The sequence below is a fragment of the Streptopelia decaocto genome, assembly GCF_964273445.1.
Source record: "Streptopelia decaocto genome assembly, chromosome: 3".
In the NCBI taxonomy this organism is placed as follows: Eukaryota; Metazoa; Chordata; class Aves; order Columbiformes; family Columbidae; genus Streptopelia; species Streptopelia decaocto.
In genome coordinates, this window is record NC_138656.1 from 114,777,212 (window position 1) to 114,921,036 (window position 143,825).

At 41.5% G+C, this 143,825-nt stretch overlaps 3 protein-coding genes and 1 long non-coding RNA gene across 12 annotated transcripts; 3 read left to right on the plus strand and 1 right to left on the minus strand.

Moving 5' to 3' along the window:
- The first annotated feature begins 9,008 nt into the window (after window positions 1-9,008).
- Window positions 9,009-98,932, plus strand: RCAN2 (regulator of calcineurin 2). Of its 3 annotated transcripts, none has more exons than XM_082047603.1 (5): window positions 9,009-9,114; window positions 19,297-19,523; window positions 87,115-87,288; window positions 89,331-89,502; window positions 97,518-98,929. In XM_082047603.1, the coding sequence occupies exons 2-5, from the start codon at window positions 19,299-19,301 to the stop codon at window positions 97,676-97,678; spliced, it is 732 nt and encodes a 243-aa protein (XP_081903729.1). In that variant the 5' UTR covers window positions 9,009-9,114; window positions 19,297-19,298; the 3' UTR covers window positions 97,679-98,929. The 3 variants fall into 3 exon arrangements, with proteins under 3 accessions (XP_081903729.1, XP_081903730.1, XP_081903731.1); XM_082047604.1 differs by lacking the exon at window positions 9,009-9,114 and adding an exon at window positions 11,315-11,334 and having other exon boundaries at window positions 97,518-98,932; XM_082047605.1 differs by lacking the exons at window positions 9,009-9,114; window positions 19,297-19,523 and adding an exon at window positions 59,342-59,613 and having other exon boundaries at window positions 97,518-98,921.
- An 8,936-nt stretch (window positions 98,933-107,868) lies between these two features.
- On the plus strand, window positions 107,869-122,246 carry ENPP5 (ectonucleotide pyrophosphatase/phosphodiesterase family member 5). 4 transcript variants are annotated; one of them, XM_082047792.1, is made up of 5 exons: window positions 107,869-108,032; window positions 108,400-108,498; window positions 111,972-112,844; window positions 116,352-116,528; window positions 117,889-122,246. In XM_082047792.1, the coding sequence occupies exons 3-5, from the start codon at window positions 111,980-111,982 to the stop codon at window positions 118,257-118,259; spliced, it is 1,413 nt and encodes a 470-aa protein (XP_081903918.1). In that variant the 5' UTR covers window positions 107,869-108,032; window positions 108,400-108,498; window positions 111,972-111,979; the 3' UTR covers window positions 118,260-122,246. The 4 variants fall into 4 exon arrangements, with proteins under 4 accessions (XP_081903918.1, XP_081903917.1, XP_081903916.1 ...); XM_082047791.1 differs by having other exon boundaries at window positions 111,975-112,844; XM_082047790.1 differs by lacking the exon at window positions 108,400-108,498.
- A 2,415-nt stretch (window positions 122,247-124,661) lies between these two features.
- ENPP4 (ectonucleotide pyrophosphatase/phosphodiesterase 4) lies at window positions 124,662-132,364 on the minus strand. 4 transcript variants are annotated; one of them, XM_082047796.1, is made up of 5 exons: window positions 132,223-132,344; window positions 131,135-131,253; window positions 129,552-130,416; window positions 128,450-128,620; window positions 124,662-125,881 (listed from the first exon to the last, which is right to left on the minus strand). In XM_082047796.1, exons 3-5 carry the CDS (start codon window positions 130,372-130,374, stop codon window positions 125,517-125,519), a joined length of 1,359 nt encoding a protein of 452 aa, XP_081903922.1. In that variant the 5' UTR covers window positions 130,375-130,416; window positions 131,135-131,253; window positions 132,223-132,344; the 3' UTR covers window positions 124,662-125,516. The 4 variants fall into 4 exon arrangements, with proteins under 4 accessions (XP_081903922.1, XP_081903924.1, XP_081903921.1 ...); XM_082047798.1 differs by lacking the exon at window positions 131,135-131,253 and having other exon boundaries at window positions 124,662-125,878; window positions 132,223-132,364; XM_082047795.1 differs by lacking the exon at window positions 131,135-131,253 and having other exon boundaries at window positions 132,223-132,364.
- On the plus strand, window positions 132,356-137,515 carry LOC309437405. The gene is made up of 3 exons (XR_014183548.1): window positions 132,356-132,400; window positions 136,533-136,588; window positions 137,393-137,515. It is a non-coding gene; the product is annotated as an uncharacterized lncRNA (long non-coding RNA).
- Window positions 137,516-143,825: the final 6,310 nt, after the last annotated feature.

Sequence of the window (143,825 nt, forward strand, 5' to 3'; positions counted from 1 at the left end):
TCTAGTAATCCCTCCCTGTCACATTGCTTGCTCTGAATCTAACACACTTCCTCCAGATTCTAGTTACAAACACTTGTTATAATCTGACCTAGCTGTTGCACCTCCCTGGCCTGTTCATTCAGCAGGTCAGACAATTGAAACTCATGTTGTACCTCCTGCTTTTCTTTCTCTGCCTGTAAAATCCAGGAAAAAAATAAAATAATAATTTGAAACCAGGCAGAGCAGTGTCAAAATTGTTCATGCTCTTGCCCATGTTGGTGATTGTATCTCACATCCAGCTATGCCACTGGATGTCTTGATGGGCTGGTTGTCTGAACATGACATCTCTCGCACAGGCTCTTTCTGCGAATAGATTTACATAATGAATTCTCAGCACAGCTGGTTTCTTGCAGAGGCAGCACTGGAGCAGCCCAAGGGCAGAATCTAGACCAGAGGCCCTGTTTTTCTCTCCTTCCCTTTTAACTTCCCTTTACTATTCCTGGGAACTTCACTAATGCCCTTTTTCCTTCTTTCCAACTCAACTGTACGCCCACCTTTCTCTTTCCTTCAGGATTTACATACATCCAGGCTGCTAAATAGCTCAAAAACTTCAAGTTGCAGTGCAACACTGCAAGGCTAAGCCTGGCAGATGAGTGTCTTGGTAGCATGTAATGCCTGGATGGACCAGCTGTTTCTTTTGGAGGTCTGTGACACAGCTGGGAGGTTGGGAAGATGGGGGAGAGACAATATGGAAGAAGGAGCAGTGTAGGGGAAAGAGACCTGGGGGTCCTGGTGGACAGCAGGATGATCATGAGCCAGCACTGGGCCCTTGTGGCCAAGAAGGCCAATAGTACCTGGCGTGCATCAGAAGGGGGGTGGTTAGTGGGTCAAGAGAGGTTCTCCTTCCCCTCTACTCTGCCCTGGTGAGACCACATCTGGAATATTGTGTCCAGTTCTGGGCCTCTCAGTTCCAGAAGGACAGGGAACTGCTGGAGAGAGTCCAGCACAGGGCAACAAAGATGATTAAGGGAGTGGAGCATCTCCCATATGAGGAAAGGCTGAGGGAGCTGGGGCTCTTTAGCTTGGAGGAGACTGAGGTGTGACCTCATTAATGTTTATAAATATGTAAAGGGTGAGTGTCACGAGGATGGCACCAGGCTCTTCTCAGTGACAAACAATGATAAAACAAGGGGCAATGGGTATAAACTGGAACACAGGAGGTTCCACTTAAATTTGAGAAGAAACTTCTTCATGATGAGAGTAACAGACACTGGAACAGGCTGCCCAGGGGGGGTGTGGAGTCTCCTACTCTGGAGACATTCAAACCCGCCTGGACACCTTCCTGTGTAACCTCATCTGGGTGTTCCTGCTCTGGCGGGGAATTGGACTGGATGAGCTTTCAAGGTCCCTTTCAATCCCTAACATTCTGTGATTCTGTGTGATTCTCTGAAGGACGCTCTTCAGAGGCTCCTTTGCCGCAATGACTCGTGTCATGGGGGCTGTGACTGTGCAGGAATATCTGCATCATAAAGACTGTTTCCATTTTGCCATCTTCAGCATTCACGCTGCACAAGGGCTGGCCACGCACAGGCACTGGCACCATCTAGAGGCCACCTGCCAATCATGGATGTATTTCTAGATCAGTGGCATAATGTATAAAAATAATTATATATATATATATATATAAAGCATATATATATATATATATATACACTAACATAATGTGTCTAAACAAAACATGTCTTAGTAAAAGTGATGAAAAAAGCACTGTGTGTAAGTGTACTTCTAGGCCCAATTCAGGCATAAAAATATAAATATCGTCTCAGTCATTACTTACCGGCTTGAGCTGCTTATTTTCTATTAACTGAATGTGTATGTTGTGACTAGTAACTCATAATTTGCATGCCTCTCCTTCCAATGATATTCCAATCATGCCTTCAACAGTCACCCAAAAGTGAATGAAGATTTCAGAAAGAAAAGAAAAACACAAAAAGCCTTAAGACTATGCATCACACTCTAAGAGAATGAAACACATAAATATTTTTATGATACCTCAATATAAACAAAACTTAATTTGACCTTTTTTAAAACCTTTCCGTAACAATATCTGTAATTACAGATAAAGATTAATAGAAGGCAAAGCAAGCTAGTACAGTGGACTTCTCCATCAAACCTGCCTAGTGCTCCTTCAGAACCAGGGCTCCTAAATTCTACTTCTCAACAATTAATAAACAATAATTACCACACAATTCACTTCATAAGAGTAAATTGTGTCTTGCAGTTGATTACATTCTGTGGCCTTCTAATTAGCACATGTAAAAATAGTATTTGTAGTGCCTTTGTTTTCTTAGCTGTTTACATTCCGAAGCAGATTAAATAATGTATTCAGAAGCTCAATTTGTATATAGATACCTAAATAAGCATTTTGATTTTTCAGAGCACCTACAACTCTCAGAGTTGCACAGTGCTTCTGAAAATCAGGCCATTTATTTAGGTGTCTATATTTAGGTACATGGGTTTGAAGCGTTTGGCTTGAGGTCACATAGCTATGGCTCAATGTATTTTTTTTTATTTCCATTTGGGTCACAATGGGCAAGTCACTTCTGATAATTCTCATCACAAATCTAAGAAGTAGCAAGAGAGGTGGTAAGAATTACTTACTAAATACCGTTATGATGCTTGGCACTTCCTCAAATATACAGTTTCCTTCCTGGAGAATTTCAGTCTAAAAAAAAAAGATAGAAATCGATGCATCAGAAAGGTAAGACAGTATATTTAGAAACTGAATTTATGTTCTGGTTAAACTGTGCTTATTTCCTGGATTTTATTTATTTGGCATCATTGTCATTCCCTCTATAACTGTATGATCATTTTGACAAGCCAGATGTTTTAGCTTCATGAATTTTGTTCGGATAAATCCTAGAAACCAAGTGCTTCTACTTGTTAACACATGGCAGCAAAACACAGTTTATTCTTGAGGAATTTGAGCTGACATTATCAGTCACGCTGTTGAATTGTGACTATACCTCCAAGACTGCTTTCGAATTTGCCTGAGAGCCTGTGCTGGCCTCAACCTTAATGAGCCTGTTACGAAATAAACATTCTTAAGACTCTGCAGAGAGATCATTGGGAAAAGGTCATCAGGAGGAAAAGACAATCTTTAAAATAAAGGAGGAAATAAGTTTAGTTAACATCCTACCTCTGCCATTTGCCATCCCTCTACTTCACAACCTGAGGTGCTTGTAGCTTTTGCAGCAATCGGTGAATCACACAGCACTGCCTTCAGTTTGCGTAGGGATGACACCTGAGAAGAAACAGGCAGCCCGTAGGTGAAAACAATAATCTTAAATACCTCATGTATTTCAACAAAATGAAAACCTCCTCCTCTTTCAGCATCTTCATTCAAATGGGAGAATTTAAATCTTTGCATAACATTTCAGATTTGAGAGAGCTGTACTTGTACTTTCAGGATGTTATTTGTTACAGAACAGAAAGCTGATTGTTTGTTTGGTTTTCCTTTCTTGAAACGGAGATTGTTTTAAAAGTCAATGAAACCCGTTTTTCCCCTTGATCTATCATGCATCTAGGCTAAAAAAAAAAGCATCTCTTGGTTAAAAATATTCCTTAACCAGAAATTGGGACGTGGCATTTTTGTTGTCTTCAAAACTGAGGGTTAGCTGGAAGATAATAAAACTCTATTTTGTGGGACTTTATGTTAGATATGGAATTTTTGCAATGTCAAATCAAAAAGACTTTCAGGCACCTCTCACTCTCAGAAGTGGTTGGAAAATGTGAAGATTCTTTGTTCCTGTTCTCATTGCCTTAAAAGACACGAGCCTCCCATCTGACCTCTGTTTGCCCCTGAAGATGCTGCAAAACACCGTGGATATACCAGAGATGGGGTTTAGAGAGCAACAGAGCCAGCTGCAGGGGGTGTCCCATGGCAAGGCTGGGAGCTCGGAGGTTCCTGGAGCAGTGCCACAGATTCTCCCATCTTGCCTGAGCCCCACACATCAGATTAGGAAACAACCTGCATCACAGAATCACAGACTGGCTGGGGTTGGAAGGGACCTCTGGAGATCATCCAGTCCAACCCACCTGCTAAAGCAGGTTCACCAGAGCAGATCACACAGGAATGTGTCCAGGTGGGTTTGAATGTCTCCAGAGAAGGAGACTCCACAATGTCTCTGGGCAGCCTGTTCCAGGGCTCTGGCACCTCAAAGGAAAGAAGTTTCTCCTCATATTCAGATGGAACCTCCTGTGCTTCAGTCTGTGGAACATGCAGTTCTGAGGTGCCCAGTTGTGGCATGTGCTTCTCCACGTCTCCAAATCCCCAACAAAGGAAAGAGCCCCAGTGCAGGATCAACCTGCTCATGGAGCGCCACATGCTAGAGAATCACAGAATGCTAGGAATTGGAAGGGACCTCAAAAGCTCATCCAGTCCAATCCCCCTTTGGAGCAGGAACACCCAGATGAGGTTACACAGGAATGTCCAGGCGGGTTTTGAATGTCTCCAGAGTAGGAGACTCTACAACCCCCCTGGGCAGCCTGTTCCAGTGTCTGTCACCCTCACTGTGAAGAAGTTTCTTCTCATATTTAAGTGGAACCTCCTGTCTTTTAGTTTGCACCCATACAGATTCATAGAAGAGTACTACAGACACTGGAATTTTACAGCAAGTGGAGGATACTCTCCTTTTCTGCAGCAATTTTTCATTTGTGCAATTGTTATTCTTGTACCCAGATCTGTGCAAAATGCTCTGCAGAAAAAAAGAGAAAAAAAGAAAAAGAGAGAGAGAAATGGCCTTTACTTTGCACATTTCTATTTAAACATCTGCAATATGTTGTATCTAAACTGCTTTGCAGTTGCTATACACGTACAGGATGGAACTTAGAAGGTGTCAAGGCAACGTTGCCTCACCGTACTGAGTGACAGGGTGATAAAGTAGCAGATGAAATTCAGCGGTGATAAGTGCAAAGTAATGTACACGGGAAAAAAAATAACCCTAATCATACATACAGAGGCACTGGTTTGAGAGGTCGCTTTTGCTGTGGGAGATCTGGAGGTTGAAGTGGAAAGCTCTCTGAAAATGTTAATGTGGAGCTAGGAAATGGTCAAAAAGGGGAATTGAATGTTAAGGATGAGTAACTCCACCCTTAGATGACAAGGGGACCCCTACAGTCATACAACTCTGTTGCTCATATGCTCAGAGTTTTCTGAGTCCCTCAGCCATAAGCTCTTGCCTATTCTAGATCCAGCAAAATTCAATAGTCACTTTAGCAGAATCAGATTTTGAAAGAGTGTTTTCCAGTAAAATTAGAAAAGATAGAATTGGTGGTGCTAAAGTTTCACGCTGGAAATAGAGAAAACCACATCAGCTTGAAAAAGGGATAGCTGAAGGGAAATCCACTTAAAGTCTGGAAAATAATGACAGTGAGATGGTCAAAAAAGAAATCTATTTTACAGCCTCTGTCACAAAGGAACAATCAGGGAGAAGACTTGAAATTTTTTCTACACAGTGAAGAATTATCATGACATGGCACATTGTGGAAAGCAAAACCACAAATGGGCTCAAAAAGAATTAAGGCAAACTCTAGAGAACAGGACCTCTGGTAGCTACTAAGAATAGTAGCCTGGATACAACCCTGAGTTCTGGAAGTCTCTACCTTACTAGTTGTTGGAAAATTATATGGTAAATAGGAGAAGAATTCATCATCTGTTTTTACACTAGTTTACTTTTACTAAGCATCCACTCTTGGCTGCTGGAGGCAAGATATAGAGCTACATGGATCCAACATTCTAAAAAAGTAAAATAAACAATCAAGTGTATCCTAAAGGTGACAGAATCAACAGTAATTTCACTTACTTTATCCACTATAATCTCCAGACTCAGCCATTTGCAAGAAATTCTAATCTATTTCTGGCCAAAGAATTTGGGATTATCCCAGTGAAGTAGTGTTGACTTCTTGAGAATCTACAGATTTTTGAGACGATACTTAACTTATTTCTTCCAAAAGGAGAAAACTTCATCACCAAAGCTCCTGCAAAGGCTGCAGGAATGAGTCAGTGTGTATTTTGAAGATCAGAAATCAGCACAACACAGGGGGCCAAAAACTTTTGGTTACAGCACTTTATTTGTGTTGAAATTCACCATGGTTGCTTCAGTACAGTTGAGAGGCCACTTTTGCTTACAGATTAAATCTGTAGATAAGGAGCAGGTGCGGACTGAAGATAATGAGCAGCTCAGGATCTGGATGAGATGGGCTGAGCCTGTGCTCTGAGATATCAGTAACAAAACTCCCACTTGGTTCTGGGGGACCGGGACTAAAGCACGGCTCGCAAACTTTGCAAGTAGCAGCTGTTTTATCACCTCCTTTGGTATCCTTTCCAGAATTTCAGCTTCCTCCAGGTTTTGGCACTCAATGAGTACTTGGGTGGTGGGAAGACGCCCACAGAATTTAGGAAGCCCAGGGTGCCTGTTCGGGTTGTGTGGCCTGAATAGCGCTGGGGCCTGAGGGTGTAAACAGTGAGACCCCAAGAAGGGTGTTCTCTCAATTGCTCTGACTCCCTTACTTTTGCATCACTGCTTTTCTGTGTCTAAATAATATATCTAAGCTTTACTAATAGAAATCTATAATGCTTACAACAGGGGATGTTAAAAACCCTGCAATTGTTGCCATTCTCATTATTTTTTGAAGGGCATTTTTATGGCAAACAGCGGAATTTGGGTTTTTTCCCCTTTGTCTTACCAATAATATCTGGGTGAATATAAAAGCTAAAGTACTGACTTAGCCATTCCCAATTTTTCCTGAACATGGATTAGCATCCTTTCATAGCTGTACATTTTACTATAAGGAAAGCAAACGCTCGGGCAGCTTCATCACAATGAAAATATTCTTCCCAATATGAAAAAGAATAAAACTTGAGACCGGATACTGTGAACAAGACACATTTAAGAGGTATGGGAATAAGCAGACACAAGGAAATTGTATAACATAAAATGTGAGATGGAAAAAGCTCTTCCTACTCAGAATATTAAAATAAGACATCATGCAAAGGGAATGCACGTAAACGGAAACAAAGGAAGATATCCTACCAGGCTTAATTCTTAAAATAAAAACTAAACCAACAAGCATATAATTTGATTTAAAACCTGATTAGTTTATAGTGTGACGTCTTTGGTTCCATAGCTTGCTCTCTCTCCTCCATAGTGCCTAAAGCAATAAGATCATGGACAGGGATTCGTATTTTAGGCACAAGGATAAAACAACAAGAAATAATCATTACTGCTATCAGTTACCTATTGTATGTTAAAAATTAAAAGTAGAACCAGAAGAAAGACTGGAAGGTGTCTAAACAAGTTATGCAACAAGGCTTAAGTCAGTTCTTAGTTAATGGGAACAGGAAGAAATTCTTCTGTTGCAAGTCCAACAATCTACAATGCATTGCTCTTATTTGCGGGGATGAGGTGGGATACACTATTGATCTCATTCATTACAACGGGTTTTTTATGCTATTATTGGAAAGCACTGCTATAGATGGCATACATCTTTTGAACTAATGGAGAATTATTCCTTCCATGGATTTTTATAGGGTCTTTAATAATTATATGGGAGTCTTCTAGTTCTCCATTATATTCTATGGATTTTCAAAGCCATTTCTACAGAAACCTATTTACATTTCTGTATCACCCTATTGATTAAATCCCTCTGTATTACATTCCAAAGCAAAGACACCGCAGAAAATCAGCATTAGCCTCTGACGCTTAGCAGTCTCAGACGTACAGCTGGAAGAGAGAAAATAGCCCTTCCTTTAATAAAGCATGCCTTGGGGGCACCCGAATGCTTTCTCTTCTTTTTAAAATCATGACCGTGATCGGTCATTTTCCACTGCAACTGTGACATTTTCTAAGAGTCCTACAAATGCACCTTCTGGTCTTGTCTGTAATGGGGAGTTACACCGTATTCACCTGTTATTCTGAAGAAGAGATGAACGACAGCTGGATCAATTCCAGGTAGAGCTCAAGTCAAGGGCCAGTTTGCTTATTGGTGGTCAGAAGTGGGAATGGTCATTGGAAGCTCCATGCCCCTGAGGCATTTAGGCACCCTACAAAGTCACCATAGATGGCATAAGGAGGTTTGTCACTAAAACCATGGTGAGGTGTGCTGACATTGTGTGGGCATCCATCCCACCTATTCTTTCTGCATCCTACCCCACATCTCCTTATCCCATCCCACCTCATCCCATCCCAGAATCACAGAACAGTTGGGGTTGGAAGGGACCTCTGGAGATCATCCAGTCCAACCCACCTGCTAAAGCAGGTTCACCAGAGCAGATCACACAGGAAGGTGTCCAGGTGGGTTTGAATGTCTCCAGAGAAGGAGACTCCACAGCCTCTCTGGGCAGCCTGTTCCAGGGCTCTGGCACCTCAAAGGAAAGAAGTTTCTCCTCATGTTCAGAGGGAACCTCCTGTGCTTCAGTCTGTGCCCGTTGCCCCTCATCCTGTCATTGGGCATCACTGAACAGAGTCTGGTCCATCCTCTTGACACCCACCCTTGAGATATTTATAAACATTGATGAGATCCCCTCTCAGCTTCTCTTCTCCCGGCTGAACAGACCCAGCTCTCTCAGTCTTTCCTCATCAGAAAGATGCTCCAGACCCCTCATCATCTTCATACTCCCTCCAGTAATTCCTTGTCCTTCTTAAACTGGGGACCCCAGAATTGGACACAGAACTCCAGATGTGGTCTCACCAGGGCAGGGTGGAGGTGAGGGAGCAACGTGAGACCCCCTCCTGCCTCACCTGTCCCCTCAGCCCCTCACCCCCTCCCGCCATCGCCGCCCCCGCCGGTAACCGAGACCCGGCACGAAGCGGTGGGCGGTGAGGGGGCGGGGCCAGAGGTTGAGGGGGCGGGGCTATCTTACTCCTCGCATTCTTATTGGTGGCTCTGGCTTGCCCGTTTAGGTGGGGAGGTTTGCTGATTGGGTTGTGGCGTCCTCTCATCCCTCCCGCCTTGTCCTCCACCTTCGCCTCAGCGGCGCGGGGCGTTCGCGGCGGAGCCGGCGGTGCGGTGCTCGGGGCTCGGCGGCGGCAGGGGAGGAGGGCGGGGAGGCGAAGGACGAGCGGGCCGCAGCAGGTAAGGGCAGAGCCGCTGCCTCGGGGCGGGCGGGAGGACGGTTCTGCCTCGGCGAGGCCGCCCGGTTGCAGCCCTGCCCCGCCGACCTGGCGCCGTGCTCCCGCCGTGGCGGGGTTATGTAACCGCCCCGCGGTCTTGCCCCCGCCCCGGGTCCCGCTCGTACCTCGGGGCTCCTGTCACCGGTGGCGAGCCTGGGGCGTCCCCGCGGGCGCTCGCCCTCCGGCCTGGGGTCGCGCCCGCAGTGCAGCCCCGCTCGGGCGGCCGGAAGAGCCGGGGGCGGAGATGAGGCCGTGCGGGCAGAGAGGGAGTCGAGGCGGCTCGTCCCCGGGGCAGGAGTGGAGGGGAGCTGGGTGAGATGAGGCACTGTCCCGGCGTGTGGGGAGGGGGTGGAGGAGGCGGGAAGCGCCGGGTGTCGGCTCGGAGCAGGTGGGGTTTTGCGGGGATGCGGACGCGTCCCGGACACTCGCACAACTTAGGGCTGGTGCGTGGAATGCAGCGGAACTCCGTGTGCAGAAGCAGATCTGTCTGGTGAGCGGTAATAGAACCCGAGGGAATGGCAGGAAGATGTGCCAGGGGAGGTTCAGGTTGGACATGAGGAAAAGGTTCTTCACCCAGAGGTGCTGGACACTGGAACAGGCTCCCCAGGGAGGTGTCCCGGCCCCAAGCCTGACAGTGTTCAAGAAGAGACTGGACAATGTCGTCAGACACATGGTATGAACTGTGGGGTTGTCCTGTGCAGGGACAGGAGTTGGGCTCAATGATCGTCGTGGGTCCTTCCAACTCAGGACATTCACAGAGTGGTTGGGGTTGGAAGGGACCTCTGGAGATCATCCAGTCCAATCCACCTACTAAAGCAGGTTCACCAGAGCAGATGGCACAGGAATGTGTCCAGGTGGGTTTGAATGTCTCCAGAGAAGGAGACTCCACAATGTCTCTGGGCAGCCTTTTCTAGGGTTCTGGCATCTCAAAATAAAGAAGTTCTTCCTCGTGTTTACATGGAACCTTCAGTCTCTGCCTGTTGCACTTCATCTTATCATTGGGCACCACTCAAAAGAGTCTGGGATTCTGATTCTATGAGACTCTTCTTGGGCTGCTTTAAAGTTAGCTGTAGCATCCCCACACCAGTGGGATTTGATGCTTATATAACAGGTAGCTCACCAAAGTTGTTGGTTGTATTTTTTCCCCCCACCTCTCCAAGATTCTTTTGTATCTCTTTATAATATTTTTGGTCCCTTTACTGCTTGATTTAGGCATTTAATATAGTTTTCTCAAAGGAGAATGCATAGTAGGTTTATGCAGCTGAAATAAACCGTACGGATGAGAATCATAGTTTAATCCAGGGTTACGCTTTACTCGAACTTCTGTGTTAGGCTTTCAAGTTCTACACTCACAAATTGTTTTGATCTTTGTGTTGTTTACCTAGTTAGAGTGGTTGCTTTGTGGAAAAGGAAGATGCTTTTCCTATGAAAATACATAATTATTGGAAAGAAACTTTGCTGCATTTATACTTACAAGAAAACTAAATTATATGGTTGCACACCATTTCTGAACAGATGGAAGTCTGAATTCTGTGAGAGTATAAAACATTCAGAAAAACTATGAATGCATCACAGTAAACAAGGACAAGATTTTATGCAGATTATCAACTTCGTTAACTAGTAACTGGTACTCTTATTTTTTTAACAGCAGGAACTCTCCCATTCTCCTTGAACTTCTGAGAAGTGGTCGTCAGCTATGTGATCTAGCTTATCTGTCCTTTTCCAAGTGTTGCAGCATATTCAGATTCAGTAGTTTGTCATTGTTTGTGCTGAAAATGTTGGTCATTGCCTTGGTGTCCTTAACGCTTTTTAAGTTACTAATTACTTGTGCATGCCAGCAGAAAATCCTGTCCAAGAAGACTTTGAAATTTTATTTCTTGTCATCTAGGTGTCTTGAGTATCTTCTAGGAGTTAGACACTATGAACAGCTCCCGTTGCATGTAATCTCACCACGTGTTTTGTTTTTTTTTTCCTCCCAGCAGAGACAGGGAAAGAAGGTCCTGGTAAGAACTGGAGTAGATTTGTGCTTTTTATGTTACAGGCTAGAAGGCTATGAAATGAGTGTTCCACTAACCCATGTGTGAGGTGACAGATTTGGCTGCAGGCCAGCGACGTGGTGATACTGTGTGCGCCTTATAAAACAGGCTGGCTTTAAATAGAGTAGCATAGAGGCCAAGTGAAGGTAATCGGAAAGCTCATTCTCATTTCTTTAAATTTGGGGAGTGTTTTTTGTTCTTTGAATACCTTAATGTCACCACGATAACTTTAGTGGTTGATTATTCAAAGCCCAACTTCTTGACCTTAAGAACAGCGCATAAAATCTTCATGCCTGGCACTGATTGCTCAAAGTATCATCTTCTGATTGTGGAATGGGCTGGAGTTTTGGCTTAGGAGGGTTGAGCACCAGTGTCTGCTGGCTTGTTTCTCCCAGGGCTGGAGGTACAAATTGCTTATCCAGCCACTGCCAACTGAGTTCCTTTACATCCCTGGCATTGGGGACACGGTTGAGCTTCCTGAGCAATAAGCAGGTCTTGAACAACTTGAGCTGGCCAGCCCCGCTTCAGATGAATGAAAGTGAATAGTCCTTTTTGGTCGTTAAAAGCTTCCAAAAATAGTTGCAAAGTCTCAGCTAAATTTAATACGGCTAGAATGGCAATGGGAAGGATTAGAACATTTGGGATTTGTACCAGTTAACATTAAAAAAAAAAATCCTCTTCTTCATATGCCACTTCTGTAAGAGGAATAGTGGAGACTGACACTGTTTTTGTGTGGTGCTAACCAAGTTGGAGTGAAAATGTAAGTGGACTTCACTGCACTTGTAATTTTTATTACTGTCAGGGGAATAGTCATTGCCCAGGTCCTGTTCTGCTCTTTCTAATTAAGTAAAATGTCTCAATTTAGGTCCAGGGAAGCTTTCCAGAGTGAAGAACTAGCACCATATAAAAACAATGTTAATCCCCAGTGTTTGTTTTGCAGAATGGAATGAAATTTCAGGAGTTTACTGCTATGTGAACTTCCCTGTTATACTACTGTGTTCTGACAGTGTGGGTCCAGTTGCCTTGAGCAGGAGTTGCATCCTTAGGCTAACCCTCCAGAAGTAGGTGACTTTGCTTTTGTTAAATCAGTGACTATTTTAAGTGAAAACTGATTATTTCACTAAAGTCTTACTTAGTGGGTTTGAATGATGGTAAAACTTGCCCCCCCCCTCTCTTTTTTCCTTGATGGGAGCGGAGGTGGAATTTCTACGCTTTCTCTGGACCCTTCCAGAAAAACAACTGCAACTTTCCTTGCTTTTTGGTTTTGTTTTTCCCTAAATGTTCTTAATTCCTGTAGATTAAAGTGTCCAGGTTTGCACTCAGGACTCAATACTTCTAGTTTATAGTGCTTATATTTAAAGCTTCTATTTCTAACATTTTGTTTGCTTTATTCTATTCTTAGTCATGTTGTTTGTCATGGCAAGCAGTGTTTAATAAAAAAAAGTAAAGTTTCCTAGCAATTTCAAGAGATATGTGCCTGTTTCTTGATGTCCCTCAGGAACTCTCTTTAAAAACTCTTAAGACAAGAAAATGGTCACCAAGGAAATGCCTTACTAGTTTCCATAAAAACAGTGGGTAAATCTATATGTGCTTCGTGATGTACAAGGTATTGATTCACTCTGACACTTCAGGTGTTCAAGTTGTCTTCGTTCAGCAAAATTTCAGCTGAAGCTCTTTGTTCTGTAGGGTCTAACTTTATAACAAGATGTATATCTTTCAATTTTAGATTGAAAAAGCAATACTTTTTAATAACACTTTTTCAAACAAACTTCAGTAAGCTATTGCTATTTGCCAATGAATATAATTTTCTACTGGTCCCTGTTAATTTGAATTAGAGATGTACAATGTCTAAAAATAGTGAGGCAGCAGAATTAATACTTATCTCCCATATGGAATCTCTACAGAGCTGTCAGTTACAGAATCTACAGGGCTGAAAACTGACATGACCTAATCTGTTCCACTGTGAAAGGCGTTTGCTTCGCGTTTGGAAGTATCACAAATTACAACCTCTTGCACCATTTGACTGCAGGAGGTGAAGTTTGAAATAAGTATTGTCATCATGTAGTGATGCAAAGCGTGGATATAAAATGCACAAAAGAAGTGACAAGAAGATTCCATGTAGGGTCTGGAGGGGTGGTGGCTGTGATGGTTTTCCAAGGGTTAATAGTACCACAGTCTTGTGGTACTCGGTTCTGTGTAATGTATTTTCTGACTTGAAAGTTTAGGGTCAAAACACTACACCAAATTGAGAATAACACGGGAACACAGATTGCAAATGGGTAAACTTTAAATAAATGGGATAAATGGGTGTGTCAATCAGCATTAGCTAGAGGTTTCACAAGCTTGGTCTCAGGCTTGTTTTTGTTGCACTATCTCAGCCTTATAAAGGGAGAAATCCTGCTACAGGGTCCCCCTTAAGGTCTTGATGACTGAATTTAGCATCAATATTGATGCTGGATGATGCCTTAGTGTTACTGTATTATTTTATGGCGTTGCCCCTTTTGAAATTCTCTAGAACAACTTTTGGTATCTGAAGTATTTGAGAAGTTTCCTGATTTGGGGAGGGAGAAGTAAATGCACAGCTTGGTTTGAACTCATTACATCTTAAGGGTAAACCATACTCGTATTTCTTATGTGGATATCTTTCCATATTTTTTTTATAATATAAAAAGGACCATAAGAGGGGGGAAGACAGAAGCTGTGGGAAGAAGCTTTAAAATAAATCAGAATGTGATCCAGTGATTGTATTATGATCACACAAAAAATTACGTTTAATTATGTTTATTTTATATGGCAACCCAGTTCTTAGATTTTACAATTAATTTGGAATTAATTGTTTTAAGGGATTTGAAATGTGAATTCTTTTGTTCTAAATTAGTAGAAGAATTGTAAAGAGAACGTTGTTTGACAGAGAACTGCCTGAAGTGGCTAATTAAATTCAAAGACATCACAAAACATCACCACCAAAACAAGTGAGCCTTAAGGTGTTGGGTCATAATAAAGGATATGTACTTATGATGCATCTTCCATATGCTTAGCACTATAAATAATGCAGAGAAAGGTAATCCTAGCTCATGACTGGCTGGAAATAACGTCTGATACAGTAACTTATTATGAAGTCCCTGCAGAGCTGTAACGACTCAGACTACAATTGAATGCTTTAAGTAAATTAGTTGTTGGAAAGTACAACTCTAACCTTTGCTGTTGCTTGTCCGTTCCCAGAAAGCTTTGCCCACTCTTTCTGGTTGCTCCAAACATTTATGCACTCATGGGTCAGTTATGTACCTAAAGGAGTTAAACCCAAGGTTTTTTTTTCCTTAGGCCTGGTGTTTTCCTTTAACTGAATCGGTTTGTGCAGATGTGGCACAGGTCGGAGCAGGAGACGCTTTCTCCACGACAAAAGGTAGCGGGGGCCTGTATGTGTAGGAGGTGACTGGTGTTGGAAGTGAGGAGCTGAGGTACAGGTCCTAGTAAGTGATAGGATGAGAGGAAATCATAGAATATCTCAAGTGGGCCTCGAGTTCCACTGGGGAAGGTTCAGATTGGATGTTAGGAAACCTTTCTTCATGGAGAGGGTTGTCAAGCTCTAGAACAGGCTGCCCAGGGAAGTGATGGAGTCACTATCCCTGGAGGGATTTAAAAGATGAAGTTCTTAGGGACATGGTTTAGTGCCAGTGTTAGGTTATGGTTGGACTTGATGATCTTAAGGGTCTCTTCCAACCAAAATGATTCTAATGACAGATATATTGCATCTTTTGGCAGAAGTGCCAGTTTGTCAAGTCAGAGCCTGAACTTACGGCCCAAGGGTCCAAAGTGTGCTAACAAATGTTGTCGATTTGATTGTCCCCTCTTATTATCATTGAACTCAGGCTCCCAGGCAGTTTATTTCTCTTGGGGAGCATATGTGTCTTTTATTACTGAGATTTTTGTTTTAATTGTGGTGATGTGCCTAATATTGTGCAGTACATGGCCCTTGTTTCATAAAATTTACTCTACAGTAGTTATTCCATACAGATATTCTTAACTATGCGATTAAATTGAGCAGAGGATTTAATAATCAAGGTATTGTAAGTTGATTTGCTAGTGTAAGGAGGACTGATTGGAATTCTGGTTATATCTTAAGTGTAGAAGAGGCATGGCCATGTATTCACACCCACCTACCAGTCTTGAAAAAGAGGTGGTCAAGAGGCACGCAAGGCAGTGACTTCCTGAAGACGAGCAAATCTCTCAAGAATTGACTGAAAAAAAGGAGCAAGCTTTGCTGTTAAAGAGCTCTAGTAGAGCAAAACTATTGCCATGTAATGTAGGAGTATATATTAATTCCTAATCTCAGATGGAACATTGAAGCCTATATATTGTAGCATTCCCTGCTATAGTGTATGCTCCTTATTGCCAGCTACGATGGTTAAAAATTTGAACTTCATTGTTGTAACTGAAAATCCTTTTATGTTTTGCTGCTTGTCGTAGTGGTTTTGCTTAATTCTTAAATAAAAAACTTCATTTCTTACCTAGTACTTTATAATATGGTTCTCCCAGGAGAGAAAAAAATAAGCAAACAACAGTTTAGTGAAGAAACATGTAGACTTTTCTGACTTCTGTTGGTATATTAACATTCTTTACTTCCCTGCTCACCCTAACAGCTTTGTTATGCATTGGGGAAGAGGATGTGTGAAATTTGTTAGCTGCCATGAAGTTATCGTTAACATTGCTATCATACTTTACAGTGAAATTGAAGGTTATTTAGTAGACTTAAAAGTACATCTTAAGAAGTCAGCTAATATAATTAGAGATGTGTATGGAAAACCAACTGGTGTACTGTATCACCTTTCTGCTCTACTTTGGCTCTAAGTTCCATTCACCCAGCAGATTCTTATTTCATTATGTCATAGGACATTCTTCTAGATCTTAAACTTCATTACTTCTACTTCTTTTTAATCTCCCCTCTTCTCACTGGAATGTTTACTGAGCATTACTCCAAATTTCTCCAACTTTTGAGTATCAGTTTGTGTCACCTTTATCATCTTGTGTCTGTTGTGTGAGGTCGGCTTTGAAACATCCCTCTTTGCTGAGTGGACTCATCCAGCTTGCTGCTTGTGGGACAAGAAGAGTTTTACCCAGTGTGACTATAAAAGACTCAATATCTTTGCTGACTGGAAGTAGTTTGGCTGTTATGAATGAAATACTTGATACTAGCTCTGCCATGTAAGTTGTATTTTGTAACACGCCAGGCTTGAGGTTTATTTTCATAAACTTGAAAGCAATGAATCTAATCTTAATGCAGGCTAGACACGATGGCAAACATTTAGAGATGATGACATTTGGAGTACATGATCTATTAATATTTCCTGCCAGAGTGATGATATGTTTTGAATTTAAGCTTTTCCCCCAGTAGTGGCTACTGTATTTCTTTATAGTACATATCTGGGTATGACTACACTGAAATGTGCAGTAATACCAGCTTGAGTGAGTTGGTTGAAATGCCAGAGGCAATATTGCTGTGATACTGAATTCTTGCTACACTAATGTAAACTGTTGAAGTTTCAGCCTTCTCCTCTGTCATTTATTCAGGCTGTTTTTCCACTTAGAATTAAATTTCTAAATTGAAATTAGTTGTGCTGATATCAGCCTGAGTTGGCAAAAATACTGTTCTGTATCTGATAGTCTAAGAAACCTGTCATCAGGTTGACACAATAAAAAAAGAAGTAATTGGCCTGAGCCTTTCACATTACACCTCCTTCCTTACAACACTGCATCTTGTTTGTTTTAACCCCCTTACCTCATAAATTACATACATAGAATACAGGACTAGGAAACTATTCTCCTTTTAGCCATATAACATATATTAGTACCTGGAAAAGGAAGACAGCTAAGATCCTGTGATCTACCCTGTTTCCACAAAAATAAGACAGAGTCTTATACTAATTTTTGCTTCAGAAGTTACGTTAGGGCTTGTTTTCAGGGGATGTCTTATTTTGCCATGAACAATGATCTACGTTTATTGTTGAACAACAAAATCACCGTTTATTCAAATATAGTCTTGTTATCACATTCTGGAACATCATTGTAACTCTCCAAACCCTGAATTCCATCGTCAATGTCTTGTGACTCTGTTTCCTTTAGAAATATTGGCCCCAATTTCTCATGTCTAGCAGTAGTGCTTTCCTTGAATGAGCACCTCTTGTCCATGTCTCCTGCTTGTAGCACACTGGCAACGCAGCTGTCAGTTGTCTGTCAGGTGTCTGCTTTTCTTGGTGAAGGGTCTATCTGTCCTGCTGCATTCTATTGCCAATTAATTTTACTTTTTTACATGTATAGCTGCCTGGACAATACTAAAATGGACTTTTAAAATGCACTGTAACTAGGGCTTATTTTGGAGTAGGGCTTGTATTTCAAGCATCCTTAAAAATCCTGAAAAATCATGCTAGGGCTTATTTTTGGGGCAGGTCTTATATTTGGGGAAACAGGGTACCAGGTCTCCAAAGATCATATGTGCACTAGGAGTGGTATTGCTGGACAACATTTCCCTCTGGACAAAGTCCTGAATTATCCTGCTCAGACCTTGTTGTTGGAAGGAGATGACCTGTGCAGGACCCTTCCAAATTTACTTGTTCTGACTGGCTAATAAAACAGTTTCTGTTGCATGATTTGAGAGTGTGATAAGTGTGGACTCAGTGCTCCAAACTGATGCTTTTGAGCATGACTTCAATGTGTTTTCTTGAGGATTTCAGCAATAACAATTACTGACATTTCTTTCCGTAACATAAGGTTGCAGCACGATGTGCTCTGTCATCAGCCAAATGTCATTTCAGAGCTGCAGCAGGATTGAGGTTATGTGAAAGGCACAGGCATGGCAAATTAGCTCCATAATTTAGCATTGCTTTACTGAGATTAAGTCTAAATAAGCCCATAGGGTTTAATTTTGGACACTAGTCCTAAATAGTGTATTTGAACTAATATTTACAACTATTTATAGAGAATAGCAAGTACGCAATAGAGCAAGGGCAAATCTGAACCAGATGAGCACACTGTTTATGTAACTCTCTAACTCCTTATGTTATGAGGAGAAAAAGCAACCAATGATTGCATTTTGTTATTGAAAGAAAGAAAAATATAAAAGAATTCATTATTCCTTGGCATAGCTTCTATCAGCTTACTGGAGCTTTATGGAGGTCATAGGTTGATGCTTAATACACTTATGCTAAGGATTGTTTACACTGGTCATGATAAATACCTGAATTTATACTAAAGAACACACTGATAATTAATTGGACCTTTACTTACTCCCCTTGGCTAGTATGAAGTTTACTCTTGTATCAACAGTAAGGATAGTGATTGTATGGTCTTGTTCCTTCCGTGTCCTTCAGTGTGTCTAGGAGATTAACTTTCTGCTCTGATAGATTTGAGGTAAAGGCTTCAAAGTCAGCAGGATTTTCCTAAAAGGGAACAGAGTCCACTCTTCCCTTCACGTTTTTTATTTGCTTCCTAACATAATCAAGATGCAAACAAAGAAATTGCTAATGGGCATGGAAAAACAGGGTACATTCTGTCCTTAAACCGTAGAAAACATTGGCTTTATTCTCTGTAATAGGGATGTGACTTAGTTGTACTGTCTTTTTTTGGTGATTCTGTGTTCATACTACTTTCCAACAGGGTCTCTTTTTGTTTGTTTGTTTTCTCTTTGAGTAGATGCCTAGTATAATTTGCAAAGTTACTTTGTTCTTACCCTGTGCATTACACTTTTTCTCTAAGCCAGCCACAAGCTCGGAAGCCTCAGCCTGCCTTCCCAGTAACAAATGTGACTCAAACCCAAATACAACATAGTTTCTTTTAGGGCAAGGGGCACTTTAAAGTAATACCCACTTCTGATTGTGTTCAGCAGCTTGTGCTGGTATGGTTGGGTCTTTTCTGCAGTAATAAATGAAACTAAAGCAAAGTCCCCATTTGAGCCTTGGTGAAATTACTGTCCTGTTAAAGGTCAATCCCCTCAAAATGTTGTAAAGTGTACTTTCTACAGGCTAAGCCCTTAAACTAAGAATGTCTGGGTTAACTTGTGTATTTGATAGTTTTAAGTGTAGTATAACTAACTGTGTCTCTCTTTGTGTTGCCAGGGATGAGGGGAGACTCGTACTTGTTTGGAATGCGGGGCCTCTGTCACTACGACTGCATCCCGGAGGACGAAGGACAGTTCTTACTCTACTCTATCAATGGAGACAATGATTTGAAGAGATGTTTTGCAGAGGAAGATTTTCATGAAATAATTGACTTCAACGATCTCCCAAATTCTCTCTTTGCTTGCAACGTTCACCAGTCTGTGTTTGAAGATGAGGACAGTAAGGTACAGTGTCAGTTTCCATCTTTTCAATGTAAGAGAAACATATTCCTTACGTTTGTGTTTATTGCATTTTCAGTTGAACAGATTTTGCACAAAGAAACTGGATCCCAAATATGAGTTCCAAGGAGGCAACAATGCCCTACCATGATGTTTATTTCAAGAGCTTAAAAGCCTTTTTGTCAACTACAGTGCACAAAAATGTGGTTTTTTTGTTCAGATTTGCAGAATACTGAAATGTGGGTACATGTCTTTATAGCAACCCTAGTTGCAGTTGTGATGGAGGTGGCAAAGTTTAATGTGTGAAAGTTTCTTCTGCTTATTGATCACATATCACTGTACTGGGAGGCTGCCTTTCTTGCGTTTTCTCAAATGTTTTAAGTTATCTGAAATTTTATCTGGAAAATCTGACAAGAATGATAGTGAGAACAAAGACAAAGAGGAACTGTGTGAGAATAATTTTAATTCTTGCAATTAGTCTAAAACCAAATAGCTAACATAAAAAGAAAAATAACCAACTTTTGCAGGAAATTCAGTTCCTGTTTCTTAGCATAGTATTCTTCCTGACGGAAATGTTGGGAGTAGAAAACTGGTAGTTTGGTCCTTTATTTTCTGATAAAATTAGCCTAGGTTAATTGGTACAGGCACACCTGAGGCTACTTGAGTGTTGTATTCAGAATTTTCTATTCAGAAACAAGCTGGCAGTGGTAAAATAAATTTTGGCTGGAACTGGCTGATGAGATAACCAGATAAAACTACAGATCAGATTCACTGGGACGAAAGCTGGCCAGGATGGACAAAGGGTCTTTAGTGGGGAAATTACCAGATGAAAGGAAAATAAAACAAGACTTATAAGGATACAACCTTCTTGTTAAAGGTACTGAAAGTGCTATATATTGAGGCTTCACTAGTGGAATTCTTTGAGTTTAATTTTTTAGACATCTTCATCTTCCATAATGATGTTTGAGAAATACAGATTGAAAGAAAAGTTCATACCACAGCACTAGATGACAATCTTATTTAGATATAAATTAAAAAAATCTTACACTCTAAGTTGCAATCTTGGAAAACAATACACCATTTTATCATGTCTAAGTCCTTTTGCTAATAAGCATCTTGCATTTATGTTGTACCATTTTGTGGAATTTTATAACCATCTGGTAATGAACTTCACTCAAGTTGAAGGTCTAAAAGTCCAGTTTTAAAGGAAGAAAACAGAAGCCTGCCTAGAACTAGGGAATCTCTTCATCCTGCAGAGGTTCTGTTGCCACTTGCTCCTGAGCTTTCTCTTCTGAGAGCTGTATTCTAGTGTTCAGCTGATGGCTTCGTTAGAAAGTAGAATGAATGATTATGTCGTTGTGTGGGAATCACAATCCTCAAAGACTTGCAGGACTTCAGGATGTTTCTTAAGAACAGCAGCTGGGTTGTGGAGGTGGATTTTCTGTTCCATGTACGTGTCTGTAAACTGTCAATGACATGGGTTGAACAGCTTTGTTTGCAGGTAAGTAGTTACTTCTCTAAGTCTATATTTATCTAGATGGGATTACCTTCAGATTTCTCATTAAATCCAAGGACCTGGGGAGCTGATTATGATTTTTATTATTCCTGTAGAACATGTACTTGTGTTCCCAGTTGATTAATACCCATAATCCTTTCTATTCTTATCCTGCAGCAACAGTTAATAGCACACAGGAATTCAGTATAAAATATTGTCAAGATACTAAGCTTAAGTTTAAAATTTCACACAATTACAATGAATACTGGCAACAATAATATCTTCAATTATATATTGACTGAATGTGTATGTAGTGTTACCGTAGACTTTCTAAGTAACATACTACAGTAATGGTTATCCCTACGGTAGTTTCATTGTTTAATCTGTTCTCCAGAAAGTTTTTTTGCAATGTATCTTGACTTTTACTCCTACCTGCACTTTTAGGAGGAAAATAGAGGTATGATTGGTTTGGAAGTTAGAAGTTAGTAAAGAAATCCAGAGGAACCTGTTGTTGTGAATGGTTTGGTTTGGTGTGTGAACCTGTGGTATTTAAATAGAGAACCACCTGAATGGCTCCAGCATGCAAACAGTATCAATGTAAAGAATTCAGGCTTTAAAGTCACATTACCTGAAGTGTCTCAGAGGCTGAACTAAAGTTTGAACTTTAACACACAAATATCCAAGCAATATATGCACTGAAGATGGTTTTTAAAAGCCTTAAATGTTTTTGTTTTAATTTGAAGGCATGTAATCACTTTATATCAGATGTAGGGTAAATTCCAGTTTGTGCTGGAGTATGGGCTTGCAGCAGCCTCAAGGGAACATTGGGCTGCACGTACACCTGCCCTGTGGATAAGCTGATGGGCTTTGTCTGTTCTTGCTGTGTCGTGTAGCAGATACAGACTTTCACCACCATCATGTGACTGTTCAGTGCTGCTTAGAAATGATTGTGTTGTCTCTCAAGAGTGATGATGGCTTCTATAGGGAGCCGAGTCTGGACCTTCATTTTCTGAAGAAGAGGGATTCTTGCAGCTGAAGGCCGTGTTCTTCACAGACAAACTGTATCAGGCCAGGCTTGAGTTTTTCTGGCTGGCACCCTGAGAGGTCAATGTAGACAGTGAGTCTGAAGTGTTGTAGGCCTTGGGACCTGAGGGTTTGTCTCAGGAGTGGCTGCCTGATCTTAAACACTGGCAGAAGAAAAGGGGAATGTCATAGAATAGTTTGGGTTGATAGGGACCTTCAAAGCTCATCTAGTCCAACCCCCCCGCCATGAGCAGGGACATCTTCACTCAGATTAGGTTGCTCAGAGCCCCGTCCAGCCTGGCCTGGGATGTCTCCAGGGATGGGGCATCCACCACCTCTCCAGGAAACCTGCACCAGTGTTTTACCACCCTCACTGTAAAAAAATTCTTTGTCTAACCTGAATCTCCCTGCTTCTAGTTTAAAACTATCACCCCTTGTCTTGCTGCAACACGCTCTTCTAACAAGTCTGTCCCCATCTTTCTTGTCGGCCCCTTTTAAGTACTGAAATGCTGCAATAAGTTCTCCCTGAAGCCTTCTCTTCTCCAGGCTGAACACCCCAACTCTCTCAGCCTGTCCTCCCAGCAGAGCTGTTCCAGCATCTGATTATTTCTGTGGCTCCTCTGTCCCCTCCAACAGATCCATGTGTGTCCTGTGCTGAGGACCCCAGAGCTGGATGCAGAACTGCAGGTGGGGTCTCACCAGAGACTATAGCCCCAAATACTAATACATATTAGTACTAACTACACACATCTCATTTTGCTATAGTAACAGAGCATCTGGTAAAAAAAATATTTGGCTACCTTTCAGAGCCATGTTCTTGGGAAGAAATCTCTACTTATGTCTGGAGAATGCCCTGGATAGCTGGGTCAATAATACAGGCATTTAAGGATTTGCACAGGATGGCTTAGCAGCCTCAGTGCACTAACAGCTTGCTACAGCTGCAGGGAGGTGGTTTTGCTGATCTCCACTCCTATCATGGACAGCTTGCTCCTTCCTACAAAAAATAATGAAATTGTGTCTTCCTTACAATGTGACTAGAAAATACTGGGCTTTTTAGTTTTTAAGGAAGAACTAAGGCATGCAGAAGTAGATTATTCAACAGGCCTGTTGCAATTCTAGGGTCACATTCAGCTATGTTCCCATCACTGACCTGTGTTCTGATGGTTCGTTTTGACATATAATGATAAGGGCAGATTTTGTGTGTGTGTGTGTTGTTTCTGTTTTTGTTTGTTATTGTTTGTTTTGTTGTTGTTGTCATTTTTTGTTTGGTTGTTTTTTTTGTGTGTGTGTTTTGTTTTGGTTTTGGTTTTTTGGGTTTTTTTGGGGTTTTTTTTGTTTGTTTGGTTTTTTTGTTTGTTTGTTTGGTTTTTGTTTTTTTTTCTGGGTGTATAATACTGTCTTGGATCATGGAAGACTTATTGTGAAGAAACTAAGAATAAAATTACTCCTAAGCCCTGGGATTTTCCACATGTCTCTTTGGGAAAAGTGATGGCACTACTTACGGGAGCAAGATAGGGCAAAATTGAAACTGTTATTTTTGGCTGATAGTGTGACTGAATGGAAGGTGCTGCTGCTTTTATCTTTCCTGATAAAACAATTGCAATGGTGAGCCAAAGGGCATGACTCTGATTACTCCAAGGGTGGATATGTGTGTCTTTTAACAGTTAATTGCTACATGTAGCCCTCAGGCTTGTTGTGGTTTTGTTATGCACATATCACTGTTTTCTAAAACCATCCTTTCTGTAACCTCACTGTGTAATTTCCTTTGGGCTGAAGCTGGTAGGCACACTGTCAAAGTGAAGCATTTTTGTCTCTTAAGATGTTTCTTTCAGATGCTGTCATGCCTCAGGAGCTGCTTCCACAAAACTGTCACTATTAGAGTATGCTTACGTGAGGGAAGGATGTGTTTCCTCAAGCTGTTTACAGGCTGTATGCTCTTTTTCCACTCTTTTGGCTCAAATTGGAAGGAGCACCTATTAAACCTGATTAGTTATATTTCAGATTAAAATGCTCAGAAACTGATTAATCATTCTTTGTTATGGTGGAGCTGCCTGGGAAATTATAGTTGAAGTCCATAAAGTGCTTTTTCTTCCCAATATAATTCAAACCAGTAGAGGATATTGCTATTATTTCTGCTCATGGATGTCAAGAGGGTGGACCAGACTCTTCAGTGGTGCTCAACGACACGATGAGGGGCAATGGGCACAGACTGAAGCACAGGAGGTTCCATCCAAACATGAGGAGAGACTGAAGCACAGGAGGTTCCATCCAAACATGAGGAGAAACCTTCCTTTGAGGTGCCAGAGCCCTGGAACAGGCTGCCCAGAGAGGTTGTGGAGTCTTCTTCTCTGGAGACATTCAAATCCGCATGGACACATTCCTGTGTGATCTGCTCTGGTGAACCTGCTTTAGCAGATGGGTTGGACTGGATGATCTCCGGAGGTGCCTTCCAACCCCAACCATCCTGCAATTCATGCAGAAAATATGGTGACCCAACTTCTGTTTAGTTCTGGACTTCCCAGTACAAGGAAGACATGGACATACTGGAGAGAGTCCAGTGAAGGGACACTAAGATGACGAAGGGACTGGAGCATCTCTCCTGCAAAGAAAGACTGAGAGCTGGGACTGTTCAGCCTGGAGTGGAGGAGGTTTGGGGGGATCTTACCAATGCATGCACCCACCTGAAGGGAGGGTGCAAAGGGGACGGAGCCAGGCTCTGTTCAGTGGTGCTCAGTGGCAGGACCAGAGGCCATGGGCACAAACTGAAACACAAGAGCTTCTCTCTTAACATCAGGGAACACTTTTTTTACTGTAAGAGTGATTGAGCACTGGAACATGTTCCCAGGGAGGTAGTGGAATCTCCATCCTTGGAGATATTCAAAAGCTATCTGGACATATTCTTGGACAACCAGCTCTAGGTGGCCCTGCTTCAGCAGGAGGGTTGGACAAGGTGACCTCCAGAGGTCCCTGCCAGCCTCAACAGGTCTGTTATTCTGTGGACATATGTTGAAGTGTGTCCTAATTCTTCTGGTGAGGAAGGTGTGAGACAAGGCTGGGGAATGGAAGTGATTAAAAATGCATTTCCTGAACCTTGAGCTTCATGGCGGTGGGATAGAGAAGAGAGGAAAAAAGAAGCCAAAATAATAAGTCAATGGAAAAGATAATCCTGCTTTAATGGAAGGGCATTTTTATGAGAACAGTTACTGTTTCTGCGAGGGGTTCTTTCATGTTACAACTTTATTTACATATATTGGATGGCTACTTTCTTTTACTACAGAAGCCTACGCTAGACTTCCTTTGACTTTTTTTAATATGTGTTATTGAGCTCGGGCCTTGAAAAGATTTAAAGCTGCCTCAAGCTAGTGCTGGAGTATTTGTCCAAGGATGATGCTTTAAGAGAACTCTGTAGCCTTAGTTGGAAAGGCTTTTTTCCTTTGTACTTGCATTCAGCTTTGTCAACAAAGCACATCTTCATGCTGCTATTTTTATTTTTAAGGTGCAGTAAAAGACACTGGACTGTTCAGCTCTCTGCTGTGTTGTCTTTAACTTTTGTACATTAATTCTGGGATTGAAACTTCCTAGTGATGCTTTGACTCGGAAGCATATAATTGAAATGTGTCTGTTCTCTGCTCCTGTTAAACAAAGTGGAGCCGCTGTGTCTGCTGCCATGTGTGAAATGTTTCTTTGGTTTCCTTTTCCTACAGGCTAATTCAAGAAGATGCTGTAGGAGGCAGGCATCGTTTCTGCAGGGGAAGATATGTTCCTTTTTTCCTTTTTTTTTTTTTTTTTTAAATCTAGATTGTGAAGTCAGAACCTCTTTGGTCATGTTACATCACTGAAGCCTCTAGGTGTTGAGTCATCATTATATTTGGAGGGTGGCACACTTTTTTTTTTTGTAGTCTAATATTAGTATTCAAGCCTGGACTCAGTGGAAGGTCACCCTAGCAAAGATGAAGTCACCCCTCCAAGGCTGGAAAGGAATGCAAGCTTCATTCTGCCTTCCTGGTACACTTGCTGTTGCTTTGTTTTACTTTCAGTTTTTCTACCTTTTAAGGTTGTCGTCCGTTGATACGATAACGTTATCAGAAACTGCCACTTGAAGCAGACCAGCCCTTGTGCTGTGGGATCTCTGCCTGCTTTGTTTTTTTTCATTTGTATAAGTGGGATCAGAGTTATTCCCTGTCATTCTGTAAAAAATTGAGGTGTTTCTTTGCTACATGCTGTATATGCATCTAGTAAAATAAAAACACAGAGAGCTTGCAAAGAAAAGCTGTAGGAGCAGCATCCTTCAGCACTCCATGCATCAAATCTGCCCTCTGAGAATCCCATCTTGGGCTCTTCTCTGGGTGGTGATTTAGACAGCTAAGAACTACTGTTTTTGTTATGATCATGGAAGCACTGAAGTATATAATAACTATAGGAGGCTATTCTTGATCTGAGAAGTATGCAGTCTAAAAAGTTATTTTTATGTGGCATTTATTCTGTAACTAATTTCAAATACTTTCCTGATCGACCTTATCAGTGCAATTTCAGCTGAAAACACATATGAACTCTCACACCCTGTCTCTGAGATCCCATCTGACTGCTGGGGTGATAATCCCAACTTTTTCAGCCCCTTTATTTAAGTCTTTACAACCTGAAAGAGCTGTTGATATTTGGCATTCATAAACCTGCCTTCCTTTACTTCCTATGTTGAGGAGCTCAGATAACAAAAATAGTAACTTCATGAATTGTCCTAAAGCTTTTGAGTGTCTGGAACTCACTAGGACTAAACTTGCAGTAACATTAAAGGTGCTGGGATTTTACTGGAGAAAGGGCAACAGCCAAGTGAACCTTCATTGACATTTTGGATCTATTGAATGTTCATTCTGGTTTGGGGGAAGAAAATGAATTAATTTTGACTGGTGTGGTTTGCATATTCAGAATCTTAATGCATATTTATGAGATTATTTAAGGTTGGTCTTGTTGCTGTTAACAAGACAAATTGCATTTATGTACAAATATAGGGTCTGACATGAATTTTCTCTGAGGTGCTCTGCAGAATTTGGAATGGAACTGGAAGGAGTCATCGGTCTAATCTGATTTAGGTATTCAGTCTGTCTTCCCTCTTAGGCAGTTCTGGCTGTTACTGAAAGTCTTCAGCATTTCTACCTTCTTTCTGGAGAAATACATAACCTTTATGACAGCCCTTGAAGAAACACTAACGGCATACTGAGATTGCGTGGTTGTAACAGTTTGGTCAAGTTGAATTTGTGCGTATACCCACTTCATCCCATGCAAGTAGAAGGTGTGCTTGGCCACCATTATCCTGTTGGCATCACCATTACTAAGCTCCAAATATTCCTCAGTTCAATCAGTATTTAATTTCGATTCTGTAAGTGAGTCGTGTTGTGTGTGTGTTTGGGTTTTTTTTTGTATGTGTTTCTTTTTGTTTAACCCCAAGCAAACAAAATCCACCCCCCCAAAAACCACAAGCAAGCCAAAACCAAACAGAAATCCCACCCAACCAAACAAAACCAAAAGCCAAACAAACAAAAAACCCACAAATATTTCTTGGCCTGAAAAGCCACTGTCTGTAACATGGACGCTGTCTAATAAATTTATACAGTACTTGGGTTTATTTTCCCATCCATGTGCGAGGTGCTTGGTAGCACAAATGCCCTTGTTTTGATGGGAGAATGTGCCTGGCAAAAGACCAGCTGGGTTAAAGGCAGCCCTGCGTTCGTTGCAGCTGAAATTTGAAGTAAGTGCTTCAAAGCATCTTAACTATACTGGTTGTTTGTAAATTACAAAAATAAACTGATTAATGTTCTTTCCAGAACACACAAGACAGCAGTTACTGTCTGCTTTTTAAATTTGGAAATGTACTTTTCTCCTTAAGAGCAACTATGGAAAAATTCTGCCAGTATTGGCTTTCTGTGGTCGTGTTCTACTCTGGAGTCTAGAGGGAACATGTTATCTCAAGAAACCGGGCTGGGTGGGAAATCTTTCCTGGGAAAGGACCATTCAGAGTAAGCATTTCAATTTTTTTTTTTTTTTGATACAGGAATAACATTTTGTTATCAGTTCTGCTAAAATGTACAGAGTTTTGAAGAATGAGACATTTTAACAAAAGTGTTGGTAAATCCGTGCCAAGGTTTTTGAGGACGTTCCGTTGTGGCATGAGAAAACAGGCTCTGGGAGCCGGAGGGAATTGCAAGATTTTATCTAAGTCCGTAAAGAACCACTGTATTAATTACTCCTTTCCATAGCACAATGGACACTGTAGGATAAACTGTGCGTGGGTTTGATTCAAATATCCCTAAACACGGTACAAATTGAGATTCCACTTTGCAGTTGTCTGTCTCCTGTAATACGTTGAACTAAATCACTGGACTCAAATGTCTTTTGATCTCTGAGGGAGTTGAGATGTGACCTGGAACGCTGAACCTGCTGCCCCTGTCCTTTGGACTTGTGACCAGGCTTAGCTGGGACGCCGAGTTCAACCGAGGATTTCTGCTGACAGAGGAGTTATCCTGCTTGAAAATATTTGAGAGCTTGACTGCATGTGTGTGGAATACTGACCCTCTTTTTTCCAGGATGATAGCAGGATATGTTGCTTTCTGGAATGATAAGCAAGAGAACCCAGCAATCTTATGCCATTTCCTATTTACCAAATTTGAGAGGGTTGGTTTTATTGTAACTGGTGATACTCGCTGTTCTTGATCAGCATTACTCCTGGGTGTGGGGCTTTGTTTTCTGTCTCATCTGGCAAGCTAAGGTGTAGCACATTTTTGTAAAGCAATATAAAGCCAAGAAGATAGACACCAGGTCACACTTGGAATAAACCACAACAGTGATTTCTGCAGGAACTTTCTTGCATCGAATTGAAACTTTTATGTTTGCACAGTGTGTGTTAAAGCAAGAAGTCAACCCTCTCAGTATCTGCTGACAGAAGCAAGAGCTACATCTTTCAAAGGGAAAAGCTGCCTTTATGCCATTTGTAGTAAAGTCTTTGGTTTGTTCCAGTAAATAGTTCTTGTCAGCTAATATCTGCTAATAATCGAACACAGTTTTGCCCTCCTCCCTCCAACAAACTGTCATTTTGAAGTCAAAGATACTGTTTTTCTATCTGATAGTAATCAAAAAGTGCAGTAAAGCCATTCTAATGTGGTTAGGGCAGCAGCTGTTCCTTATTTTAATAACATCAGAGGTCCTAATCCATCCACAAGTTCTGATATCGGTTTTCTGGCCCAAGGAAAAGGCTTCTAAATGAAGGTCAACCTTCATTACCAATCCATAAAGACATTGCGTTTACAGAAGCTACTTTCTGGCTTAATCACATTCAAAACAGTGAATCTACAGCTCTACCTGTTACTTAAAGGAATTTCTTAAATGTTTCATACAAAATATGTTTTAGGAACACTGCACCAAGAGTTTAATGTAATTAATGAAGAAAGTAATGCTTGATAAAGGTAGGAAAAAAGCTAATGCTTGAAAAATAACGTATTTTTAGAAAAAGAAGGATATAGGAAAGTGATTTGAGGTAATACAGAGTGGAGAAGAGAGAGAGACAGCAGCTTTAAGTTTGTGGCTTTGCTTAAGACAAATTCCACAGCAGATTTGAGCACAAAGGTGGGAGATCATATTCAGAGTTGAATCGAGGTGAAATGAATTAGCAGTTACTTCTGTGCATTTGAAAACAGTTTTTCTTCTGTGCCAGATAGATTTGTGCTTTGCAATTGTTGGAAGTTTTGGCATTTGCTGCGGTAATGCAAGGATTTCTCCATGGCTGTGTTCTCAGATCAATCCTGATAAACGAAACCATTCTGTCAGCAGAGGAGTTTGCTCAAATTCTTAGTTTACTGTGTAGTACAAGCGTATGGTTTTAAAAATAATGTATCCTGTACTTTTTTCTTGTCTTGCTTTATAGTGATTACTTCTAAACGAAGGTTCTCTTGCTGTAATTTGATTGCATTTTATGGATACTTTACCCTGCTTAAATAACGTGACTTTTGTACTGGGCTTTGAAACTTGATACATAAGCAGGGGCATTGCAGATATAGTAGATGTAACATGTATGTCTCAGAGGGGTAAGAGAAACTTTTTTCCATGTATTAGAGACTAATGAGCAGGAAGTTTAAGATGACAGTAGGATGGGAAAAAGAAATGATAGTAGGGCGAGAGAGTAATGAAGGCACTTATTACACTGCAGCAAGGTGGATTCAGGTCGGTACCTGTTGTCTTTAATTGGTTTTGCAGTTAGTCTGAAAAGCATAAAAGCATTGTAAGACTGTGGCATGCAATCATTTAGAAATTTTGCATTTAATGTTAGTGGAACTAGTGTTGGGGAGAAATCTGATGGTTTCATCTTCATGTTGCCAGTGTGTGGCGGGCTCACAGGGGAAGAACAAAACTGGAAACTTCAGAAGATGCTGAAGAAATGAGGTACCAGCCTCTGACCATGGGGGAGTTGGCCTTGGATTTAAGACCTCAAAACCAGACTGATGTGCACCATAGGCCTGATTTTTAAAAGCCATGATAAAATCAAACAACTTGTGTCTCTTCTGTTTTTATTCTTCGTAACTCTTCTGAATGCTGACTTTATCTATTTCTCAAGGTATTTCTTGTTGAAAGAAAATACAGTATGTTCACTCAGGCCGAAATACCACCGGTGTTGGGAATGGGTATTTCACGTGGCCGATATTGGGTCGCATCAAGCCGCAGTGCTCTCTAGATCAGCCTCCTACCAATTTGGAAACTAGAGTTATTTTTATTTGGTTTTCCCTGGGTTCCTGGGACAGGGCCAGGTACAGACTGAGAACACTGACACAGCACAGACCTTGATCCAAAGGCTGGCTCCTATGCCATCGCAAACATTAAATATATTATGTATTATATATATATATGCACATTATATATGTTAAATAATATGTTAGCAAAGTTTACTGTCTTTTGATGCTGGTTGCTTTCACTTTCTTGCCTTTGCAAGGCTTTTGGGTGGATTCTCCCTAAAATCTGTGTTTAACAAGCAAAGAAAAAAAATTCAGTTTATATAGTGACTTATGCTTACTTGAATAACTTCTAGAGCCGTTCTGTTCTCTGCTGGTGGTCCTGTTCCTCTGAATGAACATGTGTGGCTGTTTCTCACCACCTGACTTCAAGGTCTTGCTCCTGGACAGTTCAAAATTCCTTTTCAAGTCTGCTGCTGTCAACAGGAGCTGCAGAAATAAATCACAGGATGGTGTTACGCTGTCCTTCCTTCCTGTGTCCATCCATAAATCCCCTGATCTTTTGTATCTCTAACTGCAAATCTTCCTCGTTACTATGAACAGTTCATTTCAGGTGGGTTTTTTTGAACATAGAGTCCACTCTATGTAATACAGCACTTCTGATATTACCATTCTAATTGCTTCTGTTTGTCTCGTAGTTAGAGGGAGAAACACATAGCACAATTTCTTAGGAAGATAATCTGTCTTCCGTTTTTATATTCCAGTTTTAAATGATTTACGTGATAAAGCTTATACATTTTAATAAGTATTTCCCAAATAAATAGCTTTATTCATTACTGATTGTCTTAATCACCCTCATAGTTTTAAAACTGAGGTTTTTCTGACTCCCTGCTGTTTTCTGACCTACATGGAGCAGATGCAGCGTGTCCTGTGTATGTGTTTATATTTTGAGAAACTGTTGTGGCGGTAGCTGTCACTTACTGAAGCATATAGTTCCGATTATCTATTCAAAACCCTACTGCGCTATAGTCTTTCTGATCTAAAATATAGAATCAGATTGATATTATGTAGTGATAGTTTGGCTGAGCTATTTTAAATGGTTTTCACTATGTATCTGCATTTCTTGCATTTACTTCAGGTCTAAGAATCAAATCATGATCTGGTATTTGTAAGTCTTAAACCAGAAAGAGATGGATGTATGCCTTACCAATACAGCTACTGATTAATATACAAAAGTAAGATGAGATGAGATTTTTCTGAAATTTGTGTCTTCTATTCCCAGTATAATCCTGTATTTTTCCAGGCTATTCTTTCTTCCTTCCTCCATTAATAAGTCTTGCACAGATCTGCACTTTGAAGCAGAATTATTCCAATGTAAAAACCAGACCACCAGCTGCTTGCTGGTAGTATATCTGAAGTGGGGGACAGACTCTGAACACAAACATTAATGAACATTGGATTCTCAGAAAATTCTTCATAAGCTGAAAGTCATGAGGTTGGTGACTTTTAGGATTTTATGTGTTTTATACATACTGCAGATATGCGGTATGTGGTTCCTGGGTGGACTGATCTTGAAATATTTGGTACCTACCTTGCTTTTTCTTCTACTTCTACATTAGCAGTTAATGCCCTCCCTGCCTTACTTTGTTTTTGGAGGACCTTCAGCTTTTCTTTATCTTCGTTCTTGTAGCACATGGACGGCTATTAACCTCAGACCTATAAAACACGGGTTGTCTCAGTATTCTGTGATATGTATTTTTAGGAAAACTTTAGATTCTTATGAATGCCATCTGTGTTTTTGAGCTTTATGGTTCAGCTGAATCACCATCTGTATGTGGTGTTTTGTTTTTCTTTTTTCCTAAGGTCATATCTGAGGTGTGTGTAGGGTGAGGTGAAGGAGGGTATTTGAGATTTACATGCAGATACATCACTTCTGAAAACAGGGTAAAAACACCAGTATTTTGGAATTCGAGATTAAAATTATGGAAGTGAAACAAACTGTTGCACTTTTTTCTGATCTTTCCTTGCACCTAATAATGATGCACCTTGACAGAGAAGATAAATCCCCCTTGGATTATGTACGCTGTAGGAAGGAAAATCCTGGCTGGTGCAGAACAAACCCGCACTTGCTGTGAATAATCATCTGCTGTTTGTGAGCAAAAGGACATCAGAATATGTGTGCTCTGGTTGTATCCAGTGCCTTGGGTGCCATCTACTGACTCCTTCGTGTACCACGTATTAATAGCTCTTCAGCTGCAGGAACAGAGACAACGGATGTTAAGGAATGTAGTTTTACACACCCTGACACTCGAATATTAAATACAAAATAGAATTTGGAATCCTTGCTGGTTTTGTGCAATATAAACAATAGTGTTCACCCTTGATGTATTTGAGTTTCACTTCAGCCCTGCAAAATAGTTTTACAGAGTAATTACTGCTACTGTCAGTGTTCTTTTGCAGTGTTTTTGCTTATGGTGAACCTAGATCTTAATTTTTGCAGTGCATTGTGGCTTGTGGTCTGAACTCAGCTTCTAGCCACGCACCTTTTTTATCTTTTCAACTTTTTTACATTTCTGAACCTTTCTCATCCCATTTGTTATACTCTGAATATGGTACCCTGTAAATAGCTAGGAATTGAGACTGAAATTTTCTATTGTGCTTACTTGCAAACCTGGTAAAATAGGTTCTGTTGTCTTCAGCAAACATACCAGCAGTGCTACCAGGTAAGGTGGTATAAATATTTGGCTATACCTGATTTAGTAACAAATCTGAGAGAAGAGGCAAACTGGAGGACTACAGTTTATCTAGACACCCAGAGTAGTTTATAGCCTATTTACTAAACTGGTTTTAAAGGGAAACTTCTTTTTTGTCTTGCTTGTCATCGTTTTCTTCAAAACCTAAATTGATGTATTGCTTTGGATCACTCAGCTGAAAGCCAATGAGTATCTACCGAGAAGAAATTCAATCCTAATAAGCCTGAAAGTGTAATATCTAATGCTGTAGTCCTAGGCTGTGTTCCTGCTGTAAATCAAATAGTGTTCTGGCAAGGGTTCCAGCACGATAATGTGAGAGATGTTTTCAACTGAATTGTTAAAATGGTTCATGACACACTTTTGGCTGAGGACAAATAGTATTTTTCCTAACAACTTCCAGACATAGTGTGGGAGTCTGCACGGTCCCAGGGATCATTTCCAGTAGCCATTTCAGAACAGCTTCCTTGAAATAATTTAATTATCATTTAATAACATAAATGTGGCCAGCATATAGCGGTTTGTGTCAGGATCCCAAGTGCACCAACATGTTTCAATTACTGTGACCAGCCTCACCTTCTGCTTTTGGTCCAGGAGCTCCATTTAAGCTCAGGATGGGGTCTTCATCCTTGGCCTGAATAATTCTATGGATCTACCTGTCCAAGTCCTGTCCTTGGACCCACATTGTAGCCTTGGACGGATGTTGCAGCTTTTCTAGTTTGGGCTTTGGTCCCACCTCTTTCTCCTCCTGACTCCCTTGGCTAGACCTGGACTTGTTTCCATGGCTTTCTGTGGCCAGGACTGTCAATGGGTGCTGTGACAGCACCCTGCTCAGCCCCCACCCTGTTTGGATGCTGCCAGCAGGACCAGGGTAGTGATCATCCCACTGTGCTGGGCACTGGTGAGGCCACATCTCGAATCCTGGAGTCAGTTTTGGGCTCCTTGGGACAAGAAAGACCTTGAGGTGCTGGAGTGAGTTTAGAGAAGGGAACGGAGCTGGTGAAGGGTCTGGAGCACAAGTGTGATGGGAGCAGCTGAGAGAACTGGGGGGTTTAGCCTGGAGAACAGGAGGCTGAGGGGAGATCTTATCACTGTCCAAGACTACCTGAAAGGACATTGTAGCATGGAGGGGCTTGGTCTCTTCTCCCATGTAACAAGCAATAGGATGAGAGGAAGTGACCTCAAGTTGTACCAGGGGAGGTTCAGATTGGATATTGGGAACAATTTCTTCCCAGAAAGGGTTGTCAGGCATTGGAACAGGCTGCCCAGGGAAGTGGTAGAGTCACCATCCCTAGAAGGGTTTAAAAGATGCAGAGATGAAGTTCTTAGGGACATGGTTTAGTCCTAGAGTTAGATTATGGTTGGACTTGGTGATCTTAAGTGTCTCTTCCAACCAAAATGATTCTATGGTCTGTGAGGACACAGTCTGCACTGTGGTCACCCTCAGCTTCCAGCTGATGCTTTCATGGAGCAGCTTTGCTCTTGGAACTGCCTGACAGTTGGCCTCAGGACTTGGGGACAGGCTTTGGTATCACTTCTGTCATGTAGAACTAGCTCTAGCATCCTGATACCACTTTATGCCTGCTGGATTAACTGGAGATTTCTCATGTGACAGCTTGGGATCAGATGATTGAACATACAGTCAGGGCTTAGGCTGGTTACTCATGGAAGTATTGCATGTGAAATTGGGACAATAATTCTAGAAACATCTAGTGGGGAACAAAGAACACATTTTAGAGAGTTAAGAAAAATGAAAGCTTGGGTGCACCTTCTTTATGAAACCCTGGTTGTAAATCAAGGGGTGCTCCAGAGACTCAGCGTAGCTGAAAGCAGAATGCAAAGGCAGATCCTGGTGGAAAGTGGTGAGACTTCAATCTTGATGAACATCAATGCCAGAGATAATGTGCTGAGGGGTCTTTTTTAGTGTCTGAACCCACACGTGGCCAGCACTGATGGGCTGAACTTAAAAGAGCAGGTAAGTCAGGAATAGGTATTGAGAGAAGTTTATAAACATTCTTCCTGTTACCTGATTTTCCCAACCATAGTAGAAAAAATAATATCTACAGAGGGGAATAATAGTTGAAAACCTTGGAATGATACCATCAAGACTCCTGTATTTCCTACCCAGCTTTATTTGTATCTAGCAAAACACTTAAAATTCCAGAATTTTTTTCCTTCCTTGTAAGGACAAAAGCAAAACATTTTGAAGCCTTTAATCCAAAAATGGGGTCACAGAACCTTAATATAGAAGGTATGAAGGTATGTGCTTGGGATACAAGAACAAAGGTTCATTTTCCAGCTTTTTTGCTTCACAGAACTTGAGGCTAGTTTTCCTGCTTTGACTTTGGTTTGAAGGATTAGTCTGTCTTTAAAATTACGTTTGTTTCTTCCATTGTTAAATTATAATAAAACTAGTATTTTATTCCCACAACAAATTTGGTTCTTGAGTAGCTAAGGTTTTCTATAGAAACTCATTTTGACTAAGCAAAAACCTATGGAGTTCTTATTATGGGCTCCTGAGCTAGAAGCCTGTCTGCTTTGTCCGAAAAATTAGAGACAATATCTGAAATGGGAGTTCATACAGTTCCTTTACGTTTGCTTTTTTCCTATAGCTATTTGCTTTCCTCTGGGTCACAGTCTTCTTGAAGATTATAAAATCCAAGGGTCCTGCTGTCTGTGTGTTATCTGTTATTTTGTGATGTGAGTTTTAATTTTCACATTACTTTAACTAGAACATACTTCTAGAAGATAATCTATTTTTTAAAGCTTGTTTGCATTATTGGTTTGCATGACCATGATGTGTCTGATGAATACATGAAACTTGAATTACATAAAATTTGAGTTTATACGGTCACTCAAACTCTGAATTAAAACACTGCCAACTTGTACATTGCAGTCAAACTGAGGGCGAGTAGGAATTATCTGCAAGGTTTGAACAGAACATTTTGTGCGATTGAAGTGCTCTGCAGTGCTGGAACAGACTTCCAAAAAACAAGTATTGATACAAGCACCACAGGGAACCAATTGATTCTCAGTGCTTTACATTAATAAATTCCTCTTAATACTTAATGGATTACATAGTTAAACTTTAAGTTAACAATTTTTCAGTGCTTAGAAGATTTTGTTCTTCTAACTCAAGGGGTAATGGGTACAAACTGGAACACAAGAGGTTCCACATAAATTTGAGAAGAAACTTCTTCTCAGTGAGGGTGACAGACACTGGAACAGGCTGCCCAGGGAGGTTGTGGAGTCTCCTACTCTCCTCTATGTTACTCTATGCTTGTCAAAGTTTCTTATATTTAACTTTAGTTGCTTACACTGCTCCAGTAACTCATTTGTTTGGAGCCTGGCAAGCAGACTTTCTACTGGCTTCCTCAATATTACCTGACTTTTCTGTTAGCTCAAGAAAATCATATTTAGCTTTCATATCAGAATTATTTTTCTGAAGCACACACATACACATCCTACATGCATATGTACATGCAACACAGAAATAAAGAAGAATAAAAAGTCAGACTGGTAGTAAGATCCATTATCTGCCCTTATATACTCAGAATATAGAAGTAACCACCACACTCAGTTTACATAAATATGTTAATTCCTTCCACACACAGTAAAACCATTTGAAAATGGAGAATGGGGATTTGGGGAATGACCTATTAGAGAGCAGTGTGGGGGAAAGGGACCTGGGGGTCCTGGTGGACAGCAGGATGACCATGAGCCAGCACTGGGCCCTTGTGGCCAGGAAGGCCAATGGCATCCTGGGGTGGATTAGAAGGGGGGTGGTCAGTAGGTCAGAGAGGTTCTCCTCCCCCTCTACTCTGCCCTGGTGAGACCACATCTGGAATATTGTGTCCAGTTCTGGGCCCCTCAGTTCCAGAAGGACAGGGAACTGCTGGAGAGAGTTCAGCACAGGCCAACAAAGATGATGAAGGGAGTGGAGTATCTCCCTTATGAGGAAAGGCTGAGGGAGCTGGGGCTCTTTAGCTTGGAGAAGAGGAGACTGAGGGGTGACCTCATTCATGTTTACAAACATATGAAGGGTGAGTGTCATGAGGATGGAGCCAGGCTCTTCTCGGTGGCAACCAATGATAGGACAAGGGGTAGTGGGTTCAAACTGGAACACAAGAGGTTCCACTTAAATTTGAGAAGAAACTTCTTCTCAGTGAGGGTGACAGAGCCTGGAACAGGCTGCCCAGGGAGGTTGTGGAGTCTCCTACTCTGGAGACATTCAAAACCCACCTGGACACCTTCCTGGACACCTCATCTGGGTGTTCCTGCTCCGGCAGGGGGATTGGACTGGATGATCTTTCGTGGTCCCTTCTAATCCCCAACATTCTGTGATTCAAGTTGAATGGCTGGTGGTTTGTAGCTAATTCCTTTTAAACAGGTGGTTCAATGCCTGGAAAAAGAGACCTAGAATGTGTTGGAAGGGTTTAGAATCTGGCCCTGGAGAGTGACGGTGGAAATCAGTGCATGAAAACTTGAATTACAAAAGCAGAGGCCTGAGGCACACAAAAAAATAAGGCAGTTGGAACAAACACAGATCCTGTTCCTGGAGATTTAGTTTTACAGTCTTCCTGTACTAAAAGTGTCACTAATGGGCATGTTATTTACAAAAGAAAGGTCAACCTTACACCTCCCTTGAAACTTGCCCCGTGAACATGGCTGCGCTGCTGTGTTTGAAGCAGTTTCAGTCTGCTGCTTGAATTCTGGACTTAGGTAAGCAGCAGATTCTGTGCAGCCTAAGGAAAAGATAGTAGCTGATTTTTGTGAAGGGAAGGTCTAAGCTTCTCAGTATTGGTACTGTAAACGTGGGCTTTTATTTCAATTTTAGGATGTTTTCAGGGTTGGAATCTGTCTAAATAGACTCACCAGAAGGTGGGGATACGGACCTTGTTAAAAGCTTGGAAAGGAAACATTGGAGCTTTTTCTTTACACTTCTGCTTCATGCCGGTACTTTATATTCTCCACTTGATATACAACAGTAATTCAAATAATAACTATTGTATTTGGGTATGATTCCACTTACTCTCTTAACTACCCTCACCATGATTTAAAAATAATAATAGTATAAAAAAAACCCCAAAACCAACAACAACATAAACCAAATAAACAAAAACTATGGAGATAAAATAGCCTTCAAATATCTGTTTCTAGCTCATGGTTGATTCCGCCCCCCCCCCGCCAACCTCTGTTTATTCTCTGTCAGTGTTTACCTCCATCAACCCATTTAGCTGTGGTGTGTACAAGTTCTGTTCCTCATACCAGCTGACACAAGGATATTTGTACCTATAAAGGAAGCGATCCAAGATACATATTGAGTGGAAAATCCTTAGTGGATAGTTTGGAATCTGTGCTGTTGAGAAGATGCATAACCAAATGATTACAGACCTGTTTGGGACTTGGGACCCAAATTGTGTTCACTTGTTTATTTTTCTGTCCCCATCAGGATGTTTTACAGTGTGTCAGAGGGTTCCATTACCATCCCACCTACTGCAGCAGGGATACTGTTACAATAGATGTGTCACGACAATTATTTAAGACAGTTAACATACCTTGCTATTATAGGTAGCCCCTGACCTTATGTTGCATTGAGCTGATTAAAATCTGACCCATGTTTATGCATATTCGTTGTCTTATTTGGCAAAGCCCTACTGAAGAATATAGGATTACTCAGAAAGCAAGGTATCCATAAGATGGATAAAGTTTCAGCCTCGCCTAGATGAATGGGATCAGCTAAAATATGCAGTAGTAAATTATTTAAATAAATTCACAATGTGTTTTGAACAAAATGGGAAGACTGAGTACTTGTGATGGTCATAGCCCAGCCTTGGTATGAAGATACTTTTGTTAAAAAGAACTTGATAACATATTCTAGTATTTTATCTTTGTATCTTCTAGTTTAAGAATATATTGCCTGTGTTCTCTCCACTTGACTGTTTATGGAGCTGGGGAGAAATCTTTGGTATTCTGATTTTTTTGGAGGAGGGAGGATGTTCTCCAGGTATTCACAAAAGTACTTAGCAGAGGCAATTGTTAACTAATGGATACAGTCACTACCTAATGCATATCGATAGTCAAGTAAATTAAGAGACTGAAGAGAATGCTTCCTGAAGGGCACATCAGTAGTTTTATGCATTCAACATAAAAAGGTATATACATATTTCTTTTCAAGCCTTGCAAACAGAAGGACTGGTCTCTTTGACCAATAACGTGATTATTGGATTTTACTGCCATTTTTAATTTTTTCCATTGCATGCTCATTTAACTCTAGTACTGAGTGACATAAAAGGCCTCTAGATGAGCGTGCAGTTTGGGATATATTCACTTTGCAGATGCTGTGAGAAAGTGTTTTCATAAATTTATTCCATTTTGTACGTGGGCCTGGGAAGAAAAAAAAATAAATAAATTTCATTTGGGGTTATTACTAATCCATTGACGCTGCATTGCTTCCTGCATGAGAGCATTTTCTTAAAGAAGGATGTTAAATTCTTCATCAAAATCTCTTTTGCAGTTTGTGTGATATGAATTGTAGGTACTTGGGGGAAAATTATTTTTTACTTTTGTGTAACTCTCCTGGGAGCTGAATTTCATCCCCATATTTATATTAAATGACAGTTTTCTTCCAGTAGCAGCAGTCTGCTTCATGAAGCTTTTAGAAGTTTATGCCCTTTTAACATATTAAATAGTTTTACCAACAATAAACTTCCTCATAATTTATCAGCTAGAAAGTTACAAATGCCAAGCTAATGTTTTCTTTTTAGTTTCTGATCATTTAATAGAATTATTTACTTTCCTTTTCTGTAATTTACACTGTATCTTAAGCACTTTAGGACTGTGATACTTGTTACTACCACCCCTGATACAATGTATCAGACCCCAGAGGAATAAACAAAACCAACATGAATAATAGAGCCGTAGTGATGCCAGGAACATTTTTGGGCGTAGATATGACTCATGTCCCTCTGTAATATCAGAAGTGATCTTGGCAATGTTGTTTCATATTTATACAACTTTGACTTTTAAACGAATGCGAAGCCAGACCATTTAATTACAAACTTCCTGCTCTAAGGTAGTATTTTCACAGAATCACACAGAATCACAGAATGTCAGGGATTGGAAGGGACCTCGAAAGCTCATCCAATCCAACCCCCTGCTGGAGCAGGAACACCCAGATGAGGTTATACAGGAGGGTGTCCAGGCAGGTCTTGAATGTCTCCAGAGTAGGAGACTCCACAACCCCCCCTGGGCAGCCTGTTCCAGGCTCTGTCACCCTCACTGAGAAGAAGTGGAACCTCTTGTGTTCTAGTTTGAACCCATTACCCCTTGTCCTATCATTGGTTGTCACCAAGAAGAGCCTGGCTCCATCCTCATGACACTCACCCTTTATATGTTTGTAAACATTAATGAGGTCACCCCTCAGTCTCCTCTTCTCCAAGCTAAAGAGCCCCAGCTCCCTCAGCCTTTTCTCATAAGGGAGATGCTCCACTCCATCATCTTTGTTGCCCTGGGTTGGATGCCCTCCAGCAGTTCCCTGTCCTGCTGGAACTGAGGGCCCCAGAACTGGACACAATATTCCAGGTGTGGTCTCACCAGGGCAGAGTAGAGGGGCAGGAGAACCTCTCTGGACCTACTGACCACCCCCCTTCTAATACACCCCAGGATGCCATTGGCCTTCCTGGCCACAAGGGCCCAGTGCTGGCTCATGGTCATCCTGCTGTCCACCAGGACCCCCAGCTCCCTTTCCCCTACACTGCTCTCTAATAGGTCATTCCCCAATTCCCCTTTCCCCATTTTAAAATGGTTTTACTGTGTGTGGAAGGAATTAACTTAACATATTTATGTAAACTGAGTGTGGTGGTAGCTTCTATGTTCTGAATATATAAGGCCAGATAATGGATCTTACTACCAGTTTGATTTTTTTTTTTTTGTTTTAATTATTCTTTATTTCTGTGTTGCATGTACATATGCATGTAGGATGTGTATGTGTGTGCTTCAGAAAAATAATTCTGATATGAAAGCTAAATGTGATTTTCTTGAGCTAACAGAAAAGTCAGGTAATTTTAAGGAAGCCAGTAGAAAGTCTGCTTGCCAGGCTTCAAACAAATGAGTTACTGGAGCAGTGTAAGTAACTAAAGTTAAATATAAGAAACTTTGACAAGCATAGAGTAACATAGAGGAGATGTCACTGAATGTTTTTTTTCATATAGAGACAACTTGGTACTGTAAAAGTTATTGTTTTATTTGCAAAACAATTTGCTCTGCCTGGAATTAAATCCTGTGTACATCTTATTTCTATCGGCAATACTGGAATAGGTTGTAGGCCAGCCAGGTGAAAAGATCGTTTTGTATATGCAAAAACCACCTGTGATTAATTACATTGTAATTCAGAGTTTAGGTAAATGCAGTGAGGTATTTAAACGTACTTACAGTGATATTTAAGTGGCAATCAGTGAGTCAACAGAGAATTGTCAGACAAAAGCAAAGGAGTCTTTTCTAAGCTCTTGGCCATGTGAAGTATTAACATACTGTATTATTACCATACTGAGAATCTGACTCCTCTGTACTTGAGGTTTTTTAAGTCTTCAAGCAAACAGACCTCCCTGCTTTCCATCATGCAAATAACACCTGAGAATCTGTAATAAGAAGGTCTGACACTAACAAATTCCTTTTTCAGTTTGAGAACAGTAACAAGTATCCATTTACCTGGTCAGAATGGCAGTTTATTTGGTGCATCCATTTAGTGGACCAATATTTCCGTTGTTTTCCCCAGGAATGTTCCCCAAATTGCTGTCCCAAGCAGTTAAGTTCCTGCATTGTATCTTCAGTGAATTAGAGACGTGGGTTGGAAGGGATCTCCGGAGACCATCCGGCCCAACCTTTTACTCAAAGCAGGGCTGTTGCCAACACTAGATGAGGTCAGCTGTGACTTTTGATCAGCTCTTTTTCAAGATGCAACTCCACAACCTCTCTGCATAGGTGACATCTGTGCTGTGTTACCCTGCAAGTGAAGAAATTTTTCTCCAATATCCGATCAGGACCTCCCAAGCTGCAACTTAAAGCTGTGCCCCTTATTTTATTGTCTATTTTACTACCATTTGCACTGTCAACAAATTTGCTATTTGTCATGTCCAGAGTGCTCAGGAAGATACACAGCAGTATCTGCCTTGATACTGACCCTTATGTTTTTCTGCTTGTTCCTTGTTGCCAAATGGATATTGAACACTTGATAATTAGTGTTTCCACCTATTGGTTCAGCAAGTTTTCAACCAATTTTAAGTCTGTTCATGCAGCCTGTACTCCTCAGGTTACCAATGAGATCAGTGGGTTAGTATTTTGTTATGTCAGTCTTGCTCCAAGTTCATTAAAGTGCTTATGAAACAGGTGATATTTGCATAATATTTGAATGCTTAGTATGAATCAGTGATTCTATTAGCATGTTATTTATTGTATGTGTGGTTTTGTTTTGTTTTGTTTTGTTTTGTTTTGTTTGGCTTTGTTTTGTGCTTTGGTTTTGTTTTGTTTGTTTGTTTTCTCCTTTTTTTTAATGACTGGGACTGGCCTACAGAGATAACTCAGTTTGCCTTCTGTGAGCTACTGAACCCTGAGACCTGAGCTGCTGGACAGTCCAAGAGATGTTATTTCTTCCTTGGAGGCAACTGAGCACTAGAAAAGACAGGCTTCCAGAATGTAAAGTAGGAGGGGAGAAAAAAGGCTTGGAGAGCAGGAAAACTGCAGCGTGACTGAGTTTTGGGAAGAGCTGGGAGCAGAAACCCAGGTCACAGGGATGTTGGAAAGAGACTTCCCAGGGAACCAGGGGGCAATATGTTAAATTTTTGCTTTATTGCTGGATGGAAAGCCACCTGAAGGGTAAGCCTTCTATCTGTGAGGATGCGGTAGACATGGGTAAATCTGCTTCCAACTGTGTTTCATTTTTATTTTCTCACCGTGAGGCTTCTGTGTTCTAAAATGTTCGAACTGTAGTCTTCAGTCACAGCTTGCTGCATAATGTGCTAGAGCCAAAAGGCTGAAAGAGGTGACTTCTTTTATTTACTTGTGAAGCAACATTGGGAATAGTGTGTTCTGTTCTGGGCTCCCCTATACAAAAAAAAGATTTAGACTAACTGGGGGGTGTCTGGAGAGGGGCACTGAAGGAGCACATAACACATTGAGATGCTGTCTGTGGAGAGTGGGTTTGTTCATCCTAAGGAGGAGAAGACTAAGGCTCAGGAGGGATCTAGTTCTTGTCCTCTACCGATTGAGTGTCTGTAGAGAAGAGACAGCCTGACGCTTCTCACAGGTGCACAATGAAGGCAGCACATGTAAGTTGTGATGTAGGAAATTCCAACTGGATGTAAGGAAAAACAGTTTTTGCAGTGGGTAAGCACTGAATTGAGCTGCTGGAGGAGGCTGAGAAACCTCCATCCTTGAAGATTTTTTTGAAACTTGACTGAAGAAGACCCTGAACAATCTGATTTAACTTTGAAGCTCTCCCTGTCCTTAAGTAAGAGGTTACACTACATGATCACCAGAGGTCCTTTCCAACCTAGATTATTCTACTGTCCTATAACACATGCACTTACACGGCACCTTAATTGTGTATCCTGGAAAGTAATATGGTTTTATGCACATGGGTATTCTTCTGCACTTTGGCTTTTGAAGATCATTCAGCAAAGTCGTTCTCATAGTATTGGCTTTGTAAAGCGTGTGATCTTCACGTGTGAACACTGTGGCAAATCTGTTTTAGAAGACTGATTCACTAGATATTTGTGGTGTCAGTCTTTTTGTTGTCTAATTGGCAAATGTGGACCTTCCTCATATCTAAACTGCCATAGATGGAGCATGGTTGGTTGCAGGCCTCTCAAAATCATTCTTTTATTCCGAGTGCTTCTTGACCCTTCTATGCATTCTTATTACGCATCAGACAATCTCATTCTTCACATGCCTTCCTTCATGACTAAAGAGACGGGAAATGGTTAGTGTCATTCTGACACCAACCTAATCCTTTTTGCCTTGTAGAGAAAAATAGTTGTATGTGTGTCACGTGTGTGGGAATGTGGTATTTCAGACTACCAGTTAATCTAGTTTAAGTCCTCTGAGCATGCTCATTATGCTCCTGGAGTGCCTCTTCCACTTCAGTTTTGTCCAAAGAAATCCAATTGGCATATGCAGCCTGGTCACTAGTGTAAAACAAAGTGTGATAGGTGGGGGTTGTCAGGAGACTTGCTTCAAAAGCACAATCCTGATCTGAACTAAATGCAAATATAGATGCACCTGTAAAATACTGTTGTATTTTTGCTGTATATTCGAGGTCCCTTCCAACCCAAACCATTCTGTGATTCTGTTCCTGTGTGATCTGCTCTGGTGAATGAACCTGCTTTAGCAGGTGGGTTGGACTGGGTGATCTACAGAGGTCCTTTGCAACCCCAACCATTCTGTGATCCTGTGATTCTGTATCTGTGAAATGTGTTGCAGTTGAGATTTTTCTCACCTGCCTGGGGAGTTTTTACCCAAATTAAAAATCAGGCTCTGTGGAAGTAAAATACCTTCCAGTATATTCTCAGTTTAGTTTATTAATGGGCTCCAGTTAGATTTGGATTTGATACTGTATTCCCAATTTACTGATAAGACGTAATGTGTTTTGCTCTGTGTGTCATTGTCTCTTTGGGTAGGAACCCTCTTTAAGTTACCTTGACTCATTCCTGTATTTCACAGACTTCAGTCATCAGCACAAAACCTGGACTTGATTCAGCTTCCCAATTCTTATCGAGCTCCTTCAGTCCAGCTGGCTTGTTTTAATGGACACTTACGTGTACTTTGCTGACAATGTAAAAATGTGAATGACTTAAACAAACTATTTTTCCTTTTCTGACATCTTCTTTTGTTCTTTTATGCTGAATATGTGGCAATAACTTTGCCCTGATTCCAGGTGACAGATCCAGACAATTCATCTAATTTTATCTGTGCTCAGCAAACTTCAACTTTGAGAACTATTTTTTCCCCCAGCTTCTATGGCTGAAGAGTATATTTGCTGTAATAATCTTTTAGTTGAGCTGACCGTGTGCTTGGGTTTCACAACTCCCACACTTTTTCACCCGTGCTGTTTCATTATTCAAAACTGCTGTTAGGCTTCTTCCTTATGAGTCATTGTGACTACAATTCTGATGTATCTGATGATGCAAAATGGTATAAAATAGGAATGTGCTCTGGCTGCTTTTTTCCTCTCTCCAGCACTGGCACTATTACCTATTCACAGAACCACAGAGTGGTTGGGGTTGGAAGGGACCTCTGGAGATCATCCAGTCCAACCCACCTGCTAAAGCAGGTTCACCAGAGCAGATCACACAGGAAGGTGTCCAGGTGGGTATCAATGTCTCCAGAGAAGGAGACTCCACAATGTCTCTGGGCAGCCTGTTCCAGGGCTCTGGCACCTCAAAGGAAAGAAGTTTCTCCTCATATTCAGATGGATCCTCCTGTGCTTCAGTCTGTGCCTGTTGTCCCTCATCCTGTCATTGGGCACCACTGAAAGGAGTCTGGTCCATCCTCTTGATATCCACCCTTGTTTGATGAGATCCCCTTTCAGCTTTTCTTCTCCAGGCTGAACAGCCCCAGCTCTTTCAGTCTCTCCTCATAATTCGCGCTGTTATTTTACAGTTCCATTTCAAGCTTATTGCCACCATTGCTTTGCACTTGTTCCTCCCTCCCCTGCAACCCCACTTAACTTAAAACTCTTTCAAATGACTCTTTTCTCTTTCCAAAAGCAATGCCAGTCTTGCTGTCCTGTTAGTATCGCTGCTGACATCTTGGAGCTCATTATTTAATGACAGGTGTGCGTTCATTTGCTCTGCCACTATCATCTTCTAGCTATCTCTTCTTTAAATTGACTCAGGTGTTGTAAAGTCACATAATGATTTGTCGTTCTTTACCTGGTAGTGTTCTGCTGCTGAAACCTGGGATCATGTTGGCTTTTTCCAAATTCTGTTACATCAACTTACCAGCGCTGCCAGTTTGTGATGAACTCCTAGTCTCAATCTCGATTTGCTTTGAAGACACCTCTAATTTCAAGCTGCTGGTAGTTTCGTGTGTGCCTCTCTGTTGCGTGGGTCATGTGTGGGTTGTCATTAATATGCCAGATAAAATTACTGCTAATAATACATTTAAATAGAAGTTATAATAATAGCCTTCCCTCGGTGTGGTACTTCCTTTGTTGGCACTTTACAGTTTCCACAGAAATCCTGTCTTCTCTGCATTAATAAATGATTTGCTGTTCAGTACTGTGTCAGATGTTTTATTGTATGTGATCTACCATTTGTTTATCTCAAATAAGCCATACTAGATAAAAATCTATTAAAGATGAGCTTTAAAGCCTTCTGTGATTCTATGACATTTATTAGCTTTTGAGCATTTATTTTGCAGTTTTGTAGTTAGCCTCACGCTATAAGTGGATCTTAATGTAGAAACTTTTCTCTCTATCGTCTACTTTTTCTTTGTATCTTTACAGGACCAAGGCAGCAAGTTGAGACCATTTTTATGGATGTCAGAATATGGATCTTTATGAATTATTGTCTTTTAGATGATTAGTTTAGTTGGTTTATGTTGCTGCTCAGGTGGAATCATTATAAGGCTTTGTGACTTTATCTTGTCCCTGTTGAGCGGTCACTGGGTGTCCTGCCTCATAGCCAGACAAGAGACTGATGGGAATGTCTCTTTTTTAATATTTATCTGCAAATTTTTTATGCTATGGCTGTCACTACAGTGAATGTGATGCCTTGAAGACTTCAATGACCTTCTCTTAGGACAGTCTAATATGGGGCAGATCTCTGCCCTGCAACAGTCTGCAACCTGATACAGGAATTGTTCTGCTGGGGAATTTGTTATTTTTTAAAATATGCTTACTCTATATGGTCTGGTGCATGTCCTTTCAGAAAACTGGTTGCATTCTTTGGTGTATATAAAATATTTTGTAAATAGCAGCCAGACGTTACAACAATATTTTAAGATGCTGAAAGAATGTTGATGGAACAGGAAATATATAAACTGCTTCACTCGCTCTGTCCAAAAGATAAGAAATTAGGGTTTTTTTTGTTCAAGTTCTAATTCAGTTATCTTCAAGGAATGTTTCTTGGCTTATGACTGTCTTCAATTACTTCCTTGTGTCATAGAAACATAAACATGCTTGAGATACGCTGAGTAATTTAGAGTGGGAAAAAACCTGTATGAGCTGCAGAGCGCGTCCTTTCCACAAGAAGCGGTTGCTGTCACTTGATATCATCCAATGTTAGAATATTTTTTAGCAATCTTTTAAGAGCTAATTTAAAGAGTTTTGACCTTTTCTCTGTTGTACACATCTTAAAAGCATAAATTTCTTCATGTTGATGAAAACAGTGTCATGAAATAAAGCAGCGCATTTCCAAGTACTCCTTTGGGAGCAGGTGGTGCACTCAGGATGCCTCTTGCTACGTGTTGTAATATTTGCGCTTAATTTTATCTCTGTGGCCGGAGGAAATTGTATGGAATTGGTGATATCTCAAGTGAACTGAAGTAGAATTTTGCTTGTCCATCCTAAGTTAGAAGGGTATGAAGTTCTGACTGTAAAAACTCAGCTTCTGGCTAAAGTTTATGGATGCCATTTTAAAGTTACATATAAAATTACAAATTAGTACTTATATTCTTTATGTTTTCAACAATGAGCAAACAACTTTTACCTTAACTAATACCTTTGTACACTAAGTCCTACTTGCTTTATGCTGCAAGGAAAAAGGTTCCTTTACAGGGGAAAGCTGCAAAACAAACAGTGACCTCCAAACTAATATAATTTCAAGTTCATATTTATGGTCAGCATCAGCAAGGAGCACCTTACATTAAAGGATATAGGGTGGAGACGAGTAGGTATTTGGGGTTTTGTGTGTGTGTCATTTGGTGGGGTTTTTTGTTTGTTTGTTTGTTTGTTTTTTGTTGTGGATTTTTTTAAATTATTAATGAGACTTTTTTCCCTTAAACAGGGTTCTTTCACATTATATGAAAATTGCGGCTGTTGGAATAACTCATAATGGTTTGAAACTTTTGATTTTTGAATGTTTCAGTGCTGGCATTCTCCTTCTTCATAGCTTATTTGCATTTACCTGACTAAAGAGAAAATAAAGTGATCTATACCTATGTGATAAACTCTAATTCCCTATATAAGGGAAAGCTACAGGTTCTGTATCAGAGCTGTATCCATAACTGTTCTGTGAATTGGTTCATGAAACTAAACAGAGTATTAACTTGAATTCTTGGTAACATATTACAAAAATAATTAGCACGTTAAAGTTAAATCAGCAATAAATACAGGCTCTTAAATGGGCCATTGTGGTCTCTTTCTTCTGTTTGTGAAATCACAAAATCAACCTTGTGGGGAGGACTCTGATAAAGCCATTATATAGATGAATTTAGAATTACTTGGATTTGGTGTGGTGGGTGTTTTTTTGGTCATCATTATATGCTGGGCAGGGGAGAGAGGAAACAAAACAAAAAACCACCAACTTCTTTAGCACATTTCACGTTTCACTGTAGAGCCACTGACTTTTGGGTCCCATATATCTATTCTTCATCTGTCATTGAACATAAATAATAGAATAATTATCAAAATGGAAGACAGTGTCTTCTGTCTGTAATGAAGACAAGAATGGATATTTGTATATGATAAATTCTGAGTATCAACACTGCAGTTGCATCAGGGGATTAATGGGAGAAGAGATTGTCTGGTTTACAGTGTTGCAGCAAAATAAATACCTACCCTATAATATCACGATAAAATAGCAATTACGTAAGAAATCTATTATTCATTGCTTCATTATTTGCTGTCTGACTGCATGCTGTTTGACAGGGTTGTTCTTGGTTTTCTTTCCCTTTTTACTGGACTGCTTCTGCTGGCTTGGCAGTAAGTGCTGTTTTCTCTCAGCACAGCCATTAAATCTCTCACCTGTGTGTCCTGTGCGGAGCTGCAGCTCAGAGATAAGGTTGGTCTCTCACAGCTGTGAGCATTTGTATTCCAGGCTCTTCTTTCAAGGGCATTTTGCTGTGATGGAGTGTCTCAAATGACAAGGAAAACATACAGGCATGTTAAATATCCTTGCTAGTCTGAGACAAGTACAGGTAAATGGGAATGATTTAAAAATACATTTTGGAACTGTTAGCGGAGTCCGTGGATAACTGTAAATCACATTTTTAGGCAGGAGTATTACAGGCCTATCCGAACCAGCATCATCCATTAAGTAACATCTCTTAATGGGGAGAACCTGTCCTGCCCAGCTTAAAATTCAAATAAAACACAAGAGCTCTGCACCTTTCTGAGTGTGAGTTCCTGCATGTTTTTTTAAGCAAGGTCTGTTCTGTCAAGAACTGAATCCATCTCTTCAGCATCTTGCTTCTGTGCCAGCCCATGGGCAGGTCCATCTTCCCAACGTGAACTGAGAGGGTGACTGAGATCTCACGGTTTCTTGCAGCTCTCGGAACACTGTCCTGGTGTGCTGTGTGTGTGGCAGGTGTGATAGAATCCATGTATGACCTGGTGTCAGTTGTGTTCCCAAGTACTGCAGGAATAAATATATGAAAGTGCATCACCTGTTTTGCAGTCTTTTATAAAATTAAAGATAACATAAGAATTCATCAATTAGAAATATGTCTTAGAAATCTGTTTTACCTGTGCTCATTAACATCACCATACAGCAGGTATCGCTGTTCCTGTCTTGCTGTTGAGAAAATTGAGCTGCAAGGGTAACATTCAGTGTAGTATTCACTTCAAGATCAATTCTTAAATTATCTTATGCATAACATAGAATCATAGAATAGTTTGGGTTGGAAGGGACCTTCAAAGCTCATCCAGTCCTACCCCTGCCATGAGCAGGGACATCTTCACCCAGATCAGGTTGCTCAGAGCCCCGTCCAGCCTGGCCTGGGATGTCTCCAGGGATGGGGCATCCAACACCTCTCTGGGCAACCTGGGCCAGTGTTTCACCACCCTCAGTGTAAAAAACTTCTTCCTCATGTCTGGCCTGAATCTCCCCTCCTTTAGTTTAAAACCATTACCCCTTGTCTTGTCATAACAGACCCTACTAAAAAGTCTGTCCCCATCTTTCTTCTGATCCCCTTTTAAGTATGGAAAGGCCACAGTAAATTCTCCCTGAAGCCTTCTCTTCTCCAGGCTGAACAACCCCAACTCTCTCAGCCTGTCCTCCCAGCAGAGCTGTTCCAGCATCGGATCATTTCTGTGGCTCCTCTGGCCCCTCTCCAACAGGTCCATGTGTGTCCTGTGCTGAGGGCTCCAGAGCTGGACACAGAACTGCAGGTGGGGTCTCACCAGAGCAGAGCAGAGGTGCAGAATCACCTCCCTTCACCTGCTGGAAACGCTGCTTGTGATGCAGCCCAAGATACAATTGCCCTTCTGGGCTGCAAGTGCCCATTGCCGGCTCATGTCCAATCTTTCATCCCCCAGCACCCCCACGTCCTTCTTGGCAGGGCTGCTCTCAATCCCTTCATCCCCAGCCTGGATTGGTACCGGGGGTTGCCCTGACCCAGGTGCAGGACTTTTCACTTGACCTTGTTGAACCTCATGGAGTTTGCATATAGAGCATATGCATCTATGCACCATGTGTTTAAGTTTCTGTTGTAGTTGCTGGAAATCTAGTTAGCAATCAGCAGAGATTAGAGTGCAATTCAGTCCATCTTAAACTACACATCAAGTGACTGGTCAGCAAAATCCTACTCTAAAGTCCATTGAAACAAGAAACAATTCAGTTCCCTGGAGACATTTGAACCCCCCTGGACACATTCCTGTGTGATCTGCTTTGGGTGAACCTGCTTGAGCAGGTGCATTGGACTGGATGATCTCCAGAGGTCCCTTCCAACCCCGACCATTCTGTGATCCTGTGAAATACAGGAAATTTAAATTGCTAATTTAAATATCTTAAAGAATCTCTCAGGGCCTCTGGATGATGATTTAGAAGAGAAGGGTCTTCCAGAGGTCATTTATTATATTTGTCAACCCCATGTGTGTATCTTGGATACCCTGAAGCATCTCACATTGCACTGGCTATCTATGCTGAAACAATGAAAGTCTCAAATCTGTCACCTAGAACGGCAACATATATACCACGCTGTGGAGATCTGTGTTCAGTTCTTTTAATTTAAAACTGAAACCTGTGCAATTTTTCTATGATACCGTATAGATAGACCGCAAATAAATTTAGCTTGCACTGCAGGGTGATGATTGTCTGTTTTCAGGGGTTTGTGTGCATTATGTATTCTGTGGGTGGTCATCTGTTCACCAGATTCATCAAGGACATCCTGACTTCTGAACTGCAGCAGTTTGTTTTATGAGAAAGAGGATTCTGGAACTGTCACGGTTCTTATCCTGCGTGGATCGGGTGCGGAGAAGGATTTGTAACTGTTTCCAGAGGACAGATGCACTGATTTCCACCCCCTCACACCTCCCTGCGCACACTTGGAAGCAAAGGACTATGAATGATGCTGCCGCATTAAAAGTAATTGAGCAAATCTGACTCAGAGTTGAAACTTGTATGTAGCTAAATGAGACAGCAAAGTGATGATGGCCAAGTGACATAGTTGCTTATTCAGTCATTGAAGTGTTATCGCATTATCATACGTGGGTGTTTGATTTGTTCGATATTATCTTTATTAAAGGAAGCAGAAAGCCTTCAAAATGTTAATGATTTGTTTTGTTTTCTGACTCTTGGACCCTCAGATTCTGAGAATTCTAAGTGTGACTAACAGAAAGTTATTCCCTACAGAAAAGCAAAATATCACTTATAATATGGAAAAGATACCTTTTCAAAAATCAAGACTAGCCAGGACATGGTTCATCAAGGGATTTTTCAGACGAGAAACTTATTGAGGGATTTTCTGCACACACGAGAAACTTATTGATTTAGGCTTATTCTAAGTTTAATTAAACTTCTACTTCCTTTTTTTCTTCTCTGGCCAAAATCTTTAAAAATCTTCAAACCATAGGAATGATTATTTATTATAAGAAGGGGTGAATTGGAATCCTTTTTTTGCCACAATTGTTGCTTATTTAGAATTGGTGATAACTTCAGCTTGGAGAAAAATAAATGGTTTTGTAGCTGTTGGATAGTTTATTGTTCTGTATTTATAGTAAATACTAGCTAAATTTTCTATCTAAAATATATTTTATTTTATTTATAATTCATCTCTCATCTCTGGGGGGATTGAAAAATGCTCTAGTTGCTCTCTTTTATATATTTGATATTGCTGTGTTGTTAGCCTCTGAAAATTCATGAAATTTTGATGGTAATTTACAACCTAGGAAAGAATAAGTAGGTACAGAGAGTTTTCCTCTGGCTTAACACACTTGTTTAGCTGTTAACTCTTCTTGGAGAGTTTGCTAATGGACATTAATGGAATGTCAAGCTTTTTCATATATTGCAAAAGGTATACATCAAGAGTTAAAACCCTCACAACATTGTTAAAAGGGGCATAATTTAACAGAATGATACTTGATGGCCATTCTGTTTGGGAATTAGTAGTGGGAACATAACGGTGAATGCATCTGGCATGGTGATGCTAGCTCATAGCATCAGGCAATATATAAAATATCTTATTTGCATTTACATTTCCTTTAGCTTCAGACATCTGTCTCTGATTTGAGTCCTGAATGTCCCAGCCTTTCACCCTTCAATATATATGGAGTGTAGCCTGCAACATAGCTCAGGACAAGGACAAATCCTCCCATTAGTTCCCAGTTCTTGGCCCAGATTCCCCTGGTCTGTTGTGTTGCTGATGTGTTCCGCTGGCTGGATTTACCTGTTACTTCCATCCTTTTGGGGATGATCTACTATAGTCAATTCTTTTCCTTTTCTTATGACAGGGAGTATTATGGAACCCTACTCAGTCTTCACTATTCCACTTTATGTGATGTCTTTGAAGGAGACAACTTTGCTCCTCAAGAATGTATCTGGTTGGCCTTTATTCTGCTGCAGACAGAGAAACTGGAAGAACTGACTTTTTTTTTTTTTTAAATGAGCTTTTCTTTTTATGAGTTCTAAAAAGTATCTTATATAGTTCTGTTAAAAAATAGGATTATATTTGTAAAAGTCTGTTCCTAGCGACAGGCACATAAGGGAGCTCGGTTCAAATACTTTTGACTTACGTAGTAGGCTGAATGAGATCGATGAAGATGCACATCTTTAAAAGCATTTGAGTCAGACATAATGTGCATCTATTTACAGTGTTCCATTCAAGTGCCAGAAGGTCCTATATGTAGGTGGTTTTTTTATTGTTCTGGATTTGTACAGCACCTTAGACAATATGTTTTGTACCTGCTAGCAGAGCTGCTACAGAAATAATCCCTCTGTTACTAGTAATAATTGTGTAAGCAAAAAATGTCACATTGCTTCTGAATTTAGCTGGTATTTTTGGTTACAATGTGGCTGCTGTTACTGTGAGGTCCAGATACAGTGAAGTTTCCCTAAGGCTGAATCAGTAGTAGTTTGCTTGCAAAGGGAGGGTCAAGATGTTGCACAAGTTGTTTTAACGCCTTGTGAGCTGAGCTTGAAAGTTGTGGTACTATTTATAGGTATCAAGCTGAGACATAGATATAACTATGGTAACAAGGTAAGAAAACAAAAACTCCACGCACAGGAGTAAAGGTTGTAGACTAGGACTGTGTTATCCCAGGCTCTGTACAAATCCAGAACGTAAGATTAGAATCATAGAATCATTTCAGTTGGAAGAGACCCTCCGGATCATTGAGTCCAACCACAACCTAACTCTAGCACTAAACCATGTCCCTAAGAACCTTGTCTAAATTCCTTTTAAACCCCTCCAGGGATGTTGACTCCACCACTTCCCTGGGCAGCCTGTTCCAATGCCTGACAACCCTTTCCAGGAAGAAATTTTTTCCTAATATCCAATCTAAACCTTCCCTGGTGCAACTTGAGGCCATTTCCCCTTGTCCTATCACTTGTGACTTGGGAGAAGAGACCAACCCCCTCCATGCTACAATCTCCTTTCAGGTAGTTGTAGACAGTGATAAGGTCTCCCCTCAGCCTCCTGTTCTCCAGGCTGAACAGCCCCAGATTGTACCTGCCTGGAGCAACATGACTTATTTTCCTTCTGATTTTGGAAACTTTTTGTCTTTTTGAAGCGGGTTGCTGATTTAAGTATAAGACATGATCATCATGTGTTAATCAGCAGAGAGTCTAGTGATGCTACAGGATTATTTTGGATCTTGTGAAGGAAAAATACCGCCTGGCGTTAAGTTTAAGTAGTATTATTCTGAGTTCTCAAAGCTGTTTGACGGCTCTACACATAACTATAAAAATTTGGTATTTCCATACTCAGCCTAGATATACAAGTGGATCTCAATTGCTCTTAAATTCACTCTCTTGAAATATTCACTCATTGAATAGTACCCATTTCATTCCATGAACAATTGTTACCATGGACAAAACCTGAAACAGATTGAGAGACATCTGAATGACTGTTCAAAACTCTCTGCTTTCCATTCTTAGAATTAGTGGTCATGGCCCAATGTAAAACTAGTAGAGGATGGCAATAGAGTTATATACTTTTGGATGCACTTATATTAGTACTCTAATTCAGGTAATTTTCTTCTGAAATTGTCTTCGAGCTGCGCTTTGACTCCCATTACAAACCACTCAGAGGAACCTAAACCAGACCCAGGACTGGTTCTGCTGTGTTGATGCGGCGTATATTAATACTAGACCTAGCCTAAAATAATCCCTCTTGAAATAGGGAAATCCCTCATCTACTGTTGATGTCAGATCCCCAGCACCACCTGTTATACTTGAAAAAAAAAATCTGCTTGTATTGGTCAGTATTAATATTCCATGTATTGTGTCGTCTTTAACTTTCAAGTGAGGCTTTAAGGTATATATGTGATCCACAAATCACAGTATCACAGTATGTTTGGGATTGGAAGGGACCTCAAAAGATCATCTAGTCCAATCCCCCTGCTGGAGCAGGAACGCCGAGGTGAGGTCGCACAGGAACATGTCCAGGTGGGTTTTGAATGTCTCCAGAGAAGGAGACTCCACAACCTCCCTGGGCAGCCTGTTCCAGTGTCTGTCACCCTCACTGAGGAGAGGAGAACCTCTTGTGTTCCAGCTTGATCCCATTACCCCTTGTCCTACCATTGTTTGCCACCGAGAAGAGCCTGGCTCCATCCTCATGGCACTCACCCTTTATATATTTATAAGCATTAATAAGGTCACCCCTCAGTCTCCTCTTCTCCAAACTAAAGAGCCCCAGCTCCCTCAGCCTTTCTTCATAAGGGAGGTGCCCCACTCCCTTAATCATCTTTGTTGCCCTTTAATCATCTTTGTTGCCCTCTGGCAACAATCAAATCCTCTGGCTTCGCACCCACTAGCAAGACTTTTTCATCCCTGCACACGTTAGTACAAAATCTGTTATCAGGAGCAGTTTGTGATCTGGAGACCCTACTGAAAGAGCAGGTTCTTTAAGTATGCTGAAGTGCATCACATATCTATGCCAATTTATGTTTATTAAATATGATACTTCAAAATATACATGAAATATGGCTTTATTTTTTCTTGGCAGTTTGCTGAATTTAGAATTTAGAGCTGGAGTTAAGAATTGTTTTGAAAGAAATTGAAATAAATCTTCCTTTAAATTTGATTGAAAAGTGAGTCTCCTGATCTGGAGAAAGCAGTCAATATTAACCAATTTTAAATTATCCAATAATAAAATTTGCTATTAACATTAGATGAGACTATAAGAAATTGTAGAATGCCCTGAGAAAAATCTCATATAAGATTATGTGTTGATTTGAGTGAGTAGTAACAAATAGAATGTGACGTATATTGAAAGACGTAAGTTGAAGTACTAAAGCACCCTGTAGATTTGTTCTGTTAGGTAATAGTTGTTTTGGAGGAACAGAACCAACTAGGTTGTCTCTGTAAAGAGCTCGCTAAAATACCCTAGGGAGCTAGAGTGGTTTTTAAGGGGAAAAATAGGTTATGCTTAGGAATAGGCAAGAAGAAATAATAAATGGAAGTAGTTGTCATCTCAGTAAGGTTTCCTTCCTCAGATGGAATGGAAAAATTGCAGTGATTCTGTTTGGAAAGGAGATGAATAGTGGAAGTGCAAGAATAACCATCAAGTGGAACAGGTCGGATTGTGTATATGTACCAGTTTTTATCAGAGAATTGAGGAGCAGGGCTTTTGAAATTGAATGGATGGCAGTTTTAAACATGAGAAAAGGAAATAATAATTTTGGGGACTATCCAATGTAGCTGTGTATTGCCTGATCTTTTTTCCATCACTGCTATGAAACCACACTCAGACCAGGCATTGCTTTCATTTTTGATGCCTTTATAGACCTTAACGATCAACATTGTCTAATTCTTGATCTTTTTTTCAAATGTCTGTTACTTTTTTTTGTCCTTTTGGTCCGTACTGCTAAAACTTTCATCAGGCTCAGATATACAAGACTTGTCTTTGATTTCAGTGTTTCCTTCCAGCTCTTTGATAACCACTTTACTAACATCTCAGTTTTCTGATTACATGATTTATCCATTGCTGCCCACTTAGAACTTCGATCAGGCATCTTTATGGCTTTTTTCTATTATATCACCTATATGTGATATTCAAATATATGAATAAAAGTTCCTCTAAACATGCACAAAAATGATAACTACAAATTCTTTCTAAAACATCTTTTCCTGAGGTTTATGAAAAAACTTGACAGTGATTAAGTGACTGGTGTACAAAACAATTGATTATCATGATAAACCGTATTGATTAATTTTCTGCCTTCTACTACTCCATCCATTTCTGTTGATTGGTGCAGTCTTGGTTTGTGAAATCTTTAGTGCTGGGAAATGTTTCTGTCCTCGTTCTGAATCTTAATTTGTGGTTATTGCTGAGGGAGCCTCTATAAATGCGACTTAAAAAGTGCGTAAGTCATTTAATAGAGCTCGGAAAAGAATGTTCTGATGAGAGATCTCAGCTTTTCTGTACCAGCATCTAACGTTGCTGCCAGCTCAGGGGGCAAAGAGTGGATTTCTTAGCAGAAGTTGTTCAGCATCGCTAATTGGGAATTCCCTGTGTTTAACCAATTTACAGTGCTGGTGAAAGTGTAAGGTGGGAAGCTGGGTGGGCTTGAGTCTGATCGGAAGCTGCTTCTGCTTTTAGGTGTCTGAATGCAGAGTTTTGCTGCAAACAACTTGATAATATTTTCGGCAGGTGTCTTCATTTTGAATTTCATGAAGGGTATGGTAGTCTGCAGCCCAGACTGACCGTGGTTCAGCGAATATGCCCGAGATGATTTTCACAGAATCCCAGACTGTTTGGGGTTGGAAGGGACCTTTGGAGATCACCCAGTCCAACCCACCTGCTAAAGCAGGTTCACCAGAGCAGATCACACAGGAATGTGTCCAGGTGGGTTTGAATGTCTCCAGAGAAGGAGACTCCACAGCCTCTCTGGGCAGCCTGTTCCAGGGCTCTGGCACCTCAAAGGAAAGAAGTTTCTCCTCATATTCAGATGGAACCTCCTGTGCTTCAGTCTGTGCCCGTTGCCCCTCATCCTGTTGTTGGGCACCACTGAACAGAGTCTGGTCCATCCTCCTGACACCCACCTTGAGATATTTATAAACATTGATGAGATCCCCTCTCAGCTTCTCTTCTCCAGGCTGAACAGACCCAGCTCTATCACTCTCTTCTTATAAGAAAGTTGCTCTAATTTTAGACAACCTTGTTTAAATATCAGTAGTAAAATACTTGCAGCATCACAGAACATGGTGCAAGCTGCAATATTTGTCAATGGAAGTGGAGTCAGCAGTCTTGTTTATATCCACTTTAATTCTGCCTGTTAACCTGACTTACCCATAAATGTCATTTCTAAGCCTGCAACAACTAAAAGTAATTTATGGATCACAAGAACGAAACATTAGAGGAAAAACAATGGTGCAAGTCCGGGATAAAGATCAACTTTCAAACTCCCAAATTTGTAGATTTTTTATTTATATCACTAAAATTAAACTTGCAAAGAACAAACAGACCACTGAGTCAGTAGATGTAGAACATCTTCGCTTTACATAGGTCTGTTTCTTTCAGTTGAATAGTGTTACATTTGGGCAGGATTAACCCTAAGGACAAATGGAGTGAAGGTTGCCAAGTGTGAAGTCCTAATTTCAAGGGAAATTTTCATGTTCTTTTCTTTGAAGGGGCATTGACTTCCAAATCACAGCCAGCCCTGAGTCAGGGTGCAACCAGTGTGTCTGAGTCCTGGGATCGAATTTGCAGCACATCGTTCGCTCCTGATGATAGGACTAGATGTTCTGTGATCTCATGTGTGAGTTTCAATAGCATGCTTTAGTAAAAAAGAAGACTTAAAGGTATTAAAAGCAGAATGCAGAGCTTTTTGGTGTATGGGGTTTTTTTGTTTGTTTGTTTGTGGTTGTTTTTAATTTTCATCAGTGCTCTGCTGTTGATTTTGAAGTATAATAAAGTAACAAACATTACCCTGAGCATAGTGGCTTTAAATGCTGGGTTAATTTACACTCGGAGCGGAGCTTTTGGTGTCAGGCGATCTTTTTTTTGCCAACATAAGCACTCAGCTGAAACAACAGCTATGACTCAGTTGCCACTGAACACCGCTCGAATTGATTTAGTCCCGGTTCAGATTTAGCACATAATCATGTTCAATTTGATCCACTGCGCTGCCTAGAGATAAAAGGGTTGGAAAAAAAAAAGAACGAGATGTAGCGTGTGTCAGTCTTTGCGGTGATGTCATTGCCAGGAGCGATGGAACAGCGAGCGCCGTGACTCTGCTCAGCGCTGGGTGTGCGGGGACAGACCAGGAGCAACTCTGGGAACTGCAAAGACCTCGTGTCGGAGCCTCGCAGAGATCCAAACAGAATTTTGGACTGTTCAATTGCAATACTGAAGATTTTCTTTTATTGTTTTCTTTCCTTTCCACTCGTTTGTTCCGCTGAGGTTGCCTAACTCTGTGTGCAGAGGGGGGGATGCCAGCCCGGAGCATGGACTGTGATGTCTCCATGCTGGTTGCCTGTGGGGTTGACGTGGAGATTTTTGCCAACCAAGAGGTTAAGGTACGAACCCGCAGTTCTTTTGTTACGGATGCTTCTTAGAAAAGCCTTTGGGGAGCGATAGGCATTTGTATGTGCGATTCAGAATAAGGAGGCAGATGAGATTCTGCTGCAGCAGTGAAAGACAAGCAGTTAAAAAAATCTGTTAATTAGGGTAGAGAAATCTGGGAGAGAAACATGCCTGCTTTGTACTGTGTTTGGATAAGCTGGAAGAATAGGCTGGTGTTTACTCCTTAATGATATTAAAAAGTGGGTTATATAACCGACATCTGTGCATATGCACGTTTCATACTCACAACAAATCATTCATTGTTAATTTTGTCGAGATATTTTTAGTACGGTGTCACTTTTTTAGATCAGCCTTGCTGCAAATGTTATTTATCAATGTTGATAATCTTCAGATATTTTCATTCAGTTGAACAGCAGCTGTTTCTTTTGTTCAAATCCGTATTGTCTATACAAGTATAAATGTTTTGTGAAGGGTTAAAAGTTTGTAGCAAGTATTTTGGTGCATCTGCAGTGTGACAGAATACAAAAAGTTGTGCATCTTGCATATCATATGAATTCCTCAAAAAGAATTCTTTAATCTAAAGCTTGGTATGCTGGGCTCATAGTCTCTTAATTAGACAGCTGCTGTAGAAAAATCATTGTGTGTAATTGCTTACTGTTGAAATAATTATATTTTTCTTTTACTCTCATATTACTGCAAGAAAATCACTGCAAATTAAGTTTGAAAAAGGAATTTTGAGTATGCTTTTCACAGATTGTCTGAAAGAGCTCATAGACGTAATACAGTGACATTGAGCAGTTTATTTAAAGGACAAAGACACAGACAACTTTAGTTTCTAATACGATTGCTCTGTTCTTAGTATTAATACATTGGAACAGGGAGAAAAGGTTTTACAAACTGGAGGTCAAATTTTGAACTCCTGTGTAATTCTGAGTCAAACATTGAACATGGAAATACCTGGAAATAAAACCGTTTTCGTTTACGAGATGTTATTAGGATTTTTATTTCCCTGTTAATTAGGTATCAGGTGATATAATGTACAGATACTTTTGTGTTCCCAGCAAGAGATTCTTCTTATATTAAGAAGCTTTTTCTGAACAGTTTAATACTGGATTTATACATTAAATAGGGAATAATTCAGATGAATGGTTCAGGTGAGCAGTCTTGTCTGCGCTGACATGTTTCCTGTAGCATTTTGAAGTAGCAAAATAATCATCTGCTTATTCCTTTTTTCCTTATGACATGTTTTTAAAAAAAAAAAAGATAGGAACTACCCCTGCATTGATATGGACTTGTACCTGAAATAACTCTCTTTTCAGTGTCTCAGCATAAAACTATACAAGAAATTAAAGTTTCAGTGGTCTTCTTGTATCCTTATTCATATGATGATAGCAATGAAAACGCAAAATTCTGACTTCCATGAAATCAGCAGAAAGCTTTACATTGACTTTGGTAAGACTTAGATTAGCCTGATTTAAGCTGCAGCATCTGGCAAGTGTGACCCAGGAACGCAGGATAAAAGAGAATAAAAGTGTTACGGAGACAGTACAGGAATTGTCATCCCTTTGATGTTACTTGGACTTTCTGTACTTTGTTTACTTTGGTTAAAAATGCCTTTTTTTATTTGTTCTTATGACTGAGTGCAAAGACTTTGGGTGTATTTACAGTGGAGACTGCACTGCAGACTGCAGTGCAGCTTAGTAAGGCTAAGCCTACTTGGAAGTTGTCTGGCTTAGATGCCAGCAGCAGCTTGTCCTCAGTGACCCACAGCTCACTGCAGATTCGTTTTCACTTACGTGTCAACAAATTCAGTATTTGGGGCTGTGTCCAGCGCTGCTGCAGCTGGGCTGAGCCCAGAGCTCAAGCCTAGCTAGTTCTGTGCTCATCCCCAGCCTTTCTCTGCACAGCAAGCATCCTCTCTGGGAAGGTTTCAGTGCTGCTGATATTTTAAAGGTGGAGAGACCTACTGCTCTTTGCTCATGCCCAGGACAGTTGCAGAATATATATATATAGATATATATATATATTTGGCTGCAAAAGGGGTTCCCTTCAATGTGTTTGTTGTTCTTGTTGACAGTATGGTCACTGTCAACATAAAAATGTGTATGTTGACTTGAGGATGATGGGAACATCGGGCTTTAAGGTTAAAAGGGAAGGAGGTTGTTTCTGAGAAGAGATGGGTGTGGAAGTAGAAGGAAAAAAGCAAAAGCAAGCACAAAAATCCTGCCTTCTCCCACCCATTGTGGTTTTCCTGAACCTCTCCGCCCAGCCCTTCTGCAGGTCAACTGGAAGACACAAGCAGTATTGACAACTGAAGTCTTGGCTCTTTCAGTGTTCTTCTGCTAAAGAGCTTTTCACGTAGGGAAGAGCTTTTTGCAGGGAATGTTCCTTCGGTGGTACAACAGATGTTGAAGGGGCTGAAGAGGACAGTGGACAGGAGCGGCCCTGTTCGCCAGGCCTGCAGTGAAAGAACTTCTTGTGAGTTTGGGCTGTGGAGCAGGAGATCTTGCAGCAGGTGGCCATGATGTCTCTGCTTTTCCACCTATGGAAGTGACCTTATTTTGTGTTATGCTCTTAGTGTCTGGCAGACAGGCTCAGAAATGCTCTTTTTTCCATTTGGCCTCTGAAACAGGAGAGGGGTTACTTAGTACTGAAAAGCAAAGTACTGAAATACTCAGTACTTAGTACCAAAAGCAAAGCTTTTTAGTTTCAGCATTTGGAGTGACTCATCCTTTCAACAGAGGCTTGTGTGAAAGCCCTGAAACCAGCAGCTGGCGTGACACCGTTGGTTCACAATGCGTGAACCCATCCAACAGGCCTTTCTGTTTTAATAATCCAAAAATTTGGATTTGCTACTAAATGTATAGTAGATGAGGAAGTAGTAAAGTTGAGAAGGTAACCGTGGAAATCACAAAGTACAGTTCTGCTTTGAAGTTCACCTGGATAGGTGTTGTGTATTGGTGATGTTTTTAAAATAAAAGAGGGGAGGTTCAGGCCAGACATGGAAGACATTTTTTACTGTGAGGGTGGTGAAACACTGGCCCATGTTGCCCAGAGAGGTGGTGGATGCCCCATCCCTGGAGACATCCCAGGCCAGGCTGGACGGGGCTCTGAGCAACCTGATCTGGGTGAAGATGTCCCTGCTCATGGCAGGGGTGGGACTGGATGAGCTTTGACGGTCCCTCCCAACCCAAACTATTCCATGACTCTGTGAATTAAAATTCTTTCAGTGCTTCTGGATTATAATTTTATGTAATGATGTTTGTTATATAAGCAATTAGCTAATGAATATCTTGTTTATTTCTAATAGAGAAATTCCAGACATCACTGAAACAGTGGAAGAGAATTTAAACTCATAGCTCTTACTCTATGCAAGGTATTCTTGTATTAATTCCTCATGTTCTCTCTTCAGTTGTGTTCACATGCACCATTCCGCTTGGCAACAGGGTGGGATTGGGAGGACAAGGCATTACTGTAACAGAGAAAAAATATTAATGATCCAGACTGATCGGATTTGTGTCTGAAGACAGTAAATAAATGTGAATTATCTTAATGCAGGGAAAAAAACAACGTGGACATTAACCAGGCAGCAAAGGGAAATGGTAGAAATAGTTTCACTGTTTTGACTGTATTGCCTTGGGAGATTAATCCCCACTGGACCAGGATGTCTGTCAATCTGTAAATTCATTATTCAGTTCAAATGCTCCAGTGAGCACACTGCTAGTATTGGTATTTTGGGATGGATGGTTTGGACATCATTCATTGCCCTGCAGTTGCCTTTGAGAGGTTTAGCAGTCTCACATCCTATCTAAACTTCTGAGGTCTAAGGGTCAAAAGCAGACTAGGTTTTCATGTTTTTTCCTCTCCGCTTCAATTCTCCATTTGTAAAAGCAGCTCATTCACAGAGATGTTGTGAGATTTAAAGTTTAAGTGCTCTAATATTAGAGTCAAGCAAAGAAAGCTGTAGAAAAAGGGAGGAATATTGCTGCCCCTTTGGGTACTGCCAGCTGCCCAGTGGCACAAATCATGACTTGTTGGGAGAGTTTCAGGGTTTCTTTTTTAAATTCTTCTCCTTAGCCACGTGAGCTTGATTTGTCATAAGACTCCACACAACAGCATGGCTACTGAAAATACCCTCGTGGCTTGAAAAGACTGCTCTATAACTTCTTTTAGTATTTTCTGTACCTGATAGTTCTTTCTATTTGCAAATAACATTGCACCAGTGAAATCTTCAAGAACAATATAACAAGGGAAAATGTAGAGTCTTGCATCTGGGTAGAAACAACCCCAGGTTCCAGTATAAGTTGGGAAATGACCTATTAGAGAGCAATGTAGGGGAAAGGGACCTGGGGGATGAGCATGAGCCAGCACTGGGCCCTTGTGGCCAGGAAGGCCAATGGCATCCTGGGGTGTATCAGAAGGGGGTTGGTTAGTAGGTCAGAGAGGTTCTCCTGCCCCCCAGATATATAAAGGGTGAGTGTCAGGAGGATGGAGCCAGGCTCTTCTCGGTGACAACCAATGATAGGAAAAGGGGTAATGGGTACAAACTGGAACACAAAAGGTTCCACTTAAATTTGAGAAGAAACTTCTTCTCGGTGAGGGTGACAGACACTGGAACAGGCTGCCCAGGGGGGTTGTGGAGTCTCCTACTCTGGAGACATTCAAAACCCGCCTGGACATGTTCCTGTGTGACCTCATCTGGGTGTTCCTGCTCCAGCAGGGGGATTGGACTGGATGATCTTTCGAGGTCCCTTCCAATCCCTGACACTGTGATTCTGTGAATAGTTGTGCTTGAGAAACAGATATACTTGTCTTTTGATTTCTGCTTATTGTCTTCATCTAGAGTAAGTAACAAAAACAAAGAATGAAAACACATATTTACTGCTCATTTATCTGACTTAATGCTTTTAAAATAGGACTGTCTGGTTTGGAGAGAAAAGTGCAACCTCTTTTTCTACGGTATTCAGAAGGTTGTTATATCAATATAAGTGATGTAAGATAAAGGAGTTAGATACAAGATGTCACCTGTGTTTTAAGAGGTTTGTAATCTATTTTTTTATAGAGAGCAGTAGTTGCTGTGTTGTAAATATGGAATTTCAAAATGGAATGCTGTGTTGTAAATATGGAATTTAAAAATTTCAAAAGCAACAGAAATATTTCATACCTAAATAAGCAAGTACATGTCCAGAGTGATACTTTCCACTTTTGATTTACTGGTAGCGCTGTTCTCTGTTCTTTAAAAGGTCTCAGGAGCTGTCTTGCTGTTTCCAGCACGTTGACCTTGCTGTGTGGCTTCAATGTCGGTGCTGGGAAACTCTGAGCCAGCAAACCTGGGGCTCCTGCAGACGGAGGCGCTGCCGGTAACCTGTGATATAAAAATAGGTTACACTTTGTCCTTCTAACAGCCTCCATGTGAAGGCAGTTGAGTTTTTGTGTTCTTTCTGATCCCCATTTCTGTTGGGTATTTCTCATGGGTGTTCTCATGAGGACAATGAACCAATGAACAAGTTGTGGTCAAAAGAAAATAAACAAGAGCTAAAAATTGTTGCTCGAAGGTGCAGCATTAATCCAAGGCAGGTAATGAGGTAAGATGGACCTTGCAATGGCCCGGCCTATGTGAGGAGCAATGAAGAGATGGTGATTTTCTTTAGCAGATTTGAAAAATTAACAGTACAACCACAGATCGAGATACTTCCAATACAGATGCAAGTGCAATACTGATTATTCATTAAATAACTACTTTGCTCAGAATTCCCACAAGAACACAGAGAGGTGAAATACCAAGATTCTTTATCTTTTTCTCAAATAATTTTTTCAATGGCACGTTGTTTTCAGGCCTGTAGTGATCTAGTCTCATTATCCTCTGAAAGTACTGAATACGGGCACTGTTTTGTCTCAAGCTTTACTGATATCATTTGCTGCTTCTTAGCATGATCTAAGCTTTGATATGGAGAGAAGCTGCAGATTTTGGCAGAGCTCTGCACCAACCTTCTTGTGTGTATCTCCTTAATAATTTTATTTCACGTTGATTAATGGATATGCTTTATGGTTGTACAGTTCTTCCTTTAATATATTCTAGGGGTGATTCTACCAAAGGTGTTAAATAAACTGCTTAGTTTTGATCATTCATGTGACGAACCATATATTTGCTTTGGAAGATATTGTCTAATCGTATGCTAGAATGCAAACAACCATGACAGTCTGGTCTTGAGTGGTGAATTCTTCCTTGGCAAACAGAGGCTGAACAAGAAGAGAACCTCAGTTTAGCAAACACGTGGCTAACGCACAAGCTGCCCAATTCCAGGAACCGGCCAAGCTGAGCCTCTAGTCAGAGCTTAGTTGCTGCAGGATTTGGTGTTTTCCAGGACTGTGTGCATGGGCTTTGCCTGGAAATTTCCCCCATTCATATGGCTAAGTGTCAATAAACACTTTCTCCTTCTAAATGCCAACAGAATTAAAATTTGCCCCATGGGAGACTTCCGAGACTGTACTAACACCCATTGAAGCAGCTGTATTTATTGACTCCCTAGTCTTGACTCTTTTTTCTGGTTAGATCATATAGGATATTATACATTTAATTTTTTTCTGGCCAAATAGTAAACTCCTCCCCTTTTTCTTTCTCATTGACAATGCTTATGAAATGCACATGCAGCCGTCAAGTTTGGCTCCGGCCTATATTTCCATCTGGAATTCAGGTTGATTTCTGCTTTGCTCATGTTCATTCTTGAAAGTGCTTTCTCACAGCATCATGTTCTTGTGATGCATTTAACTGCCCTCATTTGGAGTTGCTGAGTCAAGGAGAAGCCTTTGGTCGCAGCAGCTCTGATGGAATAAGCAGCCCCACTGTCCATGTGGGATGTCCCCACAGCAAACTGATTGATGAATAAAAACCTCCAAGTATTTTCATTTGCAGATGGAGAACTAAAGAACCAGGAAATAAGTTTTCTGATTAGGAATCAGGCTTGGGATGTATTGAGTCTGGTGTAATTAATAATCCTTGGTTTTAATTATTGGTTTCTGTAGATGTTCAGTCTCAAACGCTGTTTGAGCTCTAGATGCTTTCCAGAAAGCAAGGAGCTTTGCTTAGTTGATAGCTGGATTTTGGGTTGGGTTTTTTTTGGAATTAGCCCAAACTTGCTGCGTTCCAGAATCTATCTGAGATTCTGGCAATGTCTGGAAGGAGAGATGGATTTCTATATTGCAGCGTGGCTTCGTATTTAGCACAAGAAATGTTCTGCAGCATGGAAGAGCGTCCAGTTTTGCAATGCTGGATCGTCCTTTCTGTTGAAATAATAGTCACTGAGCTGAGAAACAGAACAACCCCATTGTGCTGGGTGTCAGCAGACAGCCGTGCACCGTAAATCCTTCAGCTCAATTTGTCATTTGAGGAAGTATTATATCATTATATCTGTCTGCTTCATATAGCGCAGTGAGTAAATTCTGTACATTGGCCATAAAAGGTGGCGGCGTTCAGGCAGCTGAACCATGCAACGAGTTCTGCTGGGTTGTACCCGTGTTGCAGCCAGAGAAGTGGTGACCTTGCAGAAATTTCATTCGTCCTTTTATTCGTGTAGGTCAGATGTGCTGGTGTGCAGGGGGATGGACAAATTGCAGTAAAATAACTGCTAATCCTCTCAAGAAATAAAATTCCGTTTATGGAGGAGATAAGATTGTTGCATTTGTGGTATAAGCCTTACTCCAAGTTTACCAACCTCAAGTTTCATCCTTTACTGTGTTTCATCCTTTACCAATCACAGAACCTGAGGGAATGGCAGGAAGATGTGCCAGGGGAGGTTCAGGTTGGACATGAGGAAAAGGTTCTTCACCCAGAGGGTGCTGGACACTGGAACAGGCTCCCCAGGGAGGTGTCATGGCCCCAACCTGACAGTGTTCAAGAAGAGACTGGACAACGTCCTCAGACACACGGTGTGAACTGTGGGGTTGTCCTGTGCAGGGACAGCAGTTGGACTCAATGATCCTTGTGGGTCCCTTCCAACTCAGGACTTTCTGTGATTCTATGATTCTGTTGCCTGATGACAAGGTGCATTCAGTTTTGATTACTTTTCCGTGTTTATCAAAGAAAACCAATAACTAAACCAATAGCAATACAAACTTTTCCATCATCTAAATAAGTAGAACTATACTGGGAAATTCATTTTAACCACCACTTCTCTGTAGCTGATGGTTTGGTGGGGTCCCCTTTAGTTTTTGTTTGGTTGTTGATGGGTTTTTTGGGGGTGAGGGTGTTTTGTTTTGTTTAGGGGATTATTATTTTATTTGCTTCTGCTGATTAAAAACAAAACAAAAAACCCAAACAAATAAACAAAAAAAGAAAACAACATCAGAAATGGCCTTTCTCCCTCAGAAAAGCACATTTAAGAGAAGCACGTTTCTTTAAGGAACGGGTCACCGGTGGGAGTCTTCTGAGCTGTGGATTTAAGCTGAGGGAGGAGGAAAACAGTCGATTATCCCAAAAGGTGGCTGAAATGAGGAAGGGGAGCATGAGATTTCAGAGGAGGGAAGTCAGTACAATGATAGGGCTTTATTTGATTTGATTTGATTTCCCTGTCCAGCGCAAGACCAAGAATGGAGAAAACTCTGGAGGAGGCTGGGGCAGGGAGGGAAGTTGTTCCAGGCTGATTGAGTGGGTGGCAGCAGCAGAGGTGTTAAGATGGAGAGAAATTGATCAAAACGAGAATAATCAATGGAAGACCAAGGTGAGAACAGATAACTTTGACTTCTCATGGTGTAGCAGAGTGATTTAAGGACTTTGGGAGCAGAAGCTGACACAAGATGCTGGAAAAACACAGTGATGGTCAGAAAAAGGGGGACTTTGTGACAAAGCTTTCACCAGGCAGGTGTCAGCATCATTAAAACCTTAGATTAATTAATCTTAATAGCTTTCTGCTTTCTGAAAGCATCTTCCACAGGCTCCCCCAGGTGACAAAATCTCTTTGTGAGCTGTTACTCTGCTGCTGTTCTCCTTTCAACTCCCTCCTCAAAACCTTTTGGTGCTAAATGTCTGACAAAGAATTAAATGATTAAATGTAGACTCAGCTACACATGCATGCGTAGGACATATAGGATATATCTTATCCCTGCCTTCTCTGTTGTTCTGCTTCAACCTTCTGGAATTCAAGAAGGCATTGTGTGATTTCTCTTGTCTTTGTCCAGTATGGTAGATGATACTAGAAATAAAACCCCATAATTTCTAAATTGTTGCAAGTATCCAAACAGTAAGTGATACAGTAAAAACATGTTATGAGTGTTCTGGGCATACATCTCTCAGCAAATGGAGGTAGGTAATTTGTATTTGATTTGTGATTAGGATCTTAACTATTAAGGAAAAAATTAATAATGGAGGCACTTTTGGTGAAAAATATTTTGACGTAAGTTTTTGAAATAAAGTCTGAGATCCGGTGAACAAGGAAAATTAATTTTTTTTAAAAGTAATTTTCAGCAACGTTATGGAGCTGGCAAACAGTGTCTCCTAAGAAGATTATCTGAGAGACCAAGAGATGCATGAGAATTCGCAGTTAAGGAGGCACTTCTAAATGCATAATGGAGATTATCTGTCCTGATGCAAAGAACAGATGGGACAGACATTAAGAGGCTCTCATGGCCAGATCAGATACTCCTGTTGCTTTACAGCAGTTTAAGGATTTCTATATAAAGTGAAAGCCAAGTGTACAAAGTCACAAGATGAATTTCAGTGGGCAGAGGGTTTAAATAAGAACGAGGAAAGTCTTGTGACGCATCAAAAGTAAGAGGAAAACAATGTGCAAATCCATTAACAGCAAGACACATATCGAACAGTGTGGGGGGGGTTACGGTATGACTGATTTAATGTGTGTTATATAAAGTACTTGACAGATAATCAGCTAAATTAATAGAAAAACAAAACAAAACCAACCCCACTGGTGGCCAGAGCAGAGAAAAACTGCTAAAAATACAGAGGTAAGACAGTCATTCAAGTGTATGAGACCTGATAAAATCTACCAAAGAATGCTTTAGGATACAATTGAAATAATCTTTCTACTATTTGAAATTATCTTTAAGAATTCATACATCACAGAGAGACTGCCGGGGATGGGAGATGGGAAGAAATAGCATTTGTGTTTACAAGGAGAAGAGAGAGAAAAGCCTGGAAAATTACAGATATTTTTGTCTCACTTGAATTTTGGAAATTAGTTTGTAAGCACTTTGGAAGTAATTAGGCCTGGGCTGTCTAGAGAAAATCACGTCCAATCAACGTGGTTCATAGGGCAGCTGGTTAAGTGGGATAAAGGAGACGTGAAAGGTATATATTTTAAATAAAGCTTTCACGCTGTTCAAGTCATTTTCATAAGTAAACTACAGTCTAAGTATAATTTCCATAAGGTGGGTGCACAGTTTTTTAAAAAATATTTACAACAGAAGTGGTTCATTCTCAAGCGGTGAAGGCATTTAAGTAGATAAGCTCACATGTTTCTTCCAGGAAGCAGGTTGAGATTAATGATACCAATCACCAGAGAAAAACCTTTAAAAAAGTGTGGATGAGCCATGTTGGTGGGGCAGGGTCCAAATACTGAACAACCTTTAATTAAACAGCAGGATGAAATTGAGTACAAAGGGGTACACCTGAAAAGAAATCGAAATCACAACTATATAAAGAAATTGATGTGGCTCAACAGGTGTGTGATGCGAATCTCTGGAGTTTCAGTGAACTGCAATGATGGTGAGTGTCAAGAGGATGGACCAGACTCCTTTCAGTGGTGCCTAATGACAGGATGAGGGGCAATGGGCACAGACTGAAGCACAGGAGGTTCCATCTGAATATGAGGAGAAACTTCTTTCCTTTGAGGTGCCAGAGCCCTGGAACAGGCTGCCCAGAGAGGTTGTGGAGTCTCCTTCTCAGGAGACATTCAAACCCACCTGGACACCTTCCTGTGTGATCTGCTCTGGTGAACCTGCTTTAGCAGGTGGGTTGGACTGGGTGATCTCCAGAGGTCCCTTCCAACCCCAACCATTCTGTATCAGTCAGCTGTATCATACTTTTGTTATTAAAAAAAATTGTAGAATCACAGAATGGTTGGGGTTGGAAGGGACCTTCAAATATCATTTAGTCCAACCCACCTGCCATGGGTAGGGACACCAGGTTGCTCAAAGCCCTGTGCAACCTGGACTTGAACACATCCAGTGATGGGGCATCACAACTCCTCTGGCAGTTTGGTTTCTATGCTAATTTGGTGACAGTTCAGTTTAAGTACTGACTTTGCAATTGTGAGTGCACCATTTGTCTCTTCAGGCTGGTTAGACTTTTCAGAAGAACATTTTTTAATCTAAAAACGAGATTTCATGTTGCTACCTTGTTTACAGATCCTAAGAAGAAAGCTACTGAAGTGTGAAAGGTAGCACCTTTATCTTTAGAAACAGCTGATTATATTAAAGGAATTCCAGGGCTCTGCAACCATCCAACTTTCTGCAGGCAATTGCCAGTCCTTGAACCATAATGTGAGAGTCGTTGAACTAAAAAAAATTCTTATTAATCACAAGAGCTGGGAACAAAGCCAAATGCTGGGCCATAACAGTTATAAGTATGCTGCTTATGTTAGACAGAAGTAAATTATTGGCATACTTAAAGTTTTAGAGGTTTGGGAAGTTGATGCATTTTTGTCTGAATTTTTAAAATAAATGAACAAAGAGGAAAGATGTTTCATATCTATTTCTTGCTTTTGTAGCAGATAACTAGACTGAAACTGTTGATAAACTGTAGTGATTTAAGCTACCTGTCCACAATATTAACTCCCAAAGTCCTGATATTTCTTGGGATAGGAGAAAGAGCTTGGTGTCACCAAGTATTGCTGAATACAAGCATTTGCTTGACATACAGTAACAGTCCTGAAATAAGAGATTACTCAGTGCATATTGCATCCTACAGAACAATACAGAATATTTTTAATGTAATTGGCTTGGTGTTTGCTAAAAATTCTGCTTTAGCTTTATTATATAGTTTTATAGTGAAACAGAAGCAAAGCAAATGGAAATTTAAGAATTTTATAAAGAAAAGGGATAAGGAAACTTTACTTGGGTATAAGTGTGGTAAAATGAAAATCGTGTGCAAAATGAAGTATGTGGCTGCTAATAGCTGCAGATTGCTATGTATTGAACTGCTCTATTTTGAGAGCACTTATCTATAGGAAGGAACCATTGCTTTTAACCTCTTTTGATTTATTCTCCCCTAAATGGTTTCCATCAAATTAGAGGTTTATATGTAGGAAGTCCAGATTGACCACGTTTCTCAATATCCTTTAGAGAGAGTCTGTGGATTGTCACTCGGTTTGTTCAGCCTGGAGAAGAGGAGACTGAAGGGGAGAGCTCATGGTGGCCACAGCTTCCTCACAAGGGGAGGAGGAGGGACAGGGCTGAGCTCTTCTCTCTGGTGACCAGTGACAGAACCTGAGGGAATGGCAGGAACATGTGCCAGGGGAGGTTCAGGTTGGACATGAGGAAAAGGTTCTTCACCCAGAGGGTGCTGGACACTGGAACAGGCTCCCCAGGGAGGTGTCACGGCCCCAAGCCTGACAGTGTTCAAGAAGAGACTGGACAACATCCTCAGACACACGGTGTGAACTGTGGGGTTGTCCTGTGCAGGGACAGGAGTTGGACTCAATGATCCTTGTGGGTCCTTCCAGCTCAGGACATTCTATGATTATGGACTTAGAGAACGACATTCACAAGGCATGTAGCTTTCTTTAACACAGAGACAGTGTGAAACAGTGCCAGAGGGCAAGAAACTGGACTCTACAAGATACTAATTATTTTTACACGTCCTACTTACTTTTAAAAAACTTGTCCATAGAAAGAATAAAATCTACATCTGGTTACCACTCTGCCTGCCTATCACTGGGCTTGTTGCCTTCTTACCAATTGCTCTGGACACAAGATTCTATGAGAAGCTGCTTCAGTTTCATAATGCTTTTAATATGCTGATACTGATACCTTTTTTCACATCAGGAAATGAAAATGATTTTGATGAAGAGCAGCGCTGTTTTTAGCTGTAAGATAGGATTAGTCTGCTTTCCAATTCTTGTTTCTAAACAAAATCTCTGCCAACTGGAAATTATCCAGTTGGTTTGAAAAATGACATGGGAGCAGTTGGGTCAGGAATATTTGCTTTTTCACCCGGAGTTTCTTCCATCTGCCTAATAAAACAATAAAACCTCTGTAAGACTGAGATTCCCTCGTCTGTATCCAGTCTGGTAGTGGACAGTGACTGTTTAGTCAGATACAAACCACAGCTTCTTTTTCTGCTCTTACCCTGTTTCCCCAAAAATAAGACCTATCCTGAAAATAAGCCCTAGCAGGATTTTTCAGGATTTTTGAGGATGCTCAAAATATGAGCCCTACTCCAAAAATAAACCCTAGTTACAGTTCATTAAAAAGTCAATTTAATAGTGTCCAGACAGCTATACATTTAAAAAAGTAAGCATCTTTTAGAGCAAAAATTAATATACGACCCTGTCTTATTTGGGGGGAAACAGGTTTGTACCTGATACAGAGCCCAGGTCTGTCATCTCAGGAACCACGTCTTGGGTGCTGGGAAGCTGCTCACCAAGTTCACCCAAAAATTCTCTTTGGCCAACACAAGGCCAGTTTTCTAACACTTGCTAAATTCTCGTTTTCATTAAGTACTATAAAAGAGGCTAATTAAACATTGTGATGTATAATGAAAATATACTATAACTTTTTTTTTTTTTTTTTTTAATTAGGCAGGTAGACCACTTTATGTCATTTCTTTGATATTTCGGCCTCTGTGCAGCTTGGGATCCTGGAATCCTCTAAAGGCTGTGACCTCTGGTGGGGCAAAAACAGCCTCTCTAAGCACAAAAATACTTCAAGCCCTTTTGTTTTTTTTTTTCACTAAATGTATTCTAAATGGAAAGCATCTTCAATTTTTTTGTAGGGCAGTGCTGACATGGGTGTTCCAGTGAGAATACAGAAGCAGCATGGAGGGAAGAGTGGATCATTTCTGTCTGTGCAGATGCTTTCCATTCGTTTGCTGCCATGATCTGCAAAAATCAAATTCACAGTTAAACTTGTCAGAGAGATAACAGCATTAAGATCAATTATACCCGGCAGATTGTAGCTCATCTGAGGGCTGCAAATCAGTGAATGTGGGAGGGCGATAGACTTGCAGTGTTTTGTAGTTGCCTCTTTCAGTGCAATGTGTAAATATAATCAGTTTAGTCTATGGAATTTCTGCCATTTGAAGTTCAGAGGAACAGACTATTACCTGTAGTTATCCTCTCTTATTTATATATATATCTATACATATATATGTATAGATACAGGTTCCAGTATAAGTTGGGGAATGACCTATTAGAGAGCAGTGTAGGGGAAAGGGACCTGGGGGTCCTGGTGGACAGCAGGATGACCATGAGCCAGCACTGTGCCCTTGTGGCCAGGAAGGCCAATGGGGTGTATTAGAAGGGGGGTGGTCAGTAGGTCAGAGAGGTTCTCCTGCCACTGTACTCTGCCCTGGTGAGACCACACCTGGAATATTGTGTCCAGTTCTGGGCCCCTCAGTTCCAGAAGGACAGGGAACTGCTGGAGAGAGGCCAGCGCAGGGCAACAAAGATCATGAAGGGAGTGGAGCATCTCCCGTGTGAGGAAAGGCTGAGGGAGCTGGGGCTCTTTAGCTTGGAGAAGAGGAGACTGAGGGTGACCTCACTAATGGTTACGGATATATAAAGGGTGAGTGTTACGAGGATGGAGCCAGGCTCTTCTTGGTGACAACCAATGATAGGACAAGGGGTAATGGGTACAAACTGGAACACAAAAGGTTCCACTTAAATTTGAGAAGAAACTTCTTCTCAGTGCGGGTGACAGACACTGGAACAGGCTGCCCAGGGGGGTTGTGGAGTCTCCTGCTCTGGAGACATTCAGGACCCGCCTGGACACCTTCCTGTGTAACCTCATCTGGGTGTTCCTGCTCCGGCAGGGGGATTGGACTGGATGAGCTTTCAAGGTCCCTTCCAATCCCTGACATTCTGTGATTCTGTGATGTACACACACTGATGTATTTCAATTTCTGATAGCACAATTCCTGTTGTGAGGAAATTCTATATCCTGTGTAATGATAAAAAAAAGTTTTTTTTCTCTTCAAATCATAGAATCATGGCATGTCCTGAGTTGGAAGGGACCCACAAGGATCATCAAATAAATGCTCAAATAATTTCTTACAAGCAATTAGTGAAAGAAAGACTACAAAGAGTAAAATAGGTTAAAAAGAAAATATATAAAAGAATTGATGATGAAGATGGATTTTCACTGGCAAACTACAGAAGGAGACTTTCATGGATCATAAAAGCCCTTTCTGGAAATCATTTTGCTTAAGAGATTGCAACAACTCAACATTTATTTTCTGTCTTAGTTTTAAAGAGATGTCGTAGTTTCTGAACTATGTTTTAAGGTTGTTTATTTCACCTTATTCTCCTGTTCTATTATCCATTATTTCCCCACTTAAAAAGCTTTTCTATTTCAAAGTGAAATTAGGAACTAGAACAAGTATTTTAAGAAAACTATTCTGATCTCTACCAAGCACAAAATGCAGAAAGCTGTGGGGTGGTGTAAATGTCTCTCACGTGATCCTGGACCCTCAAATCCTTACGTAGCCTATCAGGTAAAATTTATTTGAATTGTGCGTCATCCATTGAGCTCTAGTGTGTTACTGTGTGACCAGCGTGTCCATGTTCCGTCACCTACACCCAGCTGGAGGTACAAGGGACAGAACAGGTCAGAGTATGGCTGAAATAATTGTCCCCCTGTACTGGGCACTGGTGAGGCCACATCTCGAATCCTGGGGTCAGTTTTGGGTCCCTCAGGACAAGAAAGACCTTGAGGTGCTGTAGAGAGTTCAGAGAAGGGAACGGAGCTGGGGAAGGGTTTGGAGTACAAGCATGATGGGAGCGGCTGAGAGACCTGGGAGGTTCAGCCTGGAGAACAGGAGCTGAGGGGAGACCTTCTGATCTCTGAACTGCCTGAAAGGAGCTTGGAGCATGGAGGGGGTTGCTCTGTTCTCCCAAGTAACAAGCTATAGGATGAGAGTAAACAGCCTTAAGTTGCCCCAGGGGAGGTTTAGGTTGGGTATTAGGAACAATTTCTTCATGGAAAGGGCTGTCGGGCATTGGAACAGGCTGCCCAGGGCAGTGATGTAGTCACCATCCCTGGAGGGGTTTAAAAGACGTAGAGATGAGGTTCTTAGGAACATGGTTTAGTGCTAGATTTAGGTTATGGTTGGACTAGATGATCTTGAGGATCTCTTCCAACCAAAATGATTCTATGAAATGGAGCCAAAGAAATGGATCCTCATATCCCTCTATTTGTAAGCAGAAAGCTGATTCTGTGTACGCTTTTGCTATTTTCCAGCCCAAGGATGATTTTTTCTTAGTTTTCTTTTTGCCTCTTCCTTACATGTTTATTTCTGATACTTACTTTTTTTTTTTAATACCGTTAGGCTTGGAACGCTATTCACATGTAGTTTAAGTGGGTTCACTACAGACTCCATTCACTTGTTCAACTGCACATTGTCCTCGGTGCTTTTTTATCATACAAAGAGACTCCAGCCTTAGAAACTGTATCTTCCAGGAGCTGCTCACATATACCCAGACAACAGACCTGCCTGAGTGATTTGCCAATGAGGTGTAAGACGGCAAATGAGAGACAGTCCAGACAGACTGGAAAGAATAAGAAACAGTCAAATAGCACAAGCAGGGCATTACACAGTGGTCACTGCAATGGCAAGAGGGGACGGTGAGAAGCCCTTTGGTTTATGTTTGAGCGCAGAAATGCAAAGTAAGACTAACACCTTCAGTGAAAACTCATTATTTCTGTCTCTGAGTACACTGTTTTCCTTTCTATTTAAAGCCGCATTTCAGCAAAGATTGTTTTTTTGCTAAACTTCTGAGGAGGTGCATTGGTGGATCAGTTGGTTTTCCCTTGTACCTTTATATTTTAACATTTAAGTAACATTTATAGAGGAGCATGAGATCAGATTCTTTTCCACTCTCTCCCTCTTTTTTTGTTAATAGTCACTTTCAAAATTGTCCATGTCCTTTCTAAATCCAGACAAGTTGAAATGATATTTTTAGTCTTGTTAGTGCAATTTGCAGCAGTTGGGGGAGAGGGAAAGGAAAAAGCATTCCCCATGACCCTGATGAGAAACAGCTGAAATGCTATAAACGCTGATCTCTGTAGGCAAAACAGCAAATCGGGAACGGGCAAGGCAAGCGTTTTATTTGTTTAAACCATCCCATGACTTTTTTGTGTTTATTTTTCTCGTTTAACTGGGTTGACAGAGACAGGGAATGAATAGGATGTATTTTATGGTTGTTTTACAACATTACAGCTCCAAGAGTATAAATAAAACAAAGTTTCTCAGCTCTTAGTGTTCTCTTTATTATATGTCACTCTTGCACTTAGCATTCTGTTCAGTGAGGTCCTGATTCTGCGTCACTGACAGCAACAGAGGCCTCCCCTGACACTTCAACAGCCTCAGTAACAGATTTTTAAGAGATCACAGAATCACAGAACAGCTGGGGTTGGAAAGGACCTCTGGAGATCACCCAGTCCAACCCACCTGCTAAAGCAGGTTCACCAGAGCAGATCACACAGGAATGTGTCCAGGTGGGTTTGAATGTCTCCAGAGAAGGAGACTCCACAGCCTCTCTGGGCAGCCTGTTCCAGGGCTCTGGCACCTCAAAGGAAAGAAGTTTCTCCTCATATTCAGATGGAGCCTCCTGTGTTTCAGTCTGTGCCCATTGCCCCTCATCCTGTCATTGGGCACCACTGAACAGAGTCTGGTCCATCCTCTTGACACCCACTCTTGAGATATTTATAAACATTGATGAGATCCCCTCTCAGCTTCTCTTCTCCAGGCTGAACAGACCCAGCTCTCTCAGTGTCTCCTCATAAGAAAGATGCTCCAGACCCCTCATCATCTCCATAGCCCACTGCTGGACTCCTTCCAGTAATTCCTTGTCCTTCTTAAACTGGGGAGCCCGGAACTGGACACACAACTCCAGATGCAGCCTCCCCAGGGCAGAGCAGAGGGGTAGGAACAACCTCCCTCGACCTGCTGGTCACACTTTTCCTAATGCACCCCAGGTACCATTGGCCTTCTTGGCCACAAGGGCACATTGCTGGCTCATGGTCAACCTGTTGTTGACTAGAACTCCCAAGTCCTTCTCTGCAGAGCTGCTTTCCAGCAGTTCCATCCCCAACCTGGGGTTGTTCCTCCCCAGGTGCAGGACCCTGCACTTACACTTGTTGAACTTCATCAGGTTCTTCTCTGCCCAGTCCTCTAGCTTGTCCAGGTCTTGCTGGATAGCAGCACAGCCTTCTGGTGTGTCAGCCCTTCCTCCCACTTTGGTATCATCAGCAAACTTGCTGAGGGTGCACTCAGTCTCTTCATCCAGGTCATTGATGAACAGTTTGAACAGGACTGGATCAAGCACTGACCCCTGGGGAACCCAACTAACTACAGACCTCCAGCCAGACTCTACACCATTGATCACAACCCTCTGAATAAGATACTGTCATACAGATTTTTTCTAGATGCTCTGACTGTGATTTTATATGCTTATAGAAGAAAGATGCTTTTGAATGAGTTACAAGAACAGGGGTTCTGCTCCTCTGGTTGCCCAAAAGTGGGTACTGTGATTATAAGCATCTGTCCTCAGTGTCACAACACAGAAGAGGAAAGTTATATCCCAGAAGGGCTGAGGAGATGAAACTTGAGTTGTCAAAGATCAGTGAACAATAGTGTAATAAGAGGAGGGATATTTATTTAGCATTTCTTACTGTCCCTAACTTTACATGGTTAGCATGAATATTTGTTCACACAGCTTCTCATAATGCATAACTTTAATCTGAGTTTCCTGCACAAGTTTGACTACTAGTCACTTATTTATTATTGTCCCTAGCACTTCAATTTTTAAAAAAAAAAATATATATATATATTTTTTTTTTTTTGGCTTTTCCAGGAGTCCCAGCTAACTGCTCTTATGAGAGATACCGGCTTGCATGTCCATTAGCATTTTTAGTCTGAGCTGGGGATTCTCACGAGGCAACTTTCCTCTTGATCTCCATTAACTGTGCTTTTTGTTCACATCACAGGGCAGTTCATGAACTGGATGCCTTTCAGCTGAAATTAATACAGACGATGCACTTCAGGCGTGTGCTTAATATTCTCCAGCTGCTAATGGGCTTTCAGTCCATGGCACCCGATCAGAAAGTCCTCAGCGCCAACTGTTTTGTTGTAGAGATCTGCTGCTATTGGAACACCCTCATTGATATAAACTTAGCAGCTATTGGTAAAAACTAATTAAAATTGTTTTTCTTCCATAACTTTATTTGCTAAATTAAGATAATAGGGACTCTAGGAATTACTGAAACAGGCTAAATGTATAGATAGCAATTTGTTCCTTGTGCTACCATTTAATTGTTGGGCTTAAATGCTTGCAGCACTAAGACAAAATTGATAGTATTGTACTATGTACATGCTAAAATGCAATGCAGACGAGCTCCTTGGGAGTTCATTACATACTCTATCTACTCGTTTATTGTTTGAATTCTTGAAATCAAGCAAACCAACAAAAAAGGCTTTTTTTTTCAGTCTGAATCTTTTGTTCATGTCTTTATTATTAGCATTACTTTTGTTGTTCTAAAGCCAAAATGTAAAGCTGCTATTTGGAAAACAGAAATTGCATTTAATCCTCCGCAAACCTGCTCTTGCCTTTTTTATTTTTCACTGCCAAATACAATGAAAATTAAAAGAAATAAATCAAGTGATGCACAAAAAGGTACCCAGCCCAGAAATCAAAAGTAGCTTCTCTGAGAACAAAGAACGATGTCTCTGCAGAACACATTGTAGCACTGGAGGCAAAAATAATAGACCTCGTCATATAATGTGCACTTGGCCAGACGGTTTGAAAGGGCACTAATACAGCATCTGGAACTGGAGTACGTCAAATACGGAGTGCTTGGAAATATGTTGCTGGTGATACAGTAAAATAGCAGCGCTGGGATAAAGAAGAAATGTAAAGTGTGGATTTTTCTTTTAGCTCGCTCGTTGAGTGTGAAATTGAATTGAGAATTCTCCAAACTATATTAAATCACCCCGTTGGCATTGCCACAGGAACAATTTATTTCATCTTGAAGGAGCCTTTGGTTTCCAGATCAGTGGAGCCAGGCAGGAGCAATGTGCGTCACACTGAGGTAAACAGGGATGTGAGCTGGTTAAAAACAGAAAAGGCAACGCAGCAAAATTCTGTGCCCCTGACATTTGTCAGCCCCTTCTGAAATGTGAATGCCATTTCCATTAAGCTTTGGGGCAGATATTATCTTTGTACCTTCTTTTGTGCTGATAAGTTGGAAGCTAAACAGAAAGGCATTTAGTTCAGCTGATTTTTGAAGAAGCAAGTCTGCTTCTTCAGGAGGTTCACTGCTTCACCAGGAGGTTTGCAGTGCTATTGCAGTTGCTGTCATAGAATCATAGAACAGTTTGGGTTGGAAGGGACCTTCAAAGGTCATCTAGTTCAACCCCTCTATGGTGCCTTGGTGGACTGTCCCCATGCAGGAGGACAAATAGTGATGGATGGTTCTTAATCCTAGTGCGAGGTGAAACTACTGAGCTTCTTCCAGCTTCCTACCTGTTTTTGTCATTGCAAGATTTTGTGAGATGATGAATTCCTAATGTTTGTACCACATTATGTAGTATCTGTTCTACTTTGAGGACAGGCGGAGAGAATTGGGGTGTTCAGCCTGGAGAAGAGAAGGCTCTGAGGAGACCTTATTGCAGCCTTTCTGTACTTAAATGGGGCCAATAAGAAAGATGGGGACAGACTTTTTAGCAGGGCCTGTTACGTCAAAACAAGGGGTGATGGTTTTAAACTAAAGGAGGGGAGATTCAGTCCAGACATGAGGAAGAAATTGTTTGTGCTGCGGGTGGTGAGATCCTGGCCCAGGTTGCCCAGAGAGGTGGTGGATGAACCATCCCTGGAGACATCCCAGGCCAGGCTGGACGGGGCTCTGAGCAACCTGAGCTGGGTGAAGATGTCCCTGCTCATGGCAGGGGTGGCACTGGATGAGCTTTGAAGGTCCCTTCCAACCCCGACTATTCTCTGATTCTCAAAGTCTCTCTGGAACAAGACAGTCTATAAGCGGTAAGCATTATATCAAATATTTCTGCTGTCAGAATGGTTTTGGCAGAAACTGAAGGCAAAACCATGGATGCAGCCCCAGGATCTCTGCAGGTGCCTCCAGAGCAGCTCCAGCATGTGAGGGTAACACGTGTGAGCCCCGGACCGGGGCTTTGGGCAGAACAGGGTTTTTGGCCGACGTGGGTTCTGTTTAGGGCTGGTTCACTGGGAAGAGCAGAGCAACGAGGTCATTTAGCACTTATGGGAGTTCTTGCCATGTAAGGAATTTTCACATGTGAGTTATATCCAGCTGCTTGCTGCTTTTCTGTGGCTCATGAAATAATTCTTAAAAGCACTTGAGGTGAATCCAGTTCTTTAAAGTTCTGACTAGGCCCCTTTTTATTTTCCCCCTTTTTTTTGTTTTGACCTTCAGAACTACAGAAATTCACACTGCTATCCCATAATCTCTTCTTTCGCTCCTTTTCGGGAAAGTAATCAGCCTTTTTGCTACTTCTGGGCCAATGGCGTTTTGAAATTTTATGGGTCTGGTGCTAAACAGCCTTCCCCATTTGAGCCTGAACCTTATAATGGGCAGTCTTTGTTTCATAGCAGCGCTGTTAGTTACTTTAATTCACATAATTTGGATAATCTCTGTATGTTCCATGAAATTCCATCTTCTTGTGCCGCGTGAGGGATCTGCAGTGTTGCAACCAGCGTGGAAACAGAAAACATGCGATTCTGAGATACGAGTTGATTTCTTACAGGAAAATGTATATCTGGTACAGAACTAATTTCAGAAAAGATATTTTTCAGAATTTTAAGTGATATCTCGGTTTCCCTATTGTATACAGCGAGTTCCTTGGATTATCTTCTATATAAACGAACAGGAAAAATTAAAATGGGAAAAATGCTTGGTTTATTCACTTACAAAACCCCAGGAAAAATGATTAGTCGAAAATTTTAAATCACAGCCATCTCCTAAATCACATGTGTAACAAGGCCGATAATGAGCGTAAACACACTGAATAATAAAATGTAATTTGTGTTCTGAGTTCTGGGGCTCTAATCCAAAGCTTGCTGGTGTCTGTGGAAAGATTTCCAGCGATATGAATGAGGACTTGGCATTTGTCCTGAATGAACACAATACCAGTGGAGCTATTTGTGAAAGAAATGTCAGGAAATAAATCACAGGAACTTGCTGTGTCAGAATCTGGCTCACGCGTTAATTCAGGCGGTCACGTTTTACAACACTTGTTGTGTCGATGCTTTGTCACAGTCGCTCGCATGAACTAACCAAATTCAATGTTACACAAAAAAATTGTCACTGCTGTGATTGGAAAGTTGTTTCTGGATCATTACACTGATCTTTGAAACCTTTAACTTCTGGACTAAACCTATTTATGCCATTTGTTTCCACTTTTTAATGCCAACACAGCCTTTTAGTCTTTATACAGAATATTTTGTCTTTATGCAGTTCTGGTAAACTACTGAGGGTTGTCCCATCTCCTCTCAGGCTTTGCTTTGTTTTGCTAAATAAGGCAAGCATTTTCATTTCTTATTCAGTAAGCTGCTCATTCCCCGTAGCCTTTATCTGAATCTATTCCCATTTGGCTTAATCTACCTGGGATACAGGCAACAAAACCTGCATTTTTCATGAGGTATAATAGTGCTCCATGTAATGTTGTTAACACTTTCCTTGCTTTACTGGAAATAATTTTTCAGATACATCCAGTATTTTTTTTTTTGCTTCCATATGGCTGAATCGCTTACAGAATCTTGGTACCCAAGTGAGCTCCTATTTAGTAATAAAACCAGTTTTTAGTCCTGGTGTGTGTAGCTTTGCCCTTGGACTCTGAGGCTCTTGGCTTGCGTCTGGTACCACAGAGCTCATTTCTTCCTCAGACGATGCTGTTCGTCCTCTGCATTGGATGTCATAAACAATAACAATCAAGCCTTAATTAGTGTGTTCATATTTTGTGCTAATTTTGGTAATTAAAAGAAAAAAAAACCCAACAACTTCTGAAACTGGTAGAGGTGGTAAATGGTGGGTAATGGGAGCTGATGGAAGGTGACAAGAAAGAAGTGGGGAAAGGTTCCCGGTGTTGATCTGTTGAAAGCTACTTCCATTTGCCAGAGGATTAATTGGGATGGATGAAAACATGCCAAAATAAATAAATAGAAAATAAACGCATAACTCATAACTTCCTGCATTTTGACTTTTTAAGAGTAGCAACACTGCTGCTGAACTTCAGATGTTCCTTTATTTTTTACTTTTTTCCAGGAGTTTTCAAGGTGTTGTGAAAGTTTAAAGACTTGTTTTCTGAAAGCATTTTAAAAATACTGGATCCTAAAAGTACTTTGTGCTTTTAGTCCTGCATTGAGAGGGCTATGAGTCTTGAATAATTCATTTACAAAACTTGAAAGGGAGAGAGTTTGCTTAGGTCTTTAAAATGTGTATGATACATTTTCTTATAGATTGGAGTGACTCGGAAAGACTTTCATCCAGATAAGAACATTCAGCAGATACTACAAGTAACAGGCAATAACAATTTAGGCACAAGGCGTTTTCTGGGAATTAATATCAAGCTGGGATGGCTCAAGATGCAGCTGAGGGCCATTAACTATGCTGATGATTAATGACCTCTGCTGAGGTCATTGCTATTATCAGCTGAAAATATAGAAAAATTCAGATGTGTGAATCTTTTTAACGGGAACTGCAGTTTCAGTCGATGCGGTAGATGTGTCCCCACGGTGGACAGACTGTGCTCCATAAATATTGAATAAAGGGCTTGATTTCTCTCGTCCCCCTGGCATTTTTAGGAGTGTTAATCAAAGCTGGATCTTTAAAACTGTGCTGGTATCAAATTGAAAAGTAAGCAGAATAAAGTCTTTGTTCTCCCAGTATTACATTTGGCATCCGGTACTTAATCAGCTTTATTTGGAGATGCTCCCATCTGTCCCTTTCGGTGCCTAATGAGAGCGCACCTCGGTATTGTCCCAAAATTGTCCAGAACATTGCTTGTGCTCACTGTTCTTGGACCTACGTTTGAAATCACGTCCCCAGATTCTTTTGCATTGGGTCCCCAACGAAGATCTAGTTCTGGGTTATCATATTTGCTGAGGGGACAGACACACAAGGCTGACTCGTGCAGGAAAATATCGCTGTGAGAATCTGTTGCCTAATAAATTGTCAGTCGTAATAGATACTGACTTACCAGTGTCCAAACAAGTTGGTTTGTTCCACAGTTGTTGGTTTTGGCTTTTTTTTTTTTAATATGATGAATGATTTATTTATTGACTTTTGGGGAAACAAAGACCTGCTACAGGGGGGTTGGAAAGCTTCACCTTGCTGATTAGTTTTAGTCTATGCATGACTTTTGTTATAATATCTTGATCATCGCATATATGTGTGTGTATATATATATATATATATAAATCACATATATATGTGTATATATAAAAAAATACTTTGATGTCTTATATATACATATAAGTAAGTTTGTTTACTTCAAGGTGCTTTTTAAAAATAAAACAAAGAAGTCTGAAATAGGTAATATAAGTAACATAAAGACCATAGCTGTAATTAGTCACTATTATCTTTTATTTAGGTTACACGCAGTACTGCATGTTTCCAAACACTGTGTAAATCCTACGTCACACATTCGCTGGTCCCCACCCCCTTTCTTTTTCCCCAGCCCTTTTTTCCTGCTCATTTTGAAGGTTGTAGCATCAAAATTCCGTGCAGGACAGGACTGAGATGACAGCTGCTTTCAACTGACCTTTACACAAATGTCACTGGATGTTGACTTGTGCTCAGGAAAATGGAATTTTTGCAGAACTGTAAGCAAATCGGTTAAAAAAAACCCATAATCGGTGTGAAATGTTGACAATTTGAACGTTAAGTGGTGCGACTAGACCTGCTTGTACAACCCTTATCAACTTCACGCTGTTTGTGGGATTCATTCACCCTCACCCGAACCACTGAGCTTTCTCTTCTCTCTTTTATTTTTAAATGTTTCTCCTCCAAAGTATCTCCTGTGGTGAGCGGAAGAGGTGAGTGAGGTCAGGCAAAATGAAACGAAAATCACGACGGCTTAATAGACCCCAGGGAGGTTCCTTTGAAAGGCTGCCAGGGATGGAACATCGGTTCTGGGGGAGAAGACCACAGAGTTGGCAGTGAATAAAAGGAGATCTGGTACACGTGCATTAGTCTTTCATGCTCCTTGCCACAAAACTGCTTTTTTTATTCCTTGTTAACTCTTTAACACGCGTCTCATGCTGGTGGTCGGCGCTCCCTCCCTGCTATTAGTGCTCCCTGATCAGCTTCTGTGTGCTTCAGGATACATTTTTCTAAGATGTTCTGGACTCTTTGTCTTGCTTGTAAGATCAACAGATGAGAACTGAAGTATTCATGAGATTATATAAATTGCATTTTCTACCAAAACTAGCGTGGTCAGCAGGACAAGGGCAGTGATCCTTCCCCTGTACTCTGCATTGGTGAGGCCACACCTGAAGTATTGTGTTCAGTTCTGGGCCCCTCAGTTCAGGAAAGAGATTGAAGTGCTGGAGCGCATCCAGAGAAGAGCAACAAGACTGGTGAAGGGACTTGAACACAAGACCTATGGGGAGAGGCTGAGGGAGCTGGGCTTGTTTAGTCTGGAGAAGAGGAGGCTTAGAGGTGAGCTCAGCACTCTCTAGAACTACCTGAAGGGCAGTTCTAGCCAGGTGGGGATTGGTCTCTTCTCCCAGGCAGTCAGCAATAGGACAAGGGGGCATGGGCTTCAACTCTGCCAGGGGAAATTGAGGCTGGAGATTAGAAAGCAATTCTTTGCAGAGAGTGGTCAGGCATTGGAATGGCTGCCCAGGGAGGTGCTGGACTCGCCGTCCCTGGAGGTTTTTAAACTGAGATTGGACATGGCACTTAGTGCCATGATCTAGTCAATGGACTGGAGGTGGACCAAGGGTTGGACTTGATGATCTCTGAGGTCTTTTCCAACCCAGTAGATTCTGTGATTCTGTGATTTCAACTTCTGCAGCCTCTAAGTTATCCACTACAAGGGATAAGAAGTAGTTTTCCTGGATGAGCAGAGAAGTAGTTATATTTTAAAACATGTAAAAATGTGCTTACTTGCAGATATTACTGGAATTATACAAACTTCTCCACCTGACATAATAGCCCCCAGTGTATGAAATGATGTGGCAAATCATCTCAAACACTGTTTTGTTTTTTTCAAAGATAAAGAACTCTTAAAATAAGGGGCTTTGCTTTGGCTGATTCTCCATCTCCTAAGACCAAATCTTGGTTGCCGTAGTTGAAGTGCTGGGACTTTAGGAGACTCACTGGATGGCAATCTGAATAATCCCAGTAAACACAATGATAACTGCTCCCTTTCGGTCTTAACGTTTTATCAATCTGTGCTTGTGTGAATGAGAAGACCTGTGCAAGTGTGTCAGAACTGATTTAAGGACATTGTTTTTATTTGATGATGTGGAGCTGGTCCTCTGTGTGCACACAGTTTGCAGTGAAATTGCAGAGAGAGTCTGATCCTCCAGGGCCGCTTTGCAACTTAATCACAGTATACATTAATTTGGCAGCTCCTCTTCACTAATGTACTTTGAATTTCTCTTGATCTCTAGGTCCACATATGTGGTACATTTCAGACCCTTCTTTTACAGTGTCAAAATATCCATATTTGTGTCATGTGCATTTCAACATGGAGTTCTACAGCTACAAGGCTGACATTTGTCTTTGGGACAGGTCACTCTGGTCAGTTATCTCATTTTTTTTTCCCAGCTGCTACAGGATTTCTTAAGGAATGAGCGTATATCTGTGCTAAGTATTTAAATGACAATACATCCAGAAAAACGTAATATGTAATAGAAAATGACCCTGCAGTGTTGATGTGAACATAACCTTCAGATACAGCGGGCCTGTCTTTCTCTGTCACTCTATTGTAATTCAGCACAATGTTTGTTTTTGTACAGACGAGACCACAGTTCTCTAGAATTTTCAGCCACATGCCCTTTTCAATTTCATTTCATAAGTCACCATTGTGATTTTGCTCAACTTTTACAAGACATTCTAGTAGCTGCTGGGTTCTTGATTTGAAAACTCCTTCCCCCAGATCTTTTGCAGAATTCATCGTTTCTAGGCGAGTGCTTTCCTTAGTTTCTTTCCACAGAGCCCCAAAGGCCACTGGCTGAAACCTCCCGGTTAAACAGTCGTTGTCACGTTTCATTTTCTCCTTTGACACAGATGGATGTGACAGAGCACAAAGTTGATCTTCAGCATTATTTCTTTTTCATTTGCAGGAAAAATTTGAAGGCTTGTTCCGTGCCTATGATGACTGCGTGACATTCCAGTTGTTTAAAAGCTTCAGGCGTGTGCGGATAAATTTCAGTAGTCCCAAGTCAGCTGCTCGTGCCAGAATAGAGCTGCACGAAACACAGTTCAGAGGGAAGAAGTTAAAGTTGTATTTTGCACAGGTAATGAAATCTGGTACCTGCTTGTATGTTAGTGCATGGCTTTTATAGAAATATTGTGCAGTAACACTGAGTGAAAGTGATAAAGGTTTCTCCCGTGTCCAATCTCTCTGCTAAAAGATTATTCAAACATCCTTATGTTGCCTGAGCTGTACCTGCCCAGTGGGTCTGCACTAAATTTTAAGGACCATTTTGGACCCAAGTTGCTTATTGAACACACAGAAGTTACATAGCTTAGAAACGATTTACAACATTGGGTATTTTCTGTGGATAACTCTCTTAACTAACAGTAGAATAAGTAGTAAAATGTCATAAGTTCATTAAAAATAGGGCTTAATTACATGTTTGACTGCATCCCTGAGCCACAATCAGGTTTCCTCCTACCTTTTTTTCTTTTTCTTACTGATACATGTGTGAATTTTCTGAAAGGCATTTATTAAGTTCAAGGAAAAAGAAGAAGGTAGGGGCAGAAAACACCCCCAGCCTGGGGACTCAGGTGATTATATCCGTCTGCTGGAAGTGTCAGATGGAGGTTCAATTCTTCTTGGCCAACGGAGAGAGAACCCACATCTCCCACACACAGCCTGGGTGAGTTCTGAGCCCAGCCAGGATACTGAAAAGTGAGGGAGGTTGAGAACCCGACCATCACCTTCTCAATGTATTTTAATAAATTACTGTGGCTACTGTGGCTTATGGGATATTCGCTGGTGCTTTCCAATATGCTTTGAGCTGCCAGATTCGTCCTTCAGAGGTCTCAGGTTAAAGGGAGGCTCATGTGAAGGTATCAATCAAACCTAAAAGGCAGTTAAAGTTTGAGCCTCTGCAGCCTGGTCAGAACAGGAGCTGTTCTGAGCTCAGGCAGAAGCAGAACCTCAGGAGGTTGGGAAACTACAGTTGTGAAAAAAAAACAATAGGCTTAACGGGTTAGATGAGTTCAGAAGATCTTATCGTTGGATTGAGGTGTTGAAAATCTGCCTCAATCCTATTTTATATGCCTTAATCTCCTAGATCTGGCTCTGATTTTTTCTTTATTTTCCTGAAAGGTTTCAAAACCTGCTGTTAAGCAGATCCAAGAATCGTTTCACTCTTAACTACAGAATCAAGATGTTAATTGAAAACTTGAGATAACACAAGAAGAAAAATGTGCACAATAGTGATTAGTCTCCGTATCTAAGCTGGTTTCCTGCAAAGCCATTTAGGTATCTGCACTACATACAGTCTTAAAAGAGCTTATTATTTGTGTCCAGGGAATGAAGATGTGGAAACAGCACAGTACCTGGAGCAGTGGATGTTGATAAGGGCCTGAGCAGACTGAATAAGCACTTCCAGAACTACAGGTTCTGGGGAACACGGAGTTGAGGGACCCAAACTGGCTCTTCCCAACCCCATTCCGATATAGCAGGGTGCTTGTCTCAGCCGTGCTATCATGCAAATGCAGTTTATTCCTACTTGTAATCTTGCTCAGATATGGTTGTACTATCATTAATTTATGTTAAGGCTTCTTTAATATACTAGAAAAGAGCAGGAATTAAAATAGGTAATTTAGGATGGAAATAAAGTGTGGACAATTAGTTACAAATTACTAAGGGACTTGATAGATTCCTTTATCAATTCAGCTAAAGAGATCAAATATTCAGAAACCTTTCTGAAGTTACTTATAAGGCCTTGGTGCAGGAGTTACTGTTTTCTTGTCTAATGTCTGTTTTCATTTAGGAGTTTAGACCTGTAGATCACAACAATTATCTCTTCAGCCTGGAAAATCCCTGAACTAGCAGCTCTGGATACCAAAGCTTTGCATTTATCTTCAGAGAACATATACAGTAGGCACAAATGTTGTAGCTTTGCTCATATAACTGCCCCCCACCGTGTATTTACTGTAGAGGAACCATCTGTAAGGTTGAGACAAAATTAATCTCCAGGCCTTCTCTGCTGAGAGTGACACTGAAACCCTGCCTGGGCGCCATTTGGTATGAGAAGTGTACGATTTGAGCAATCATTCCATTTACCCATCCTGTACTAAACAACGTATTTGTTGTGCTTTAAAGATTCAGACCTCTGAGACAGACGGAGACAAGCTTCATTTGGCACCGCCACAGCCTGCAAAACAGTTTCTCATCTCGCCTCCAGCCTCCCCACCTGTGGGGTGGCAACCAATAGACGATGCAACACCTGTCATCAACTACGACCTCCTCTACGCAGTTTCTAAGCTGGGACCAGGTAAGCTTGTGGTCCTTGTGCGAAAATGTGTCAGAAAAAGCAGATGAGAAATAGCAGTGTAGATAATAACTGTAGAAGGAGTTGGCATAAAGCCTGTAAGTTGCATTAAAGCTTTGGATTTAAGTTGATGTATGTCAACAGGCGCTGAGCTCTTCTCTCTGGTGACCAATGACAGAACCTGAGGGAACGGCAGGAAGATGTGCCAAGGGAGGTTCAGGTTGGACATGAGGAAAAGGTTCTTCACCCAGAGGGTGCTGGACACTGGAACAGGCTCCCCAGGGAGGTGTCCCGGCCCCAAGCCTGACAGTGTTCAAGAAGAGACTGGACAACGTCCTCAGACACATGGTGTGAACTGTGGGGTTGTCCTGTGCAGGGACAGGAGTTGGACTCGATGATCCTTGTGGGTCCCTTCCAACTCAGGACATTCTATGATTCTAGGTACAGAATGATATCTGCAGCTCGTGAGTGCTGTTTGATTGAATACCAGATCAAAGCCTGTGTACACAATTTATTGTGCTTGGCTCCATGCTTAGATGAGACAACTCATGGTTTATGGGAACACTGGACAAATACTTGTCTGTGAACTTGAGGAATTTTTGCTTTAAATCACATCTGGTCAGTACTGCATTCCAAGATGCAGAATGCCTCATCAGGTATCACTGCATCTCCACCAGAGTGGAGAATCTCTCACTTTTAAAGGTTTATAGAGAGACAAGTACCATTCCTCAGTCCTGGCCAGGTTGCTCTGTTGGGACTGCCCATTTTCTGTTGAAAACTGGACGCAGAAGAAATGGGATCAGCTGTAGGCTCTATCAAAATGGGTTAGATGTCAATGTGTGATGCCGACAGGATTTCTTCTGTCTTTCCATGTTCAGGTTAGTGTCAGGAATTGAAGCTAGCTGGGGTTTTCAAACACTTTTCCTTAGAAAATGCTTATCTGATGAAACCAACATTTTTCATAAGAGGGGATTACTTTGTGTTTAATTAAGTCATCTTTACAAATAGTTTTCTTTCAAAGCTGTTAAAGCATCCTCTTTTAAAATTTCAAAATGGAAAAGGCTCCAGTTTCAGGTCTAAACATTATCATCTAGAAATAAAGTCCGATTTACATTTGTAAACCATAAGAAAAAATAGCTTGTAAAATGATTTTCCTATTGAAATGAAGCACTTCAGATCCAATCCAGTAACAACTGTGGACTCATGAAAATTTATCAGCGTTTATTTTTGAATTTCTTGTGGGATGAGAAGATTGTTTTCGCCCCAGCTGTACTGAAGATGCTGCTTTGTTGTTCTGAAACTGCCTTCCAGTTGCAGACATTTTATCACTGGGGCTTTTGTGTAACTGCACCAGAGTAACCCAGAGCTGAAGCGCGTGCGGTGCAGGAGGAGACGGTTCATCCCTCACAAGGTTCGCAGGATTATCTCACATCTTTTTCATGGCAGGAGGAATATATATCAGGGGAGCATCAGAGATTCCTGTGGTTTATTCCCCTTCAGCAGGAAAGCCCATAGAAAAGGGCTGGCAGGTGTATTACATATTATTATTTCCAGAATCGATGCTTTGCTTCTAAACTGCTGAATAAAAGGAAAACAAAAAATCCCCCCTTTTTTTTTTCCTTTGATGCAGCAGTGCTATAAATGGAAATATGTAAACGAATTCCCGAGCTCGCTGGGTAATAAATCAATTCCTGTTGTAGAACAGCGGAATGTGAAATATCACTCATTGTCCCGCGCTCCGGGACAGCTTTGCGTGAAGGTCATAGTCACCCGTATTTAAGGAGCCTGCAGGGAGCGATATGAAAAGTCACTGTGTGCTCTCCGCTTTCTATTTTTAGCGCTTGTTAGAGAGATCAATTTTAGTTAACTGCAGTGGCGGCTTTAAAATAGCGCTGCAGTTCTCAGTTGTGCGTTTGCTATGTTTAGAATTTCATTGAAAACCAAATCCCACCCAAACTCGTTTCTCTGTATCACATCAGTACAACATGCTGCTGTAAATCAAATAACACTGTTAGCCTCAGCTAAATTAATCTTTTTTTTTAAAAAAATACAATAAAAAAATTTAACTATGGCTTATCAGCTTTTAAAAAATACTCCCTGGCACAGTGGTTTACAGAACACTGAATGTTGGAGCCTGACTTCTGTGTCTTGAGAGGAATCTTTGCTGTGTAAAATACACTGATATGCTATGATTAATATCTGAGGACCAGCAAAACGCATTTGAGCATGTAAATAGTGAACGGTTTATTTGTATGTCCTCAGTACAGGATGAGTTTTCCTGACCTACTTCGCTGGGAATGTCAGACACCACTTGGACACAGCCCCACGGCACCACCCTATTCCATGAATACGGGTCATCTCCTTTCACTGTACGCTGCCGTCATCATCGTAGCCTCAAAATTAGAGACTAAAATTGTCCCTTGGTGCAAAGGCTGGAAGATTCATTCCAGAGTAAAATGAACAGGCTTGGAGCTAGTTAACACATTGGCTGTCTTTTCCCAAGCTTAGTTATGGGACAATTTTGGTGTTTGTTTTGGTTTTGGTTTGGTTGTGGGTTTTTTTTAGGGTTTTGGTTTAGTTTGTTTTTTTTCAGTCCTGTGGCCGCAGCAGGGACTGTGGCATCAGAGAACTAATGGGAATGGTTTCTTTTTGCTGTGCACAAAAGGAAACTGGCTTTTGGTCCTCCAACATTAAATTGAGATCAGAGAGGGTGCGTTTGCTGCTCAGGGAAAATCATGGCATATTTAATTAAGTTTCTGGTTGATTGATGAATATTCTCACTTTCTGCTGATGCAGAAATTGAGCTTTAAATGAGGCATGAACAGAATGTCATAGACAGTCAGAGCCAGCAACTGTGACTGTGCCTGGTTCTGACCACCAGCCTACAATTTTTTCAATATATTGCAATTAAAGAAGTGTGATCATTAATCTCTTTGATGAAAACCACTTCCACCGTCAAGAGAACTTCCAGTAGTTTAAAATACTGATGAAGATAAAAAGACTGAGGGAACTGGGGCTGTTAGGGGAGACATTCTTGCTCTCTACAACTACCTGAAAGGAGGTTGTAGCATGGAGGGAGTTGGTCCCTTTTCCCAAGTAACAAGTGATAGGATGGGAGGAAATGGGCTCACGTTGCACCAGGGGAGGTTCAGATTGTATATTAGGAAAAAATTCTTCATGGAAAGGGTTTTCAGGCATTGGAACAGGCTGCCCAGGGCAGTGATGGAGTCACCATCCCTGGAGGGGTTTAAAAGACACATAGACAAGGCTCTTAGGGACATGGTTTAGTGCCAGAGTTAGGTTATGGTTGGACTCAGTGATCCTGAGGGTCTCTTCCAACTGAAATGATCATAGATTTTATCCACTCCCCAACCTGCATATTTCATCCCTCCTTCCCCCATTGCCTCTGTCAAACCTGTCCCCCCCTGTGCTCCCTCACTAACTCTGCACTCCACGGGGCCTTCCCCAGGATCCCAGGTGCCGCCCTGGCTTCTCCTCGCTGACCTCAACCCCTGCTCTGTTTGCCTGGATAAATTGCCCGTCTCCCAAGGCTTCGACCCACAGACGATGATTCCATTGATGACATCTGCACTATACAATAACACACAATATAGGTCAAGGTCCCAAGCACTTACCTGCTCCATGTGCTCCCCAGTGGGATTTTGCCCTGTGTCTCTTATCACTCACCTCCACACTGTTTGAAAACCAGTGCAGGCTGAGCATAATCTCCAGTAGCCCATATAGACAAGTTTACACCAGTTTTGTTTCTCTCTACATATCACAGTCCCTTATCACCATTCCAGCAGGCTTTGCACCTCCTAAGTGTCCTCAGGCTGCACTCTAGGCCGTGTAAAATTCATTTTTCACATTATGAAAGCACCATTCTGAAGTGTTGCAAACAATGGCTCTTAGGTCCCCCATGCTACCTCTTGGGACACAAAGGAGACCCTGCAGTGGCTGCTGGGTCTGAAAATGATTAGAGATCAAGGGAGGGGTTGGGTCAAGGGACAGGAGTTGGACTCGATGATCCCTGTGGGTCCTTCCAACTCAGGACATTCTATGATTCAATCTGTTGAGATGTTATGTTTTGAAGCTCCTCTGTTGTATATTCTGTAATTCCTGCAACATCAGTAACGGGCTTCAAGATTGCAACTCTTCCTTCTCACGTATGGCAGATCCACACAGCAGAGGTATCATGTGGGGTGAGTTGTTGTACCTCCTCCAACACAAACATTCATCCGTACAAAGGACCAACTGTTATTTGCACCGTATTATTTGTAAAGCACTTGGATGAAGGGACTGTCAGCGGAAGGTATTTTTGTGATGCTAATGGCACGTTTGACATGGAACGGACAGCTCTGAACCCATTAACCTTTGATCATGAGTCAGAGTCAGGGATGAGGGAGCTGCACTGTGTCATTACCATTTCTTCATTATTAATTAAGTGTACGAACTCTTTGCTGGACAAAAGAGCCTCATTAGACAAGAGACGCGCCATCAATGAAAGGTCATAGCACTGATTCAGAAAGGGATAGAAAATCACATGCCACTGTTTTTAATGCTGAAATATTGTAAGTTGCTTTTGCGCTGTTCTTGTGGTCGTCTTTCTTGTGTCACCTGGGGCCGTGGGTTTGCTTGAGGGTGATGCGGTCACAAAAGGTAGGAATATTTTCTGACAAATCTATATGGTGGAGGTATCAGAGATTAATTCTTCCCTGCATTACACCCTGAAGGCAGAGTTTAGATGCTAGAGCATATTTGATAAATTCTGTGCTATTTTTCTGAGTAAATTTATGTGAGTTTCCATTGTTATCTGAGCTTACATGAATATTTAAACAACTTATTATTAAGGGATAGAGATAACCCAAAGGCTGCCGGAGGAGAATGACACCTCTCCTGAAGAATCCTTTGGCTTCACCTGTAGGATTTCTCCAGGAATGCAGGAGAAGCAGGAGTTGTGGGAGGGATGTACGGCCTGAGCATGCAAAAGACAGAATCAGAGAATGATTTTGGTTGGAAGAGACCCTCAGGATCATAGAGTCCAACCATAACCTAACTCTGGCACTAAACCATGTCCCTAAGAACCTCATCTTTTAAACCCCTCCAGGGATGGTGACTCCACCACTGCCCTGGGCAGCCGATTCCAATGCCCGACAGCCCTTTCCATTAAGAATTTTTTTCCTAATATCCAATCTGAATCTTCCCTGGTGCAACTTGAGGCATTTTGTCCCATCCTGTCACTTGTTACTTGGGAGAATAGACCAACCCCCTCCATGCTACAACCTCCTGTCAGGCAGTTGTAGACAGTTGCAGATGCAGCATCAGAGGCGGCTGAATAAGGTAACTGGACAAATCAGTGATATTAACTACAGAAGTTGGTGACTGCTCTAACTCACTACCCTTGGCTTAGGTCAACCTTGTCAGCATACTGGATTGCAGTGATTCAACCATCACTCCATTAGCTCAGCTGCTGCAGATTTAGCTTTTATTCTTTTCTTTTTTTCTTTTTTACAAAAGAAAAAAATCATAGAAAAAAGCAGAAGGGGAGGAGTAACCTGGCTCTATCTATTGTTTTTTTATTTCGTACTTATCACCTTAGTATTTTTCCGCAAGCAACGTTTACATTTAGGAACAATATCCAGCTGTATAAAAGCTCCATAGTTACTGTTGTCCTCTTCCTAGCTCAGCCGTAAAATGTTTTCTGCAGTTTGAGCCACGGTTCTGTAGGCATGAATAATTGTGAGTACAGAACTGAGTCTGCAGCTCATTTACGCTCAGAAATAACTGTATGCCTTAAAAACCTAATTTACGAGTGCATCACATTTTGATTTGCAAAGTGACATTAACTGCTGTTGCAGTTACTTGTGCCAGAGGCATCTGAATATATTTCATTGCGTCTGTGCTTATTTCCACTGCTCTTTATTTTTTCGGCAGAAAGAGACCGTGTGGGAAGGGTTTGAACAGTAAAAGAACGTGGCATTTGAACTGGGATTATTACCTTTTAAGAGGGCAGTGAATCTGATTTATTTCGTGTTGCTGGTGTATGGGGAAAGGGCCGGGCGTTGTGCGAGCTGCTTGTCACCGACAGTGACCGATGCCGCCGTCGGTGCTGTTTGGCAGCATTGACGTCAGCCCAGAGCTGAGAAATTAGCTGGAGCCCACAGGGAAAATAGGCAAAGAAAAACCATATAATTTCTCAACGCAGCACAACCAAGCTGTTTCTCTTTATATATACTTATATATATTTATATTTTAGCCTATCAGCAAGACCTGTAGTGCTTTGCTCATTTTGGATTCGGAGGGAAGGTTGCCAAAAATAGAGCAGTTAAATGTCAACACTAATGGTATCGCAGCAGTGAAGTATTTCTCACAGCGAGATGCCTGACTTATAGCTATTATTCACTACTTGCCTCCTATTTTTTTAGGCAAAAATGCAGCATGTCCTCTGGTCCCAAGCCACCCCAGTCTTATTTGGACCAAGAATTTGTCAGCACAAATAGCATGTTGATGACAGTCCCAGAACTGTGTGTGCTAATGCAAAGACAAGCCTGTAACCTCTTCCTCACGTGAATTACTCTGCCATAACGTCGGTAATAAATAAAAACCCAAATTAATAGCATGAGAAAACTCCAGGTGCCTTGATGGAGGAACGGCCATGGCGCTTTCATCGTACAACAGCCATTTAGGAGCTGCCGCACCACAACTAGATATATCGGGACCTCACCTTCCTCATCTCAGAACATTTTACAGGCAAAATGTAGTGGTTCTGGTGCAATCTTATGACAAAAAATGCAAGCTATTGGGTGTGCTTGTGGTCACTGTAAGCTTGTTTTAATCTCAAAATCCCTCCGCAGCAGATATATGTTATGTTTTTATTTCTGGAGCAGGTGGACCAAGTGTTGATGCCTGTCTGAAGGTGACAAGTTGCAGAATCTAGTGGACTTCAAATGGGACTGGAGTAGTGCTAGACTGAAAGAAAAGAAACAAGAATAGCCCCAGGCCAGCAGTAGTGATATGACTTCAGACCAAATGTTTGATAGGTTGGGTTCCAGTCCCTCTTCTTAATCATGAGCTTCTGTGTTCTGTGTCAACTTTCCTCTTCATACTCTTTTGTTTATTTTTTTGGTCCTGCTGGCCACTAATATTGGTGCAAAACACCATTATAGACACCAGTGTGTTTTTATTACATTTTATAGAGCGATGGTCACTGCCCGCTAGGGCAGGATCCGCAGAATCCATTGTGACAGCTGATACAGCCTCACCATACTTCTCCTCACATATATTTAGGAGCAGCACACACTCATCATGGTTGACCATGAGCCAGCAATGTGCCCTTGTGGCCAAGAAGGCCAATGGTACCTGGGGCGCATTAGGAAAAGTGTGACGAGCAGATCGAGGGAGGTTGTTCCTCCCCATTTACTCTGCCCTGGTGAGACTGCATCTGCAGTTCTGTGTCCAGTTCTGGGTTACCCAGTTTAAGAAGGACAAGAAATTACTGGAAGGAGTCCAGCAGTGGGCTATGGAGATGATGAGGGGTCTGGAGCATCTTTCTTATGAGGAGAGACAGAGAGCTGGGTCTGTTCAGCCTGGAGAAGCTGAGAGCGGATCTCATCAAAGTTTATAGATATCTCCAGGGTGGGTGTCAGGAGGATGGAGACTCTGTTCAGTGATGCCCAGTGACAGGGTGAGGGGCAATGGGCACAGACTGAAGCACAGGAGGTTCCATCTGAATATGAGGAGAAACTTCTTTCCTTTGAGGTGCCAGAGCCCTGGAACAGGCTGCCCAGAGAGGTTGTGGAGTCTCTGCTGGAGACATTCAAACCCACCTGGACACATCCCTGTGTGATCTGCTCTGGTGAACCTGCTTGGACGGGATGATCTCCAGAGTTCCCTTCCAACCCCAACCACTCTGTGATTCTGTGACCCAGGTGGAGGAGTACCCTGCAGTCCAAGAGTGCCACGGTCTGTGCTGTTACTCACAGTCATCCTTTGACCTAACTATTTTTTTCTGCTTCCAGGAGAGAAATACGAGCTGCATGCAGGAACAGAGTCCACTCCCAGTGTGGTAGTGCACGTCTGCGACAGCGACATGGAAGAAGACGAGGACCCAAAGAATTCTCCGAAGCCAAAAATCATTCAAACTCGGCGCCCTGGTCTGCCACCTCCTGTATCTCACTGAGCCTCTCCAGCAGAAGCAGCACTTCTCTCCTCCAGCACAGCTCTTGTTTTGTTTTGGGGTTTTTTTTTTGTTTTGTTTTGTTTGGGTTTTTTTTTTGTTTGCTTTGTTTTGTTGAAAGACATCCATCGCCTTTTGAGTACCAGGACATTGAACTCATTGAAATCCCCTCACAGTAATCAAGCCTATGTAATAAAAGGGCTAGGAAAAAAAAAAAAGATCTTTGCATATGTGACCATATCACACACCAACTAATAGATTTTTTCTGGAAAGGACGAAACAAGGCTGAAGAAACAAGGGAGGCTTTCAGTCTGAGGATTTATTCACAGCTATAATTTGCTTGCTGAAACACCACTACCAGAGAGATCGTTCAGGGTGGGCAATTAGGCCAATATCAGGCTTGATATTCAAACTCCCGGAATACTTGTTAGTGCCCTTCATCAAGCAGCCTCCTCCTCTCCCCTCCTCGGTTCTCTTTTTGTTTTAAGGGCATTGCATATGTGTTATTTTTAATGTACTAGCAGCTTGGTGGCCTTTTCATCCTCCTGGGATTTTCTTTAAGGAACAGTCTTTGCAATATTTTTAAAAACAGCAGAAAAACACCTTCTTCCACCAACAGCTGTAGAGTGCACTGGTCCTTACTGGTGACAGGGATGTGAGCCGAAAGGAGAGGCAGCAGCTTGCTGGAGGGTCTGGCGTCTTTCAGCCCTTCTGTCTAAGGAGGACGGAGACCGAGCAGCAATAGGAATTGTCATTTTATCTTTATTTTATCATAAAGGTTGAGTGGTGCTTCTCCCTGAGCTTGAGGAAGAAAGAGAAGCTCAGTCACTGCTCATTTAAGGTGGGATTCATTGCTCTCTGTCGTAGCTGTAAGTTGTGAGAATGCCACAGGCTGAATGCTTCCCTGGTGGTGTGTTGAGTAGCCCTGAAACTGTCAGTAATTCCTTGTACATCCCTCATATTCAGACCTTTTCCCACCCCGCTTCCTTGCTTTAAAGCTTTTTGAGCTGTACGCAGTTTGGGTTTGTGAAGGTGAGGAGAGGTTAGTTGGTGTTGTTTCATTTTGTTTTGTTTTGTTTCTTTTTTTTTTAGGCCAAAGAAAACAGGACCATAATTACACACTTGAAATTAGACTGCATGCAACTGAACCCCCTTTTTTTCACTCTGTCCTGCATGTTTCTTTCACTTGCAATGTATACTGGGTTACAAAAACTGTTCTGTGTTTTCATCGTGCTGACAGCAGACAGACACTGCACTCCATGTCTGGCAGACCTTCCATGATGATTCTTTTTATGCGTACTTGTCATTTTGAGAACGTATTTTCTAGACGTTTGAGCTCAGATTTTGCATATATTTAAGCATGCGCTTAATTTATGCACATGAGTAGTTCCACTGAAATTAATACTGCAGAACACTGAGCATATGTGTAAGACAGGGTGGGATTTTTAAGCTAATTAGCTGCAGCTGTACTCCCAAAAAGTGACTATGAAATGGCACAGTGGGATTCCACAGTTTAAAATCCTTTACAGGTTAAAATAAGTAAATCCCTCTCGGAAGCTCATAATAGGATCTGAAAAGTCAACTTACGTTCCGTAACCAAGATTTTTGTCATAAAACCTAAAATAAGGAGAAATCTATTTACTTTGAGGAGAAACTTCTTTACTTTAAGGGTGACAGCCCTGAAACAGGCTGCCCAGAGACTCTGTGGAGTCTCCTTCTGTGGAGACATTCAAACCCACCTGGACACATTCCTGTGTGATCTGCTCTGGTGAACCTGCTTTAGCAGGTGGGTTGGACTGGATGATCTCCAGAGGTCCCTTCAAACCCCAGCCAGTCTGTGACTCTGTGATCTGGTTTCTGAGTGAGGGTTCCTCTCCACCCTACAGTAGCAGCTCCAGCAGCGTCAGGTCCCCCTTGCTGTGGTGGTGGCTCTGCAGCACTTCCAGGAAGAAAATGACGTTGCTGTTGGTGAAAACAGGAGATACCATCCTTAATCTGCACGGTGAGGATGTTCTGAGAATGAGGACCTGCCGTTCCCATGTAGCTCATCCTCTGACCACTCCATCCCCCCAGTATTCCCGTTGAGATGTAGTGCTTTCCTTAGTGCGTATCTATAATGTATAATTGTTATGGCATAACGGACATCATAGTGCGTGTGTTACACTAATAGAAGCACATTAAATACAGCAGAGACTGAACAAAAACATGGGGCTTTAGTATCCTCATGATATCTGTGTGAAGTTGTCTTAAAGTAACTCCTTGGAGGTTTCACTTCAATTATTTTTTCAGTGACGCATTTGGTATTGATGTAAATAAATAGTCACTCACTGCCCTAGGACTGTAACCTGACGTTCCTGTTGAAAACACCATCACAGGCCACCTATGAAAAATGGTCCATGGTTGGACTCGATGATCTCAAGGGTCTCTTCCAACCGAAATGATTCTATGATTCTACAATATTTCAGGAGTAACACCACTGTCTTTTTTGAGAACGTACAGGATGACAAGGTCCATGGTGCTTAGACCAGTATAAACAGGGCAAGTAATATTTAAACATGTAAGATTTTTTGTCGATAGATGCTGTATGAAGGAAATTCCTGGCCACATCCTCAACTGATGTAAGCGATGGGAGATCATCTCCAATTAAAAGTTGATACAGTGAATTCTTTTATAAGCAGAAGTGTTAGAGGCCAAATCTAGTCCGTGTGTCTGTCTACTCAAACTTTGGACAGACTTGGTTCTGAACTATGGGCTTTGGCCTCAAATGTAAAACTATACAGCAAATGAAAGCATCGGATCTTAAATGTTCTTTCCACAAGGTGCGTTTTCAGACAGAATTAAAACCAGGCCCCATTCGATGACTCCTCTTTGTCTTTATAAAACTAGGTAGTACTATAGGTCATTAGCTAAAGCACAGAAATAGAATCACAGAATCACAGAATCGACTGGGTTGGAAAAGACCTCAGAGATCATCGAGTCCAACCCTTGGGAAACACAACTACAACCTTAAAACTCAGAGAAACCTGTTGTAGCTGTGGTCAAAACCTATATATCACCTTTATGTGATAAAATATGGTCATCACAGAAAAATGTTTCAGGTGTTATGGAATCATGTCCCTACTGTGGAAGTCACAGTTTGTGACTTTAAAAGCTGGTGTTTTCTGAAGGCTTCTTTCAGCAAATGCCGACCAACTGGAGGAGAAACCGTCCTCTTCCATTCTGAATGCCCAAACAGAGCCCCTGTTACCTCAGCGGGAGTTTTCTTTTGTGAGCTCAGCCCCTCCGACTCGCACTTTTCAGCACGCGGCGCTAAAGTAGATTCTCTCATGTCGTGATGCTATAAATAAGAATGAAGTTTCTGCCTTTCATTAACAGCTTCTGATGCGCGGTGACGTAGACGATGTCCTTTGAATTTCCTTTGCAAAGCAGGAGCCTGCGAGCGATACCCGGGGGCCCTCTGCTGAGAGCACCTTGCTCCTGCTGCTTGGCAATTAAAGATGAAATCAGGGGAGTGCGGTTGCTGTTCCTGTTGCCTGCTTGTCCTTTCTGACCTTTTCAGATAAGGAGCCGGGATTTTAATTACTTCCTAAGTACAGCTAGAAGCATGAAAATATTGACATTGGATGGAGAAAGGGTATTTTGGAATCTGCTCTTTTGGAACAAAAGAACCAAGAATTTTCTGTGGCCTTGATTTTTGTAATTAAGACAAGGTAGTACAAACTGCCCCCTTCCTGGCATAAATGTACATAAATGCACATAAACGTACAACTTCGTTTTCAGCAACAAAACAAGATAAGAACATCCCTTCCTCAACCTTATCAAGACTACAGACATAGTTATTATAAAGCACTTTATGTTATAAAAAAGTGCCCCGCCGATAAATTAACCTTTATTATATCCTAACTTGGGTGGGTTGTTTTCATTTTGGTCTTTTTCCCCCCTCCTTCCCATTTCAGCAATAGTGGAAGAGCTTTCAGCAAACCATGTTCCTGGTACAGAGCACAGACCGAACCCTCCTCAAGGCTCCATCGCAGCGCTGACAGGTCACGGTAGCGTTTCCATTCTATTGTACATACTTTTGAAATACTCTATTTAGTCGTATTTTATAGGAGTATTAAAAAGCTATTGGCTAATCAATCACTTTTACACTTGTATAATTCAGAGCTTAGTTAAAAAAAGAAATAAATACAGCAAACAGCATTTTTGTGTTCTGCTTGCGTTGGCATTTTGAAAAGCAACATTTAAAGAGTTAAACTGTATTAATAAACTGCCTGGTGTGGTGTACACCAGTGCTCTCTTAACTGGCAGAACTGAAAATGCTTCCATATGTGACATAGCCTATTTTCTGGTTTAGCAGAAATTAAGGAGGGGGGAAGTAGCGCTTTTATGGGCAGGATATGCCAAGGTCCATTTTCAGCTGCTGCAGTGTCAGAGTTGAGTGAATTTGCACTGGTTTGCTGTGGATTTGGCTGGGTGCATGCAAAAAAAATCCCGAAAAACATGTAGTGCAATCTGTGGTGAGCAAATGCACATCGCCGACAGCTGATGTGGTTATTTCTATGTGTTTTTGTAATAATAATAATAAGACAGTGGGCATGAGGGCTTGAATAAGGAACATGGCATCCAGCTACTGTCCAGGCTGGGCAAAAACTTCTATTAGCAATTGATTATCACAAAAATTGAAAGGAATTGTCTGTAGTCACTTGGGTCAATTAGTACTAGATCTTGGAAATGAGTTTGCTGAGTAACTGTCTCATGAAATTCTTGCATTTGATCACTCAGACCTGCATTTAGAAAACTGATTTTTCTTTCTTTTCCTGGGTTCTTGGCATAAAAGACTCAGTTTCCCAAAGGGTGATGATTGTTCACGATTCTGAAAATTAGATCTGCTTAAGAAGTCTCATTGGAAATGTGAGCTCTGAGCTCACTGATTCCTTTTGGAAAGACAGGCCTTAACATTTGTGTTTTGAGCAAAAAATATCATCTTCTTAGGGAGCACTTCAGAGGTAAAATGCACTATCAGAGGGCTGATCTTTGCTGTTGAGCAGCAAATGAGCTTTCCCAAGGGCAGTGAAGTTCTCCATCTGATGCAGTTGAAGTTTGGTGTTACCAACGTGCTGGCTGTGGCTCTTCCCTCTCAGCACAAGACACAGCACCTGGGAAATGAGCTCCGAGGCTCCAGCCATACATGGTGGAGAACTGGATGTCCCAGAGGATCTCAAACTGGTCTGTGGTTGAGGACGTGACTGTAAGCGTACACAATATTGATTTATACTGGGCATTTGTGCCTGCAAGTGATAATGTGCACCCGAACCCTGGACGGTGAACAATGGGAATTAAAAGAGCGTTTCTCCCAGCTGCAGCGGGGGCTCAAACCTTGGTTCCTTACAGCCAAAGCTCCCCATGTCCTTTCAGTACTTAAAAGGGGCTGATAAGAAAGATGGGGACAGACTTTTTATCAGGGTCTGTTATGACAGGACAAGGGGTGATGGTTTTAAAGTAAAGGGCGGGAGATTCAGGCCAGACATGAGGAAGAAATTTTTTACACTGAGGGTGGTGAAACACTGTCCCAGGTTGCCCAGAGAGGTGGTGGATGAACCATCCCTGGAGACATCCCAGGCCAGGCTGGATGGGGCTCTGAGCAACCTGAGCTGGGTGAAGATGTCCCTGCTCATGGCAGGGGTGGCACTGGATGAGCTTTGAAGTTCCCTCCCAACCCAAACTATTCTATGATCCTTTGGTTCATCACCAACAGTCCGGCTGTTGCTGCTCCTTGTGCGGCTTCATTTTTTTGTCCTGAAGAGTTAATCAAAGCAAGAGAAAAGGTGATTTATGAAGGACATGTTGGGAAGTGCAGAAGAGGCTCCAGCTGTGCCGTTGGGTCTGTCGTCACCAACTCCCTGTTGTTGGGTCCATCTTCTTGAAGTGGTTTCAGCAGCTCACAGGGGTTGAGTCCCTCCGAATTTTTCTGCCCGATGGTGAGATCCGTGGTCAGGTTGGTGGTACGGACAGACCTACTGGAGCAGCTCGCTGAAGTGAAGGCAACATCTGTCCCGGAGCTGGAACAAGCTTCCTAGGGAAGAGGGCATTTAAATAGGTTATTATGGATATATACGGTAAAAGAGCATTCAGATCGCCTCCTCTGCGGAATCTTTACTAAATTTATTTGTGTTCATTCTTTAGTGGTGAACATTCTAGCACAAAACATTTAGCCATTCTTTCACATACTAGTACGAATTTAACACCTTTGCGTTTCCTGGATTACCCTCTGCCCAAGTAATCGTATTTAGTTCTGGTTTACCAAAAAAGCAAAATGAGATATGGATTAAAGTCCCAGATTTTATACTTATTTATACTCATCATCCTGCAATGCTCACAGATAAATAGTTATGCTAGGTAAAACAAATAAAATAAAATTTAAAACCAAGCCAAACAAACAGAAATAAACACACACACACATCCCAAACCACCAAATGCTGCTTTTCTTGCTTTAGCATCTCCCCTGGGCCAGTACAGCAGCTTTCAAATATTCTGGACTCCTCTTAAAAAGGAGATATTTTTTTCTAATGTGAGCTGTGCTCTTTTTTAAAAAGGTTGAAGTGTTGTAAAAGCTCTTTCCCAAACGTCTATTTGAAGCATCGAGTGTATTCCTTTGGCTTGGAGAGGAGCTTGCCCAGTTAGAGGTAGAACCCGCGATGCCGCCAGTGCAGAGATGCTCAGAAAGCATTGCAAAATAAACTTAATTTGCCTTTTGTCAATTTGTTCAGTCGCTACACAGATCTTCTGGGGCTATGGCAAGAGTTATACATGGATCCTTTTACTACAGGATTGTGTAGCGATGCAGGAGCTACCGAGCTCGGGATTGGGGACATTTGTTAGTGAGATTCTTGCTGGGAAGGCTGTGAAGTGTCAGAAGCCTCAAAGTTACTGAAAAATGAAGATATTCAGAACCTTAAGACAAACTTGAGGATTTAAAACCATGTCATTGAGGGCTGGATTAAGAAGGGCCTGTCTGCTGTCCCATAGTCAGGTGCTTCCTCACCCACCTCGGTAAGAGTATCCAGCAAGAAGGATTAAACTTCTCTATTATTATACACCAGAAAATCAGCCTTGTTTTAAGGAATTATTGTAACCGATCATTTACCTAGTATGAGAAAGTTGTGTCTCCATTAGTTGTCACACAGATGTGTTCTCCTCACTATTCAGTGAACGAAGGTAAATGTTTTGAATCCATTTTAGAGCAGAGTTCCTGTTCAGAACCTTCTGAACGAAACACCATCTGTAACGCCTGACGGATCCTTCAGTGTCCACTTGGCAAGTTGTCCTGCTGTGGGTAGCTGCAGAAATATTTCATGTATGTTGTTGTAGACTGACAAACATTACTCATGTTTTCATTCGAGTGTCTGCATTTCTGACACAGATGTGACATATCTGTATATACTATAAAATCAATACTATTTTTAACCACATATTTTGTACAAATATTCACATTAGCTCTGTACTTCAGTGAGAATCTATTATGGTATTAAACATTTTGGTGGAATTAGCAAACTCTTTGTCCATGATGTGTTTTCATTTTGTAAGGGCTTTAAGCAGCTGAGCCATTTCTTACATCCAAGATAAATATTATCATTTCCAGTGGCTTAAATCCATGTGCACCTGTACCCTCTAGTGACTAATTCCAGCCACTGCAGGAGCCTGCAGCTCCCCAGGCCTCTGGATCTGAGTGACAAGAGGCCAAAATTCAAGTTGAACCAACAGTAAATATGAGTAGGTTTTTTTGCTAGTTAATGAGAGTCACTACTAGCATGAGGCATTTAGACAAGCTTCTTAGGGACATCATTTAGTACTAGAGTTAGGTTATGGCTGGACTCAATGATCGTGAGGGTCTCTTCCAACTGAAATTATTCTACAATCTATGAGGCAGCACATTGCTATTGAATCATAGAATCGTTTTGGTTGGAAAAGACCTTTAAGATCATTGAGTCCAAGTGTTAACCCAGCCCGGCCAAGTTCACCTCTAACCCATGTCCCTGAGAACCTTGTCTATGCCTCTGTTTGACCCTCCAGGGATGGTGACTCCACCACTGCCCTGGGCAGCCTGTTCCAATGCCTGACAACCCTTTCCATGAAGAAATTGTTCCCAGTATCCAATCTAAACTTCCCCTGACACCCAAGTAGAGATTTCCATGCACGCAGGTACAATTATATAATTTTTTAAAATTTATTTTTAGCCCTTTCTCCAAAGCTTCTGTCGGTCGCTGTCAGGAATCAGATGATGAACTTTGTGCAACTGGTGTGGTCTAGTTCTGCTCGCTGGGTACAAAAGCCACATCCATACAGCATTCGGTGACAACCAATGGTAGGACAAGGGGTAATGGGTTCAAACTGGAACACAAGAGGTTCCACTTAAATTTGAGAAGAAACTTCTTCTCAGTGAGGGTGCCAGACACTGGAACAGGCTGCCCAGGGGGTTGTGGAGTCTCCTACTCTGGAGACATTCAAAACCCGCCTGGACACCTTCCTGTGTAACCTCATCTGGGTGTTCCTGCTCCATAGGGGGATTGGACTGGATGAGCTTTCGAGGTCCCTTCCATTCCCTGATATTCTGTGACTTACCAATCAAAGCCACAGTATGTATTTCCAGTTTTGTGTGAGGCTCAGTTTCATCTCTAACAGAACAACAGTAATTAGGGGGGGAAGACATTAAGAAAATAATTAAAAGAGCCTTGTCCCCTGCTATAATTCCCAGAGCCAGGGTGAGGGGGAGGAAGGTATCATTCTTGCTTAAAAAATTAAGATACGATGACCAGACTTTGCCACGGCCCCAGGCTTGAGCGAGTCCCTCAGTGCGCCAGCCAGACCAGCTCAGTGATCTCGAGTTCACGAGCCAAGGTTTAACTTTACACAAAAACGAAGGGAGGGAGCCAGAATTTACCTGGATTAGAGCCTGTACACAGGTAACCCTTTCCTACCTACTTACCAATCATGTACTATGTTGGAGATGTGAAGCCTCCAGTAAGTTGCCATCAACAAGAAAGCAGGTTCCTACTGTAAGGATAAGGAGAAAAAAAACAAAACACAAGACACACAACAGAAAACCCACAAAAACCCGAAGCCCACCACTTATGTTTTACTTACATTGTAATGCTCGTGTGCACCAGGATATGTAAGTGAGGAAATACCAGCGATAAAGTGATTAATAAGTAGCATGTTCATAGGCAGCAGTGAAAAATATAAAGGTTTTCACACTGCCACAGCGTGGGGTGAAGTCTGTGTTCCTGCACAAGGCGTAGGACAGATCCTCAACCCGTAAGGCTGGGAACCCAGGCTGGAATTTTGTCCCCTTCAGCAGTTCAGTTTCTAGTGACATGAGGGATCATAAAAAACACCTGAATCAAAATGGTGCGGCCTCACCCGGAGCACTGTGTGCAGGTCTGGGTGCCACAGTGTAAGAAAAGATATAAAGCTACTGGAGAGTGTCCAGAAGAGGGACACAAAGTTGGTGAAGGGTTTGGAGGGGAAGCCGTATGAGGAGCAGCTAAAGTCACTTGGTTTGTTCAGCCTGGAGGAGACTGAGGGGAGAGCTCATGGCGGCCACAGCTTCCTCACAGGGGAGGAGGAGGGGCAGGGCTGAGCTCTTCTCTCTGGTGAACAGCAACAGAACCGGAGGGAATGGCAGGAAGATGTGCCAGAGGGGGTTCAGGTTGGACATGAGGAAAAGGTTCTTCCCCCAGAGGGTGCTGGACACTGGAACAGGCTCCCCAGGGAGGTGTCACGGCCCCAAGCCTGACAGTGTTCAAGAAGAGACTGGACAACGTCCTCAGACACACGGTGTGAACTGTGGGGTTGTCCTGTGCAGGGACAGGAGTTGGACTCCATGATCCTTGTGGGTCCTTCCAGCTCAGGACATTCTGTGACTCTATTTTATTCTTTTGTTGTTGTTAACTGAAGCAGCACTTAAATATCTTCAGAAAGTGGATTTTCCTCCTTGCCTCTACAGCCAGGTCTAAGCACTCAAGCCCAGCCTGGGCACCATTTCTTCCTTATTTGCAGCAATTTCACGACTCCCAGCGACTCCCTCAGCACCCGCCCGCCTCTGTCCCGGCCCCCCCTGTCCCCGCCGAACAGCTGAACAAAACCGCCCCGCCCGGTGCCCCAGGAACCGCCTCCTCCCCCGGGCCCTTCCCGGGGACACCGTGCAACCTCACCCGCCCCTCGCAGCTCCTGAACCCCCTGAGGCGCCGCCCAGCGCCGTTACCGGGCGGTGACTGACACCGTGGCCACTCCCGCCGGGCGGGACGTGCGGGCGGTGCCGCTTCCAGCCGAGCCGGCGCTGCCCCGGGGACACCGGCAGGTACCGGCGGGCGCGGGTTCCCCGGCCGGGCCGGCACAGCCCCCGCCGCCTCGCTGCGGTCTGCCCGCCCGCGGGGCGAAGGGAGCGGCGGCAGCCCGGCCTGAGCGCTCCGGGGGCCGGGGGACGGTTCGTTAGGCCTGAGCGGGCTCGGTGCGGGCTGTACGGGGTGTCGGGGTGGGTGCCCGGTCAGGGGGGAGGAATCTGTCACGGGGGGGCGGTGCAGGGAATGCCGGCGGTGCAGGGAATGCCGGCTGCCCTTGGCGTTAACGTGGCGCTGAGCTCCCTGGGCCCTTCTCCGTTGGTATGTCTGTCTGTCTGTCTGTCTGTGCTCCCTGCCCTGAGCACTCAGGTGCTTTTGTCCCCCCAGAGCCCAATCCAGACCCCAGAGCTTTGTGGTGCTGGGTCTGTTCAGCCTGGAGAAGAGAAGCTGAGAGGGAATCTCGTCAATGTTTATAAATATCTCAAGGTGGGTGTCAGGAGGATGGACCAGACTCTGTTCAGTGGTGCCCAACGACAGGATGAGGGGCAACAGGCACAGACTGAAGCACAGGAGGTTCCATCTGAACATGAGGAGAAACTTCTTTCCTTTGAGGTGCCAGAGCCCTGGAACAGGCTGCCCAGAGAGGTTGTGGAGTCTCCTTCTCTGGAGACATTCAAACCCACCTGGACACATTCCTGTGTGATCTGCTCTGGTGAACCTGCTTTAGCAGGTGGGTTGGACTGGGTGATCTCCAGAGGTCCCTTCCAACCCCAGCTGTTCTGTGATTCTGTGACAGCAGGATGACCATGAGCCAGCACTGGGCCCTTGTGCCCAGGAAGGCCAATGGTACCTGGGGTGGATTAGAAGGGGGTGGTCAGTAGGTCAGAGAGGTTCTCCTGCCACTGTACTCTGCCCTGATGAGACCACACCTGGAATATTGTGTCCAGTTCTGGCCCCTCAGTTCCAGAAGGACAGGGAACTGCTGGAGAGAGTCCAGCGCAGGGCAACAAAGATGCTGAAGGGAGTGGAGCATCTCCCGTGTGAGGAAAGGCTGAGGGAGCTGGGGCTCTTTAGTTTGGAAGAGACTGAGGGGTGACCTTATTAATGCTTATAAATATATAAAGGGTGAGTGTCACAAGGATGGAGCCAGGCTCTTCTCGGTGGCAAACAATGATAGGACAAGGGGTAATGGGATCAAGCTGGAACACAAGAGGTTCCACTTAAATTTGAGAAAAAACTTCTCAGTGAGTGTGACAGACACTGGAACAGGCTGCCCAGGGGGGTTGTGGAGTCTCCTTCTCTGGAGACATTCAAAACCCACCTGGACATGTTCCTGTGCGACCTCACCTCGGCGTTCCTGCTCCAGCAGGGGGATTGGACTGGGTGATCTTTTGAGGTCCCTTCCAATCCCAAACATACTGTGATACTGTGATACTGTGATTGCTAGAGAGACCAAATCAGTAGATGTGCTCAGGTACCAGTGAAAACCAGTATAGGAAGGCCTTGGAAAAAAACCCTATTATTTGTCATTTATTTGCAGTTACAGGATTAGGCAGCATTGGCATCACTGTGTAAAACTTAGAAGTAAAGACCTGGCTTCACTGGAGAGAGCTTAAATTCATACTTGTCGCTCCCCACAATGGGGATTTGTGAGTCAGCTGTGGCTGTGGTTAATTTGGTGGGTGGACGCAACAGCATGTTCTCCCTTCCTTCCTTGAGAGTCAGCTGAACAAAACCCCACGTCAGGTGAAAACCGAATGATTCTGCAGCTTTTGGGTCCATGGTGTTTGCTGAAAGGGGAATGATTCCTCTGAAATTTGTTCTTAGCAGGACTCTAGTTCCGTATTTTAATTTTGGGAGACATGCAAGTTCAGTTTAACATTTGACTGCTTGCAAGTTGACAGCACCTACGCTGTTTTCCAGTGTAAATATATATATGAGAGATCTAGTTGAGGAATCAGAATAGGAGAAATCCCCATGAAAAATACATTGTTTTCTATCAAAATGAGAAACACTATTCCATCATCGCAGTGATGCTCAGATGCTTATTATGCTTTTTTTTTTTTTTTTGGTATTAACTAGGATATTTATGTACTCCAGATATTGATATTTACTGCTTACACAATTGCTGTTTTCCAGCTTAATTTCTGTAGTGACCGGTTCCAGAGAATTGCTAAAAAATGAGAACTTAAAGGGAACTGTGTGGAATATCAGTGCAGCCCCTGTGCAGGACTGGATTGAACAGTGTCTCGTCTTGTGGTTGAATGATGCTGTTGAGCAAGAAGTGGGGAATATCAGCAGGAAATTGTAGGTCAGTTACAGACAGGGAAATGCAGTGCGAGGGTTCTTACAGGGACCTTACTTTGAGTTTGATCACTGAGTTTCAAACAAGAAAGTGTTTGGGAATGGCAGAGGGAAACCGGGGCTGGGGAATATGGCCCAAGACAGTATGAAATTGGGTCATATTATCTCATGCTGTTAGAAAGGGAATGCCAGTCATAGCTAAGAACAGTCAATATCGAGTCATATGGTCAGAATCAGGGCTGAATGTTTATCTGGGGAGCACATGCTTTAGGGTACAGCTTCTAGTGATCGCCTTCTCACACAGTTCATGGACAGGATTTGTATCCTATTTATTGTTTCTTGCCTACTTCATGCTGCGTGCACTCAGGTAGCAGAGGTGTTTGGCAGGAAAGGACAGATGATGGGGTTTACGGTTGGTTGAAAGATGTATTTCTGGTGGCTCACAACTGAACCTTTCAACCACCTCTCTCCAGTCCATTCAGAGACACGAGTGGTTAGTTAGCACTGCACACTGATTTGTGTGACTTGCATATATTCTTGTTTGTAAAGCTGTACACTGGAAGTGACTTTGGTAGTAAAGTCAGAATGAATTGATGAGTAAGAGATCTGTTATATAGGGAACCTGTGACTGGGTTAGAGATGAGACAAAGTGTTGAGAAACTTGACATTGTTTCTCCAACTCTTGATCTGACACCTTTTAAGCAGCAAAACCTTTTAATGGATATACTACTGTATCTGAAATTCAACACTTATTTGTCAGTTTCTCCCGCATAAATTGTCCTCAGCACATTTAGTAATCCCGTACTGAGTGTTGGGGCTGAGATGCAGTGATGGTTTCCAGCTGGATCCGCCTCCCTGGTGGGAGCTGTGCAGGTGCAGAGTCCTCCAGCTCCAGCGTGTTCTTCCTGCTCCATGCATTGCTGGGCTGTCTGCTGCCACGCTGGCGCAGCAGCTTTAATGAGGGCTGTAAAGTTCTGGTGGAGATGGACCTTGATATTTTCAAGGCGAGAACTGCCCCTGTTTACATCTTAACTCTTCACAAGCAGAAGCTTTGTCATAGGACATTTTTAAAAAATTTTGAGTATGGAAAATACTTGAAAACTTCTCAAATTGCAGGAGTTGGACAGTGGTGTTGGTTAAAGAATTTCCTTTGTAAACTGTGTTTCATTCAGCAAATTATAGTGTCTCACTTCCTACCTCTAAAATTGTGATATCGATGTAACTGGTAGAATCACAGAATGTCCTGAGTTGGAAGGACCCACAAGGATCATGGAGTCCAACTCCTGTCCCTGCACAGGACAACCCCACAGTTCACACCGTGTGTCTGAGGACGTTGTCCAGTCTCTTGTTGAACACTGTCAGGTTGGGGCCGTGACACCTCCCTGGGGAGCCTGTTCCAGTGTCCAGCACCCTCTGGGTGAAGAACCTTTTCCTCATGTCCAACCTGAACCTCCCCTGGCACATCTTCCTGACATTCCCTCGGGTTCTGTCATTCGCCGCCAATAGGTAACAGGTTTCGTTCCTATGTCTGGAGTGCTCAGTGTTAGTAAAGCGAGCTGTATAAATACATAAGGAATATTTAAGCTACTCATTCTTAAAACTAAGTTATGACTCTGACAAACAGGTTAACGCAAACAAATCTTCCCTCTGCTCAGCAGGTGCCATGTTGCCTCAGAAGAGGGGAAAAATACCTTCCAGAATAGCCATGAACTATCATTGGAGAGTCCTGGCAATTTTCCTATTATTTCTCCCAAGAGCACTGTCTCTCCAGCCGGCCCAGCCCAGAGTGCTGCTGGTGTCTTTTGATGGATTTCGATGGGATTACATCTACAGAGTCTCAACTCCCAATTTTCACTATGCCATGGAGAACGGTGTGCACGTCAAACAGGTCACTAATGTGTTTATAACGAAAACGTATCCTAATCATTACACAATGGTGACTGGTCTCTATGCAGAAAGCCACGGTATTGTTGCTAATGAGATGTATGATCCTATCCTGAATGAAACTTTCTCGATGAACAGAATGGATATCTATAACTCCAAGTTCTGGGAGGAAGCCAGCCCAATATGGGTAACAAACCAGAGGGAAGGACATAAAACCGGAGCAGCTATGTGGCCTGGAACAGATGTGAAGATACATGGAGTCTTTCCTACGTATTATATGCCCTACAATGAATCTGTTTCCTTTGAAGATAGAGTTGCTAAGCTCATTGACTGGTTTACATCAGAGGAACCCATAAACTTTGGTCTCCTATATTGGGAACAGCCTGATGAGATGGGCCATATTCTGGGCCCAGAAAACCCCCTTATGGGACCGGTAATTAGCGACGTTGACCAAAAGCTTGGATATCTTACGTCTGAACTGAAGAAAGCCAAACTGTGGGATGTTATAAATGTCATCATCACAAGTGATCACGGAATGTCGCAGTCCTCCTCCGCGAGGCTCATCGAGCTGGATCAGTATGTGAACAGAGAGCTCTATAAAGTCATTGACCATTCTCCTGTGGTTGCCATTTTGCCAAAAGAAGGTAGGAGCTGTAGCAGTAAAATTATCTGAAGAAATACTTGAGTATCGAAACTTTATAGACTTCATTCCTTAAGCGAAGTGGTGGTAGCAGCGCTGATGCCTGCAGGACATCAGCCTTGAACAAGGAGTGCTTGCAGGATCACTTGTTCTTCTTGCTAGCTCTCTCAAAGGCCTCGGTCAGCTTTCTGAAAGTCAGCAAACCTGTCTGTTGTTGACTAATATTGTCAAATATCCATTAGTCCTTACAAAGAAGTAAGATAATCTTAACAGCATTATCAAGGATGAATGGCGTTTGAGATAGATAAGAACTGAATGTTACTTATCTTGCTTTTCATCAAGATGCTAAAGCTGTAGTGGAAGAATTAGATTTCTAACTCAAACAGTAAACTGAAACCAGATGGGGATAAGAAGAAACTGGCTGTTTGATTGGCTGCCAGCTGTTGCAGTTCACTTCAGGTTGTTCCCCCCATCACACTGAACAGCCAGCCAGTCAGGTTCATACCATTTTTATTGTGAAAACGATGGGCAGGAATTCTGTTGGAGTCCAATTCTGGTCTGTTTGCAGTCACCGAAGGGTTGCTTAAGTGCCAGGTGTATGTTTGGTGTCACTGATGTAGAGCTGCTGCTCATTATTTCAGTGATCAAAAGCTCTGGCTATTTGGTGTGAATGCCTTAACCTGGAAAATAGCATTTTTTTGTGTGCTGATTGGAAGTTGAGTTTTAAGATGGCCTTCTGAAAAGATATATTTAAAGATTCCTCTACCATTTGCATCACTAATGGATAGCATTCTCTATTTAATGTCCCAGCAGGGAGGGTATTTTGCAGACTTAAGTGACCTTAAAATGTGTAAACAAATGTCCAGTGTCATTTTACACTGAGGGTGGTGAAACCCTGGCCCAGGTTGCCCAGAGAGGTGGTAGAAGCCCCATCCCAGGCCAGGCTGGACGGGGCTCTGAGCAGCCTGATCTGGGTGAAGATGTCCCTGCTCATGGCTGGGGTGGGACTGGATGAGCTTTGAAGGTCCCTTCCAACCCAAACTGTTCTATGATGTTTAGTTTGAAGAATACTCCTTTATTAATCTAGAGTAAAATGTTAATATGTCCAAACTGAGATCATTTGCAACCTGAACTTGCTCAGGTGCCGTTTCTCTCAGAGGTGTCCGAAGAGCCGAGCTTGGGAGCTCCATCCCGATGGTGACAAACGTGGTGGTGTTGACCAGGAGGTTCTGATTACCAAATAAAAGAGCTGTGAAAGCGAACTTTAGTGCTGAAGTGCCCCTAGTGCAGTAAATGAGAACTTGAGGATGCACAACCTGATTCTGCTGTGTGCTAAATGTTGAGGAAAAAACCCAAACCGGTATCTCTGCAGCAATTACATGACAGAATAGTAAAAAAGCCATTTGAATGGATTTCAGAAATACCTTGCATTTGGTTTTGCCCAGAGGTTCAGATATTTTTTTACAAGAGTTACTTTTGAGCACAGGTGAAAATACACAGAATCACAGAATTCCTCCCTTCTGTGTTGCCAGCTGTAATTTTTATTACAAAATGATGACCTTCGTTCCCAGTTTAGGTATGAAATAACATAGATTTAAGTATATGAGACTGCTTCTTCAACAGTTGTTTCACTAGTCTTGCTTAAACCAAGCAAATAGTAAAACAGTGAGACCTTGCGAAAAATGTTGAATGCTTAAAAATGCTGTGATTTCCGCTACTTTTTACTGTTAGGCTGGATATTTTTTTCTGTGAGAGATGGATTAAAGCCACTGTTTAAATACACTATTGTATTAGTCTGTGTGGAACTAATTGTGCGTTCACAAAGTGGTGCCTGTAGCACAGCTGGTGATGCTGGCCTTATTCTTGCATTTAATATATTAATTAAAAATCACTTTAGTGTAAAATCATAGTTCACTGTATTTGCAGCTTCTCCTCCCTGCTATCCCATATAGAAAAGTGTTATTACAAAATTAATTTTGTTATTAATATAGTCCTGGAAGTATGAGATTGGAATCCCTTTTCTTGTTGCTGTAACTGTGTGTATCATGTCTGGACTTTGGTATCTCATCTTGACCTTTATTGTGTTTCTGAATTTTAGTGATTCTTTTTTTTCTGTCAGTTTGAGGTAAGAAACATTATACATGAAACTGTTCCCAGTTTTCTTCCAGAATTTCTATATTGGACCCTAAGAATTGAGGGGGGGAAACAAAGACAGTTTCTTTAAAAGCAGCTGGGGGTGAAGGCAGAACTAGGAAGAAATGATGAGTCAAAATGACAGGATGTGCTTAAATCTCATTTATCTGCTACAAATGTCAGCGTTGGCCACAAAGAAAATGTAAACATCTTCCAGCTGTGCTTCAGACTTGCTCAAATATAGATTCTTGAACTGGCGGTTGTGTTCTGCCTGCGTGTCCTGGCTCCTTTCTGGTGTTTCACCTTGTCCAGCTGCTTTCTGGCCCTTCAGTGGCTTTTGCTGGAAAGCAAAGCTCAGAAACTGGAAGGAAGCAAATAAAGAACTGGGGGTGGAAAATGCCTCGTTATTCCACAGTCTTAGTACTTGAGGGTTTCTGCTCACTGTGCAGCAGAAGACTTGGGTAGGGAAAGGAGCAGACACTGAGAACACAATGGAACACAAAAGAACAATAGCAGCTGTTGGCCATTATTGAATGTACAGAGTCACTAACAGCTCAGACCAAAGGTCCAGCTTGTCCCGTCATCTGTTTGTCGTGTCTTCCCTGCTTAGACCTCTGCAATCTTCGTACAGCTCCTCATGTGTTAGTGGCATCTAGGCCATGACCTGGGTTGAAATATTAATGCAATCTAGTTTTGCATATCCCTGGGCAATTAGTTGCCAATACAATGATGTTACATGGTACATAGCAACTAATGAGCTACATTTTCTTAAATTGGCATCAGCAAGGTCAAAACAATATGTAGCTGTTTATTGGAGCATCTTGTAGAAGGAGAAATAAATAGTTGGGTTCACTGGGACATAAGTTTTCAGGGATGCTAAGAAACAATGTGGCTGCTCCCTTTGACCTTTTAAAGGAAAGCAACTAAACTGCTTCAAAATGAATAAAAAGTGTCACTTGTCATCACAGCCAGCTGAGGGGAAGACAGAATATGGCCTTCATGTGCACACTGCGTATAAATTGGTTTAGGAGTTACCTTCTTGCTTTCAAACTTTACATAGAGCTGGTTTCTTTCCAGTGAGACTTAACTAAATGTATTCTAACTCATTCTTAAATTCTGGTAACTCTGAAATGAGGAACTTTTCTAAAATCAGCAAAGCACTTACTGCTTAGGAATAGGCTCTGAAGGCTGACGCCACGTGTGATCTTGCTGTGAATAACGCTCTGGATTTCTCACAATAATTTCTTTACACATAATAATCCATTTTAGCTTTGGGGGAAATGCATTTTATCCTCTTCTTTCAGTTGTATTTGAACTACTGATGAGATTAGTAACATATTGGCATGTTTAAGTTTTGTCTTTGTTTGTTTGTTTGAAGGCAAACTGGATGAAGTGTATGAAGCCCTGAACCACGCTCATCCCAACATGACTGTATATAAAAAGGAGCAGATTCCAGAGAGATTACATTACAAACACAACAGGAAAATTCAGCCAATCTTAGCAGTGGCTGATAAAGGATGGGAAATCGTACAAAATAAGTCTGACGGTTTTCAGCGTAAGTATTCTCTGCCTTTACCATGTTCTGCTATATCTAACCAGAGAACTTACATGGTACTTTCTCTCCCAATCTCAACCAATGTTAATCTTTTAAAATTTTATTTATAGGAGGGAAAACTCTGAAACTAAATGTGTAGAATTCATACTGTTTTCTCTTGATGGGATGGGAAGCGCCCGACTGTTAGGAGAGGGGGAACTGGACTTGAACTTTTTAAAAATGAAACTTACTGAGATAAGATCATTCACATGTTTTAGTGGCCGCGTACTTGAGGTCTTCTCGTGAGCTCGAGCAAACTGACAAACACTTCCTGAGAGATTAAAAACACAGTTGTGACTGAACTTGTTGAGTAGAGGATGAACAGTGTTGTTTTGCCATGTTTTATCATGTACTATGTATTTACTAGAGAAGAGTTGGGTTGGAAATAAGGAATGCTTTCTGAAAGGCCTCAGCTTCTGTGGATGCTGACATTTATAGTAACCTTGCTGTACTGCTAGAAAGAGCCTTTGAATATTGTGTGACTGTATACTACTGACTTTTGTTTGCCTTACGGGGTAAGATACATTCTGGGTGATTTGGAGAAAACAAAACTAACACTTCTGAGTTTCTCACTTGGGGTTTTGAGATTGATTATAGGTAGAATGGAGTCAGTAAACTGTAACTTTTGATTAGCTGGGGGGAAAAATAGAAGTGTCATATGGTAAGTTCTTAAGTTTCGTAATTGAAAACCTTTTAAGCTTTGCTGCTGGTTATGAAGCTGAAGAGCGTTACCTGCAAGACTCAACAAGTTTTTGAGTTGCTGACAGCTGAGGAGAGCAGCCTTTTGCACCTGTGTGTTTAGTTACTCAGAGGTTTTAGTGGCCTGTAAGGAAGGGGCACTGGAGACCCGCGGTGAGATCTGTGAACTTTCTCCTTGTTGATGAGTACAGAGTGCAGAAAACAGGAGGTGTGAAAGCAGTCGGAGCTGATGGTCCACCTGCTACAAGGAGTCAAGCAGACAGGCTGTTTCTATATGGATATTGGTTTTTTTCTAAGAGATCTGGTCCAGTTGAGGAAAATCAAGGAAAGTTGGGTGTAGCATAGCACACCATTGCCAGTGCTGTTACTGCTATGGGAGTGTACTGGTTTTGCTTTTTCTTTTATTTTAAATAGTGCTCTCCATTCTTTTTTAAAGGCATCTTCTCTTTGTAGTTCTGTGACTCGATATTTGCTAGGAGACATTTGTGCTGTTGATTCTTCTAAACCTCTCTGAGAATAAATGATGGCTATTCCTTTTCTAATTCTAGGAAAAGTTTCAACGCTTCTTTTGCAACTTCAGAATACTGACCTTTATCTATTTTTTTTTCCTTTAAATTTCTAGCTGGTAATCACGGATATGACAACGTCATACCAGAAATGCATCCCATTTTCTTGGCCGTTGGGCCTGCTTTCAGAAAGAATGCCACCAAAGAAGCCATGAATGCCACAGACTTGTACCCCTTATTGTGCCATCTACTTGGTATTAGCGCGCTGCCAAACAATGGTTCATTCAACGCTGTGAAAGATTTACTTGCTGAGGAAGTTCCTGTAGCCTTTGGAACAGACACTTATGCTACTGTTATAGGAGTTTTTCTGGGCGTCTTTCTTGTTACGGTTTTTATCGCTGTTTTTGTTAAGCATTTAATCCTCGCCCAAACAAATACCATGCAAATGCAACATACTGAAGCTGCCCGGCCACTGTTGCAGGATTAATAACACTTGGTACTGTTTCCTGATTGATGCTTAAAATAAGCTTATGCAAAAAAAAAACTAATAGAAGTGGAGCAGCATAAAAATCTGGAGTAAAAGGGAATGAATGCTGATCCATTGGTACACTGGGGTACGTACATACGGGGGATGCAGAGAAGGAGCGTGTTTCTGTTTTACCCAACAACCACTTCATCTTTCAGGGGTTGAAAATATTCCGGGTAAACCTGGGAAGCTGTGTGTGTAGACATGTAGCGATAACAGACCCTGAATACCTCGTTCTGAGCTACTATTAGGGAAATAACTGAGTTTGCACTTCAGACTATTATGTGGTGATTTAATTTCCCATCCATCCCCCTTTTTTCTCTAAGAGCTTTTTTAAATCTCAGATTCTAACAAGTCACAGACTTGGCTGCTTTGGGTTATTTTCTTCCCTGCTCAAGGAAGCTTTTGCGTGGATCAGCATTACAGATAACTTGGTGGATTAAATCCTGCAAGAAAACAACACTTATTAAGCTAGGTCATGCACTGCAATGTGTCTCAGCTTAGAGTTAGGCCTATTTATTTAAACACTGTATAAATTGTAGCCCCAGAATATGAATCTAGATGGTATTTCCTTTAGCAATCAGCATTAATGTTTTTGTTTGGTTTTGGTTTTTTGTTGTTAGTTGGTTTTGAGTTAGATACAGATCTTCATGATTTTAGGTATAATTTTAGGTAAATGTAGATCTTTATTTTTTTTCTGTTGTCTCCTGTACACTGGACTAAATTTTCTAGGAATTCCATGAGGCTGGCAGTTTAAAGACACGTACAAGCACGACATCTGTATGTCCAAATGGAGTCTATTATATTTCTGTGATAAAAAGGTTCTTTCAGAATAGGACTGATGAACATACATGTACAAGCTGTTTTTCGAGCGCTGTCAAGCTTGTCACAAGGTGTAACACCTGAGAGCTGTAACTGGAGACTCTTCTCTAGTATGAGCTTGGCTTTCTGTCTTGTCCTTTATCTGATATGTCTGGGTGAACCTTAGAATTTGATAAATAGGATTGGACATGCCATTTAAGGAACAACCGTATAAATCTTAAGCCATATATACTCTTAAAATCTAGAAAAGCACACTTGAGTATGAAAAAAGGTCTAAGACTGGAGTTTGTTCTTGCAGAGAAAAGTCTTTGTCAGGAAAACTTATTAATTCTGAATCAACAAAACTGTATATTAGTCTGATTCTTTTGTGTGGGTCAATAGAGCTTCCTGCTATTCTAGTGTTTCGTGGTTTGGTTTTTTGTTGTTGTTTTGTACGAGCTCACTTAAGTGGTAGGCGAGAAGCTGCTGACTAAGGTTTGCATGAAAAGCGTGGTATGAAGTGCCAAAAGTCCCTGAAGAAGAAAGAAACTCCTTTGAAGTTCACAGGAATACTCAGTCTGGTATTTCTGCAAGTGCAATTTATTGCTTCACCTGCAGCACTCAGCAAAGATGGGAACTCCTTGGCCTTGGGTGTGCTCTGGTGTGACCAACACCCCAGTACTGCTGATGGGAGGCTTGTGAGCAGACCTGGCAAGGAGCTGCAACAGGCTGACTAACTGAAGTCCATTTTGAACTTAATTCCAGACTTAATGACCTCTAGGAGAGTTCAGAACTGAGCAAGCTTCTCGCTGCCTCAGTGATGACTCTGCAGTGCCTCGTTATAACCTGGTCCTTGCTGCGTCAGAAGGGATCTCGGATCCCTCCGTGACAGCAGGAACACTTGCTTGGCATTGATCTTTCTTGCAACAGATGCGGAAAGTGGCCAGAGGTCACAGCTTGGTGCAGCGAGCACTGGAGAGGGAAGGCAATGAAATATTCCAATTTAAGGTATATACTGAAAGTCTAGCTGTAATATATACTGAAATCTGAGCTGTAATAGCAGCTTTAGGAAGGCGGGAAACTAGCAGATCTGTTAGAGCACAGCCCCTGAATTTGGGGGAGATGTGTGAAGCATCATGTAACTTAATCTGACTCACCGCTGCAATTCTGCTCTTACTGCCTTGTTTCCTACACTGCAATTTTCTTAAGAAAACACAGCAGGTAAACATCTGGGTTAGGTGTGCCTGATGCTGTAAAGCTACAGAGGAGCTGACCATTAGGTGTGTCTTAAGCTTCATTTGCTGACAGCTGCTAAAACTACAGGGGCTTTTCAAGATGAAAGGTGAAGGCAGTGATGATGTTCACAGGCATGATACATAGAGTCCACCTTTGCTTGCTTATTTGCAACTTGAAAACAAATTGTAGCACAAACATAGTGTGTGTTTAAAGATACCCACAGGTTTGGTTAAAGGAGTAATAGTGAAAATTGGAGATGGACAGAGAGGTACTGTAATCCTCACCTGTAGCTACTTCAGCTACTTACTTTCTCACTTTGGAATGTGCTGCTTTAATAGAAATTCTTCTTATTGCAGTAATTTCATGGTAATGTTTATAGCAGATGTAAAATAAACAGATCATTATTTCAGATGTGTGCATTAAGCTCCCACTTCTAAAAATTGTGACAGGTGTAGTTCTATTGTCAGCTAAGGTGACCCTTGATTTTAAGGAGTAGCCAATGCTGGTGTTGTTCAGTTGTCCCGGGACTCGGCTTCACCTGCCCCAACACGTGACGAGGGAAGAGCAACAATAGGTTTTCAGTATTCAAAACAGGTTGGCAACGCGAACACGAGAATTCTCAGTGTTGCTGTTGTGTTTTGCACTGTAAGGCCCTTCTTTGAGGAGGGTAAAATGACACTTTGTAGAAGACTAAAGGGAGTCTTTTGCATTCATGTGGTTCAGTTTAGGTTTAAACATTTTTTCCTTTATTCTTAGGTGTATTTGCAGGTACCTCTTGAGTAGTTACTATGTTCAGATATTTGCCTAGCCAGCATTAAACACTGTTTTAAGTTGTTTGATGTGTGTTTAGTGAAATTGAAAGCACATATGATACCACTGGAAAAAAAAGACCAATTTTTTCTTGGATGTGATGTGAGATTTTCTCAAACTTTTCCATTTGTGGCTGGGGGGGGAAGGGGCATGGGATTTGCTTTCTGTGTATATGATACTTTTTATGATGTACAAACACGTTTATTGGAAAGCAGATTTGAGTTCACCGTATGCTGCTTGTAATTTAAGCTTGGAAACTGAGCTTGCATGACTTGTCCTTCATTATTGACCTGTGAAGCATACTTTAAGATGTCAAATGTTTTCTGTGTTTCCTCCTTGTTGAAATATATCATTGCTATGATGCTGTTAAGCACTGAGTGCTTTTTTCATTTAAAAACAACTCTGGAAAAAAACCTGAATTTGGGGGGACAGCTGAGGAGGGAATGAGCATAAATCATCTTGTACTCTGCACAGTGTCTGCCTTCATTAAAAATAACTGGAAGCGTGATCAAAGTTCTTATATAAAGACTTCGTTTCCTATTTTGCTACTATATATGGAAAGAACAGCTCTCTGTTACCAACCGTGGTAACACAGTTTATCAAAAAGTCTTTTAGACTTTCTTAGTAATATGCTATTTACAATAAATGCAGTCTCAAAAAGAAAAAAAAGCGCAGAAGTGCTTATTATGAGATGAAGGGTTGTGCAGTGTGAGTTTTCAGGAGTGTGGAGCAACACGGTCTTGAGCTGTGTGTGGGAAGAACGACAAATGTGCAGCTGGTGAGTCCTCCTGGAGTGTAAAACATAAATACATTCCAAATCTTCTGCCCTACTTACATAGCAGCCATGGATGCTGTCCTGACCATGCCTACTGTGCTGCTGTACGTGCCTTCCGGGCAATGGTATGTTTGTAACATGGTAAAATTAATGTAAGCATTTATTAGCATCAGATTATGAAAATTATTTGAAGCACATTAAGATGGTAAATTCAGTAGCCATGTCTGCAGGGTTGGAAAGGGACGTCCTTCCCCCAATGAAATCCTAATCCAAATCATATTAAGATGTCTGTTATTGTTTTTTGCAATAAAAAGCAAACATCTGTCCCTGTGGTCTGATCTGTTGAGCTATGTGATGTTGGTTTACTTTCATAAGCAACCTGTTCTTTTCATTTTATAGCAAGTTAAACTTACCCCTGAAACAGATGTTCTGGACCTATAGTTAGCTGAAATCACCTCAATTCTCAAACTGTTTCCTTGGGGCTGATGGACAAAAAACACATAAACCCAGAGGGCTGGATGTTTAAGGCTTCTGTACCCAATGCTGAGACTTTCTTTAGGGAGACAGGCAAATAACATGATGAATCATTCTTTGTAACATGACTTCCCAGCAGCAAACCTCCCCGATGGCTTCTAAACTTCAATACTAGTTGAAGTTTTAAGAACTTCCCCCTCAATTAATATGCCCCGTAGGAACGTTGCAGAGTTACACATATTTAGCAAGTCATTAAATGTTGCCACAAACTATTGCAGGACTTCTCCTTTATCACAGCTTTGAGGAAGGGGGAAGACACAGCTTCTTGTGTTCTTTTTTGAATTAGCAGCTGGTTTCCTTTTGAATAGCTGACTTTCACAAGCAATAATTCATACAAACTGTAATTAGGTAGCTGAAATATTTCATTGTGTTTAAGGCACTATTTTACAACTAATCATCTTTAAACCTATCAACTTCGTCTCTAAGGAGAACGAGATGTTTTTCTAGATTCTTGTGAAGTGTACATGATCTGTATGAAATCCCAGGTGTACAAGAGCTACCTTAAAACCCCCCCCTGCCAGTAGCAAAGAATTGTTCCAGGAAGAAGACTCAGCACCCTTACAAACCACACTGCATCTTTAAATTAGAAAATAACTAGCAAGGCAAGTGCAGTATAGTTTATCTTATTTCTTGATTAATACTTAAACATTCTTTTTAAAGCTTCCCCACAATAGCACTATTTGGTCTCAAGACTAAAGGGAGGAGGAATAGCAGGTAACAGGGATTTCTGCCACATACCACCTGGTTTCATAGGAGCTCAGTTGCCTGCAGCAAGTCCCAGCAGAAGGGGCTACCTAGAGCTAGAAGGAGAAATGCATTTAGACCTGTAACAATATTCATATTTCAGATTAGAATGCTGCCATTGCACTTCAGCCAACGCACTTCTGGTAATTCAGATCTTGGTGGTAACGTTGACACCTGGCCTATGATGTACAGAGGAACTGAAAGCTTGTCAGTCACACACTGTATGACAGCTACTTGGGGAAGGAGGAGGAAGGAAAGAACAGAATGGAGCATCTACTGTGCTCATCAGTTTTAGCATCTAGGAAAAAACCAAACAAACAAAACCACCCTTCACAGGTTGAGCCAAGTCTGGCAGAAAGATAAAGATAACTCAGCTGAGCCAAGCCCTCCATGTCTAGATTATACAAAGCATCTCCCAGCACATGTGCCACCCTCAGAGGTGGGCAGCCTTCATTAGCAAAATTACAAGAAACTAACAACTCTCTTCAATGCAGGAATTCAAGCATCCTCCCTTTTTACAGCATCTCTAAGCCTGGGTCCTGCCATGCAAAACAGTCACTCCATCGTTACTCATTAATCTGACCTCTTACTGTTAATTATTTATTTTAAGTCTTCCAACAGGATGAAAAAGTGACGTGTTCAGTCCAGTTATTCTATTATATCAACGATCTAAAATCCAGTCCATTGTCAGCAACAGTTCAGGTTTTTTAGGGGGCTTGAGTCTCTTTGAATTTCAGATTAATCCATAGTAAAGCGTTAGTCAGTGAGTAGAAACTAGTAGATTAAGAAACGGGGGTAGGGGGAAGCAGAACAGGTTAGTTTTTGTGTTGCGTTTTTCATCCGTACATTAAAATCCTCAGAGAGGAAGACAGTTTAGTAAAACTTCCACACATCATTTTTAGAACTCAAATGTATTTTTTTCAGTGGGCAGTTAAAAGGAACCCTTCCCCTCCAAGTCAGTACTTCCTCTCCGCTGGATCAAGAGGTCTGTGGCTAATACCAAACTGCGTTGAACTTCAGCTTGTGAACAAGAAACCACATTGCGCACTCAGCTCTCGCGCTTCAAATTATCAGTTCTTAAAACCATCAAACTTATAGAAAAAGCACTTGGTAACAATAGTTCTCTTTTTGGGTTAGCATTAATGATTTATCCTCACATTGCTTCCTCATTGCAGGATAAGGTACCACTAAGGCTTTCTAAATCAAATTAATTTTTTTATGGCAAGTTACTAGACTCGACCATTAACAAGAAATCAAGAGTACCATTAGCACCATTCACCAGAACTTGGCATCTATACAATTTAAACACTACAGATAGCACATGTCAGAAAACAAATTATATGTTCCCTTGAAACTTCCAGGGTTTAAATAAGAGTTCGGCATCCCTGCTTGATGATTACATGATAAGCATCCAGTTGCTACTTTTTAGCAGGACAGCCTTCAAAGAAAATTATCAGCTGATACACAGGGCAGAACCACCTTTATTACAAAAACACCTTCAGCAGAATTTACACCTACAAAATTTTCACAGGGTTTAGAAGCAGCAATTTTACTACTACAGCCCAAGAAACTGAGTAATCCAAGCATTCTCAGGGTCAAACATCCTTGAGATGAGCAAGTAGTATCATCCAACAATCTGAGTGCAGGAACAGCAGAACCAAGTCATCCACAAACACACGTCTAGAAATGTCAGAGCCACCTGCTGGGTGTTGTAACTGCCAACCCGCACATGTTAGAGCTCAAACCAGAACTGATATGCACCAATTCTTGCCTCACTGGCTTCCGTTTTCCTTCTAACCAATTTCTTGTCATATTGCTGGCTTAGGGTGGAAACAGAAGTATTGGATCTTCTCTATTGCCAAATTTAAGAACAAATCAGAATATACTGTCCAAACAGAGTTAACTTTTAACTTGCATAAAAAGATCCTCTTTCAAACACAGGTACAAGAACACTAAAAGAAGTCAACATTAATTTAAATTTAATACAAAAAAAATTATCATTTAAAAATGCTAAAATTCCCTTAATCTATCCTGGCTAGTTCTTATTCTGGAATTTTATTTTGAAAGTGTTCAAAGGCTTGAGTGAAAAACTAAGCATCCTTATTTTGTTAACTATCTCTTCCAGCAGAAAATCACCTGTTCACCATTTTGTTCTGAAAAAATATTTTTAGAGCACTACTAATCAGGTAGCACAAACAAAAAGATCTGGCTGTACAGTATTTTATTCAGATACTGTTAAAGTGCATCAAAGAATGCCGACCAGTGCAAGTTCAGACTCTTCCTGAAATCACTGTTTACCAAGGGAGGCTCCCTACACGCTATCCGATTAAAGGATCATCATCATCGTATTGTAACTGAAGCCTGGAAAATGGTCGTGGGGAAACTACTCTATTCTTTGAGGTTATTATAATACAGGTTAAAGTGGTCAATATCAGAAAAGCCCCAATAACTATCCCGATAGCTTCTGGAAGATTTATGCACCACTGGTCAGCAAGCAAGCACTTGGTGTTACTGAAAGTGCCATTGTGGGGCTGTGGTGTCAGTCCCAGGATGTGGCACATCATGGGGTAAATGTCAACGTTGTTTATCGTGCTCTGCTTGTAACCCCGATGGAAAGCAGGCCCGCGGGCGGCCAGGAAGGGATGCATGCTTGGGAGAGCGTTGTCATAGCCATGGTCACCTACTGGAGAAAGGCAAAGTTAAGAGTTAACACCTCCGTTTCTGTTTGCATATGGAGAATTCCCCTCCGTATCTCTTCCCCACCCCCCAAAAGGCATACATTTTAACCAAAGACAAATGCAGAACATAAAAGCAGCTGTTGGATCAAACACTGAAGGAACCCAGAGTTCCTTCCCTCTTCCCCAGTCCCCAGAAATCTTTACTGGTCTTCAGCCATATTTCCCCACCCCCCATTATCTCTTTTCCTTTCAATCATCAACATTTTTGGTTTTCTCCTTCCCATTCCTCATGCCAAAGTTGAAAAGGACTTTGCTACTCCACGACAAGTCAGTAGCTGGAATGCAAATTTGTACTTCTCAGATTTTGTACAGATATTTCCACCTTGCAAAGGAGACTCTTGTATTACTTCCCAAAAGCCAAGCACATTCCCCTTGATAGTGTTCAGTTCGAGCACATGAAGTACCCTCAAATCATGTTTATCCAATTAGGTACTTCAGGAGAAGGGGTACCCAAATAGTCAAAAACAAAAAACAGTCAAAGGATCATGATGCCTGTGACAGGCAAACAACCAAACTGTGGCTACAAGGTCCCCAGTACTTGGACATTTGGTAGGTTTTTAAGAAATATTCACTCTGATTCTTGGTAGAATATAAACAGCTAAAAAGCAGCCATAGTTAAATTTCCTAATAACACCCCTGAAAAATCTGTCCAAGACGCCAAAAATTTCTCACAGCACACACAGCACAGCCTGAAGTTTTGAGTTCATTTCTTAGTAACAATTTAGCAAGTCTGCTGCCAGAATTGTCTCCTCAACTGCTTCACCGAAGTTCCTGATGTGAAATGTCAGGATTCCCATTGATGAGGTCACACTCACCACTTCGGTATACTTCCAATATTCCTTTTTAATCTTTTCCACCATTATGCCTTTTATCACCAAGATACTACTGTGCCACATCTTCCTTATTTGTTTTAATGCAGCCCTATGTTTCTTGAGTACATATTTTTTTCCTTCTACCTGCTTGTTTATAAGAAAGCTGGTCCAAGTTCCCTCTCCAGTGAGAGGAACTCTTTACCTTTGAAGTAGGAGGGCTGGTGTTTGCTCAAATTGGGAGGAACACTGCAGGTATTGGTACACTTGCCCATCCTTACGCTGCCACTTTGTCCATGATGACAAGTACAATAAACCCTTAAATAGCCTTTTGGGCTAAAATCTCCCCTGCCAGCTTCTGGGAAGCCTTGGTAAGCAAAGCTGTTTTGAAAAGTGATTCACTTAAAGTGGCACAATGCTGTTAATTCTAAATATACGCTCATTAACTATTTTTAGGTGCCTGAAATTGAATCTAGCTGTAAACAAGAAAGAGACCTCTGTCAAAGAACACAAGCTGCATGTTGTGATATTGAAGGCAATTGTTAACAAATCTGTGGGGAAATAAAACTACAAGTGTACCTTGCATTATAAGCAGTACTTTTGTACAAATAATGAGAAAATTTGAACTGAAATGTGCAGAGGGCAGACAGTAAGAACAGCAAAAGCAGGTGAATCTGGGAGTTTACACCACCCAGCACCCTCTCTCTGACAGCAGTTGTAACTGCAAGTGGGGTCAGCCCTGATGTACCTTGGTATTTAATTTCTATTAATTTCTATTTCTATTAATGGATTTTTCTTCAAGAATTTGTCCAATCACTTTCTGAACATACACACATATACATTTATACATGCAGCCTTTGTCTGCAAGCAGAATTATGGGTTGAACTGTCTTATTATGACAATAATGAAATCTGTCTGGACTTTATTCTTTGAAAGATACTTTTGTGTGACTGTTGCATTTTTTAAGTAAGTTAAACACACCCCTCTTGTGTGCCAAAGAAAAAACCTGCATGTGGAACATCTGGAAATATATATACATAGAAGTACATATACATATATATACACATATGTATTTACGTATGTAATTTGACATTCATAGCATCTAACAGGAAGAAAGCTCATAGCTTAGCAATGCACTGTGTGAAGTAATAACTGATTTGGTTTTTTGTCTTTAAAACATGCTATTTTGTCTTTAAAACATGCTACTTGATGCCCTCTCTGGCTTCTTGACCATGTCTGGCTTCTTTGACCATTATTGTTGCGTCTCTAATTTTAGTATTTCCTCCCCATTGTTTTTTTTCTTAATATGCATACAGGAACATGAAATGTTGTGTCTTGCATTCTTCAATTTATGCTCCTAACTCTCTCTATAGTTTATATACAAGAAGTTAAACCACACCCTTGTGGAAGCCTGATACAGACTGCTAACTTGCTTAAGATAACTCTAAAAGTATCTCTCAGGCTATTAAGTTGAACATGGCAAAGTGTTTTAGCCAACAGAATATCCCCCATCTCTTCCTTATCTGTCAAAACACTCGAGGGTCAGGCTGAGAACATTCTAGAAAATGCTGAGATGTTCCAAAAGACACACAGTGCCAGGTATCCTCTCGCTAAACTAGGACCATCCTACAGATGGCTGGAATCAAAGCACGACAGTTCAGCACCATAAGCCACCAAAAGCACAACTGAGGAAAATACACTCACGTTTTGAAAGTGACTCATTTTGTACAATTGTCCAGCCTTCGTCCGCAACCAGAATGATGGGTTGAATTCTCTTGTTATGACGATAATGAAATCTCTCTGGAATTTCTTCTTTAAGATATACTTTCAAATGATCGTCACATTTTTTCAGTAAGTTATATACATATTTTTCATCTGCCAAGAAAAAAACTGGATGTGAAACACCTGGAAATTCTGTCCTGTTTACTGCAATTATCTGTCATTAAACCCAAGATCCTTATTTTTCAAACCAGTTATTTTTTAAAAAGTAGATATAAAAGGGTTTTTTTCATGCCCATAATGAAATACTACAGGTATCAAGGTGGATTTCACAATTTGCTCACATTTTAAATCAGGCACTTCACAGCTCTGGTTTTGGACCTGCAAGTCAACTTAACCTTCTGTGCTTAGGGGGAGAGGAGGGCAAAATTAAAGCACAGAAATCAAGAGAAAGCAATCCCACACCAAAGTAGTCAGTATTTTATCCAAAGCAGTATGTATTATATTTCGTTACTATATAAATTATTTTGTTCATTAGAATTGCTTCAGTCTGGCCACAGTTGTGGAAACCAAGACCAGCAGTGTCATGATTTAAGATATCCCTGTTAGTAACTACTCCAAGATACAAAAATTAAATTCACAGTATGAAAACTGAAGTTTCATTCACAGAAACAGAAGTGGTAAAACAATCAAAATTGGGACTAGATTTTTAGTTGGAAGTTTAGGCAATGGCATTATTTACTCTGAATAAACATGAGAGTTTATTTCCTGCTCACTGTGAATTACAACCGCATAAGTGAGCAGGCATACTAAGTGCCTATCTAATTTCTCAATCAGCTGTACCACAACGATCTTTACCGCCCATAGCAATTTAACAAGAAACACTCCTTGGCCCGTTGATTAACAAAACAAAATAATTTCTATATAAACAGGTGCTCTTTAGCTTATTCATTAAATTATGTCAAAGCTGTGCAATAAGAACTACACTGGTTTGCAAAAGATGTGAACAGTCTAGCACAGTGTGTAATTTTTAGTAGTAAGATAGAGATTTAATTATCAATATACGACATAAAAACTCAAAACATACTCTGCCTTGGCAGCACTGCAGCAACTGGACTCCTGTCTATCAGAGTGTAGTTGTTGCGACCAATGCATTTGTCCAGGATAATCAGCTTCTTTGGAGAACAGGAGGCCATTCCATGATCACTTGTTATGATGATATTAAGAGTATCCCACAAACCTAATGCCTTCAGTTTATCAGTAAGGAAACCAATATGATTATCCACTTCTTCTAATACTTTGCGCATGTTTTCAGTGTCATCTGGTCCATACTTGTGCCCACTTGCATCTGGTTCTTCCCAGTATAACGTAGCAAAATTGACCACTGGATTAGAGCTGTTCAGCCATGCAACAATTTTTTCCACTCTCTCCTCAAACGTTACTGAAAAGTTATACTTCATAAAGAACTGAGGGGTTGTATTGTTAATTTTTACATCAGTACCGGGCCACATTGCGGCAGCACTTACTCCATTTCCCTGCCATTGATTTGTTACCCAAATTGGAACCGCTTCATTCCACCAGAAGGGATCTGAATCATTGAACTGCGAAAACTTTTTCTTGGCATCCACGTCGTACATGTCATTAGCCACAATGCCGTGGCTTTCTTCATATAAACCTGTCACTATGGTGTAATGGTTTGGGAACGTCTTGGTGATAAACGCATTCGTAACTTCTTTTACAAGCACACCATCCTCAATGAACTCCTGAAGATGAGGAACTTTATAGGTTTCCAAGTAATCAGCCCTGAAGCCATCAAAGGACACAAGGAGCAACCTGGATGTCGAATCACCAGCAGAGTGAGCACAACAAGCGACTATTCCAGAAAAAAGTAATGTTAACATCGAGTTCATTGTTGATGCTTCCAAGCTTTCTCAGCAGGTAATCAGATGCACCTGAAAAATTTAAAAATATAAGGCATGTAACACAAAATAATTCTACTGGAACCAGTATGACTAGCTATACATTATGTAAATCTTCCTTACAGAAGTTAACTGCAAAATAACCAGTCTAAACAACCACTCAAGTCAACAGTGTATTTTCATACTGATTTTAGAAGGTTCTCATGTTATCATAGTTTTCCATATATTAAAACAAATGAGCCATCGGATTTTTTTCCTTCCAGACTAAATGAAATGAATTGTTTTCTCTCTTTTAATCAATTATTTCATCATTCTGTATGTCATAATACAATTCTACATTCCAAGACAGACAATCAGTATTTTTCCTCATGTTCAAGCACAGGGACCTGAACAATTCCAGCTCCACATTTAACAGTCCTGTACAGCTCCAAATCCTTCTTACACATCACTGTTCAGACCAGGAGTTTGTTTTCTACTATAATTATAATTTTTCATTTTCATCCCACCTTTCCTTTTCCAGAGTTTCTACCTTCTTGAGTTACTGGAAGACTTTTATATCTTTCAACATTCCTATTTACTCATTGCTTACTCTATACATAGAACTGCCAGGAGTAACTTCTGGTTTCCTTCTAAGCTATTGTATATCTACCATAACAGTATTTAAACTTGTTCTTCACATATCATATTTCTCTCTCTCTAAAAAAAGTTAAAAATCATTAGTAACCCCAGCTATGAAGGAAGTATTTCTCACCAAGGAATTCGACTATTATGAATGTAAGGTTATGATGTGGAAGCTTTTTTTTTTTCCATTCTAAACCTGTGTGACAGGAGCACTTTGTTCAAGAAGGTCCAGAAGTATCCTATAAACTTCTAAGAAAGAGGAAGCGAAGCACTAGGTTTCACACAAACTTCTGCAGTATTCTTAAAGAGCATATTTACTTATCAAGAAAAGCCCCACTTCACTGAATTTCTCCTTTATCTCACTTGCACAAACTAGGTAAATTCTAGGAAGAACAGCAGGCATCTTCATAACTGTAGTAATATCTTCTGATCCATCTCAACACTATCCCCCAAACTCTTTAAAACTGTGAGTATTAAGGTGAAAGTAGCTTTAACATCAGATAAAGCTTTAGCAGTGAGAGGAACTCAAAGCATGGGAAATCACCCCCCCTGCAACCAACGCTTAAAATGGCTTTAAAAGATAGAAATGTTACAAGAAGGGATCGCCAAAACCAGCATTAAGGTATCTGCTAATACAGAGGGCTTGTACCACACAGGGAAAAAAAAAAAAAAATAAAGAAATGAGATGAGCAATGGAGCAGAGCATCACCTGTTTTAGGTGCTTTAAAAAGCAGAAACAGAGTTTTTCATAGCGCACCAAGGCTTAATGCCACAATATTAACTTTGAAACACTCCAAAGACGCCCAGCATTTGTGTTTTTCCACAGTGTCCCCCCAACTATCAAACACCATCAGCACTGCAGCTGCCTGCTCCTGACCCCCACCACCTTCCAGCCAGAATTCCAAGTCTCTAATTGCTCATTTCTGTAAGAAATTAGTTCTCCTGCCCTTGACAGCTTAAAGCCTTGCCAGTACGAACCCACCCGGCGAACGGGACCGGCCCCGGGACGCGGGAAAACAACCCAGCCCCCTGCCCGACGCAGCCGCCGGCACCTCCTGCCCCTCACCCACCCGCTGAGGGAGGCGGAACCACCCGGCGGGGCGAAGCCCGAGTACAGGGGTCCCTCGAGCAGCGGCGGCCACCACAGCCGCCCCACATAGAACACCTCCCGACACCCCCCGCCGTCCCGTTCCCCGCCGCGGCCCCGCCCCAGCCCACCGTGCGGCCGCGCTGCTGTGCGGGCTGCGCCGGGACGGCACGCACAACGCCTGCGCACCCGCCACCCGCGCAGCGGCAACTGCCATCGGCGGCGCGAGCTCCGTCCCGAGCCGGGCAGTCAGAGCGGAGGGACCTCGTCAGCTCCGCGCGATGCGATTGGCTGAGGGCCCGCTGGCGGGTGCGCTGATTGGTTTGGAGGAGTGGGCGTCGCGCTGTGGGACATGGAGCGGGGGGTGAGGGAGGGCGGTGCAGTGAGAGGGTTGAGGGAGACATGAGCGCTGCGGAGTTGGTGAAGGGATTGGAGTGGGAACCGTATGAGGAGCGGCTGAAGTCACTTGGTTTGTTCAGCCTGGAGACGAGGAGGCTGAGGGGAGAGCTCATGGCGGCCACAGCTTCCTCACAAGGGGAGGAGGAGGGACAGGGCTGAGCTCTTCTCTTTAGTGACCAACAACAGAACCCGAGGGAATGGCAGGAAGATGTGACAGGGGAGGTTCAGGTTGGACATGAGGAAAAGTTTCTTCACCCAGAGAGTGCTTCCTCCTAGAACTTGGAGTTATAGATATCCATTCTCTTCATCGAGAAAGTTTCATTCAGGATAGGATCATAAATGTCATTAGCAACAATACCATGACTTTCTGCATAGAGACCAGTCACCATTGTGTAATGATTAGGATACGTTTTCATTATAAACACATTAGTGACCTGTTTGGCGTGCACACCATTCTCCATGGCGTAGTGAAAATTGGGAGTTGAGACTCTGTAGATGTAATCCCATCGAAATCCATCAAAAGACACCAGCAGCACTCTGGGCTGGGCCGGCTGGAGAGACAGTGCTCTTGGGAGAAATAATAGGAAAATTGCCAGGACTCTCCAATAACAGTTCATGGCTATTCTGGAAGGTATTTTTCCCCTCTTCTGAGGCAACATGGCACCTGCTGAGCAGAGAGAGAAGATTTGTTTGCGTTAACCTGTTTGTCAGAGTCATAACTTAGTTTTAAGAATGAGTAGCTAAAATATTCCTTATGTATTTATACAGCTCACTTTACTAACACTGAGCACTCCAGACATAGGAACGAAACCTGTTACCTATTGGTGGTGAATGACAGAACCCGAGGGAATGGCAGGAAGATGTGCCAGGAGAGGTTCAGGTTGGACATGAGGAAAAGGTTCATCCCCCAGAGGTGCTGGACACTGGAACAGGCTCCCCAGGGAGGTGTCCCGGCCCCAAGCCTGACAGTGTTCAAGAAGAGACTGGACAACATCCTCAGACACATGGAGTGAACTGTGGGGTTGTCCTGTGCAAAACTGATAACTAAACCAATAAGAATGCAAACTTTTACCTTGTCTAAATAAGTAGAACTCTACCGGGAAATTTATTTTAACCACCACTTCTCTGTAGCTGGTGGTTTGGTGGGGTCCTCTTTAGTGTTTGGTTTGTTGTTGGTTCTTTTCGGGGGGAGGGTGTTTTGTTTTCTTTAGGGGATTATTATTTTATTTGCTATTGCTGAATAAAAACAAAACAAAACTAGACCCTCCAAACAAACAAACAAAAAAACCCACCACTGTCAGAAAGGGTCTTTCTCCCTCAAAAAACAACTTTTAGGAGAAGCAAGTTTCTTTAAGGAGCAGGTCACCTGTGCAAGTCCTCTAAGCTGTGCTTTTAAGCTGAGGGAGGAGGAAAACAGGAGTTGGACTCAATGATCCTTGTGGGTCCCTTCCAACTCAGGACATTCTATGATTCTGTGAGGTGAGAGAAGCTGTAGGGAGACATGGGGACTGAGAAGAGCATGGCTGGTGGGGCCTGAGGTGAAGGGGGGCTCTGGGGAGGTAAAGGGAGCTTTGAGAGTGTTCTGTGGGGAGTCCTGAGGTGAGGGGGTTGTAGGGAGCCGTGCGGAGCTGTGTGAGGCACCTGTCCCAAGGAAGGAGGTGCAGTGGGTGTGTGGGTCTTCATGGGAGGCTTGTAAGCCCTCCAGACTGGGACATGGGTGGATTTGCCCCTGAGGTGGGACTGTGAAACCTGCTGGTAAAGAATCAGAGCTCTCTTGGGGTACAGGTTATTTGCTGGGTCTGCTGGGATGCCCTGCAGCTGGGGAAGGACATGGTGGCGTGAGGCAGGGCTGTGATGAGCTGTGTCACTGGGAGATGTCCCATGTTTCCCCAGGATATAACACCTGTATCCCGTCTCCTTTGCAACCCCAGGCTGTGGCCTTTCAAAGGTGTGTTGGTTATCAGCGTGACTGAAGTCTCCTCTGTGACTCCTGCTCCCTTTGGGCCAAACAGCTCTGAAAGCTGACTGTATTCTTTCCTGTTTATGACTTTTTTCTGCTCTTTTGTAACAACATTTTACCCTTAAACTTAGAATATGAGCAGGAAATTGTGAGTGTGTTGTAAGTACTCTGGACACCAGTCCTGTGTACCAGGCAGTGTGACGGATTGAGGTCTGTTTTGGATTCTGCTGTAAATTTGCTTCATAAATTAAGGCAAATAGTGTACATTGCCTTGATTTTCCTTTTTATTATGAGCAGGGATTAGTAATTCTGCAAAACTTGTTGAGTTAATGGTGCTGAATAGCAATGAAATCAGCTCTGTGTAAATAGAGAAAATAGGCGTCTTTTAATAGCACAGAGCAGAAATCATCACACCATTTTAGATTTCATCATAAAAACTGATAAAAAAGTCAGGTCTATATATTAATGACTGCCTTAAGCTGTATCTGAATTTGATTCTGGGTATCCTGCTAGGATGTTTATTCTGAATGTTGCGTAGATTAGAGCTTATTTCTTTCTAATGGCTTTCACATGTGTGAGTTTCTCAGGTTGTTCTACCCGCAGGTGTCAACTGCGGAATGGCTCTTACGTTGTGTTACAATGGGCTGAATAAAGCGACACACCTCTGATTCACCTTGATTTATGGAATGTAATGGGTGTAGCAAAGCACAAGAGGAAAGAGGAAAATAAAAGAAATCCATGTGAGCTAGATAAGACTTTGTGCAGCTATTAACTTGTTATATGTCAAGTTCAAGTCAAGGTCTTGTTGTTTTGTTTTTTTTTTTTTCCTGGTCACACTAATTCAGCTTTGTAAATGTGCACATGGCAGTTGATTATGTGGAAGAGTGAAGTGTCCTTTATGAATTACATTTTGTATTTTTTTTTTTAAATACTTATTACACAGAATGAATTAGAGGTCAAGGGAAAACAGAACAGGTGCAGTCTTTCAGCTAATTTAATCAAATTACAATTGAGATCTTGTTACGAACTTTATGCAGAGATATAGACAAATTTGAAGCTTCAAGGCTCTTTTGCTAACCTAGTTTGGCAACATACATACTCAGCCCTTCAGTCCTAAAAGGTGTGAGTAATCTCGTTTACTCTTTCCCTTGTGCTTTGAAACCTGTTTGTGGTGTTCACCTATTCATGAGTCCAGCCTAATATAATGTGTCCACTTTGACACATCATAAAGGCAGTGTACCAAACAACGCCTACTTTGAACTGGGCTAGCTAACATGTGGCATGTATTTAATCATAGAATCATTTTGGTTGGAAGAGACCCTCAAGATCATTGAGTCAAACCATAACCCAACTCTGGCACTAAACCATGTCCCCAAGAACCTCATCTATGCATCTTTTAAACCCCTTCAGGCATGGTGTCTCTACTGCTTCCTTGGGCAGCCTGTTCTACTGCTTCACAACCCTTTCCATGAAGAAATGTTTCCTAATGTCTGATCTGAACCTTCCCTGGCATGACCTGGGGCCATTTACAGTGTATGCCTACAAGAAATGGGTGTGTTACATGTATACTTACATTAACAGAAGTAAAACTGGGAGCTACCAAGATGTTTTGCCTTTCCTCACCGTAATCTACCTCTATACTGTATTTCACCCCACATTTGTTTGTATCCACTGCAGTTCTTCTAAGGACTAGACTCTATTAAACCCTGCCAGATGCTGTACAAATTTACTGCTGTAGTGGAATTGAGCATTTGTAGCTTGAAAAGCATTGCACATGTTTGTTTGTGTCAGTGGAATTCAGTGAATGACAGAAAGTAAGGGATAGACAACCTCAAAATATTCACAGTATTTGGTTGTGGTTAGTAAAACACTTAATTTCTACCTGGGAAACTATACTCTGCTGTTGGCAGTGTTGTGGAGGGGAAGCAACTCCTTATTTATTCACATGAAAAATAGATGTTGTACATGAATAGTTCAGGTACTTTACATAAGTACTTTCATAGTAAAAAGCAGGGCATTTTCATTACTTAGAGTTAAAATAACTGAATATTGAAAGAGAAATGTTTTTCTGTATTTTTCCAGCTTTTTTCTTTCAGTTTTATCAATGTGACAGAGATACCTGTGATGATTTTTACTAGGTAAGTTTTAGTCATTTCCTGTGTCTTGATGCATTTTTATATGTTTGAGATGAAGAAAAATAGGAAAACATTTCATAAAACCATAAAAGGGCTGAGTGCATAACAGCTGTTAAAATGTATTAGACTTTAAGCTTTTAGTGCCCATTTAATCTGAATAATAGGTTGTATATGGAGGCTATAAACAACATGGGGCTCTTAACCATACTGTTTCTTGAACTGTTTATGGAATTATATCCCTAAAACTGCATGACAGGGTGATACAGAGGAGTGTGGTATCTCTGCCTTCTCCATTTTTGTTACTAGAGCCTCCACTTCAGGCTGGGTTGCTGAGGTTTCTAAGGGTGTTTAGTTTCAGAGGTGTGAGATTTAAAGGCAAACAAAAATTCTTCCTTTGGAGCCACTGAGGCAAATAAAAAGTCAATATTTCTTAGGCTCCCAGGTATTGTAATGGAGTTTTCAACCATGGAGTTGGAGAGCAAACCCAAGTTTTATAAAAGGAACTGGAAGGCCACAAATAAAGGGCTTTGAAACATCCAAATCAAGAATAATTGTATAGGCCCTGCAGCAGGTAAAGCAAGTTTTCAAATGTGTGTTGACAATGATCGCTTCTGGTAATTTTAACAATCAAAAGCTGTTGATAACATGAGAGTTGAGTGTCCTGTTGTGCTCGTTCTTATAGGATCATGTTAGTTTTCTTCATAGTAGTTAGAATCTTTTCTTTTTAGTAGCTAGCACAGTCTTCTGGTTTGGATTTAGTACATGAATAATGTGATAACACTGAACTTCCTATGCTCTTCTTTCCAGTTGCTAAGCTGTGTTTTGGAGTTGGTGTGAAAAGAAAGTGAGAACCCACGAATGTTTTGGCTGTTGCCAAGGAGATCAAGGACTTTCTCAACTGTCCAGCTGCAGGGAGCAGCTGGGAGGGGGAACAGTGGGACAGCACCTAGATTGACATCCAGGCTGGTCAATGAAATATTCCCTACCATTAGTGTCACATTCCATATATATCTTGAGGCAGCTTTTCTGGTTCGTTAGTGTTAGTTTACTAGTCTGCTGTTTTGCCATGTTGGACCTTTTGCTTTTTGCCTTTTTTTTTTTCTCTTGCTGAGTACTCAGGTGCTTTCTTTTCTGGGAATGGCTGTTTGGCATGATCATGTTCAAGCACGAACTGCTGTCCGGATCTCCGCTTGTCTGGGATCAGCTGTACAGGACTGGATTTTGTGAGCAATTGCCTTGTACATCACTTATTACATATATGTAGTTATTATCATAATCATCATAATTATTATTATTTAATTTGATTTTGCTGTCTTATAAAACTGCCCTTATCTCAAACCATGAGTTTCTCCCTTCCCTTTTGATTCTCTCCCCTGTCCCACAGAGGGGGTGGGGGGCAATTGAGTGGCTGCATGGTGGTCCTAGTTGCTAGCTGGGGTTAGACCATGACACCTGTGCAAAATAATTTAGTATCATCATCAAATTTAATGATGTATTGGCTTTAAGTATGCCCTTTATGCTGTCTGTAGCAAAACAAAATTTGGGTGAAGGTGAATCACTGTTATTCCAGTGGGGTCCTGAATTGATGAGCCAGCCCCTCAAGACTGCAGAATCCAGGTCAGTGTTAGTTGAGCAACAAACAGATAACAACATACAATACAGATAAAATTTTCAGCATACCTGTGCAGCTTCTTGTCATTGATAAGGTAGCTGTTCATAGCAGAGTGGTTCTGACGATCTTCTCAGGTATCCAACGGTGACATCCAAAGCCTGGCCACAGTGAACACTCTTGTTCCTCCCTCTCAACCAATTCATTTTCATTTTGAAAAATTGTGGGGAGCTGCTCAGACTCTAAAGACTGCTGTTCTTCAGTCTGTTCCTATTATGTGGGTCTGTTGGACTGCAGAAGGAATCAGTGATTAGCTTAATCTAAATGCTGAACAATAGACAGCTAAATTTAGTATAAACTAGGCTTCTAAAAATGAGACCAAAGAGATCTTACTAGTTGCCTGTAACTTGTGTATCATGTATACTAACTGGATTTTGGTCATATTAATTCTAGTATTTCTTGCTTGAAAAAAAATAAGGTTAGAGTCAATCCGGAAATGTAATCATGAAGTAAAAAGTAAACATTGAAAACAAGGACTTCTGTTGCTCATGTTCTTATATGAATTTTGTTATTTATGGTTTATGTGGTTGTTTGTATTTCTGCAAAGCGAGCAACTCGTGTTATCAGATGACCCACATGGGTACAGATGGTACGTGCAATGGTAAGTGACACAACCTGAATTACAGAACTAACAGCAGGAAGTATTGCTGTTACCAACTGCCACATTAATTCAGCACCTTCTAGATTTGGGAGCAGAGGAATTTAGGCAATAAATGAAACTGGTGATCTCTCTTTTTTGTAATGTTCCATTTTTGTGGCCGTGAGGCTGGGACTGTTGCTCAGAGGGCTTTTCTTTGCTCTTGGAGAGGGGCAGAGGGAAAGAGAACTCAGGTAACTCACATTTCTGACTAATGAATTCCACATGAACTGTGTGTATTTATTTTAAAATAATACTTGTACATTACACTTTTATTCCTTATTTTACCTGTGATATTTTATACCCTCCAGCAGGTGCTGCTGTATCCTGCTAATGTCGTCTTCGTGAAGGAAAAAAATAACAACAAACAACCAAACAAAAAAACCCCCGTCATTTGATTTAATACTATGCAACTGGACTTTGCTCTGTTTTGTGTCATGAATGTGGCCCTGTTCCCTTTTCTTCCTCAAGTTATTCACAAGCAGAGTGACAAAGGAGGGGATTCTTATGATCCAGGCATACTGAATCCTGCAGGCACTCTGTGAAAGAAGGGGTGGACGATTGGTGGGAGTCGCTTATCAAGGCCATGCTCAGAACATGTTGAACAGAAGCAGATAGAAATACATTTTTATTTCTACAAAATGTGAAGAAGTGCAAGTGTGTTCTTAAATGAAAAAAATTTAAAAAGTTATAAAAGTTTCTGTTGGCTCATTGTTTTCGTCCCATTTTCTTGATATTTAGCAATTTAAGCTCATGATTTTAAATAAGTGTTATCATTAGCCTAACACCTAGTCTTGAATGCTGGAAGTTTGCAATGCAGCACATGTTTCAGAGTCTCTTATCTGGGATTTCCACGTGAAGAATAGTGGCTGGGCTACATACAGAAAATGTGAGGAAGAGATGTGCTTTGCTCTGTTTGCTGATGGACCACTTGTGCTGGCAGGAATTTGTGCATGGTAATAGTTGAAATCAGGCCTTGATATGAGTTACATATCTTTGGAGGCCTTGAGTTGCATCATGCCAGAAACACACCCTTGAGCTAAGAGATTTCATCGATCACCTGTTCTTACCTGCGTCTTCGTCCTCTGTTGCTATTCCATGCAGGGAGTTGAAATTCTGCTGTAATGTTTTTCCTGACTGTTACAGTGATTAAACCTGGTTGTGACTATGATTTTCACCCTTTGGGGGTTATCTAGGGGGTGAATCCAAGTTTAATAAGCTGAAGTATTGGTTTACTTTCAATACTTTATTAGTAGTCTAAAATATTCAATGTAAGAATAATGACAGTAAACAACAATCACAAATCTCAGGCAGGCGGCACTTGCTGCTCTACCAGGTGAAATGGCATGTGTTCCTTTGTTGTTCTGTTTGGAGAATCACAGTCTCTTTTGGAATTACAGTCTCTTTTGGGATCACAGTCTTTTTGTCTAACCTCTCTTCTGTGTTTCTTTTGGAAATCCCACCTGGCTGTGGTGGTTACTTCTTACAGTCGTGGGTCAGGAGGAAAACCCCTTTATTTTTCCTTTTGGCTCAAACTCAAAAGGTTAAATATTATTAGATTGTATGAATTCTGGTAAGAATTGATGTAATCTAGCTGCAGTAAACATATAGATAAAAAGGCTTTAGTCAATGAGGTCTGAAGTTCTCATAACTCTGAATTATCAAATTCAGATTGAATCTGTAATGAGTTGCAGCTCCACTGATTTCAGATGCTCTGGAATGTGTATCTGTCTCTCAGAGAACAGTTCGTTTTATGCCAAAGCTGGAAGTATTGATCCAGTTTTGATTCTGAGGAGTTTTGTGTGTCTCTCCTTTCTTTAGAGAAAATGGAATATATAGACAAGGTGGCAAACTAGATTGCTAAAGTCAAGTGGCATTAACCCACCTTTGGCAACTTGGGTCTGTGTCTTAGGACATGGAGACATATAACCTAAATGTGATTATAAGTAACTGATATATTAAGTATATATAACAATATTTAATGCTTATTCAGTGCTTTCTTTTACTGGATTCCAGAGCAGCTCACAAGACTTCTTACAGTTTTGGTCCTAGTTTATAGATGAGAGGATTAAGTCACTAAATTTGAAGTGGCTGGTTCAAGGTGCTAAAGTGAACCAGTGGAGAAACTGGAAAGGGTTAAAGTCTGATGCCTTTTTTTCATGTGGATATACCACATTATAATTTTGTTTACCTGTAGTATTTTATAAATTGTCCTCATTTGTTGATGATGTTGTAAGTAAGCACTGAAATGCTGCAGGTTGCTTGTATTCTTGAAGCAGTTTTGCCTTGCTTTTCCTTGAAGCTAGGCTTTTGTGTGTTGGAAATATGAGTAAATGGGTAAAGTCTGCCTTTTCTACCTCTTTACACAAAATGTATGTAAGATTTCCAGTAAAATGATATTTGATTTCCTGTGAAAGAATGCATAAATTTTACCATATCTTTCTAATACCAGTAGGTGCTTCAGCTGTTTTTCACTGTGCTTGGCAAGGCTATATCTGGAAGAACAAAAAGTGATTATAGCTCCTAAGATACAGTTACCAGCAATCAGACCGACAAAGGGGTTAAAAGTGAGACAGCCCTATCTCTTACTTCAGTGGAAGTGTAGTTGATGATTTAAAGCTCTCGGTAAATGATTGTTGGAGACCTGCCATGAGGAGCAGAGCATTCGGAAAGCATACCACAGCCTCTGCTTCCTCCTGGAGAGCGGTTGTCTGTCAACATCTCACTTCAATTGTAGTTTTTAAGGTACCAGAAGGCAGGCAAAACTCACCAGCCAGCAGTCATGGAAGATCAGGTCTTTATCAATGTTTATCAAAATGTTAACAACACCATTATCTATGAGTTTCCAGACTCCAAGGAAGACAAACGCGTTGTTATTTATGATCGTGTCCATGAAGATCCAGGATCTCCTTCCATCACTATTGTCCCAGAGAGCATGGATAGCAGTCAAGATAGCTCAGAAGATAGCTATAGTAATTCTGTGGTCTCTCAGCATGGGGCTGATAGGGAGGATGGTTCTTCATCTCACCATGGTGCTGTAGAAGACCACCCATACCACAAGATGGATCTGCTGAGCCCAGCTCTGGAAGATAAACTCGTAGAGGGCATGATGTTTGAGAGCAATGTGCATTTTCCTCCAGGTTTCAAGTTGCGTCGGAGTCAGAGCAATTCTTCCAACTCCTCGACTTCCCTCAAGTTCCCCCTTAACAATAACTTTGGAGAAACGGACAACTTTCAGGAAGACTATGAGATTTTCATGTTTGTAAAGGTAAGAGCTTGGGTGCTCCTAAGAATACACTAGTTTTAAACCCCAAATCAATCTGTGTATCCTCCAAATCAGTAAAATACAGCTACACACAGTGTGTCTGCAGCTCTGCTGCCTGTGTGCTCCAGCGGCCAAGCTTTTCACTTACCTCTTGCATCTTAAGGCACTATAAGAGAAGGAGATGCCTTCGTTTCATTAATGATGTGTGAGATTTCTTCATTATGATGTGTGGGATTTCTTCATTTCAAGTGGAACTATGAGTATGGTGAAAGTGTTCTGATAGTTGCTGCAATTTGTTTATTCTGTGAAATCTCCCTGCTGGTTCAGATACACTATTACTACTTGAACTGGTTTTGTTAATCTATTTCAGCTGTCCCTGTTTCACTATCTAGTAGCCAATAGCTCAAAAGTGATAGTTATAAATGCTCTGAAGAAAATAACATGTATAGTTTAAGCAATGGCAATAAAATTTCCACAAATGCTCATCTCTAAAAGAGGTCTTTCTTTCTTTCAATATTTATAGTACTGTATTTCTGTGATGAATGCATTTCTGTGTCAATTTTAACATGTATTTTTCATTAATTTCAAGTTAGGTTTAAATCACTGAAGGGACTTTCACGCTTTCTTTAACCTTGAAAGTAGGACTTCGGTTTCTAAACTGTAAACACCTGTGTTCTTAAATAAACACTATAGTTCCCTTTATAAAAGCTCTTGTATTCAACCATTCTCAATATTTATGAGGCTTTAACAAAGACCTGACAGTTTCTCCTTTTTAACTACATAAGAGAGAAATTTTCAAGTTCATGTTTCCCTGAAGCAGGACCACACACCATGAGTATAACACTCTCTTATTTGAACAGAGGTCTTGTAAAGTTTGTCACTTTTCAAAGTAAATAAGATTGTCAGAAGCTGTTCCACATTTTCCACAGGTGTTTTGAAAGCAGGGTGAGTGATTTTGTTACCACACATAGGGAGAACTGTTTTCAGCAATGTCTGTATTTGCTTAATTTGGTTTATTTGAGCAAGAGTGCACTATAACCTTTGCATTGCTGTGAGGTGCTGATTATCTTATAACGTGAGCTAGGGTAGATCAAATGGCTTGGTGGACTCTCATAATATGTCATTTGGTTTCTGTTGTAAATCTTGGATTTCTTGGAAAACTGAGTTAGTTAAACAGTTATCCTACATTTATTTGCGGGATAAAGGTGATGGCTTCCATGAAGTGTAAGAGAATCTATAGGTTCTTTTGAAATGATTAAGAAAGTCCTGATTTAAATATTTTCCCCTTGTGTCACATCTTCCTGCAGATGAAAAGTTGATGTTGTTTTTCCCCCTTCACGTCTCCCTTCTCTATGTGACAATCCTTTGTGATTGCTTTTCTAATTTTTAGATAAAGATAGATCATTTAAATTATGGATAAATCAAACAAATCAGAAATGTTTATCAGGTTACTTAGTCTCATTCGGCATAAGACAAACCAGTAAACTTTAACCATTTCACTTGAATTTTTATATATGTGCAGCTACTCTTCTGAGAAGGTGTGTAACCTTCAGGAGAGAGAGCATCTACTATTAATAATTGCTGGGTCCTGAATAATTCTGGGAGGTTTTCTACTGATTTCTGTAGACGTGAGCCATGAGAGCCATGTGTGAAGGCACTTGGCCCTCAT

What these genes read in the sequence shown, in the direction of transcription:
- ENPP5 (XM_082047792.1), top strand. Translation starts at nt 111,980, where the DNA reads ATGTTGCCTCAGAAGAGGGGAAAAATACCTTCCAGAATAGCCATGAAC. An exon ending in TGCCATTTTGCCAAAAGAAG is followed by an intron (nt 112,845 to 116,351) that starts GTAGGAGCTGTA and finishes GTTTGTTTGAAG; the next exon opens with GCAAACTGGATGAAGTGTAT. An exon ending in TAAGTCTGACGGTTTTCAGC is followed by an intron (nt 116,529 to 117,888) that starts GTAAGTATTCTC and finishes TTAAATTTCTAG; the next exon opens with CTGGTAATCACGGATATGAC.
- RCAN2 (XM_082047603.1), top strand. Translation starts at nt 19,299, where the DNA reads ATGAGGGGAGACTCGTACTTGTTTGGAATGCGGGGCCTCTGTCACTAC. An exon ending in TTGAAGATGAGGACAGTAAG is followed by an intron (nt 19,524 to 87,114) that starts GTACAGTGTCAG and finishes TTTCATTTGCAG; the next exon opens with GAAAAATTTGAAGGCTTGTT. An exon ending in TAAAGTTGTATTTTGCACAG is followed by an intron (nt 87,289 to 89,330) that starts GTAATGAAATCT and finishes TGTGCTTTAAAG; the next exon opens with ATTCAGACCTCTGAGACAGA.
- ENPP4 (XM_082047795.1), bottom strand. Translation starts at nt 130,374, where the DNA reads ATGAACTCGATGTTAACATTACTTTTTTCTGGAATAGTCGCTTGTTGT. An exon ending in TGCAGTGCTGCCAAGGCAGA is followed by an intron (nt 128,621 to 129,551) that starts GTATGTTTTGAG and finishes TTTTCTTGGCAG; the next exon opens with ATGAAAAATATGTATATAAC. An exon ending in AAATGAGTCACTTTCAAAAC is followed by an intron (nt 125,882 to 128,449) that starts GTGAGTGTATTT and finishes GCCTTTCTCCAG; the next exon opens with TAGGTGACCATGGCTATGAC.